Genomic DNA, 144,179 nt, shown 5'->3' with positions numbered 1-144,179 from the left:
AACAACTCCCAGCAGAATGCAATGGAACAATCACCTGTGGGTAAACAACCTCCAAACACATTGCACATGAGCACAACACAGGAGAAGCAAATGAGATCAGAATTGTTTTCATTTTCTCTGAGTCTTCTCAGCTTCCCAGGAGAAAAACCCTGGGTGAAGGAATCATGTTCAGGGTATGTGAATGCCACATACTACAATAATTAATGGTATTGACTTGTGATCTTTATAAGAAACTTTTTCATTTCCAGCTCCTGTTCTGTCTCCTAGAAACTGTAAAGGCAGGGATTTATGAGCTTGACTGGTTTTCTGTTTAGCAGAAATCGATTTTATTTTTCTTCATGGAGGTGATTCTCAAGCTGAGAAATGAGATGCTGCTCCCCTGGCTCACTTGCATAGATAGGAAGAGGGGTGAATGTATTTCAGCTGAGGTCACCAATGCTTTAGGGAGGGATTTTATTGATGGAACAGATTTGCAGGGACAGCAAGGTGGCAGAAAATCTTTGTTTTAATACTTAATGAAGGTGGGCAGTTATTTATAGTGTTGCTTCTCTAGTGGAGACCTTTAAAGAGCGTGGTTTATTCTCTTTCTGTATCTGTCCTCAGGCTGCTTTAGATTTCAAGAGCCGGCAGAACCTTGCAGTCTGACTTGTGTTACATGATGAAGTGTTTTGAATTACAAGCTGGTCACTGGTGTTGGCACTGAAGTGATTTATCTCAAAGGCTGGGATTCTTGCTGGATGTGAGGTACAGCTCCAGGGCTTGAGAGGAGTTGGGATGTTGCAGGGAGGAGCAGCTCTCCTGCAGCCCAGTTCTACCAAAGGATGGAGAACATGAATGGAAATACTAAAAAACGAATTTCCAGAATTTACACTTCACTGCTTGTTCCCACTCAACGTTTCTCATATGTAAATTACAGAACAGACTTGGGAGTAAAGATTTGTTGCTGGCCTTTCTGCCAGTTCTGTGCCTCACCTTGAACCTCTCTAGTTCTGTCTTCTGGTGAGCAATGGTGACTCTGCCCCTCAGCTCTCAAAACTGCTCGAAGACACAAGATGGTTGAAACTGAAAAGGACAGGTTTAGATTGGATGTTAGGAAGAAATTCTTTACTCAGGAGGAGGTGAGGCCCTGGCACAGGGTGCCCAGAGCAGCTGTGGCTGCCCCTGGATCCCTGGCAGTGCCCAAGGCCAGGCTGGGCAGGGCTGGGAGCACCTGGGACAGTGGGAGGTGTCCCTGCCGTGGCAGGGGTGGAACAAGATGAGCTTTGAGGTTACTTCCAACCTTTACCATTCTGTGATTTTAAGTACATATGACAAAATCCATAATACTTACATGTGTAAATGAAGGAATGAATGAATGAATGAATGAATGAATGAATGAATGAATGAATGAATGAATGAATGAATGTTTATTGACACATTTGTGATCCACCAAGTTCAATCTGGTTTTCAGACTCTCCCCTCTTCCCCACCTTGTTTTCATGTAGGAAACAACTGAACTGGTTACAGGCTGTGATGCTGCCATGGATAGGGAGCTGCATTTTGCTCTCAATACTTTCTTTGTCATAGCTGAGACAGAGACAATACAAAGCAACACACTCAATTTTCAGAAAGCCTCAAACTGTTTTTATTCTAGCCTGCATGCTTTTTATACATTCTTACAAATTCATCAGTTTACACTTTACTCATTGGTCAGGAAAAACAAGCAAAGTGCTCATTGGAACAGGCACTTGCAGTTTTCTCTTATTTCTCCTTCTTTCTTTCTTGGTTTCTGTGTCAACGAACCTTGGTAGAAAATTCTTTCAGTGTGGGAGCATCGGGGGTAGGATGGTGGGGACGGGTGGGGACGGATGGAGACGAGAGATCTCTGCAGCCAGGTCTGGAACTTGGGGTTTATTGCAAAGGGCCTGGGTGCAGGGCCCTGCTGGGAGCTGCCAAACACAGCTCAGAGCAGGAATGAGAGAAGAGAGGGGAGAGAGGGTGAGAGGGTGAGAGAGTAAAAGGGGTAAGAGAGCGAGGTTCTCATTACAATACAATAAATCATCTTCTGTGTTGAATATTCTGATTCTCACTAACCAATCTAGTCCAAGATACAAATCCTATAGCATTTCCATACAGCCTATAAGAATCATTACATCACCACACTGTGTTACATTATAAACCCTACAAACTCCTCTTTGGGCCCTTCTGCCAAGCTGCAGGGTCTGCTCTGACCCTTGGGCCTGTCTGCAAGCAGAGGGTGTTGTTCCATCAAAAGGGGATCACCTTCAGCTGGCCACACCATTGTTTTCCTGTTGTTCAGTAACTAAAGTATCTCAAAGCTTGCTTTCATTTCAAACTCGCTTATAGTTTCTATATTCTCAAAATGTTTTGCTAGACAATCATATTTATAAGGCTTTCCTGTTTCATCTTCCCCAACATTTCAGGGGTGAACATGGATCCTCTAATCAAACTTCTCTCTGGCTCTTACTGTAAAACCTCTTCCACATTTCTTCACCACTCTCCTGCCAAGCAGTGCTGTGGGTAAGGAGGGGAAGCAGAGCCAGGCCAGGACAGGCTGTGCAGGTGAAGCTGCTGTGCCCTGCAGGCTCCAGGTGTGCTCAGCCTCCTCTGGGCTCCCTCGGGTTAATCCTGGACACCCCTGCTGCTTTTCCTGCTAGGAACAGGGAATTTCATCCCTTACCCCAAACCTAAGGCAGCTTTGGGAATGAAATGGAGATGTTAGCAGGTAATCCAAAGGAAGGGGGCACAAAATGCTCCAATTTCCTCGGTATTTCCCTCGAATGAAGGAGCCCTTTATTCCAGCCTATTTTTAAAGGAAATAAGGAAGTTCCAGTATGTTTGCATTTTCCAGGGGGATGTCTCTGTGTGGTCGTGCATGAATAGGGTACCTTGCCTGTACAAACAGGTAATGACCATCCCAGCTTAGGCATAATTTTGAGTTTAGCTTTTGATAGTAATGTGACCAAAAAGTATGAGGTAGGTAGTGTATGGATGAAAGGTAATGATTTCCTGTGAGACAGTAATGTCTTTAACAGAAAAATATCTCAGGAGGGAGCAGGATCACTGCAGATACTTGATAGCTTTTGCAGGGATTTGTGTTATTAATGCAAACACCACAGAGTCTTCTTTGGAAAAATAATTTAATTGTTGAAATTGTGTGTTGTGTAGAAAATAATTATGGGTGCAACAATGCTGAGCAGCTCTAGAAACTCCTGGGTAATTTTCTCTTAAAGGGAGGGAAATGTTTAACTTCCAGGTGTGACAAAAGGTGGGAAAGCCTAAACACATTTGCAGGGAATATAATGGTAGCAAAAAGCCAGGGCATGGCAAAGCTGAAGGGGTTAGAACTGTTATAAATGATCAACCAGATAGCCAAATTAATAAATGTGAAATATTTTATTTTCACAATCAAAATACGCTCCTCAAAACCCACAGCCAAAGAGGCAGCATTGAGCCTGGGATCAGCGCTGGGTGAACCTGGATCTGACCTCTATCACATCAGATCCCTTGTGTTCACCGATGCTGTTTCCAGCAGGGCTGTTTTATACAGTTCTTTATGCCTGAGGCAGAGGTGCCCCCATTTCTTTTGTACCCCACATATGTATGAAGTTTCTTTTTACTGTACAGGTTTGGACAATTGCTGTTTCCTGAGTAGTGCCAAGCACTAATCATGTCAGGGGAAGTTTTATTCACATGTATGTTCCTTGGTGACTTTGGTTATCTTGATTGATGGTATCTACCAAGCAATGATCACCCTTGGGTGTTCCCTGATGGTTCCAGGGGAAGCTCATCTTTGCTCCAGCCACATTCTTTTATTAGTAAACAAGGCATTGTTCTCCTGCTGCCACCAGGAGTTTCATAATTCCAATGTGGTAATCTGTCTCCAGGTTGTTCATGGTCAGAGGCTCGTTGGATGTCAAGTTCATTTTATAATTTTTATTGTATACATTTTCCCCTTAAGCATTAATTACTTTACATTATATATAACAGAATTCAATCATTTAGGTTGGAAAAGCGCTCTGAGGTCATCAAGTGCAACCGTCAACCCATCCCTGCCAAATCCAAGGGAATCACAGAGGCCCAGGATAATTTGGGTCAAAAGGGACCTTAAAGTTCATCCCATCCCACCCCTGCCATGGTAGGGACACCTCCCACTGTCCCAGGTGCTCCCAGCCCTGCCCAGCCTGGCCTTGGGCACTGCCAGGGATCCAGGGGCAGCCACAGCTGCTCTGGGCACCCTGTGCCAGGGCCTGCCCACCCTCATGATGTGAGGGATGTAAATGGTACCTGAGTTTGAGGCCATTGCCCTGGAAAGCAGGGCATGGTGAAATTCTGCTCTCCTTGGCTGGATTTGTCAGATCCCCCAAGATTGTTCTGGTTGTTCAAAGCACACTGGGCGGGACCAGGAAGATTGTGAGAAAATCAATTTCTGTTAAACAGAAAACCAGTAAAGCTCATAAATCCCTGCCTTTCCAGTTTCTAGGAGACAGAACAGGAACTGGACATGAAAAAATTTCTTATAAAGATCACAAGTCTTCCTGGTCTTGCCCAGTGTGCTCTGAACAAGCAAAGGAGCTGCTGCCTGTGGCCTTTTCACCAAACACAGCTGTGCACCAACCCAAAAATCAGACAACTAAAAGGCTCCACAATCTGTCCTGAGGAGGTAAAAGACCCTATAAAGGTAATTTACAGGGTCTTTTACCTCCTCAGGACAGATTTCTGGGTTTAGCAGGAAAGCTGTGGTTTCTTGCCTGCCTGCTCCAAGGACAAGTGAGCAGTTTAGGGCTGTGTTCCTCAAAAGCTGCCCTGGCTTGCCTGGGCTGATTCCTGCTCTCTAATTTTAAATAATCAGCTAAAGAGACATGGCTGAGACCATCCAACTTCATGTCCTCTCTGCTCTGCTGGTTTATCCTCACCCAAACCCAAAGCCACAGCTGGTTCTCCTGACATCAGTCACCACCTACCCCATTATCTACTTCAGAGCCTGCCCCAGGTTCCCTCAGTCACTCTAATGGGAAAAGAGCTGAGAAATAGTGACAGAAAGACTTTGGGGTGAAGGAGTTCCCCTCTCTTCCCCAAAAATCTTCAAGAAGGAGCTGCTATGGCCTTTGGGGGAGGTTGGGGAAGCCCGTGGTGTTCCCAGGGAGGCTCTGTGTGCACAGTTGGCCAAACAGAATTGTGCTTTGGATTGTCACTTCAGACTGTCTTTGACAGAAGTGTCAGAAACGAAGCAGCGTTAGTGATGGGTGAGATGTGGGGAGAGATAATGCTCGACCATCTGCCAGGGTATTTTTCAACTTAGTATGCTGAAACAGTGAGTTTTGACAGAAGTCCTCTATTAAAGTCTGTGGGAGAGGTTTTACAGTGACTCTGAGAGCCAGAGAGAAGTTCGATAAGAGGATCCATGTTCACCACCGGATGAATTTCCTACCAAGGTCGTTGACACAGAAATCAAGAAAGAAAGAAGGAGAAATAAGAGAAACCAGCAACCTGTTCCAATGAACACTTTGTTTGTCTTTCCTGACCAATGAGTAAAGTGTAAACTGATGAGTTTTGTAAGAATGTTTAAAAAGCATGCATGCCAGAATAAAAACAGTTTGAAGGATCCCCCAGTCCAGCCTTCTGAAAATGGGGTGTGTTTCTTTGCATTGTCTCCATCTCAACTACAACAAAAGTCCACTTTAGGCTGGGCTTAGCAGTTCTTGCTGTGGTAACAACCAAATTCTAAAATGTGAACCTTCCCCAGTAATATCTCTGCCCCAGGTGTTTGCTGACAGAGGTATTAATGGCCTGAGGGGTGAGTATGGATCTGTTTATATTTTTTGTGCAGCACATGACGACGCACTGAAGCATTCATTTATTTTACTGTGGTGCAAACAACTGCAGTTGGAACTTGTTTATTTACAAACCAAAATGTTTAGAGAGAAAACATTCCTGGGGAGGCACTCTAAATCCAGGCAGTGACAAATAACCATGGATTTCAGCTTCCTCTTTTAATGGAAATGAGAAAATGAAACAGCTCTGATCAGGTGGTGTGTCAGGGCTTGTAGCTGGATTTAGACATTGGGATCAACTTTGCTCTTGGGTACAAATGGGACTCATGTTTTCTTCCCTGCTAATGAAGAAAAATGATCAGTGTAACACAGCAATTAAGAGCACTGAATTTCCAGGGGAAGACACTGTACAAATGGCTTCTGATTGCTTTTTGATTTTTTTGTTTTCTTTTTGTTTTGGTAATGAGCTGTTTCCCAGAGACTTTAATATATTTATTAAGTGACAAATGAGACTTGGTCCTTCTAAAGACAGTAAACCTGAAATCATAATAAAGCAGCTTGATAGTCTTCAGATGGGAAGCCTGCAGCAATTATGTTTTGGCCTCCTGAACCCATATTTGTTCAAGTGCAGGGATTTGCTGGGCAGTGTGACCTGCTGGCCTTGCTGCAGGCACACTCTGCAGTCCTTCAGAGGAAAGAGATCTCCATTCCAGCTGCTTTTTGAGCTTTAAAAAGGTACTTTAAAACCAAACAAACCATCCTAGCCACCTCCAAATAAACAACCAATGAAAACCCAGACCCAAAGGGAAATTGCAAGAAAAACTTCTATTAATCTTCAGATGTGGAAATAGTCACAGTTGTTCTTTGGCCTCCTGCAATAGGATTTTCCAAGTGATCTGTTTTGCCTTATGGTTTCTTCCTGTTGGCAGCAACATCTTCAAAAATTCCCCTTCAAATACATCCAGTGCTGCTGGTGTTAGCAGGAAGTGTCAGTGCTCAGATTCCCAGAGTCAAGCTGCAAACACTGCTGGGATTCTCCAATAAACATTAAAATCAGTTTGATTCAGGGCGTCATTTTACCAAGAAATGGCTGAGGGGGTGACTGGGAGCTTTTTAAAACCTTGGGAGATTTCCAAAGCTGTTCTTGGAAATAGAGGAATTTCAATTAAATATATCTGGAAGAGTTCTTTGTCCCTAACCAGAACCAGTGGTGGAAGGCAAGGCAAGGGAAGTGTCCCAGGCTGGACAGGATGAAGTCACATTCAAGCCATCCTCTTCTTGGAGAGATAAACTGTGGTAACTCAGTCCCATTTGGAAGGGTGAGCAGGTAAAGTTCAGCTCCTTATCTAAAAATGGTGCAGCTCTGATAAGAAGGATTTACTGCCTTACTGATTAAAATTCTCTCCTGACATGGAACAGATTGAGCAGTGAATTGACTCCACTTTAGCACAAGTCTTGGGAGTGCAATTGCCACTAATTTCTTAGTGATGTCTTGGGCTTATATTTCATTGTCTGAACAAGATGAAATTTTTTTTATTTCATTGTCTGAATGGAACTAAAATGGTTTGATTTCATCCTGATGGGGCATGAAATAAAAATCCCTTTGAAGCTGTACCTTTCCTTTAAGATGGATCATTAATTAATTTTTTGGGGGGGAATTCAGTCAGCTTTTGAATGTTCTGGTGAAACTGCAAGTTCCAGAACATGTTACAGAGCACAGGTGAAGGTGTGAGATATGATGAATGTGGTGATTAATTCAGGTCAACCCCCAGCCCGTATTGGTGAGTGGGGTTGTTCTTCCCCAGCTGCTGATGCCTTGTGCAGCTGCCCTAGAACAGAGGCTGGACAGAGCTAAAGAATAAAGCAGGAATTTATTGAAACCCTCCATGGATGCACATTGGGCAGCACAAGAGCCGAGCCAGGGCTGCACCCAAGATGAACCAAAATGGCCCCAAAATGCACGGCCGGGCACGGGGTCTCTCCCTGGGATCAGTTCTGCTCCATTTGCACCTTGCAGTTCATTGTCCCATTCCAGCTTTAGCCCAGGCAGTCCCACCCTGCTTGTTTTTCTCTCTCCAGCCCACGGTGTTTGTGCTCCTGGGCTGAGATTTGGATCATTTGTCCTTGGTGCCCAGCTGGAGCAGGAATTGTTTTGTCTCCCTGCTCTGTGCACAGAGCTCAGCATCCCCTGATGTGAAGCCCAGACCCACACACTAAAGCAGCACAGAATGTGAAAAATAGGAAAGCTAAACCTGAGGCATCAGTACAGGACCCTTTATTTGCCCTTGCTGAAGTTCAGACAGTTTTTCTCTGTCCCTCCTGAGTTCCCTCTGAAGGGCTGCTCAGCACTGGGGTATCAGCCACTCCTCCCACATTTGTGTCATCACTGAGCTGCTGAGGAGGCACCAACCTCTCAACCAAGCCATTGATAAATTAATTAAACAATACTGGGCCCAGTATTGAACCCTGGAGGGCAGCAGCAGTGACAGGACTCCAACCTCACCCTGTGCCACTGATTCCAACCCTCTGGGACCTGCTGTTCAGCCACTTCTCACTGTTTAGAGTAACAGCTCTGACAATCACTGCACTGATGCAGTGCCATTCTCAGACAATCACAGAATATCCTGAGCTGGGAGGGACAGAAGGGATCCCCCAGCCCAGCCCCTGTCCCTGCCCAGCCCCCCCAGCAGCCCCACCCTGGGCACCCCTGGCAGCGCTGCCCAAAGGCTCCTGGAGCTCTGGCAGCCTCGGGGCCGTGCCCATTCCCTGGGCAGCCTGGGCAGTGCCAGCACCCTCTGGGGGCAGAGCCTTGCCCTGAGCTCCAGCCTGAGCTGCCCTGGCCCAGCCCCAGCCGTGCCCTGGCTCCTGTCCCTGGCCCAGAGCTGCAGACCACGGTGAGATGTTCCCGATTCAGACCTCATGTTCCTCCTCCCTCTGTGTTAGGATTGCCCCACACTCCTGCTTTGGGCACAGATGCCAGACATGAATTTCCCTCCTCCCAAGGCCCCACTCACACTCCCAGAGGCATTTCCATGTCAGTGGGATCCATGCCCTGTGCAGATGCAGCTCTGACTTGCTTTAGCCCCGATGCTCTCATGTGTTAAATATCCTGGTGCTGGCCTGGCTTTCGCACTGAGTTGGACTCTCAGAAATTTGCAGTGACGTTCATTGCCCCTGCAAATCATTCCTGTCTGCGTCCCATGGAAACGTGGGCCAGAGCTCTGCTCGGCAGCAGAAGGGAGCAGAGCGTTTTGGAGAATTAATGCTGGACTACTTTGGTTCAGAGATTTGTAAGTTCTGAGGTATTTGGCAGAATTCCTCTGAGTGTTGCAACAGCCTAGTTGGTTTTAGCAGCATTTTTATGAAATAGGAAAAATTTTCAACGACTTACAGAAAGGAAGTCAAAAGAAACTGAGTTTTTCTGCTCAAAATTTTGCTTCTAGGCTACTCCAGTGAATAAGGAAGAAACAGGCTGTAAGGAGAAGGAAATTCAGAAGGAGCAGGATTCCTCCAGAAGGCAAAAATCATCAGGTTTGAGGCATGGTTTGGGAGAAAAGAGGATCTTTTTAAATGTATGGATCCAATTAAAATCACGATGGACTGTGTTTCCCTTGCTGGAAAGTTGCACACACCTGACTAACAGTGGGAATGAAGGTGAATGATTAAGGCAAGACTCTTTTTTTTTTGTTTCAACAACCAATAATATTCCATTTTGAAGAAGAAGATATGTTGTGTAGGCACACCAGAGCTTCCCTGCATTTTCATTCCTCTGTAAAACCCAAACTGGTAGAAGGATTAGCAGCCACATGGGACAATATGAGGAAGATGAAACTGTTGTAAAAATAGAGACAAAAACCTTATTTCAGAGAAGTTTTAGGATTGTCCCCCTCATAGCAAAACATTGCATTGACCACAGTCACTCTAAATGTCATTGCTCTGTGAGCTCTTCAATGGCATCAGCAGTGAAGGAAGATGAGTTCTGCTTTCCTGAGCTCTAATGGGGCCACTCTAATGGGCTCAACCAACAGCAGACAAACCTCAGGCTCCTGAAATGACCAAAAGTCACTGAAGGGGCATCCTTTGAGTAATCCTCACCAAAGTGACTTTGACAACCAGCCTTTTAATGGAAAACCTTACTGGAAGTCATTTTTTTCTGTTTCAATGAGAAGAGAAATCAGGCTAAATGTGCACAGTGCTGTACCCCTTGGGCTCAGGGTTTAATTTAGGAGTGCTAAAGATCACTTTGTCTCTCTCTTTCCTGAAATCCATGTTTTCCTGCATGTCTTTGCTCCATTCCCTCCAGCAGTTTGTTCTGCCTAATTGCCCTGAGTGTCAGAGCATGAGCAGGTGGTGAGTGCTGCACAGAGCTGTGCTATCCATTCCCCTAACCAGGAGCTGCTTCTGGTGTCATTAAGATTTCTACAAGGCTTGTTTTGCAATGTGCTCATTCTTTCAGAGCTAACATTTTCTCCCCAAAATGCTAATTTTTCTTTCTGTCAGCCCTTCAGTTCAAATGTAACAGCAGCTTAGAGGAAACTCAACCCAGTTTTCACAGCCCTTTCAGAGGTTTTGCTGAGGCCTTTTGCACAGTTTGCAGATTTTCATCTTTACATTGTAAATGACTTGGTTTACTGCACTCAGCTGCTGAAAGCAGGTGGATGTTTACACCTCATTATAAACCTTCATGGTATATCTTAAAATCATGGAATGCCAGGCTCGTTTGGGTTGGAAGGGACCTTAAAATTCATCTCATTCCACCCCCAGCCATGGGCAGGGACACCTTCCACTATCAGGGTGCTCCAAACCCTGTCCAGCCTGACCTTGGGCACTGCCAGGGATCCAGGGGCAGCCACAGCTGTGCCACAGCCTTCCCATCCTCTGAGTAAAGAATTTCTTCTTGACATTTGATCTAAACCTCTTATCTTTTAGATTAAAACTATTTTGCACCTTTGAGCAGCTTTGCAGTCCTGCTGCAGCTCAGTCTTGCAGCTATGCCTGTTCTCATGCAGCAGGGCAAGAACTCAAGGAGAAAAGCCTGCAGCAGGTTCTGGATAAGTCACTTGTGCTGCCTGAACCATGAGGATGTTTTCCCTGGGAAATAAGGATTGGTGGCTGACCCCAGGGAATGTGCCTGATGTTTTTTTCTCCTTTTTCCTCTGACTGTGCAAGCCAATCTAAGTCTGTGCAGACTTTGAGGATCTAAGGAGGTGGTGTGGCTTAACCCAACAGGCAATGAGTACCACACAGATATTCACTCCTTCCCCCTCGGTGGGATGAGGGAGAGAATTGGGGAAAACAGCAAAACTTACATATTGTATTTACAGGGATCCCTGTGGCAGAGAGGAATGATGAATCTGACTCCATGTTCTCACAAGGCTAATTTATTATTTTATGATACTATATTGTATTAAAGAGTACTACAATAAACTATACTAAAGAATACAGAAAGGATACTTACAGAATGCTAAAAAGATAATAATGAAAACTCCTGACTCTCTCCAGAGTCCTGACACAGTTTGGCCCTGATTGGCCAAAGAGTGAAAACAACTCCCAGCAGAATGCAATGGAACAATCACCTGTGGGTAAACAATCTCCAAACACATTGCACATGAGCACAACACAGGAGAAGCAAATGAGATAAGAATTGTTTTCCTTTTCTCTGGGGCCTCTCAGCTTCCTAGGAGAAAAAATCCTGGGCAAAGGGATTTTTCAGAGAATGTGAATGCCAACACTTACAAGGTGAGATAAGGACAGTTTAACAGGACAGGAAAGGAAGGGAAAATCAAATAAATAAAATAATAATAGCAAAACAGTGCACAAACCATAAAAGAACACACAAAGCAAGTGACATTGCAATTTCTCCCTGCTCTCCTGAGGGATGCCCATGCAGTCCCCAGTGAGCAGGCTGGCACCCCCAGAGCTGCCCCAGCTCTAGGTGCTGAGCAGGGCAGATGGCATGGAACACCCCTGGGGTCAGCTGGGGACAGTTTGGGTCAATTTTGGTCAGTTTTGATCAGCTGGCCTGGCCGTGTGCCCTCCCAGCCCTGGCTTCCGTGGGAAGCTGAGGAGTGCTGGACTTGGTGTAAGCAGTGCTGAGCAACAACTGGAACAGCAGTGAGTTATCAACATCATCCCATCCTCAACCCAAAGCAGGCTGCCATACCAGCTTCTAGAATGAAAATTGACTCTGCCCAGCAGAAACCAGGAGAGTTTTGTGGTTAGTGTGGAACTCGTGTGAGTAACACAACCACTATGGAAAGAATCACCTCTTTGCTGTACTAAATTCAAACCAAATCCTGGCTTCTCATTTTGTTGAAATACATATTGTTTGTATTTGATTTGTACGTTCTTGGCACATTTGTGATATGCTGGGACCAAAAACAAATAAAATCCCAACCTTCAGACAAAACCACTTCTAACTGAAAGAGGATCTCCTCTCCTTGGTAAGTGAGCCACTATTTAATTTTCTCCATTTGAAGTTTGATGGATGTGTAAAAGGAGGTTACACAACAAACCATGTTCTTAATTTACAAATGAATCAACATCTTGTTAAGAAATAAACCTCATAAAAGTCCAGCCAGCATATTGTTATCCACCAGCTCTTATTGTTGCTTTGCTGCTACTGAAGAAGTGCCCAGACTGGGAACTCCAGAGAAGTTCAATGCCCTTTTCTAGATTTGAGGAGCAACATAAAAGTGAGACCTTCATGAAAAATGAATTTTTATGCTCATTTTTTACCCACTTAGTCTTGGATGTTGTCAAGGTCACACTTTTTACACTTAGATTCTCATCTGAAAAAAAATTTAAAATGTGTACACAATGCTTCTTAGAATCATGGTATGGTTACATTTGGGCAGATGATTCTTCTGCTTTCACAATGGGGAAATCCTGAAAAAGCTGATTTTGCACACCCAGGAGAACTAGATTTTACAATTCCAGGCAGGAGAGGAAGATTTTGAAGGATCTTGTGTGCCCCTCTGAATATGGGAATCTACTGCAGTTATCCTTTATGCTCTCATTCAGCTGCCAGCTTGCCCTGATGCACCTCAAATCTCTGAACTTTTTTAACTCCTAAAATCAACAGTGATTAAATTTCTGCTCCTCCATGACCACATTAATGAAGCTGGCAGTTCTCTCACAGGTAGGTTCTAGCATTTTCCACACAGAGGTTTTGCCTTCTCTTTTATGTCTGATTCAGCAGCTGAACTTAGAGAGTGCTTTGAGCTGCTGGGAAAAAGGTGCAGGTGAAAGTGTTCCATTTCACCAAAGGCTCTGTGGCAAATTCTTCTGCCTGGCTTAAAGACTTGGATAGAGTCTGGTCTAGCAGCTCATCTGGGGTGAGCTGTCCTCCCATTGCAAATGCTCCTCTTGATATGAAATACGATAAAAATATGGGAACAGCTTCCTGTCGTTGCTCCAATAAATATTTAGCCGGTGACACAAAGCAGAGCAAGTTCATGAGGAGAAGCTGAGAGGCTGCCAGCTGATAATTAGTGGCTGCTGTGGGAGCTTGGGCTCCAGGGTTCCCATCCTTGCTCCAAATCCTGCAGCTCTGGGTCTTGGTCCTGAGTCTCCTTCACCCTGAATGGCTTTGGCTGTTGTCCTTGAGTGGAAGAGGACAGCACAGCTTGTCTCCTCGGATCTGTGGGAGATGGGATTCACCTGCACTGATGGCCTCTGAGAAATAAACATCTCCTTTCAGTCTAAAAATTTTTAAAAAAATATTGTTTCAGTCCATATTTAAACGCAGGATTTTCTTCATGCTCCACCGCTCTCTTGTAGTTTTTAATATCTCAGTGATCTGCTGCTTGATAGAGTTGGTGTTCTCCTGCAAAACCTTATGAGAGGCCTCCTTTGTTATGGTGATAATTAATGGAGTGTTTGCATTACTCAGTAATCCCAACTGGCTGGGCATAGGATCAAGAACCTGTCCTTATTTACTTAGTTCTTTGAGGGTTTTTATTCTAAATGTGCAGGTTCTCACCTCAGCTGCAGCTCGAGACATGAATAGATTAGGGGTAAATGAGGTGTTGACATAAGTGGAATTGAAAAACTATAATTGAGACAGAAGTGGAATTTAAAGGGAGATTTTTCAGCTTGTCCAGAGGTTTGTCTGCTTTTCTTGCTATGAAATCAGGATACACATCTCATTGGGTTTGAAATTAAAAGAGCATCTCCTAATGTTGAAGATATTTTGCTTTGGGGCACCTCTGTGAGGCAGGATGGAGGTTGGGGGTTCCCAGATGAGAAAGAGTGGCAGGAAACCACACAGGGTTTCTGGCTGGGGAGAAATTGTTGAATACACATTTTTAGCTAAGTACCCTTATTTGTAGCCCCTTCATTTCTGCAGTGAGGTCTCTATTTGGGAGCAGAGAAATAAGTGAAGGTTAAGCACAGCTGAATCTTGTGCTGTTAATTGTCCTTTTCAGCTGAAGTTTTCCACCCTTCCTAGAGTCATCTATTGATATTTCAAGTTGTTATTGGGTTTAGGGTTGAGTTTTCTTTGCTCTTTAATATATTGTTAGCAATGGGGGTATCACTGAACTGACAACAAATATGAGGTGTGCTCATCAAGAAAGATGTGACCAAGGCTGACAATAAAATCCCTTTTATTTTTATCCTTGGGCAAGAAGAGTGCAAAAGGTCTTCTTGTGTCTTCAGTGCAATGAAGTGAGAGATTCTGAGGTGACCTTGAAGGAAAACCTCCATCCTGTACATCCCAGCAGCATTCCTGGCTCGGGGCTGGGCCCAGGCAGGATGAGCCAGCAGGCCTGGGTGGTGGATGGAGACACAGCGTCTTGCTTTGGAAAGCCAGGTGTCTGCTAAGGAAGGCAGGAGCCTCCCCTGAAATGGAGAATGTAAACCCTCCCCACCCCTCCAAATTGCTATAAATTTTAAATTAAGGGGCGCCCAGGCAAAAATATGGGAACAGGAAATAACAGTTCTTTAATAGGGAAGAAAATAAAATGATAAAATAAACAATGCAGTAAACCAAAACAGCACTGACAGAGTCAGAACCCAGCCTGACACCCTGTGGGTCAGGGTGTTGGTGGCAGTGCCATTGGAAATGTGGCTTCAGCCCTCCTGCAGTGTCAGGGGTGGTTCTGTTGGGGCAGGGGTACTGTAGAAGGGTGCAGTCTTCCTCTGAAGATCCAGGGGAAGAGAGCAGCTGTTCCTCTGGGGAATCCAGTGGAGAAGCCGTGCTGGTGTTCCAGAATTTTAAGATTATATCCAGTTGGGAATGCTTGGCTCTTCCCTCTGGGCTCACATCTCCCAATGGGATGCCGTAGTTCTTATCAGCCATGCAGTGACATTTAATATCCTGTTATCAGCAGATGTCTCCCCACTTGTGGAAGAAATAAGGAAAACTGCCCACTGAACAGAAGCCAACAGGCACACAGATGGTGAATAGAACACAATTTGCTTGGCAATCCAGGACGCACAGGGGATTGCACCACAACGTTCTGACCGGATGCACAGTCATGCGAAAACATCACTCAAAGGATGTTAAAGGAAACCTCAGCACGGGCCCAAACTCCCCAGTTACAGTCTGACTGGAGTCCCATCTGTGCTGGGGAGGATTTCCCTGCCTTGCCAGCCCTGGAAGCTGAGCTCCAGCTGCATTTCTGGGCCAGAGCTGTCCCGTGCTGCCCCAGGAGTGCCAGGCGGAGGTGGCGGAGGAGGAGGAAGCCAGTGGAGCACGGGGATCATCCAGAGCAGGGCTTGGCTAAACCCTGCAGTGGGATTTGGCCTCTGGCCACGCAGCAGCTCGGGATGACCTTAAAAAGCAGTGGAAGTTGTGTTAGCATGTGCTGCTGGAATGGCAGCAGGACTGGGGTGCTGACTCACAGGCTGGGAGCTGAGGGGGAAGGAGGATGTTGGGTTACTCATCACCAGCCAGGCCGGCCTGGCACGGGCTGTCCCTGCTCTCATGCAGGATTCCACACGTCCCCAGGGTGTTCCTGTTGAGAGGAATAGTGGATTTGTCTTTCCAAACAAGCTGTGGGTCTGCTGGGAGATAAAACCAGCATTAGGAGATAAAAGAAACTAACGGGAAGGATTCCACTGATTGATGAATGGAAAATGATATTTGCTTTTACAAATAAACTTTAGGTTTGCTGATAAATGAAATTAGACATTGAAAGATGAAAGAAACAATGGAGAAGAAAAACCCCTTAATTCAGTAAGAATTAAAAATTAAAAGGGAGGGTTATACATTAGAGGGAAATCTTTGGTATCAGGCATATCGGGAAGTCTGAATCTCTCAAGTACCTCAGATAGGGGGAAAGAGAGAAGGGAAATGTGGCTGGGAAATTGGGATAAAAAGGAGGTTGTGAACTCCAAAAATTGGAGAGGGGAATGCCCCATGGCCTCTCCCTTTATTGGAATAAAGCAAAAGCACTCCTCTGTCTCTTTTTTGGACAACCTCTGGTGTTTGTGGATTAATTTTCCTGACACTGTGGAAGAGGGAATCTTGGCAGCAGGCAGATTCAGCTGGAATCCAGATCAGGCTCGGGAGGTGCTGCTCAGTGTCTGAGGGGTAGCGTGGAGGTTGTTGTACGCACAGGAAGAGAAAGAGAGGAAGGAAAATAATCCAGTTTTAATGTGGCCCAGCGAAAAATGGAGCTAGTTATGGATTCCCCAGCAATTATTCCAATAAACAACAGCACTTGGGCTTGATCCTCAATGAAACAGGCGCCAGAATTGTCTCCAGGTACTCCTCCAGCAACACTAGGCCTTGGCCCTACAGGAGTCATCAGAATAGAGGGTGAGGACTGCATCAAAACTCATTAAATCATCAGAAAATCATTAATATTTGTAGGCTTATCTCTGCTCTCAGAGCTCAAGGACACTTGAATAAAATTCTTATGGCTGGGAGTGAAAAATGAATGAAACATTTTAATGAGGGACATTCATGGGACATCCACTTGTACAGAATTTTTGTGCTTTTGGGGAAAGACCCAAAATTAAAAAAAAAAAAAAAGCTCACATTTTAAAGAAAGCTTCCAAAAGTGTGTGTTGTGTGTTTAGGGCATGGTTAAGGTTATGATTTAGGTGTGGGGAGGGTGTGGGGGTCTCTGTGGGGATAGGCCAGGGCTGCCCCATGTCCAGCCCAGCCATTTCAGCCTCCTCAGAGCAGGCACTGCTGGGCCTGGGAGTTACCTGGGGGTGTCTCAGTGAAAAACAGGAGTTAAAAAGAGCCAGAATGTCGTCCAGACAGTGAGGGTGAGGGGAAAAGGGAGAGGAAGAAGCCCTACAAGCAGCCAGGTCAGCAAAGGAGGAGGAGGAGCAGGGATTTTGAGAGGAGCACAGCAGAGCAGGGACCCTGCAGGGAGACCAGGCTGTATTTGGTCTGTATTTGGAACTGTGAGCTCTAGAGGACCCACACTGGAACAGGTGTAAAATGTAAGGAGGGAAGAGAATCAGGGGGGAGTCATGGAGTGACCATTACCCTCCATCCCCTGGCTGCCTGCACTGTGCAGGGCTCGGGGGAGCAGAGGAGCCAGGAGTGAAGCTGAGCCTGTGAACACAGGTGTGGGGTAGCCAAAGATCTTTTAATTCCTCTTTCTCAACCTATTTTAATCAGCAATACATTATTATTTTTTTTAAACTATCTGTTTTGCCAATGGCTGCAGTTGCTAAGAGATCTCCCTGCCTTTATCTCAACCTACACATTTTCCATCTTGTGTTCTTCCCCTGCCCTGTTGAGGAGGGGGGGATTTTTTTTTCAGTGTCTTACCATGTAACCAGAATTTTTTGAGGAAGAACTGATGTATCAGCATCTTCCTCAGAAGAGCCACCCCTGCCCAGGGCCCTGGCAGCTGCTGGAGCCTGGGAGGTCTGTGGGAAGCACAGCTGGAAGCCTGGTGAGCACCACTACAAACACTCACTCTGGAGGAGAATATATTGTTACCTTGGGCTAATAGTTTCAAACCACATCATCTGAATCAGAGACACCTGCCCAGGTAATCACCATGGTGACACCAAAACAAACAGTAACCTTAACATGATCAGCCTGAGGAAAGTGAGGAGCTGGGTTGCAGTTTTGGAGGGGGCTTAAGATGATGCTTGTGTGGTTAAATATGAGCTTGTTCAGCACTGAAGTGACCAAAAGGCACAGGGCTGTGCAGGGCTCTGTGCCTGAGCCAGCACAGCCAAATCTCTGCAGACCTCATTAGTTTGGACAAAAGGAGCAGGGATATCAGGATGATCAGAGAGATGGAGAACCTCTCCTGTGGGAAAAGGCTGAGATAATTGGGATTGTTCAGCCTGGAGAAGAGACCAGAAGTGATCTAATTGTGGCCTTCCCGTGCCTTAAGGGAAGCAAAGAGAGAGAGAGAGAGAGGGAGATATTGACAGCAGCCTGGAGTGACAGGAGAAGGGGAATGGCTTCAAACTGACAGAAGGCAGGGTTAGATGGGATATTGGGAATGAGGAATTGTTCCCTGGCAGGGTGGGCAGGCCCTGGCACAGGGTGCCCAGAGCAGCTGTGGCTGCCCCTGGATCCCTGGCAGTGCCCAAGGCCAGGCTGGGCAGGGCTGGGAGCACCTGGGACAGTGGGAGGTGTCCCTGCCATGGCAGGGGTGGAATCAGATGAGCTTTTATGTCCCTTCCAACCCTTCCAACCTGTGATTCCATGAAAAGTCCACAGCTGCAGAAGCTCTGTCTGAGCTGAACACAGGCAGAACAAACTCCTGTCACTGTGACAACAGATCCAACCTGAATCAGGCAAGGAAAATTGTCACAGATCTGTGACTAAGGAAAGAAAAGCAACACCAAACCCAACCAAAAACAGAGAGAAAACAGGAAAACCCTGTCTTTAGAATTGCTGGATGCCAGTTTAACGTGGTTTTAATGGCATCTCTCCTCCATCCATCTAACAAAGCAGATTATTTTGCATGGGACAAGATATGAGCTATAAAAAGTAATTAGAAGAATGTTTCTGATTCTACAGATGCTAAAAATGCTCCTCTGTGGTCCATGGGTCACCAGTCCCTGGGCCTCCCTGGTGTCCTCCCTGCTCAGGGCATGGTCAGCCCTCACTCTGGGCAGGGAGCAGCTCCCTAGCTGTGTGTGTACATACTTTTCCCCCAAACTCACCCAGGCAGCTGGCTGAAATGCTTGAAAGGATCTTTTGGCTTAAAGAGGAAAACAGTAAACAGGATTAAATTGGTATTAAAAGGAGTCTGGAGGAAGGAAAAGGGCACAGGCACACATATATCTCACTCTGGGGTATCTGCACCAACAAAGGCAGGAAAGCAGCTGCTGGGATTGTTCTGGGGAGCTCTGGAGTGATGATGTTTCTGCAGGAAAATGTGCAGTTAGATCCTGCTGGGGTAGGATCAGCAGAGCTCAGGCTGCACATGCACAGCAGCTGAGCTGTGTCTGGCCCATCGAGGGGGGAACACCAGGCCCTTGGGCTGCTCTCACTGCTGGGAGCATCTGGAAGAATGAACGAGTTCACAGTTCAGGAATGCTCCCAAGAAACCACAACAAGGGAATCTGAGCAACTGCAGACATGGAAAGTCTGTGAAGCACAGACCAGAGCTCCCTGTGGAGAGGCAAAGAAGAAAAGGGAGGTGAGGATGACCCAGAGAAGGCAAACCTCTGGGATTTCTGACCCAGCTCCCTTGAGCAGCTGCTCATCTGGAGAAGGTGGCACTGCCTGGTGGCATCAGTGCCAGGCTGGGCCAGGTCTGGCTCCTGTTGATGTCCATGAGCTGTGCTGGGTGTGGATGCAGCACTGGAATGGCTCTGGTGGCCTTCAAACACACATGGCAAGGACAATCGTCACAGACCTGTGGCTTATGAAAGAAAAACAACACCAAAACCAACCAAAAATAGAGAGAAAAGAGGAAAAGCCTGCCTTTAGAACTGCTGGATGCCAGTTTAACCTGGTTTTAAAGGCATCTCTCCTCCATCCATCTGACAAAGCAGATAGGGGTTGTTTTGCAAGGGAGAAAATATGAGCTATAAAAAGTAATTATAAGAATGTTTCTGATTCTACAGATGCTATAATTCTTGCTCTGAGCATTGATTATAATACTTCGCTTATTTTTATTCTGAAATGATTCCCCAAACTGGTACAGTTGGTGCAGGAGATCTATACAAATTAAAGCATTCTGTGGAAGTGTTTAAATCAGAGAAGAAAAAAACCAGGGATTTTTACACATAACAGGGATAGTGTATTTTTTCCAATATGTAACAGATAAAAGATGGACCAAACAACACAAAGCAGCAGCATAACAGATTTGCAGATATGATTTTAATACCAGCCTCACATAGCTTTGATTATTTTTTTTCCAGTCAGATGCTCCTAATGGAAAATTACAGTGTAGCATCAAACAGCTCAGAGTAAATTAATGTGAGGAGTAATTCTGGGTAAAACACATGTTTGCAAAGCATGGTAACGATTAACAATTGTAAAAATTGTGGAAATACTTTCCCTAATGCTTTTTGGCCTAGTGCTGTAAGTTCCTCTGAAGGACAGAATCTTTCAGATGGGTCACAGGGAAAAATTCTTTTTTGGCACCAAATATTGCTTTGGGTTATAAAATAGTAAACTCTGGGTTATAAAATGGTAAACTCTGAGTAATAAAATAGCAAACTCTCCTTCCATGGAGAGTTGTATTTCCACCACAGGTTTCTGTTGTCATAGTGGGGAAGAACTCTAATAACTCTGAAGTTATCACAAAAAAAACTAACTAGCTTATTTAGATAGATCAATAGCTCTTGTATCACCAAAGGGGTTATCAGGGACAGCCAAAGGTGATACAGAGACTCCATCATCAGAAGGCATGAAAAGACAATTTATTATTAGAAATCTACAGTTCTTATAGACACAATGGTGTACCTCAGACCTTTAGCCACATTTCTCTTCACAGAGAAAAGCAAGGCAAAACTTCCCAAGAATATTTCTGGGGTTCACATTCTCTGAACCTCAGAGAAAGGAAAAACGATTCTGATCTCGTTTACTGCTCCTGTGTTGTTCACAAGTGGAATTCATTGTGGAAGATTGTTTACCTGGAGGGAATTGATAATTGGATTCTGTGTGAGTGTTTTGATTCACTGACCAATTGAATCCAGGTGTGTGTTGGGACTGTCACTGAGGGTCACAAGATTCTGGTGAGACTTTAAGGAATTTAGAGATTTTAGAGGAGCTAAGATTTTAGTTTAAGATAAGCTTTATTGGAGTTAATGAAAATAAATGGGTAGGCCTTGATGAAGTTAAGAGTTAGTAGTTGACTAATAATTGATTGCTTGGCAACACAATGTTTGGTTAGCTGAGTTTATAATGAAGAATATAGAAACTGATAAATAGCTTATATGAACATAAGACAATTGTGGCCTCTTCTGTTCTGAAACCAATTGAAGAGGGAGAATGGGAGTTCTACAAATGGGTTCATTTGTCATATTTGCATTGAAAAGGTAGAAAGGTCAGAACAAGGAAGATTTCATTTACTTCCTCATTTTGGGACCCCTCCCCATGGAAGGACCACCAATTCATTTCAAGGAAAAAACTGTGCATCCTTAATAGCTTTTGAACTAATTACCATGCTTAATAGCTTTTGAACTAATTACCATATGGGGAATGGGATGTACCGAAGTAATGAATATGTATTTGTATTTTGGGTATTCAATACCTGTATAGATAAAAGGACTCTGTAATCACCTGTAAATTGCAGTGTGTGTTTGGGAGCTATCCCACAATAAACATTCACTTTCTAACTTTAACCTGTTAGAGAGGTTTTGTCCGTCACAGTTGGATATTGGTACTAGATCAATATCCATATTTTTTAATAAATCACTGGGCAGTTCAGTGCAGTTAAAGGCTTGTGCAGATTATTCAGTTTAGATGTAATGTAATATAGTATAATCAAGTAATTAATTAGCCTTCTGATATCCATGGAGTCCTCCTCATCACTTCTCTCTGCCATGGGGGTCATTTTGAACACTATAAAGCCCTGGTTGGCCTTTAGGAATCTCCTCTCACACTATTGGTGAACTATGGGTAGCACACTCTGGAGAACCATATCTATAAACAATAGTTACAGAAATAGAGATAACAATTGTTTGAATTCTTTCCTCTAAGTTTTCCACAGCTTCTACACAACTTCCCAGGATTTTCCTGGGAGAACCATGTCTCTCTCTGTTCAGAGGATATGAAATTACTACATTTACAGCTCTCGAACAGAAAAAAATTTGAATATTTTATTCAAATATGAATATTTTATTCAATATGAAATGTTCAAAAATGAATATTTTATCCAACAGGTTTCAACAAGGGCTGTCCCAGCTTGGACAGTCTTCTTTCCCCAGCATTTCCAACGGCTCTGTGAGCTCCCCAGAACAGTTCTGGATCTACAGATTTTCCTGGGCTCTGATAACCCTGCTGGCTTCCTGTCTGCAAACCCCGCAGGAGGCTCTGCTCCTGCTCACCAGCTCCTGCTGTGGGGCTGAACGCTTCCACAGCCCTGGCTACCTCCACAGCAGTGCCCTCAAAGCCTGATTCTTTTAGGCAAATGCATTCTGCACATTCCTGATTGTCTGACTCACAGCCCTGGTGCCAGCACTCCTCATTTCTATTTATTCACCACGGGAAACCTAAAGTGCAAATACATTGGATGAGAGCCTGGCTCCAGTGGAGTCAAGGACAGAATTCCCATTGATGTCTGTGGGCAGAGAACTTCACTTCTGTTCGTTCCCATTCCTGGCTGCAGGCTAAAGGGACATTTGAAAAGGCTCTGTTGCCTGGAGTGCTGCTGAGTCCCAGTGGCACTTCCAAACACAGCCCCAGTGCACAAGAAGCATCTGTTTGCATCCTGGAACCTTTGTAGCTTCTGAACTGAGGCAGACTTGAAGGAGGGCACAGCAAAGGCTTTTTTTTTTTCCACACACTCAGACTCTGAGTCTGTTTCAAGTTGTCCCTCAGGCCAAGCCAGAGCAGAGGATAAAGGGATTTGTGGCTGGTCCAGGTGTTGTTCAGCTTTTGGAACCACACAGTGTCACAGACATCTTTTATGGAAAATCCTTTCCTTAGGATTTTTCCTCCTGAGAAGCTGGAAGCCTCAGGAGCAAAATGTAAACATTGATTATCTGCTGCTGTGGAATGCAACAGGTGCATCTGGGATTGGCCCATGTTGGATGTTTGTAATTAATGGCCAATCACAGTCAGCTGGCTCAGACAGACAGTCGAGCCACAAACCTTTGTTATCATTCTTTCCTATTCTATTCTTAGCTAGCCTTCTGATGAAATCCTTTCTTCTATTCTTTTAGTATAGTTTTAATGTAATATATATCGCAAAATAATAAATCAGCCTTCTGAAACATGGAGTCAGATCCTCATCTCTTCCCTCATCCTCAGACCCCTGTGAACATGGTCACAACACAGAGTTCAATAACAAGGCTGGGATGGAGCTTTTGCCCACCTGTCCCACCAGGTCTAAACCATGATTTTGATGCTTCCCTCAGAGCTGAAACAGCCCCTTGGTGGTGGAACCAGCACAGAATCCCAGAATGGTTTGGGTTGGAAATGACCTGAAAAATCCTCTAATTGCAACCCCCTCACCGTGTACAGGGATCCATTTCAGCAGAATTAATGTGACTCTAATTTATGCTGCAGTACCTAATGATACTTCTTCCCTACAGAAGTGAAAAGAATAATTTTGGATTTTTAGGGAGAGATTTGGCTGTAGCCTTATTAACACATTGTAAGGGCTCACTTTGTGCTCCATCAAGTACAAATTCTGATAAACAACCTTTAAGAAAAAAAACCCACAAAAATAATCCTAAAAAACAACTAAACCCCAAGCAAACCATGCACTTAGGAGCATAAAATTTCCAGAAAAAGAAACTCAAAATACCTCCAAGTACTTTGCATCTGAGTTGAGGAAAAGTCCGTTGGTTAAAAAAAAATAAAATAAATAACACTGACAGCTCCCCAGTGCTCAATTAATCATTTGCTTTTAACAACAGCCACTCAGAGGCAGCCACAAAAAGTGGAGCAGGAAAGCAGGAGAAATGAAATGGGCCTTTGTGTTGGGGCTGAACTCGGTGCCCTTGCCAGGACACAAGCAGTTCATCTGGGGAGAGAAACCCACTGGCCCACTTGGCACCCTGCAGCTGCTGGCAGGGGCTGAACAGGGCAGTAGGTGGTCTGGCACAGCCCTCCTGGACGTGCTTTCTCACCAGGTCCCTGCTCTGCAGGCAGCAAAAACAGCTCCACACAAAGGGCTGGGCCATAGCATTTGTAAATTGGTTCGTGGTACTTGGAGTTCTGTATGAAATATGAATTCTGTTAGAATATTGCAGCTATTGGAGTGTTTCATGCTGTCCCACAGAATTCCTTTGGAAACCTGGTTGTTTTGTCTCGGTGATCTACGCAGCCATTTTAGCAGAGAAATTTGCAAGCAAAAAAAATTTGCAAAATTCAGAAATCATTAAAATTAGCAGGTGAAATAATGGGGCTGAAACTTTCAGACGAAGTGATAGAGAATCTCAGTGCTTCTCTCTGCCTTTGGGTCTGACTTTATTTAACTCCAAAGGTTGTGACATTTTTCACTTTCTTACTTCAGATCTACTGGGGAGTTGATTGTGCTGGTAGTTACAAGTTTCTTTTAATGCCTTGTTGTTTCATTATTATTATTATTACTATTATTATTACTACTACTACTAATAATAATAATAATAATGCAGGAATATATTAATCTTTATATAAAGGATGCCTGACTTGCACTAAACTCTTGGAAGAACATTCAGGTTTTAATAGGGAAATTCAGGTTTTAATTGGGGAATCAGATGGAAAAAGGAGGAAAGAAGAAGGAAATTCAGGACCTATTGGCTCAATTTGACAAGGTTTTCTGTCACTTTAGTGTTATCTCTTAGAGCTCCTCTGTTCAGGGCTTGTGGAGGGGATGCCAGGCTGTGACTTCTGAGTTTGAGACAGGGACATATTATTTATTTTTTTTAGCCTCAGCAGAGTTATTGCTTAGCACCTTACTCAGCAAAAAGGAGATCCAGGGTGGAGGATTGTGTTCCACTGGTGTTTATTCTGGTGTGCTTTTGTTCATTTTCCTCTAACAGCTAAATTGGTGCCTTTTCCATGAAATATAGAGGATTTATATGTGCTGATGGCCTCAGAAATGGGCAACTCCTTATACAGGTGCAGTCCTATTTAGTTTGATAGAAATGTCCCAGTTCTTTATTTTAAAAATTGGAATTTACTTCAGTTTACTATAAAGTGCATTAAGTTATTTCTATCCTTCCTCTGTTAACAACTGTTTGTTTCTCTTCTTACAGGGATGATTCCCATCAGTGCCAAAGTTGGGAAAAGCTCTTCCCAGCACATGAACTGCATGAACATTCCTGTGACATAAAACCCCAGAATTTTAGATATCAAATGAGTTTTGGTGGGGAAAAAACCAGCAAAGTTATTTTGGTGTCAATAAAAGCAAAGTTAAATTGGATTTTGAAGCTGTTTGAGATGCCCAAATTCAGTTAACATCCCACTTCAATACACCTAGACCTTAGTTTTCCTTTGTCTTGTACAATTAGTGGAGGCAAGTTGCTTTCTTCCATGAGGAATGTTGGGAGTCTACTCCCTTGGGAGCTGTCAGTGCAGGAAAGGGATTCCTAAAATATATATGAACAACAGCTTTCCATCCAGTCTGTTCTGTCTTCCAAATCAAGAAGCTGAACGTGCTGCACAGCAAGATGGAAAAAAATTAATTAGATTTCTCTTTTTTTTTAGTAGTGTGAGTGCAGAGAGCTTTTGTCTCACTGTCAAGCACAGTGTCTCCATGAAATCTGTCTTTAAACATTGAAGATTTCAGGAGTTCTATCAGCACATGCAAAGTCAAGTCAGCAGAGTGTTTTTGGGAGTTTTTGCCACTCCCTTTCCAGGTAAATGTTGGTTTGGAATCACCCAATGTTTGCATCTATTTCCCATCACTGCCTCCTCTTCCATGTGAATTTCTGCCTGCCTGCTTTGTGTACAAGATGATAACACACTTTTCCTCCTAAGAATCTGTTCCTCAATAAGTAAAAAAAAAAAGGGGGAAAAAAAAGAAAAAAAGGTCACTTTTCCAAACAATTGTCAAGAGCTCCTAAGCCTTCTGGAGCATCACACAACAGCAGCTTAATCCTGCTCTCTCTGCAAATGTCACTTTGCCTTGATCCCTGCAAGCAGGAATTTGTTCAGTTGTTGCCCTGTGTCACTGCCTCGTGCCACAGATCACACGCAGAGAGCTGTCAGGGGTAACACAAACACACAGGATGGAAAGGCTTAGTCCTGTCTGAGGGATGCAGGGTCATAATTCCAGGGCACTCCTTGGTTTGTCTCTGTTTGCTTCTGCTGGAGCCTTTGAGACTGAATTAGGTCATGGATCTGTGGGGGGGGGGGGGGGGGGGGGTGGAATTTGCTGTGCAGAGCAGAAAAAAATTCGAGTTGAGTGTAGCTGGGGCTTGAAGCCTTCATAAGGATTTACTGAAAGTGGTTTTGTAGTGTGACCTTGTCCAGAGAGGCAGAGGAGAAGGAGTTTGTGGCTGCCTGGCTGCTGGGGCAGAGAAGGGGACAGAGGAGTCCAGGGCTGCTCAATCAGGGTGAAACTGTCACACAGCACATCCCTCTGGGTACCCAGAGTTGCTGAGGACCCTGCCGAGGGCTCAGAGACCCTGGCATGCTGCCCGGAACACCTGGGGATTTGATTTTGACCCTTGGAGCAAGTTACCAGCTTTGTATGAGGACCTGAAAGTCACACAGATTTGAATGGTGTAATAACAAAATAATCACAGGGTGATAATGCAGATTTTAGGAATTTGGTATGGGAGTTTTGGGGACAAGATGGAGGAACTTGGGTGTGTCCAGCCTTTCTCCTTCTTCTTCTTGTTCTCCATTTTCTGCAGTGCTGTTGGCACTTTGGGATTGGTTTAGAGAAGAAGTGCACTGTCTAACACAGGTGATGGGTATTGGGAATTAAGTGTAAATATGTTATAGGTAGTTTGTAGTATAAAAGGACAACACAGAGTGCCTGTGGCTGCCCTGCTGGGCAGAAAGAAAATTTTATAGATAAGAATTAATAAACAACCTCAAGACCAAAAAGTGAAAAGTCCAGACTTGTTCTTCAGCCATGTGGGCCAAAACAGAGACATCCTGTTAATTGCTCAGGGCAGCAATTATCAACAGCAACCCGAGATGAAACTACTGCTGTTCAAGCTCATTTTCCTTTTATTTCCAGTCAGCTCTCTTGTGGACATTCTGCTGAGTGCCCCCACGAGTCCCAGCTCATGTGAGGGAAGTCTGGAGGAGGCAAACACAGACCCAGCCAGGGTGAGCTCTGAGCTGGCACTGACATCCCAGGGTGGGCAGGCCTGTCACCCTGTTATTTTAAGTTTTTCTAAGCCTTCTGATGTCTACATTCTTGAAACGAACTTTCTCACGCACTTTATGTAAATAACTTATTGTTTTTGCATTCTTTTATGAAGGAGGAGAAATTTGATGGACTGTTGGTTTGTCCAGTGTCATTGGAGAGGTGGCACTGTGACCCTCCAACCCACTGTCACTTTTGGAAACCTATAAATGTTGGAGTCAGAAATTAAATACTCCCTTTTTTACCTTAGAAAGTCCAGTGTCTGTGTGGTTTTATTTTGTGTCCTAGAGCAACACAGTCCAGGCTGTGTCAGCCTGTACCAGTGGGGATTTGCTGGGTTGCAACCTTTGGGTGGCCTTTGGAGGTAAATTGTTACAACCATGGAAAGGTTTGGGTTGGAAGGGACATTAAAATTAATTCCATCCCACCTTCTGCCATAGCAGGGACACCTCCCACTGTCCCAGGTGCTCCCAGCCCTGCCCAGCCTGGCCTTGGGCACTGCCAGGGATCCAGGGGCAGCCACAGCTGCTCTGGGCACCCTGTGCCAGGGCCTGCCCACCCTCACAGGGAACAATTCCCAATTCCCAATATCCCATCCAGCCCTGCCCTCTGGCAGTGGGAGCCATTCCCTGTGTCCTGTCCCTCCATCCCTTGTCAATTTTCCCTCCAGCACCTTTGCTTTGAGGAAAGGCTGGGAAGGTTGGGATTGTTCAGCCTGGAGAAGAGAGGCTTTGGGGTGACCTCATTGTGACCTTCAGGAGCCTGAAGACTTTTTTTCTCTCTTCTGTCATGGAGAGAGACTAAATGACAAAATAGGACTAAAAACTTACCCCAGCCCTCAAGCGAATTTGTTGCAGATCTATTCTGCTAGAGTGAGAACTCTACTCAGTGTAGGATCCCTTTGCCGCAGCTCTTTTATTTCAGAAATTGCTTTTCACAGGGCAATTCTCTTCACTTGTCAGTACCTGGGTGACACCAGGTGTGTGGCAGTGGCAGCACACAGCCTCTGGAGGGGACACTTGGCACTGGATGGGGAGGGAGGTGCTGGAGCTGGGCAGGAAAGTGGGTTTGTGTAAGAGCTGAAATGAGAGATGTGGGACTCCAGGGGCTCTCCAAAATGCAATTTATTCCATTCAAGAGGTTACAGCAGCCCAGGGTGGTGGGTGACAGAGCTGTGCCCACAGCTGTCAGCTCCAGCTGCAGGCAGGCCTGGAGACCCTTTGGGTTTGGTTACAATGCATTATAGACTTTTCTTTGCTGAGCATCTTCATACAGCAGAACCAATCTATACCTTAACTATTATCTATAGCCCATCATAACTACTGTAATTACCATATTCATGTTACTGCTCTCCAATCACTAAAAGTCAGTACATTACAGTTGAAGCTAGAAGTTGTTTTTCAGTTTTCTTGCAGTGGAAAATTCTGAGACCTTTATTCTATTTGCAACTTTGCTGACTTGTTTGCCTGTGCTCTCTGCTTGGTAAAAACATCTTCTTGTTTGGGGTGGGTTTATCCTTTGCTCTAAGCCATAAAAACCCCTTTTAACTAACACACCCTTTGCCTCCTTGGTTATCCAGTGAGACTGGCTCAGCAATTCTTTTCTTCTATATCAAAACTTGCTTCCATCTCTATTCATTCATCAGACTCTACATTTAAAAATCTTTCAGCTAAGCACACATATCTGTGAGACTTTCTTGTCAAATTTTCATCCTTCCCAAACCTACAAACCATGTAGGTTTGTACATGTAGTTATGGCTCATTGGCTGCCACTCACTGAGTTTATTTTGGTGGTTTGACTTTTCCAGTGAAAGATACACAAAAGGTGCAAGAGGAACCTTCATTTCCATGTCCTGATGAAAGTGTTCTTCATTCCTGGGAGAGTAAGTGGTAAAGGAAGCACATATTTATGTGGGAGGAGATCCAGGTCTTCTAAGACAGCTTTGACAAAATTGTCAGAGGGGATTTTTCTCTCCGTGCTGCCCATTGAGGATTTGTAGAGAGCTTGACTCTTCTGTCAGAGTGGTATGGACTCCTGCAAAGAATTAATAATGGCCAGATACACCTGATAGATGCAGCAGCCCACCAGCACTGTGGTGAAAAAAATGATTTGCTTTTAGGCAGGATTAAAGGAAAACAGTTTGATCTTTTTCTTATAAGGTAACAGCCAATTTACACTTTAAATAGACCTTTGGAGAGAAGGAATTCCCCATCTGGAGGGAAGATGTGGTGTGTGCATTCAGGTTTGCTGCTGTAAAAACCAAATGTGGAGGATTCTAGCTGATTTTTGCAGCTGAATCACTGAGCCAAGTGTTTTGGCTGGGTGAGGGAATGCTGATTAAGAATGGTCCATAACGTTCTTACAAGATTTTCTCAGGGATTGCAAGTAGAAATTATTGTGTCATCACAGCAGAAGGGCAGCCTGGAGGTCAGCTCTGGTATGGGAAACCCCAGGCAGGTCTTTTAAAATAGCAAGGACAATTCAGAATGATGAAATAATGAGGGAAGACCAGCTTGTTACTCAGCATGGCTTCCCCAAAATCTGCTGTGCTGGATCAGCACAGTGCTGTGGCCCTGAATTGTGACCGTGTTCACAGGGGTCTGAGGATGAGGGAAGAGACGAGGATCTGACTCCATGTTTCAGAAGGAATGATTTATTATTTTATGATATATATTACATTAAAACTGTACTAAAAGAATAGAAGAAAGGAATTCATCAGAAGGCTAGCTAAGAATAGAATTGGAAAGAATGATCACAAAACCTTGTGGGTCGGACTCTCTGTCTGAGCCAGCTGACTGTGATTGGCCATTAATTACAAACAACCACATGAGACCAATCACAGATGCACCTGTTGCATTCCACAGCAGCAGATAATCATTGTTTACATTTTGTTCCTGAGGCGTCTCAGCTTTTCAGGAGGAAAAATCCTAAGGAAAGGATTTTTCATAAAAGATGTCTGTGACACTGAATCCCAAAACATGAACAGCGTATTTAGACTAGACGATGCCGCATCCTTAAAAAGTTTAAATCCAAGCAGAGTTTTTTCCTACACAATGTAGGAAAATAGAGACTATATATCTATTTATAGAAATAAATAATCCATAAATACAGGACTTATCAATTTGATTATTCACACAAGTACAGATTGATATCTGCCCCACAATTCCACCTCTGATCAATTCCCAGCAGGGCTCTGAGGCGTGGGAAGGGCAACTCTGCCCTGGAGTGTTTGGAGCTGCAGTGTCAGTGCCTGAGACAGCAGCAGATGTTTCTGTGCGGGTCCCCACACAGCTTGAGAGCATGGTGTGGCCACTTCATTTGTCTGTGTCCTGTGTGACATGGGAGCAGAGATTCCTCCCTCCCCACGAGGCCAGGACGTGCCTGCAGCCAGCAGAGCAGGACGAGCAGCATCTGGCACACAGGGCGTGGGATGCTGGGAGAAGAGCAGCACAGGACACTTGAAAGCAAACAAAAGGTTGAAACAATCAGGCTCCAGGCAGCTCCAAGAAGAAGAAGAAGAAGAAGAAGAAGGGCTGAGGCTGTGGAATCCCAGCCAGCACAATGTAAAACAAGAACTCTTTCACACTTCAGTCCCCCCAGCTCTGGGCTGTTGTGCCGGGCTAAGTGTGACTTGACTTTGATGTTCTCCAGACTGGCCCCATATTTGTCCATGTTTACATATTTTGACAGGAAAGGAACAGCTCTGCTTAACGTCCCCTGGGCTTCCTCACAGCAGATTTAAACACTGCAGGGCAAATAAAAAACCCTGCAGGTCCTGCAGAAACCCAACTGCCACGGGCAGGGGTGTGTGGGGAGGGAATCATTGAGGGGATTTGCGAGCTATGGCCTCTGCTGCTTGCAGATGTTTGGAAAGCTCCCATTCCCTCCAAACAGGGAGAAGAAAGTGATGAAGAAGCTGTGCTGGGCCAGCCAGGGAGCTGCCTCCTCCTCCTCACCCCTGAGAATGCCTGGGGAATTCTTCTCATAGGATCTGGACATTGAGGAGTTATTCCAGCACCCCCATGGCAGGGACATCTGGAATTCTGTGTGCAGTCGGTGGTGTCCTGCCTTTAAACCCAGATGTGAATGTGTCACTGAATGCCAGGGCTGTGGAAAATGGGGGGTTATGGAGCTGGTTATTTCTTTTTGACACTGAACTTAATTCTGATTTCATCCCTTGTATATAAGAACTGGGATGGAGCACATTTACTGAGCAATCTTGGTCTAATTTTGGCCTCAATTCCAATGGTTTTGTGCATTGCTTGTCTTACTGCAGGCCTTGCTTTAATCTGTTGTGTTATGGGCAGAGGAATTGAAAAGTTGGAAGAAATATAGGACAGTTATCTGTGGATAAGGAAACTCAGGCACAAAGAATATGAATTATTTTTCTGTGTCTTGGGGGTTATCAGGGCATTTATTGCAAGACTGCCTTTCCACATCCTTCTGAACTTTGATCATATTTAATATATTCTGGTTTATTGATCTGTTTTGCCTTTTGATTTAACGAGGAAAAGCAACAAAGAAAGCACAAGTAAACCTGAAATGGATAAAATCTGCACACTGAAGATGTAGCATGCCCTCCTCTGAAGGACCTTTCATCTAAATCCTGAGAAGCTGGATTACCACTACAGGGAATAACACAGAAATACTTTTATCTGAAAGTCAAGGCAAGGCTAGGGATAGATACACATGAAAATGACTGACCCCTTTTAGGGCAAAGCTTTTTCTTGGAAAAGCAGCAGATTTGGTTTAGGGAATTCCAGCACTACTCTTTGTCTTTTGGAGAACTCACTCTTTCCTTGGTTTCTCTCCTTTTCTTCCCCTCTCTGAATATTGTGAAACAGAACATTGTGTCACACTTTCAACTGGAATCCAACAAGCTGAAACTTTATTTACATTCAGGATCAATGAGAATAAATGCAGCAAGCCAAAACCTTCATTAAATGGCAATTTCAGTGTCCAGTGGGCAGAAACACAAAGAACCAGCAACTGGAGGAGCTGCTGAAATTACATGACTCAATTTATATTTAATAGCTCTATTAAAAAAATAATAATCCAGTCTTATCAGTAATTAGAAATATGAGACCAAACTGAGAAGAGTAGAGCCTTTTTGTCTATAAATTGATATTTTAAGATATTTATTTTAAATCTATAAATATACATAACAGAGTAGCAGAAATTTTCTACGAATCTTTTGCTGCGGAAAATTTTGCAGCAGCATGGAAACCTTTTATATTGACTATATAGTGAGTTCTTTAGAGATCTGTAACATCAACTCTTTCCTACTCTCCTTTCTTCTTTCCAACTCTGCTGCTGCTCCTGCAGTAGAGTCAGGGATGAGACCTCAGGTCTGTTTAATTTTCTGTGAGGAAGATGAAATGAGAGCAGATTCAGAGCCTTTCTCTTCCCAGCCCAAAATTCCCTTCCATTTATAAATAATCCATTTGTAAATAACTCCTTGTAATAAAGGGGGAAAAACCTGAAGCTCTGGGCCAAAAAATAAATGCAGAGTTGTGTTTGAGCTGTGCCTTTGGAGAAGCTCCAGGTGTGGCACTCAGAAGGGGTTGACTGAGAACCCCCTGAATTCAAGAGAAGATTTTTAACCAAACCATGAGGAAACCTCAGCAACTGCAGCAGACACAGCAGGTTCTGAAGCTCTCCCAGGACACCAAGGAAAGAAGTGATGTGGTGAGGTCCTAAATGTAAAATGTACACAAACCCTGATCTGCAGCTGAGGAAAATTGGCTGAACTCTCTTTGAGCACAGTTGAAGTGTGCTGCTTTATATTTCATGGAGTTCTCTGCATTTTGGCAGGGCAATCGTTTAGGCTCTCTGACACACTTAAGTGTGGATGGGTGGATGGAACAAAGTATGATTTCATTCAGCCAGTTGTAAATATTTATGAACACAGCCATCATTGGTAGGGAATGCACTGTTACTTGGCATTAATAATAATGGAAAGGGCAAACGTGGCTGGGGCTCGTCAGGAACATGGGGGCCAGTGAAATTTATGTGCTTCCCAGATTTCTCATACCTTTCTGAAGCTCTGGACAGCTGAGCAGCTTTGCAGTGATGCAGATGCTCATTTCAGGCTGAGGATTATTCCAGTGCTGATATCAAGATACTGAAGAAATACAGGAAGTGTTTGGGTTTGTTGAGGGCAGAAGTTTGATTTCAGTGATGTGTTTGTTCCCTGCTGGCTCTAATAATCCACAAGCTTCGTTCAGTCTTGTGTTGTGGCCCCAGCGAGCAGATTACTCCTTGTAATAAAGGGGGAAAAACCTAAAGCTCTGGGCCAAAAAATAAATGCAGAGTTGTGTTTGAGCTGTGCCTTTGGAGAAGCTCCAGGTATGGCACTCAGAAGGGGTGACTGAGAATCCCCTGAATTCAGGAAAAGCTTTTTAACCAAACCATGAGAAAACCTCAGCAGCTGCAGCAGATACAGCAAGTTCTGGAGCTCTCACAGGACATCAAGGAAACAAGTGATGGGGTGAGGTCCTAAAGTAAAATGTAAAATGCTTCTAACCTGAAGAAGATGAAGCCCAAATCAAACATCTGCCCTCACACAGCTCCAGCCTGGCACCTTTGGGGCTGGGTTTGTGGGCACAGCTCCATTTCCTAAGCTCTCCTGGCTGTCACCCTTGCAGTTCCAGATGTGTTCAGCCCCTTGGCTCGGTGTCCCTTGGCTTCCAGAATTAATTCTTGCAGTGAGAGCCCAGGAAGAATGTCACCCCCTACCCTGTTGGGGAAGATAAACAGGAAAGCCTTGTAAATATGATTGTCTGGCAGAAGATTTTGAGAATATAGAAACTATAAGCAAGATTGAAATGAAAGCAAGCTTTGAGATCCCTCAGTTACTGAACAACTGGAAAACAATGGTGTGGCCATCTGAAGGTCATCCCCTTTTGATGGAACAACACCCTCTGCTTGCAGACAGGCCCAAGGGTCAGGGCAGACCCTACAGCTTGGCAGAAGGGGCCCAAAGAGGAGTTTGTAGGGTTTAAAAAGCTCTTACCCTTTTACCCTCTTACCCTCTCATCCTCTCTCCCCCTCTCTTCTCTCATTCCTGCTCTGAGCTGTGTTTGGCAGCTCCCAGCAGGGCCCTGCACCCAGGCCCTGTGCAATGAACCCCAAGTTCCAGGCCTGGCTGCAGAGATCTCTCATCTCCATCCATCCCCACCATCCTACCCCCATCCCCTCGACGCTCCTGCACCACCCACCGGCCACGTTTCCCACAGCCGTCCCTCAGCTCCCAGCCTGTCCTGCAGCACCTTCCTGAGCTGATTCCTGGAAGTCTGGGCTCACTGGATGAAGGCTTGGCCAGGGCCTGGCCTGTGGACGTTGGTGGTAAACATTCTCACGAAGGGCTCGCTGTCTGTCACAATAATTTGCTAATCTGTTTATAGCTGGGATTCCTACAAAATGAAATCAGTCCTTCACATAGCCTCTGCATCCAAATGTCTCCAAGAAGTGACTTGATGCCTTTGATGAGATCACTTTGCTGGCTGCTGCTTGGCCCCATGACATTGAGCAATATCCCACAGGATTTATCCTACTTTGGAGCTCACAAGGTGCAGGAGAAATTAAATCCTAAATCCTGTTTCCTTACTGCAAGGGAGCTCTGAACTGAAGATGGCAAAATTGTCTGCCAGATTCTGGTTTGCAGTAAATGCTGGTCAGGCTGTAAATGTGAACAAAGCCATGTTTGTCAATACACCTGAAATGTGAGTGAGAGTTATGAGAGGGGATCCCCTGGGAGAGGAAGGGATTGAGAGCAGCCCTGAGAGGGACCTGGGGATCAGAGGATGGAGCAGCTCTGCTGGGAGGAGAGGCTGGGACAGCTGGGATTGTGCACCTGGAGAGGAGAAGCTTCGGGGGGACCTCAGTGTGGCCTTGCAGGGCCTGAAGGGGCTGACAGGAAAGATGGAGAGAGACTGTCCAAGGGCCTGGAGTGCCAGGACAAGGGGGAATGATTGCAAACTGAAAGAGAGCAGGTTTAGATTGGAGATTAGGAAGAAATCTTTCCCTGTGAGGGTGGGCAGGCCCTGGCACAGGGTGCCCAGAGCAGCTGTGGCTGCCCCTGGATCCCTGGCAGTGCCCAAGGCCAGGCTGGACAGGACCTGGTTCAGTGCAAGTTGTCCCTGCCCATGGCATGGGGTGGGATGAGATGATGTTAAAGGTCCCTTCCAACTCAAGCCATTCTGTTATTTTGTGGTTCATTACCCAGTTAAACAATGGAGTGATTTCTGTCACAAAGCCTCTGTAGGCAGTGTGCCTGTGGGTGTCGTTTTGGGCCATAACTTAGGGGATGAAGAACTGCTTTAAAAGGAGCCTACACTGAACTCACTCAGAGCCCACCTGTCCTCTCTGCCCTCACATTGGCCAGCAAAACAGAGAGCTGATAGACAAAAACCATCAAAGGGCAAGGTTTCCAAGTAAACTTCAAAATGGGAACTTTGGATAGTAAAGACCATTAAAATAAGATTAGATTTTATCACTGGACAGTGATAGTCTCCAGCAGACCCTCAAAGGCAGCTCCAGTTGTAGCCAAACCCCTAGCACCACCTCCTTATCACAGCCTTTATCTGTGTCACCACTCTGACAGCAGCATAGGAAGTTTATCTACATTTTGCTGTGCAACTGAATCCAAAAAATATTTTGGGGTGTGTGAACAGGACTCTTTTCCTCAGAGATCACACTGCTGCAAGGCCAAAGATCCCTTTTATTCCAGGTCAGGGCTCACCTGGGAGCTTCTAAAAAGGAGTTGATGTTACAGATCTCTAAAGAACTCACTAACTATATAGTCAATATAAAAGGTTTCCATGTTGCTACAAATTTTTCCGCAGCAAAGATTCTTAGAAAATTTCTGCTACTCTGTTATTTATATTTTTATATTTAAAGTAAATATAAATAATAATGATTACAAAGTATAATATAAATATAATATTAATATATTTGTATATTTATATTCTTCTCTCAGCTGATAAAAAGGGATGAGTTTTACAATCTGTTCAGAGCTTTTTAAAAAGTCCATATTTATGAGCAGCACCCAATTCTGCTGTCAGGTTCCTTTCTTTTGTGCTTAAAGAAGTGCTCAGTAACTCGAGGGAGGTCACCCCAGCCAGGCAGGAATGCTCATGCGAAGTGGAAAAGCCCTGGAAGTCAGGCAGGGCTGTGCCCAGTGCTCTGGCAGGGACCCACACAGAGCTTAAGGTGCAGCCTGAGCCCCTGGAAAAAAGGGGAAGCACAGCCCAAAAGTCACTCCCAAAAATATTTCACTTGCTGGGAGTCTCTGGTATTTGGCAAGCACCTTTAGTTTTTAATTTTATCTTTTTATTTGAAAGAGCCAGACACTTCTATGGAGCCTTTGGGGATGTCTGTACTGCAGGGCAATGCTGGGAGGGAAGTTTAACCTTGGCTCAAGTGTAGACAAATAAACTCTCCAGTTTTGTGGTGCTCAAAGAGGCCTTGGAACACTCCTGGGATTCTGAAGCACACCTGTGATGTGAGACAAATGTTAGTAAATAATCTGTATAGAAACTTGATTTTCTGTCCCCTCACACCCAGACTAAAACCAGTTGGCATCAGCTGCTCTCAAAATTTTCAAGTTGCATTTTGCCTGGATATCAAGCCATGTTACATCTTTTAAAGGATTGAAAAGGCTGCAGCTGATTGCAAGGGCTCTGTGTGATCATGGTAGTTTATGAACACCTTTACAAGCTGTTTCTAACTTTTTCTCTGGATGCCAAATTCAGGTTGAATGAGGAGACAAATGGCTGGGGGCACAGAAGGTACCGAGGACCTGCTCCTATATCTCTCATTTCCACTGCAGGCAGGAGGAACCAGAGAGGTTGGTCTGTACAAGGAGTGTAAAATGAAGAAGGAAAGATATTTCTCTGAGCAGATTTTGGCAGCAGTCTGGAGACAGCTGCACATCCTGGACAGGCTTGTCCAAGGCATGAGGGTCCAGGGTCTGCTGGGAGAGCTGTTGGTCCTGAGGATGGCAGAGATATTGGGTTGATTTCTAAAACCTCCTTCCCTCCTCAACCCTGCTGGTGAGGAGAAGGAGAAGGAGAAGGAGAAGAGAAGGAGAAGGAGAAGGAGAAGGAGAAGGAGAAGGAGAAGGAGAAGGAGAAGGAGAAGGAGAAGAGAAGGAGAAGGAGAAGGAGAAGGAGAAGGAGAAGGAGAAGGAGAAGGAGAAGGAGAAGGAGAAGGAGAAGGAGAAGGAGAAGGAGAAGGAGAAGGAGAAGGAGAAGGAGAAGGAGAAGGAGAAGGAGAAGGAGAAGGAGAAGGAGAAGACGACAAAGACGAAGACAAAGACAAAGAAGATGAAGATGAAGAAAAAGAAGACAAAGAAGACGAAGAAGAAGGAGAAGAAGGAGGAGAAGGAGAAGGAGAAGGAGAAGGAGAAGGAGAAGGAGAAGGAGAAGGAGAAAGGAGAAGCAGCCAAGTCCCAGATGGGAGTGATAAGGACATGCCTTGATCTTGGGGCTGAAATCCTCTCATAAAGCTATGGAGAAAGACTCTTTTTCCCTATAATACATGAAAGTATGGTGAGATGAAAGTGTTCAAATTGATATGGAGCAAAGGGCCTCCATGCCAAAATAAGCAGATAATAAAGTAGTTCTGATATATAAGTTTGGACACAGAGAGAGAGAAGAGTGATGAGACCCTGTGCCCCCAGGGAGAGAAGAAGACATCTGAGTCTATTCCAAGAGATAAAGATGATTTTAGAGATAGATAATGAGAATGAATGCAGGCTTTTGCTCCTGGAAAATATTATTTCTGTGGATAACGATGCTAGGATCTGGTGAGAGGGACAGTTAAATCCTCTAATATGACATTCCATGATTATCCAACGTTGGAAAGTCACACTAAGAACCCAGTGGTTCTAACGTGGTGGTGTGCACTCAGACTTGCATGACCTTGGGGGTGTCAACTCCTATTCTTTGCCCACTATTCAGAATGGAAATGGTTGGTTTTTCCCCAAAAGAATTGACTTCAGGATGGGTCTGTGACCAGGAACTTTCATCCCTGGAAAAATAAGTCATCATCATGTTTATGTAATCCTCAAAACCTCTGGTGCAATTTGCATTTTTCAAGGACAAGAAATGTTCAAATTACGCTCAGCCAGTCTCTGAGGAGAACTGGGGTCCTGCTGTGCCCAGCCTGCTTTCCAAGCCAAACTGACAGGGGGCATTTGGGGAAAGCTTTGTAGAACGGGCCAGATTGCTGACATTTCTCCAAACAGACCTATTAACCTGTGCAGGAATTTGAGAACAACCCACCCTGAGTCCTGAGGGTCCCCGAGCCACATTTTCAATGATCGCATTATTCATATTCCTGAGCTGAAAAAATACCCCAGCAAGGAACTCTGTCTGGCCTTGTGTTTCCTCCTTCTGCAGAGGAGGCTGCAGCTCTGCCTTTCTGATGTCAAATTTGACCACTTTCAGAAAGTTTCTGTCTCCAGGTGGAATTCAGTCTATTGACACAGTTGGATTTTTACAGCGTGATGAAACATTAACCACTTCCTCTCCTCCTCCCTGACTCTTGACCTGTCATTTAGGGGCAAAACTCATTTACACCAATCAAAACCTCAGTAATGACATGCTTTTTCAGCGAGGCTATTTTTGATTTACACCCCCTTAAGAGCAGAATTTGCTCCTGAGTGCTCTCCTTCCTCTCAGCCTCTTCCTGCCCAGTTAAAACATTGGAGTTATTGTAGCTCCCACATTAAACCCCAGCAACCTGGAGGTCAGGCAGTCCTAGACCATTGTGGTAAATATATCAACTCACCCTGAAATAGATCTGCCTTTCATCAGATTCTTCTTTAATGAGGTAAGAGATTTAATTTCACGGTTAAAAAAGTAAAATGAAATAAAGGATATGTGATACATGAGCAACTCCATTAGAGCCTGCAAGGAAATGGGAATTGCCAGACCAGGTCTAGACAGCAGCACAGGCAGCGTCTCTGAAATGGTTAATTATGGAACAAATAGCTCACTTTGAGTGCTGCCTTGAGAGAACACCCTCAGTCCAAGGTCTGGAGAGAAAATTCCCATTGTAGTAAGTGTCCATCCTAATGATTCTCACCTTGGCAAAGTGCACTTAAAAAAAATAAGGTGAAAAGACAGAAACCAGAAAGTTTTGTTGGCTTTTTTCTGGATTTTTGTTTTGTGTATTTTTTCTATTTTTTATACATAGTACAGAAAATAATAATTCCCTGGATTACTTTCAGAAGAGGAATCCTGCAAGACTCGTGTTGTTCCTCTCAATATTGCTCTTACACCAATTGCATCCCTTGCAGCCAGCTCCTGGACAGGACATGAGTTAAGCTGGAAAACCCAGAACATTCTGTATGTTCCCTGCTCTCATTACTGGGCTGTTTGCTTTTGTCTGTCAGTCGATGCAAAGAATGTAAAAATAATCCTTTTCCTCTTTTACTGTGGGTTATTTTATTCATCTGTACCACAGCACTGGAACAGGCACAGGTGCCAAGAGTCACTTCCAAGATTATATTTTAACAACTTCCTCAAGTGTCCATTAGCCTGCAGATGCAAATTGCTTCACTGAGGCACTGCTTGTGGCTCTCTCTGTACTTATTAAATCTAATTTCTGGATCTGAGACCCGCTGAATCCAAGTTTCTGCTGTCTGAGCCAGCTGCTGAAAGGATTAAATTCTATTACACTGTCCTTCCTCAATTGTATTGTCTTTAAACAAACACAGAACTCTAGGGAATAAAAACCCCATATTTTTTCCCAATTCCTTGTCTGGCTGCTTCCTTGAGGAGGTTCTTACTTTGATGTTTCCCAGTGTTGTAGGACTGTGGCATCTCCACTAAACAGGACATGGGGTTGCTTATACCTGCTCACACCACTGACTCATAAAAAACCTTCATTAAACCTCCTGAATGGAAGTTTTGGAGTGAGTAACGTTTCACTCACACTGCTGGCTCTCTGCTGGAGGCAGAGTGGGTGCACCAAGGGTTAATCTGCCCCTGGAGGCTGGGAGCAGGGATGGGAGGGGTCACAGTCTGGGAAGATCCCCTCTGGTTCTGAGGGATCCTCTCTGTGCTGCCCCAGCTGGGGGAAGAGCAGGGACTGGACAGGTCCTGTGGTCACTCAGGGGGGCTGAGCATCCTCTGCTCCAGAGGAGAATTTATTCCATTGTGGCTGCTCCAAGGATCTGAGATGCTCCAGATTCCAGAACTGGGCACCTGGAGGATGATGCCTTCTCTTTAAAAAGGGATCTCCCAAGCCCATCTGGCAGTCCTTTGAGCAGACAATATCATTCTAACAGCTAAATGTTTTGCTCCTGGCTTGCCTTGGGTTGGGATGGCAGGGGAGCACCTGTGGATGATTTGGAACAGGGATTTGACTGCAGGATGACTGGGAACAGGGATTTGACTGAACAGGTCCTGTGGTCACTCAGTGGGGCTGAGCATCCTCTGCTCCAGAGGAAAATTTATTCCATTGTGGCTGCTCCAAGGATCTGAGATGCTCCAGCTCGTTTCTTTACAATGTCCAGATTCCAGAGATGGGCTCCTAAAGAGGAGGATGGTGCCTTTCTTTGGAAAAGGAAGCTCCCAACCCCATGTGAAGTTCTTTGAGGACACAGTATTGCAATTGCCAAATGTTTTCCTCCTGGTTTGCCTTAGTAGCACCGGTGGATGATTGGGAGCAAGGAATTGTCTGCAGGAGGATTGGGAACGGGGATTTGACTGAATGGGGATTTGACTGAACGGGTCCTGTGGTCACTCAGTGGGGCTGAGCATCCTCTGCTCCAGAAAAAATTTATTGTGGCTGCTCCCAAGGATCTGAGATGCTCCAGCTCACTTCCTTCTCATGTCCAGATTCCAGAGGCAAGTTCATAAAGAGAAGGATGGTGCCTTCCCTTTAAAAAGGAAGCCCCCAACGCCATCTGGCAGTTCTTTGAGCACACAATATCGTTGTAATTACTAAATGTTTTCCTCCTGGCTTGCCTTGGGATGACAGGGGAACACCTGTGGATGATTGGGAACAGGGATTTGTCTGCAGGTAACTGGGCCAGGCAGGAGCAGAGTCCACACCACCTCCAACATCCCAGCCAGCCCAGTTGGGATCAGGATGGATTTTTCACACCTGTTTCTCCAGATTCAATCATAATAAAAAAATTCCATGCAAGCCCAAAGAAGGCAACATTCCAGTAACGTTTTGCTTTTACTGACTGAAGTTTCCCGTAAGATGGGCCTCTGGCTATGGTGTGGAAAATGTGTCCTCACTCACTCATTTCCCCCAGCCTCTACAGAGACTCTGCTGGGCTTTGTCCCTGCCAGGGCTGGTCCTGCAGCCAGAGCCACCAGTGTCCCCAGCAGCACTGGGACTGGGACTCTGCTCCAAGGGATTTCTACACCCTGGGTCACTGCATTACACAGCAAATTGGGAGCAGCCTCTGCTCGCGTAGAGAGAACAGGGAGGAGAAATGAAAATAAAGTAAAATAAAACCAGAAGTCACAATGCTATCAGAGAAACATGTGTGAAGTCCCCAAGCGCTCCTGACCCTTGGCCAAAAGCCAATTTGAAATCCCAGACTCCTGATGTGCTGAATTCCCACCCCACCGCTCCTTCTCTTTGTAGTTTATTTTTATTTAGCAACACGCAGTGAGATACAAACTTTTCTGTTGCCACGCTGAGGTTGTGGAAAACTCCAGTAGGAGGCCACGGGCTGAATTTGGCTATAATTGACTGGAATTCATGACATGGGAGTATCTTTTGTTGGCTTTACAGAATGGAATCACTTCCTAACTGTAATAAGCAATCTTGGACAGGATCATTTTGGGATAGTAAAGCCCTGGCTGTTACACAAGAGCTTCCAAAGCTCCTTGCACAATGGGCTCTGTAAAACGCTTTTAGGAGAGAAATAAAATATTTGGAATTTGATACCTATGGAGGTTCTGACTTCTCTCTGTTCTCCAGACATCAGTCTCAGCCTTGTGGGAGGCACTGCCTTTGCCAGAATAAATGCAGTTTAAAACAACAGCAGTACTAAAACCCTCATATGCAGACATTTGTCCTAAAAATTATTTTAGATTAAAAAGCTTAACTGCAATCTCACAAATCAGGGCTGTTCTGGAGAGGAAAAATTAAATTAGAGATCTTATTCACAGCAGCAGGATTTTTTTTTAATAATTTTTCTGGGCTAAATAGATGAATGGAGATACAATTCAGCATCATAAAGTCACCCCAGGACAGATCCACATTTTAGTTGCATGTTTACCATTTGTTTAGGACAAAAAAAAACCCTTTACAACAAGATTTTTCTGCTCTGTCTTGGTCATTTTGGAAACAAAGATATTGTTAAACTGACAATATTGAGGTGTATTGCTATGTAATATCAGCAGGGAAATTTAAACAAAGGAAATGTCAGTTCTTTTGTGACAGAACTCATGCATTCAGTCAACTTCAATGCTGTAAATGAAGTTTAGGAGGAGTATTTGTACAATACTATCATACCACTGGCACTCAAACAATGTGGGGATAAAAGGATTGTATTCGGAATAAAAGCAGCTTACATGATGTCTATTGTTGCCCTGTCATAAAATCAACCTTGTTTTAATGTGCAGTGATTTGGATTATTCTCTCCTGGAGGTTTGCTTTATTTACTGGCTCTGAAACAAAGATAAACTTAAATGTGGCTGAGAAAGGTGGTTATGAGCAAGAAAAAAGTTTAAACTAAATTTGCTCCTGTGCTGTTGTTGAGGGAGCCCCAGGTTTGTGAGGAGGTGCTGCTGGGGTTTGGAGAACACAGGGAAGGCAGTTGGTATAAGGAGAAGTCATTCCAGCCTTATCCTGGTTTAGTCTGGTGTATACTTTTCTTTTTGTGTGCTATTTGATGGACTCTGCTCTCAGTCTAAGCTGGATGTGAAGAACAAAAGGATTATTCTGGGCTCAGTTACAAACTTCCAATTTTTTTGCTCAATTCATGACAAATTCATGACAAATCCTCCGTCTCACTCTTTTCTTTTTTCTTCCCCCTCAAAATTCTTGCTGGGCTGGATTTCCAAAGGCCCAGCAGTGACGTCCGCAGTGAGCTCACGCATCCCAAGAAGTCTGGGATTACAGCTGTGTTTAATAAAACCTGAGTTAGCTATAGGGAATGTAAGTAAGCTAAATCCCATCTGCTTTGAGGTTTCCCTTTGGTCCCAGAAGAAGCCAAATGCAGGATATGAGCAGAGGTGTCCGGGCTCCTTCCGGAAATGCTGGGGAAAAAGGCAGGGAAAGAGGGGCTCCCTCTGCTCTGCATTGGTGATGTGACCTCAGCTGCTGTGGAAGGGGTTTTACAGTGACTTCTGAGAGCCAGAGAGAAGTTTGATCAGAGGATCCACGTTCACCCCTGGAAGAATTTCCTACCAAGGTCGCTGACACAGAAACCAAGAAAGAAAGAAGGAGAAATAAGAGAAACCTGCAGCTGCCTGTTCCAATGAGCACTTTGTTTGTTTTCAATGAGTAAAGTGTAAAATTACAAGTTTGTTAGAATGTATAAAAAGCATGCAGGCTAGAATAAAAACAGTTTGAAGCCTTCTGAAAATGGAGTTTGCTTTGTATTGTCATTGTCCGAACTATGACAAGCTGTGAGCAGAAAGGGGAGGGCAGAAGGAGCTTCATTCAGCTCCCCTCAGTGCTGGTTTTTGGCTTCTTTTTTCTACCTCAAGAGGGATTGAAACTCTCAAGACAATATTTCGTTTTCAGGCTTAGGTGTTTATTATTTCTTATCTATGTTACAAGCGGTGAGCTCTGCAGCATTCTACAAACAATAAAGGGCTTTGGGACACTGCAGCGTGTCCAGAGGGGGCAACGAGGCTGGAGAGGGGCTGGGAACACAAACCCTGTGAGGAACCCCTGAGGGAGCTGGGGGTGCTCAGCCTGGAGAAAAGGAGACTCAGGGCTGCCCCCATCACTGCACAGCTCCTGAAAGGTGCCTGTGCTCAGCTGGGGCTGGGCTCTGTCTGCAGCAGCACTGACACAGCCAGAGCACACAGCCTCAAGCTGTGCCAAGGGAAATACAGGTTGGATATCAGGACAAAGTTTTTCATTGAAAGAGAGATAAATTTCTGGAATGGCTGCCCAGGGAGGTGGTGGAGTCCCCATCCCTGGGTGTGTTTAACAAAGCCTGGATGTGGCACTGGGTGCCAGGGTTGAGTTGAGGGGTTGGGGCTGGGTTGGACTCGATGGTCTCAAAGGTTTCTTCCAACCTGGTCATTCTGTGATTCTGTGAACAAGCTACAAATTTCTAATTAACTCTTGTTACAAGGTCTTTTAAGGCCAAACTGCGCAATTAAGAAATAACACCTAAATTATTTTCACTTTTAACTCAATAACTAATCACTCAAAGTCTACAATGCAGACTTTTCTGTCCAATAACAAAATGCCCCCCAATCCAGGAGAAGAAAGAAGAAGGTAAAGAAGAAGGAAGAAGAAGAAGGTAAAGAAGGACCAGCCTCTGCCCTAAAACCTCCATCCTTCCCCATATGTATTGCTATATTCTAAAACCTTAAACTCTAAGGTTTTAGAATATAAGGTCTTCCACCCAGTGATATTACACATTTCTAACCAAACTCCACACCCACAATCCCAGTGCTATCATTCCATTTTGGAAACCTTCTCCACAGCCCCAGGTCAAATATAGCATTTTCTTGCAGGTCTGTGCCCTTCAGCACAGAAAGTTTAAAATTCTCAGCATCCAGCGCCTCACTGCCAAGGAAATTGGCTCAGAGCTCTGGAACACACAGCAGCTCCTCTCCCCTTTGTAATTCCACAGAAAACCCAGATAAATGGAGCAACAGCAGGATCTGGGCTGTGCTTCCCCCTCTTCACACCTGGACGTGAGCAGCTCCTCAGTCCCCACAGCTATGAGGGCTCCTGTGGGGGACAGAGGATGATCATGAACTGGATCTTGCCAATATTTAGCAATTTGGATGTGATATTCCAGATGAGCAGGGGAAAATTCAGATAAGAAACAGAGGAGAGAGAGAAACTACTTCAAACTTTCCACTCAAAATCAAGATAAAGCTGAGAAATTCAGTGGAAATTCCCACAACTCTGCTTTTCCTTGACCATGTTTTTTTGATGTGTTATCAAGCAGTCAGGAAATAATCAAGAAAATTTAGCCATAAAAACCTCCTTGCTGGTAATTGAGGAAGCAAAAATTATGTTTTAATTATATTCATCTATTGTTCCAACCAGCCCCCTGCCCCTGCTCCTGGGATTTTGCTCTTGAACATGAGGCTCTACATCCAAAGTTTAGTTCTTCCTTGGAAATTTTCCTTGGAAAATTACAGATCAGTCCCAAATTTTACAGAAAACTCCTGTGCTGTGCTCACACTGTTCTGCTGCCTCCTCCTCTCTGCTCTCCCTGGGACCCCTTCACCTTCTGCTGCCTGCAGAGGTGAGAATTGCACAGCAAATTCCTGACTTCCCCTGCTGGCTTTATCTGCTGCAAGCGGAGGTTAAATATCCCTTTTTCCCTAATCTATGATCATAGTTGAATACTTTAAAACATGTTTTTTAGGTTTTGCTTTGAAGGCCACAGACTTCAGTGTCTAAGGCCAACACAAACAGGTTTTCAGTTCTTTCAGGGGTTTTTCTTGTCTTCTCAGCCACACCTAGAGATTCTCAGCATTGCACAGATGGCTTTCTTCTGGGGCAGGTATTTCTTCTGACTCAAAGGACAGACAGAAAGACAGACAGGTCCCTTCTGCTCTGATTGGAGTGAATTGAATAGAAACCATGGGATCCCAGACTGGTTTGGGCTGGAAAGGACCAGGCTGGATGGAGCTCTGGTGGGAAGCTGGAATGAAAAGAGCTTTAAGGTCCCTCCCAACCCAAACCACTCTGAGATTTTGTGGATTCCCATCAGTTTTTCTATCAAATGGATGCTCAGGTGTGCTCACATCTGTTTGTGCTGTACATTTATCCACTCTCTGCCCTTCACTAGCAGCAGGAGTCCTCTTCCCTGTGGGGCACATGCTGGTTTTCATCATATTGGAACATTTTTCCTCTGGAATGGATAAGAACTACGGATTTCTGCCTTGCTGTTTTCCTTACTTAAGCTTCAGTAGGGAAACTGTGCCTGCAAGACACTTAGGAATGTGTTTAACATGATTAGCTGCAATTTTGACACCAACAATCTTAAAAAACATGATTGCAGTAAAGTGCATGTAAGTATTTTGGGATGTGCAGAAGCATTTGAGCATTTTTATGAAGCCAAGCACTTAGAGGGTACAAATTGCTGTGGCAGAGGATAAAACCTTTTCAGCAACTGAGTTGTTTTCCCTGTGCCATCGCTGGATTAAACACTCTTGGATTGATGCTAAAGAGCTGATAAACTTTACACCAGCCCACAGAGTGAGCTTCACTTTCTCCCTCAGTCCTCAGGGGTTTGATGTTCTCTTCCTTGTCAGTTTTCATACCTTGGTGCATAGCCAAAGCCATATTCTGTCACACAAACTTCTAATAAATCTACTGCAAATATGATAAAAGCCAAAGAAGTCACTCTGTCTCACCAAGTCTGACACCAGCAGCTTGCATGGAAAATATTTATGTACCAGCATAGTCGTCATTGTCTATTTATTCTTTTTATTTTGATTTTCCTCGAGGGAGTTTTGCCCAGAGATTATCTTCGTAAATGTTTGTGATATCACTAACAACACATTTTTTTGTCCGGTGATTATCAATGGGCTGCTGTCTTTTTTGCAAAGGACTTTTATTTTATGGATCAGGGAAAGGGAGGATCAAGGTCAGGTCTCAGTCTCAGGTGTCCCACAGCTTTGGGACACTGATGTGAACAGAGAGCTGGAAAAAAAAATTATTAAACACCAATATTTGCTCAATTTCTGCTTGTTTGTCATTAGGTCTGTGGGTTTCCAGGTTGGTAAACACAGCCAGGACATTGTCAGCTCTTTGCAGAGTCTGTCCCAACCCTGTGGGTCTGTCCCCAGCAGCTGCTTCCTATTTCTTCATTCAGGGAAGAAATGCAGCCCTTGGGAAACGGCCTGATACAAACAAGAAATACAAATAATAGAGGAAATTTCCTTCTCCTTTTTGGAGATCATCTCTTAAGAATTCCTAAATTGTTGAGTATTTTTTCTTTGTGTTTTTTTAGTCTTTGTTGTGATATTTAATATATCAGCGAAAATTATGGGGCCTTGCCTTTACAGTTTTTTTTTTTTATTTCTGCAGCAATTCAATCTCTGCATTTTATTTAGCTCAGACTTCCCAGGGTTAAGAATGAGCTTTTGCATTCTCTGATCCCAAATCTGTGGGCATCTTTTAACATGGGTCACAATTGTCAGGATCAATCCCTCCCCAAATTAATTCATCATGGTAGTCTGACCACTACTCACAGTATTTGGGAAAGCTCTATCAATATATAATTATATAAATTACAATTATATAAATGGGTGTTTGCACTGGAAAAGTGGCCAAAAGTCAGCAGTGTTTAGAAGCACTTTTGAGTCATCACATCAGGGAAAGGAGAATTTAGTGTAGAAATAATGTGAATTATTGTAAATAGATATTTAAAGCAATAACTGAGATGTTTTCTGGGAAAGTAACCTGAAGTGCCTTGTTTAATTGTGTTGAGTGGTTGTAAGAAAATGCTCTCATAAAAATCAGTTTGTTTGCAAACAATTGTCAAAGAAGACAGCAGCAAATGGTTTTCTGCAAATTCCTGGGAAACCAACAGAAAAGTAACAGATAAGGTGGTAATCCAAGAGCCAGTTTTAGCAGGATTGCTGGAATATTGCTCAATAAATTCAAAAATAAGAATTAACTGCGCTGTATTTAGCTACAGTTGAAAAGGAATGAAGGCAATGCAGGCGGAACAACAAAAGCATTTTGATCTTGGTTTTGTGCCAGGAAAACCTATGGTCTGGAAAGACAGAAAATTTAGGGAAAGGATACTCAGTGAAAAAGGGTCAAAGAAATTGACCTAAAATCATCAATCTTAAGACTGGAGCATGGAAAGGGTCTTAAAGTCTACTTAAGGACCAGCCCTGTGATATCAGAGTCTCTAAACCTTGATTTTTCCTCTTTCCCTTGCAGTTAAAGGAGTTTTCAGCAGGATGGATTCCTTGGGGGGGCTGTTCTCAGGCTCCTGCTCTGTGCTCACATCCCCGAGGCTGCTGAGCTCCAGGAGCTCCCAGGGATGCCCAGGATGGGATTTTTGGGGACAGGAACTGTACTGGGTGATTTTTGTGCGTCCCTTCCCACTCAGGATATTCTGTACTCCTATTCTAACATGAATTTTCTCTGATAAATGCATTTCCTTCCAGCCACAGGCACTGAATGCTCCTGAAATTGTTCAAATCTTGTCATTTATGTTTCAGATGTTGTTTTCCAGTGCATTCCCATCTCTGTGCTCCTGGAATTGGCTGCGCTCTGTGCATGGCAAAAGATTCTCAGGCTCCACTAAGGGTGCTGTTAATTCACATTCAGGGCAGCTTTCACTCTCAAATATGCTGCTACAAAGCAGATTTTTCCTAGGTCTGGGTGAACCAGCACAGGTACTAAATTGGAACTAAATCTAATTACCTGTGTTGTAACAATTTTGTCCCAAGGTAATAATGAGAAGATTTTTTGCATTTCAAACAATTAGTTGCTCTCCTTTAGGCTTTCATAAATATCAAACTATTCCTAGATTTGTTTATAATTTATGACTTTCCATAGATCTTTGAATTTCATCCTAACACTGACTTGCAAGCCCATAAAATCACACCAACAAACTTCAGCATATTCAGCTCGGTGTGTTCATTTAATTTCTCCCTGTTCCTTTCATTGAAAAAAAAAAATCAATTTCTATCCACATTCATCTAATGAAAGAGGGCACCTCAGGGCACAGAATCCAGTGCTGGTCCTGCTCGTTAGAGATCACAACCTGGAGCTAACTTTCTGATTAAAATACATTTTCCCTGTTCTTTCATGTTATCATTTGTTTCTGACTCAGCCAATGGTTCAATGTTTGCCACAGACTGTGATTAAGGATGGGTGAGCCCAAAACAGATAAAACAAGAACAAGCCTGAACTCTTACCTGGAACTTATCTCCTGTGGCATTTTTTTTTCTTTATTTAACTCAGGTAAGTGGGTGGTGAATTATTGGAGAAAAAAAATAGTTGAACTTTTGATTCAGCAGCTGTTGGTGGAAAAATGGCATTAGCAAATGCTTCCAAAATAAATCCCACAAGTTTCTTCCCTCAGTTTGACTTCATCTTGTGTAGACTTGTGTGTATGGACAGGGAAATAAAGTGTTTTGTAAAAGAACTACTGAGATAGACAGGAAATGGTTCATTGTATGGAGAACTGTCATTTCCAGAGTCCCATTCTGATTTTATTGGAAAAATTGTGTTTCATCTCCCATGCAGGTTTTAATCTTGAGCACACACTTTGTTGAATTAGAAATCATCCTTAAATCACAGAATATTCTGGGCTGGAGGGGACACACAAGGATTGAGTCCAGCTCTGAAGTGAAGGATCCAACAAGCTCAGGGTTATTTCACACCCTGAACTGAAGCAGAGCTGGCCCAGGCTGGCTGCAGGAACAGCTGGAGAAGATTCTGAGAATTGCACACAAAAATTGGAGACCTGCTGATGACTGCATCCAACAACCCCACTGCCTTTGGGGCTGGTGGAGATGCCCAGAACAAGAAGTTCTTCTAAGAGATCAGTGTTCAAAGAGGGTCCAATGCCTTTACAGGAATTAACTAACATTTCTGACCCTCTTTTCATCACAGGCTCATTTCTTCTCTGAGGGCATGATTGTTATGAAACACAGCATTTCACGAAATTAAAGCAGAAATTGGAAATGGGTGTTGATATTTGGAAAAGACTAAAATTTATGCCGTGCATAAAGACTACAATTTATGGGGAGCTTGGGGTGAGCTCAGTGATATAATCAGAATAAGAGGAGGCACACAGGGGGTCAATGTTACACAGAAAAGCCACAACAAGGAAAATTTAAGTAGTTCAGTGGGCAGAGAAGCTCTGCATTTTATGGTTTCCTAAAATAGTCAGAATTTCAGCATCAGGGATTCCCCCATCCTTTTCTACACATGTAGGATTGGTAGTGCTGTGGAGGAGTGTTGGGGAAGATGAAACAGGAAAGCCTTATAAATATGATTGTCTAGTACAAGATTTTGAGAATATAGAAACTGTAAGCAAGATTGAAATGAAAGCAAGCTATGAGATACCTCAGTTACTGAACAATGGGAAAACAATGGTGTGGCCAGCTGAAGGTGATCCCCTTTTGATGGAACAACACCCTCTGCTTGCAGACAGGCCCAAGGCTCAGAGCAGACCCTACAGCTTGGCAGAAGGGGCCCAAAGAGGAGTTTGTAGGGTTTAAAATCTAACACAGTATAGTGATGTAGTGATTCTTATAGGCTGTATGTAAATGCTGTAGGATTTGTGTCTTGTACTAGATTGGTTAGTGAGAATCAGAATATTCAGCAGAGAAGATTTATTGTATTGTAATGGGAACCTCGCTCTCTTACCCTCTTACCCCCCCCCCCCCTCTCTCTCATCCTCATTCCCACTCTCTTTACTTCTCTCAGTCCTGCTCTGAGCTGTGTTTGGCAGCTCCCAGCAGGGCCCTGCACCCAGGCCTTTTGCAATAAACCCCAAGTTCCAGCCCTGGCTGCAGAGATCTCTTGTCTCTGTCTGTTCCCACTGTCCTACCCCTGACACTCCTACAGAAGAGGAAACAGGAAAAAATCCTGACCCACACAACCACAGAATATCCTGAGCTGGGAGGGACTGAAGGGATCCCCCAGCCCAGCCCCTGTCCCTGCCCAGCCCCCCCAGCAGCCCCACCCTGGGCACCCCTGGCAGCGCTGCCCAAAGGCTCCTGGAGCTCTGGCAGCCTCGGGGCCGTGCCCATTCCCTGGGCAGCCTGGGCAGTGCCAGCACCCTCTGGGGGCACAGCCTTGCCCTGAGCTCCAGCCTGAGTCTGTCTGACACAGATTCACACCCTTCCCTCATGTGCCCATGGAGCCAGGGAAGGGCCAGCTGGGAGGGATGTGTTCAGAGAGGAGTATCACCCAAAATTCCCAGGCAATTTGGTTTTATCCCTATGAGCATCTTTGCTCCTGAGGAGGATCCCAGCAGCAGAGGTTTGTGCTTCATGGCCCTCAGACATGTTTGGGTAAGTCTTGCTTTCTAAACCATCCAACAGAAGAGTGATTTCATCTTTTATCCTGGAACACAGACCTGAAAGTTCAAGATTAATCTTCCTCCTTCCTCCTCTGCCACCACCTCCCCAACAGCAGAACCCAAGGGAAGCAGAAGCCCAGAACACAGAGGGCTGGGGGCACAGGATTTTAGTGTTAGGGGAGGGAAATCCGTGCTATTGAGAATTCTTTAACTGTGTCTTCTCTTTTTTGCCACAAGCCTCGGGTTCCAGGGTACTGAGAGACAACAAAGAGCCCTGGAGAGGTCCCAGCTGAGCGCTCAGTGTGTCACTGATAGCTCCGGGATGGGAAGCAGGGAAGCCCTGAGCCTCACACAGTGCCTGCGTTATCTGTACACACAGACAGCCACGTAATCTCTTTTTATCTGATCTGAGAAGAAAGGGAATCCCTCCTGGGTTGTCCTATTTGGGCTTTTATCTCTCCTATTTTAGTTTGGGGTTTTTTTTGTTTGTGTTTTTTTTTTTTTTTACAAAGACTCAGGCAACGACTCTGCTCACTTTTCTCATTAATTCCCCACACTTCTGCCTGCAGCTCTTCAGAGCAGGAGGGCAAAAGGATGAAAAAGAGATGACAGCTTGGAAAAATGGGAATATGCCAGATCCTCTGTTTGTGTAAATCTGAATTTTGCAGTTGATTCCAGTAAAGTGGGGTCTATTTACACCAACATTAAACCCATTAATTTCTGTAGGAGTCCCTGGAATTTAAACCCTGCTTGTGATTCCCTCGATTTCACGTAAGCTTGCTACTATTTCACAATGTTCAAAAAATGGGGGTGAGGGGATTAAAACTCCTGATAATGCACTCCGCTGATGCTGTAGGGAAAATATTCTGCTTTCTGAGTCATTTGCCCTGAGCTGACTTTCTTTTTGAATGGTTCAGGGGGTTTCCTTCTTTAGCCATAAATCCCATGCAAATTCTTTTTGTGTGTGTGTGTGTGTGTGCCTGTGGATGACGGCGTGAGTGTGTGAGTGTGTGCGCGCCAGAGAGGGAGAGAGAGGCTGTTCCTTTAAAGCAAAACTGAAAAAAAAAATGCCTTCAGGCGTCCTATTACAGTGGAACGAGCCAAGGATCAGGATTTGCAGCTCAGCTATATAAACCCAGCAGAATCTGGCTGCTCTGACCAGTTTGCCTTGCTGTCAAAGCTCGCTGCCTTGCGCTCGCACACGGCACCGGACAACGCAACTTCGCCGAGTTTTGACAGGACGGCAACAAGAGTCAGGAGAGCCCAGCTGGCTTTGAACAGAGTATTTATTTCATGGAGGCTGCTCACAGCGGGATCTAAGCTCTGGCACAGTCTCTAAGGTAAGTCTGCTTCCTCCCTGAATTAAAAAGTCCTCTCGCACACAAGTTTGTAGTGACCCCATGCTCTGGCATTGCCCTGGTGGCTGTGGCTGCCAGGTCAATGGGCAGGGATGTTGGTAGGGAATCGTTTGGGATTGGAGCATGCCTGCCCCAAAATCTGTTTGCATTGTCCTGTGCAGTTTAAAAAAAGACTGGATGTGGCACTTGCTGCCATGATCTAGTTGAACTGTTAGAATATGGGTTGGACTTGATGATCTTACAGGTCTCTTCCAGCCTAGAATTTCTGTGATTCTGTGATTCTGTGAAATGTCCCAATGGGCAGGGATGCTGTTAGGGAATCGTTTGGGATTGGAGCATGCCTGCCTCAAAGTCTGTCTGCATTGTCCAGCACAATAATGTCAGAAATGTCTCAATGACATCCACCCGACCCAATGAATGAATGGAGCAGGAGCTGGCTGGGTGCTGGACATCCTCACAGAGCCCAGATTGACAGGCAGGGCAGGAAAGCAGATTTGGGATTTCTTCTTGGCTCCTGGAGTGCTGTAAATGTTTCCCCCAGCCTCACCTCCCAAACCAGACTAAATCCACTCGCAGGTTTTAACCCTCCCAAGCACAACTCCTCTTGTGCTCCTGTCTGTGACCTGATGAGAGCTGGGCCCTTCCTGTTGGTCATTTGCTGTCCCCACACTTTTTTTCTTTACTCTTTTTCTTTGTCACCTTCCTCCCTGCCCCCACTGGTCTCCAGTTTCTTTTAAAAGTCCTGTAATATTAGCCTGCAGTGGGGAGCAAAGCACAAAGGAAGATTCAACTGGTATTTTATTACCCCTGATTTGCTGGGTGGGTTCTGGGAGAGGGAGGGTGAAATTCTCCATCCTCATGGAAAAACAGAGGCACTTGCTCCGTGTCTCAGCTCCTTGCTCCCTGGTGCACTGAGATTTTCTGCATGACTGTGTCTGCACTTACCAGTGAGGCTCAAATTGGCTTAAAAAGGAGAAGCTGGCTGGGAGAAGGTGAACACACTTAGATTCATTTACTAGCTAAACTCACTCACTCAGGACTTTGTGTTACATCACCTTTGCAGAGTTTTCCCTGCCTGATTTTCTGTCTGGCTACCAGGACAGAGAAGTTTTTGGCAGTTAATCTAAACTCCTGAAAAGTCTGTCTCATACTATGGAAAGGAATGTTCGGATTGAAATGATGGTGATGTGTTGTGCTGCACAGTGGAAATCTAAAATTAAAAAGCAAACTAAAAACATTTATAGAAGTTTTTCTTCATGACAAAGCAGAAAACAATGAGGTGGATGTGATTCTATGGTCTGGGTAAAAGCCTTGCTGTCCAGCTCTTGGGTTTGGTTTTCTCTCCTGGTTTAATTTTTTAATACAATATTAAATATTGAGAATTCATTTTGCACACTTTCTGATTAATGTTACATATGGGGGTTGCTTTACTGTGCTGGGTTTGTGCATTTGCCTTTTAAAGCTGTGAAATCATTGAAAGGTTTGGGTTGGATGGGACCATAGAGATCATCCAGCTCCAGCCACGGGCAGGGACACCTTCCACTGGACCAGGCTGCTCAGTTTAGGGGTGCTGGAGTCCAAAAATGAGGTGGACAATGGGAATTAGGGACCATCCTTTGAATCCTAGGGAAACTTGCAGAAATGTGATGGCTTTTGGGTTGTTGGGAACACAGGGAAAGATTGAATCTGAAGAAGTTTGGCCAGATGAAAGTGTTTAGCCAAGAGAAGATAACTGGTCTGTCTGCAGCCCAGCTTCCCTGGCTGGGAATTTGGGGAGCAGCTGGAAGAGCTGTCAGGGTGCTCCCAGTGCAGGTTCTGCCCCGTGCTCAGGGAAGGATTTGCCCCTGAACTGAGCAGGGAGATGGGACAGAGTGACAAGGGCTGTGCCTCCCATCACTGACCCTGTCACACTCTCCCAAACACCAAACCTGCATTCACCTCCCATATTTTTTGCTCATTAATTTTATCCTCTGGCCCCTTTCAGCCCAGAGAAATTTCTTTGCAAGTCCCAGCCCTTAATCCTGTCACTAGAGTTACTTTATCAGTGTTTCCAGAGCCGTGGAAGAGCCAAAGGATCTGCTGCAAAGCCCCCAGCCTGCAGATGAGAATGTCAGGTCTCATCTGGAGAGAAAGCAGAAATTCTGCTACAGAAATCACTGATGGTGGTCATGGGCACATGGAAAAGACAAACAACCAGACCCAAATCTCCTGTTGAAATAGTGATGCTTAATGGTGTTAGAACTTACTGGGAAAATCCCTAAGCACCGGCTAAAATGTGCTCCACAGATTCTGAGTAACTGTTAGCTGGAGACTTTTTGAAAGCCATCCTCTTTTATTATCCCAGCTCTTTAAAAGTGAATCGTTTCTCCTCAGTAGTCACTCAAACTTAACTATCATGTTGTTCTAACATCATTTCTAAAGGTGTTTGACATTCAGCTTTTTCTCACATTAGTGCTTTTTATAAAATATCTTAAAAAAGCCAAAGACTATTCATGGGTGAAGACGTTCTGATTTGCTATAAAGAGACTGTCAAAGTTTGTTCTTGAGCATTGTCTCACTTTTTTGATAAGAAAATGAGATTAAATGGTAGGGTCTGTGCCTTTTGGGACTCTCATCCTTTTCAAGAGTCAGGCAGAATTAAAAAGCAGAAGTGTCTGTGAAACAGTGATGCTGCTTTGGAGCCAGAGCTTTAACCCTTTCATCCCTCCTGGCAAAACCATTAGGAAAACCAGCTTGGCCAGTCCTGTGCTGCCTTCCTGGTACATCACAGTGCCTCTGTCTACCCAGCCCTGTAGGATGTCCCTAAAGGTTTAAGTGGTGCTGATGGCATTTAATTGTCCTGGGTTGAACAATGGGTGTCTGGTGGAAGTGGATGTGAGGGAGAAAGAGTTTCCATCCAGCCCTGCATCACTTAGAGAGCCCTGGTATCCCTGGAGGAATATTACCTTTGGAAGGAAGATTAATGCAGAGGGCGGTGTCTGCTTGGTTATCAGCTACACATCCACCTGTCCTACCTTTGTGCCATGAGAAATCCAGAGTGCTTAAATAATTACTCTCACTTGAAGCCCATGACTTGATAAATTCCTCCTTGGCCTCGTGCCCTCACAGTCTGCTAAGCTGAAGGGCCACTGACAGCTTTAAGGTCTAGTGGCTCATAAAACTCCAGCTTAGGAGTGGATGATTTACATCCCTGGAAAGTTCGAAATCTCAGCTTTCCAATAATAAAAGGAATTTGTTTTGAACTGTGTCAGTTTGAGATGCAGGGCTTTGAAGCTGGGCTCTGATTTACCAACGTGTGCTTTCTCAGACTTAATTACTGGTGTGAGTTTAGCACACCCTGCTCAAAGAATGAGCTCTGATCTAACCCTGTGGTTATAAACTGCAGACGTCTGAAACTACTGTAAAATGTAATAGCTGCTCTTAGTGGTTTTCAGGAAGCTGCTGATGTCAGATTGCTGAAAAAATCATTGTTGCTGAAGTGGGAAACTAAGGAAGACAGAAATCTAAGTGAAATAAGTTAATGTTTTGTCACCTACCAGGCTCAGAAATCTTCAAAACTGCAAGCAATTATAGGATTAGTAACTAATGAGTTCTGGACAGGAAACACCACAACCTGAGGTCATGAGCTCAAAATTAGGAATGTGTACAGATTGCTTATGAGTTTTTAAGATGTAATTTAGTTCATTAAACTACTTGTATTAAAGAAGACTTGCCCATGGATTTGGTTGGTTGATGTTGTAATAATTGCTCCAGCATTTTAGAGCCTCACTGTATTAGGAGTGAAGAGGTTTAATAAATTATGCTCTCTGCCACAAAGAACCTGCAATTCCTATTATTAACTATTCCCCAAAAAATTCTTTGTATAGTGAAGAGAAAAAGGAAATAAGAAAGCAGTCCTTTGAGGAAGGGGACTGCTGGAAAGCGGAGAAATGAAGAACCCTGAGGGACAATCTTGAGTGGTCGCAGTTTCCACCGAGCTCAGGGTTTCCACAAGTGTGAAACCTCGGTGCTCGCTGTCCACTCGTGTGTCTGACCCTCTGGCCAGTCAGAGCTGGAGCTAAAAGCCTTCCACATGTGGGAAAAGTTAGAGGCTGGGCATGGTTCCAGCCCCTGAAATCCCTGAGTGCATGATGTAACCCCACGGTGCGGAATGGGCAGACTGGAGGAGGAGTCAGTGGGATGCTGCCTGACAAGAGGCGGCTCTGGAGCCTGCAGGAACTGTCTGGGCATTGAAAAGAGGAATAGATGGGGACCCTTCTGCTAAAAGGGAAAAGTCTGAATAATTTAGTGTGACTTTTTAGCATTGAATGAATGATAGGTGCGCCATTATATCTAGAATTGTCCTTAATGTAAGATTTTCCTGGGTTTCTAAATGCATAATTTCTTTCTCCTATATGCTGCTTGTGCTGTTGCTGACCAAATAACATCAAAAAGCCTCCACCTATAGATTCAAAGAGCATATCCAGATGTAGAATTTGAATAATACTTATTAATATAATAAGTATATATTAATAATACTTATTAATATAAACTATACTTCCCAACACACTCCTCCAATGTGAGATTTGGCTGTGGAGTCAATGGGAAATACATTTATGTCCTTGTTTGCCTTATACATGAGCCAATCACCCAAGACAAATCCATCCTGAGCTGATCTGGTCGCAAGAAATTTCTCTGAGCTCCCATCCTTAATTGTCTGCAGTTTCAATTAAACCAAGGTGGGCTGGTGCCAAGTTTCCAGCACTTCCAAGGGGAGAGCCCCGGTGCCCAATAGGCAGTGGCATTTTGTATTCTTTGGGGAGCGGAGGGCAGTGTTGCCAAGTTTGCATTCAGTCATCCATCACATATTAGCCCACTGGAGGTCCATTCTTCCCAAGCAATGGGGGAGCTCTGCTTCCTACTTTGAAAGATTACTCCCACAGAAAGGCCTTTCCCCAAACCCAGCAGAGAAAGGAAGCTTTTCTTCGATTCATGCAAGCGCTCCCTTTCCAAGCTCCCCACAAAAATGATATTGTTTCATGCTCAGAAAAAACATATTCTCTTCCACAATTGAGGAGAAAGTGCAGGGTGGTAGGAGAGAAACCTTAAATACAGATTTTTCCTAAAGTGCTTGCTTCAATCCTGGGCTCAACAAAGGTTTATTGTAGTGGCTGTCTCTTCCCATGGCAGGCTGGAGCATTGACTATGTGTGGATAGATATTGGCCAGGAGCCTCCCAGGAGGCTGAAACTGAGAGCCTGGGGAAATTCCATTATAATGATTTTGGCTTTAACTCGTGCACCAGAACTTGCTAAGCTCATAAGCCTAAAATTGCAAATGTTAATTTTGTCATGGAATTAGGATATTTACCAGAATATTAATCTAAACAGTCTTGATTCTTCTTTAAATTTATCTTCTTTCCCACCATGCTGGCAGCACAAAGCTGAAAGGGAACATAAATTTATTCTTATACATGAAAATCAAACTGTGGGATCCTTTCCCTGTGTGCCCAGCAGAACTGGCTAAAGAGTTATTTCCACCATTAAGGAAAGGCTGGAAAAGGGCTAAAAAAAGCTTTATTTCCAAGACATAAGTTCACTTTCCCTTACCAAGAAATCAAAAGACCTGGAAAGAGGCAGATTTTGTTGGTCAGTTTGGGGTTTTTGTCAGGCACAGAGTGTAGGTGAGAGAGGCTGTGGGCTGACGACTCTGGGGACGGTGGTTTTGTGCCTCTTTGCTGTGATGAAAAGCCTTTATTTGGGCAGGAAAGGGTCACTCTCAGTGTGTGCTGAGCACTTCAGCACCAGCCCTTGGTGGTTATCTCCCTCCTCAGGATTTCATCTTGTCAGGAGCGGTTTGCTGGCCTCTCAAAAGGAGCTCAGTGCCCACTCTGCACTGGCTCTTTGTCTCTCCTGGTTCCTTTGCAAGGCCAGCCTCTTTTGGGCCTGCTGAATCCTCCTAAATAGCTTCTCTGTGCTGTGGGACAAAGGTCCATGCCAAGAAAGATATAAAGGTAGCTTGTGATCTGCAGGCAGCCCATTCCTCTTGGCCAGAGCCAGTGTAATGCATATTTTCCCTTTGCTTGTGGCTTGTACTTCCCTCCTGCATTGCTTGTAGCGCCGTAATTCAGGGCTGACTCCCGATGAATGCTGCACACTGTGGGCCACAAGGCACTGCAGAACAGGATACATATGAAGGGAAAGTTCTCAGATCATTTTTCTTACTGAAGGATTTTGGCCATGTAAACAGTTTCCAGGAAAAAAAGTAAAACAAAACAAAAAACCCTCTGGCATTTCCCATGGTGAGGGCTCCTTATGAATGTCCTATCTATTTTTCCAGTTTGGTGGCCAAGTGGAGTGTTTAGAGGAGGATATACCACCTACAAGCCAGGGAATTTATATTTCCACTGCCAAGTGTTAATTATGATGTCGACTTAGCCACTTTACAGGTTAGCAAGTCAATCACAGGGAGCCAGCACTCCAAGTGCTGCAGCTCCAGGCTTGATGGAAGGCCTGCAGCACCCAGAGAGTGCCATTCTCAAACACACCAGCATTATTTGTTCCTTTATTTGTCATTCTCTGGCTGTTATCTCATATATTGTTTATTTGCCTTAGCAAGAGCAAAATAAATTGTAAGGATAACAAAACCCACAGGGAAAGACACCAGGGAATTGGAGAAAAATCTGCAACTTACCCAAATGCGGGGGTCCAGCTCATTCTCTTACATCGACTGAAGGTCCATTCATTGGGATTTGCCAGGGTTGCTGTCAGAAATAGGGAAATTCAGTTTATTGCCACCAGCCATGTGGCAGGGATGCCTTTTTGGTTGTTCTGATCCCGGATTTTGAACAATTCCAGGGATGGGGACTTCCCCAGCCTCTCTGTGTTATTTATGGGCCTAAATATTCCTGTAATCCTGTACCCTAATATTCCAGTAATAAACTGAACAAATTTAACTAAAAATTTAACTAAAATTTAACTAAAAATTGAATTTAACTGAATTTTAAACTAAATTTGAATTTAATTAAAAATTGAATTAATTAATTCAACTAAAATTAAATGAATTAACTAAAAATTGAGGTTTTGGTGTCAAGCTCCACCTGGGAGAGAGTTTTCCTGCTGACAGGAGCAATATTGAATTCCCTTTGGTGTGGGGTGTTGGATGTCCATGGAACACCCATTGCCTTAATGATATCTTTGTGCTGAGGGTGCCTTGGGCTGCTCCAGTTTGCTCTGTGCTCATATAGGTCATGGAGCAGCACAGGGCCAAACCCAGGCTGCCAGAGGGGAAATTAAAACCCACGGAGCATTTTCCATGCCCTTCTTTGCCTGCTTTGTCCCCTCCAGCCTGCCCTGCTGAGGGGATGGATGGGTTTCTCCTGGGCAGACTTCAGGGGCTGCCAGCCAAATTCTCATGTGACACAATGGCATTGATTTCACTGGGGATCTGGTGCTGGATAATTGAGCTCCATGTCCCTCCTTTCACCATGCCACAGCTCAAATTGCTGCCAGCCAAGGCTTCAGCACGGGCAGGGCTCAAGTCACTGTGGGTTAAGGGAACGAGGTCAGAGCTGGTGGAGGTCTCTCAAGCCTCCCATTAATGTGGCAGTGTCCAATTTGTTGACATTTGGGGCAGCAGTGCAGATTTTTGTCCGAGTTCAGTCACTAATCACTGCTCAGGGCTGTGTTTATGGCTGTAATTTCCATCACATTACATAAGTGCCTCTGCTTTACATCAGAGCACTGCAAAACATCCCCAGACTGGACTTTTCAGAAGCAGCCTCCTCTCTTTTTCCAAACGCCTCGCACTCAATTTGTCTCATATCTTGTGTCTCTCATTTATATTTCATTTTGCCTTGCCAAGCCATGGTTGATTTCATTCCATCCTCTCTTCACGAAGCGTTTTGCTCTGCTCTGAGTTTGCTACCCTTCCCTGGCTTGCCAAAGATGCAAATTCTTGATGCTACCACATGTGACAGAACTAGGCCAGGCAGATCTGCAGCCCGGGGGCGATTACTGGAAGTCAGATTTCAAGGAACTCCTTCTGTGGTCTTGTGAGTTAGAAAAATGTGCACATTCCTGTGTGTTTGAGGTGCTAGTACCAAGGACAGAGGAGCTCCAGCAGGGAGGAAAAGCTGCCCAGGGAAACTTGTAATTGGTTTAAAAGCAAGGAGCTGCCTGGTGAAGGGTTACCCATCTGTTCCCTCAGCTTCTTTTAAAACCATGCCTGAAGTCTGCTAATGACAGGAATGATAATTCTGGTCCCCAGGAACAGTAGCAGGCTTTTATGGCTGAGTCCTGAGTCATTTTTAGTGCTTGAATAAGTATATGGTAAAATCAAAGTAAAATTATAAAGCACATGCAAATATTCATAATGGATTCTGAAAGTACCCTGCTGCCTGCTGACCAATATCATCTGCAGCAATCCATACAATTAAATACTTTCCATTATTCCAGACCAATATAAATGTAAATTGTTCATGCTCTTACTTACAGCAAAGCTGTTAAAAGAGAAGAATTCCACCTCTCTCGCTTCTGTACGTGACATTCCTTCAGCTAAAATGATTTTAAATATGGAAAAGTGTGGGGTTGGGTGTGTGGAGCAGAATTTTGGCTCATCTCTTTTTCCTGACCTCCAGGAGAAATTTGAGAAACAGCTTCCTCAGAGGTGCTGTACAGAGCAGTGCTGTCTCAGTGCTTATTCACTGTGTATTTGTTTAATGTGTCAGTATTTTATGGTTCTTATAAATGATCCTTATTTCTATTGCACAGATTTCACCAATACTTTTGGTTAATATATTAATTTGGCATCTGGTGTTTTATATCAGACCAGCTATTCCTCCACCTATTGTTATTACATTTGTCAAGAGTATTGATGGCTTATTTGCTACCTCTCATTATCAGTAAAAAAGATGATGTTTCCTACCTAAATCATGAACTTGTGAGACAAATCACACTGTCCAAGTTCCCATCTCCAGGACTTGGCTGCTCCTTTGTTCTCAGCAACTCCTGCTTGGCACGAAGGGAGTGGGAAGAAAATTCAGAAGTCTTGAATTTCTGCTCTTCCCATCTCATCCCAAAACCACCTAGAACTTTGTGAAACAGGCTCTGGAAAATTTATAGGTGGTTTTGGAAGCGAGAGTGTGGAGAAGGGCCTGGAAACGGAGCAGAGCTGTGTGTGTGGAAGGAACACGAGTTGCCGTGATTCATGCGAGCGCGCACACCAACCCCATGCTCTCAAAATGCATCAGCAAAGCCCTCAAAGTATTTCAAAGTGAAGCCTCCAGAAAATAATGAGCTCCTGACAAAGTGTAACTTGGCAGAGAAACTTTCCAAAGACAAGTTTAGAAAACTGTAGATCTTTTCCAGCCCCGCATCTTTGCTGCGAGCAGGGAAAAGCCAAGAGCCCGAGCAAATGCTTTTGCTATTAGCAAAGGTTTTATTAAAAGGTACAGGATGTACTTGAGAGGCAGCAGTGGTTTCTGCTGGAGGCTATGCACAGGAGCTGCTTTTGCTGTGAAAGGGTTTTTTTTTTTAATATTGGAAAAGGCGCTAATTGAGGTTTCTGTGTCTGTGGCAGCTCTGCCATGGCCTGCATTCAATTCTCTGTTCAGCAGTTCTAGGATGGGTAAAAGTCACTCCCCAGACTTCCAGCCATCAGAGAGGGATGTGTAAAAGTCACTTCTGTGCTGGAAATGCAAACGGGGGGATCAGGCAGAAACCAGGTGTTTCTGCAAACCTGGTTTTGAAAATACTCAGCTCGTAACTTCATATGAAGGAAAAGGAAGTTGCAGAGCACTCTCCTTTTATAAATGTGGCCTTGATGTGCTTCTGGCTTATTTACCCAGCTATAAAATTAGTAGTATACACATTTCATAGAAGAATGTAGGATTAATTAATTCTTTATATTTGTAAATCAGTCTTAGAGTGGAAAACACTTTCAGCAGAAGTGCCAAGAATTGCTGCTCTGAACTCAAACCCACATGCCAAGGTATGAGAAAGATATTCCCTTTTCAGTATCTGCACTTAGAATATGTGTCTGCCCATGGTGATTAAAACCCAGGCAGAAGGAAGGTGTGACCCATCCACTCTGCTTTGCACGAGTCCCTTGGATGTGACCCATTTCCACAGCTCTGCTTCTGCTTTTAGAACAGCACCAGTTATTCTGAATCCATTGTTGCCTTTGCTGCTCCCATCTCTGTTTGCCCTGCTGTTTCTAACTCACAGTTTTTGTCCAGGCTGCATCTGCCATGGGCTTTTTCTTTCCCCTCTGACAGGTACAGCGAGGACAGAGGTTTCTTTGCAGATGTGAGAAAAAAGTATTTAGCAGATGGCTTTTTTTCCCCTCTCTCTTGAGTTTGTCGTAAATTGCTCCACTTGGCTGATGGCTGTGCCCCCTGCCAGGAGCCTGAATGCAGCTCCAGAGCACCCCACTGCCCTGCTGCTTTTGTGTCTCTTTTCTGAGCTCCCGTTTCCAGAATTGATGCTCAAGTGTCGGAACACTTAACAAAAAACCAAGCTGCAAGGGCAGCCTGAATTCCCTCTTAACTTGTGCCTCATCCCAGTCCCTGTGAGTTAGACCAGCTGGGTTTGGTGTGAGTTCCCGTGGTTACCTCTTGTAATGCTGCTTCTCTTTTTTTTTTTTTTTTTTTTTTTTTTTTACTTTTTATGCAACACATTTGAGTGATCTGCTCTATAAAATAACCAGGCTGTTTCTTGTGGCTGCTGTAAAAATTCCTTCTGTGGTCAGAGTTGGATGAAGGATTCTCCTGCACTTCCCATGCACAGGGGTGAATCACTTGGGTTGTGTAACAGCAGCAAACATTGGCACACCAAGGTGCAGGAGGATCGTGCACATGTGTGGGAATGATCCCTCAGATCCTATAAAATTTCCAGAGATGAAAGGACCTCCAGTTGATGTAAGAGAATGAGCTGGACACGTTCATTTTGGGTCAGTTGCAGATTTTTCTCAAATTCTCTGGTGTCTTTCCCTGTGGGTTTTGGTAACCTTACAATTTATTTCCATGGATTCATCTTCTCATTCTGGTAATTGGCCTGGCACAACCTCTTGGCTTCAGAGTAAGGCTGCAGTTTTCTATTATTACCCCAAAATTTCAGGCAGTCCTGTGGCTCTGTGCGTTTGTGCTGCACATCTGGTCAGACTTTCTTCTACAGAGAAAAAGATTTCAGAGAAAGAAAAAGAAAAAAAAAAGAGAAAAAGAAAAATTTCAAACAATGAAAGAATGGCTTGGTTTGAAATGGACTTTAAAACTCATCTCATCCCACCCCTGCCATGGCAGGGACACCTCCCACTGTCCCAGGCTGCTCCCAGCCCTGTCCAGCCTGGCCTTGGGCACTGCCAGGGATCCAGGGGCAGCCACAGCTGCTCTGGGCACCCTGTGCCAGGGCCTGCCCACCCTGCCAGGGAACAATTCCTCATTCCCAATGTCCCATCTAAACCTTCTCTGTCTCTCAGTTTGAAGCCATTCCCTCTTGTCCTGGCACTCCAAGCCCTTGAAAATTGACTCTCTCCATCTTACCTCTTGGCCCCTCCAGGCCCTGCAAGGCCACCCTGAGGTCCCCCCAAAGCTTCTCCTCTCCAGGTGCACAATCCCAGCTGTCCCAGCCTCTCCTCCCAGCAGAGCTGCTCCATCCCCTGATCCCCCTGGAGCCTCCTCTGGATCTCTGCAGCAGCTCCAGCTCCTCCCTGTGCTGGGCCAGGGCTGGGGCAGCTGTGCTGATTTCCCTTTCTCTCCCACATTGCAGGGATAACTCTCCAGCTCTTTGCTTTCTAAGGATGTATTTTCTGACAATTTTACAGCACTCCTCAGGAAGATGTTTAAATATGGAAATGAGGATTTAACAGCACCTTTCCTGTGAGGTCCTTGGAATACTCAATTCACAGGGACACACATTGCCCCTGTGAGGTTTTACCAGAGGTTAAAGAGGCACAGCAGATGATTTATGAAATCATTTCAGAGCAGGATGCCTGAATTTCAGGCCTCAGTCCTAACCATGGGAAAACACCTTTAACCCCAAGGTTCTGGGCACTTTCTGGGATCTCTGCTGAGAGCTCAAGGTGTTGTGGCAATTCCATGGGTCCATTTCTCTTGTTATGGAAAAGACTTGGGGATGGCAGACCCCCAGTCAGGAAGATTTTATCTCAACCCTTATTGCTGAGATGTAGCTTTTCCAAGCCTGGGGGATCCATTCATTGGGAGACCTGTTCATTCCCACTCTGCAAAGACACCTTAATTCTGTTCCTCACCATTCCACTAAACTCTGATTCCTTGGCTGCCCTATTGATTCACCTCCAACTTTATGACATTTTAGATTTCCCTATCATTCAGCAAACTCCTTGGTAAACCAATCTAGCAATTTGTATTCCAAGATTCCATAAAGGAGATTTTATATTCTCTGGAAAGGTCACAGCACCACAAACCAAGGCTTTGTGATAAAGCACAGGTGAGCTCTGTGCCCCCTTTCCTGTCCATCACCTTCCACAGGACAAATCCAGAAGGAATTTGCTCCTTTCCTTATCCTGCATGAGGACCAGGATGAAAATCACACCCACACGTGCCACTGTTGGGAATGTTAGCTGAAATATATTCTAAAAAATAAGATTACTCCAAATGAGTGTTTGGTTTTTCCAGCTCAGCATTCAGAGTTTCACCTCCTCACATCCTGAAGGGAACAGATCTAATTTGTAAGAAAAGCCCTTTGCTTTTTATAGATGCAGCTTTTTCATTTCCTGGGCTTTGCACCTCTAAGAATGAGCAACATAAACCCTGAGTGAGACATTACTTCAGCCAACCTACTCCAGGCTGCATTATTCCCTTGTACTCATTCAGCAGCATCTTTTTTGCATGGTTTTATCCTTTTTTATGCTTCCAACAAAACCAGGATTTTTAAAAACATAGTACACAGACATATTTTTAGCTGCAGTGCCAAGGGGTCGAATCCACCAGCTGGTCTAACATGTTGTGAAGGCAAAGGGGAAGAGGAGCTGTCTAAGACACCAGAGCAGCACCATCAAATCCCAAACCTGAGAAATCTCAGTGTCTGTCTCCTCTGCTGCCCCTCCCTCCCTCCCCAGCTCTGCTCTCTTCTCTTTCCCCACTTTCCCAAGCTGTTTGTTTTACATCCCCAGCCAAGCTGACTCCCAGCCAAACATCCTGGGGGCAGGAGAATGTTATTTATCCCTAGTTACAACCCTTGGGTGGATAACAAGCAGAATTAGTCTGGGGAAAAGGAGAATCCCTGTGCTTGGAGATGGTAACAAGCTGAAGGTAATTGGGCAGAGCAGGCAGCAATAAGGAGCCCTCTGGCTCCTGGACCAGTATATTTGAAGTATTTTGCTGCCTGAAAATTCAATTTGGTGTTTGAAGATGCACTGACATGTTTTGCTCCCCGATGGGCACAACTCTAAGCTTTTAGAGGTGGGAGTGAACATGAAATTAATTCTCTTTTTTCTGTCCTGAGGTGCAGGAAAGCACGAGCACTGTGGGTTCACTTTGATAAATTTTCACTTAGTAATTGAAGGCCGGGTTGCTCCAGCTTTTATTAGAAAAAGGAGCAGGAATCCTTTGAAGAAATGATTGAGGTTGGTACCCTTTCCAACAGGCCATTTGGTTCAAAGCAAGCCATTACTGGTTTCAAACATTTACAAAAAAAGATTTGTCAGGGAATTTTTTTCTCAAGAATGGGAACTCCTGAAATGCTGCTGACTCCCCCTTAGCTTTCTTCTTGCTGAGTCTTCAGAATCAAATGAAAAATGGCACCTTTCAATGACCAAATATGTGTTGTGAAAAACTTTCAAGCAGTGGTACCTGTTAATTTATCATCACTTGGCTCCAATTCTTTTATAGAGGCAACTTTTACACTTTTTTTTTTTTTTTCTGGACATCCAATGGAGAGGTCAATGGAGGGAAATACTGAATGAAATTATACAAAATGAGAGGAACAAAGAGAAATATTTCTCTAAAATAGGGAACCACTTCTTCTAATATAGGGAACCACTGATGCCACCAAATAACTGATTTGAAACACTGTCATTCTAATAAGTACAGTAGATATAATTTATAAATATTTAAATATCCTTGAGTGCTTACCAGTGCAAACCAGACAAGTTTTTCTTCAAGTTAAATAAAAATTGGAGTCCAGTTTCAGTTTACCTCCTCCAAAATGGATCAAAAGCCCAGTTTGGTGAAGGGTTCACTGCTGCAGAAGGTGGGTGCTGGGTCACTCCACAGGGAGAGGTGTGGGATGGTTTCTGCTCTTTGGGTGCTGCATTGTGACCCTCCCAGGTGGCATTTGCCTCATGGATGGGTGCAACTGGTGTCTGCCACAGGGCTGGCTCTGTAGAAATCTTGAGAATAGATGAAGATCTTTGTTCTGTCATCTCAGAACAAGGAATCAGTGCCTTATCCCACTTTCCCATCTTATTCCTCTCTGCTTTGCCTGTCAGGCAAAAAAAAATAATTAAAAAAACCAACCAAATTCAATTTATTTATTCACTTCTCAATTCTGCCTGAGCCTGTTTTTTAAAGACCCTTCTTTTGTGAGTTTAATCAGATGCTTGATAAGAGCAAAAGCGTTGCTAACTAACACGGGCTACAAAGCAGCCCCTTCAGGGAACACATGACCTCATCCCCAGGATTACTCCAGCACAGCAATTCAGCCTCCAGCACACCCAAAATAAACCTTTGCAAGGAAATGCTTCATCCACCTCCCCTTGGCCAGGCATATGCTTTGCCAATGTCCTCCTCAGTGGCTGGGACGAAGCCCGTATGGAAATTCAGATTCTGTGCTCCCATGCAGCCTGCCCTGCTGGCTGGAGCTGCCTTTGGGCTGCTGCCCTGCAGGAGCAGCCAGCCCTGGCACAGGGATGCACTCATGGAGCTGGATTTCCCTCCCAGCTGCCTTTGTGTGCTGGGGTTTTGTTGGATGCTCGGAGCCCTGGCAGCCGGGGGCGGCTCTGTGGGGTCACACACAGCGCTCCCCAAACTCCCCCTCTGCCAAGAGGTGGCACAAATCCCTCCCTGACAGATTGGAAGTGACACCATTGTGGTGTCTTGGAGCTCTCAAGGCCTTTAGCACCCAATATTGGATGGCACCAATATGCCAAGGGTATCAAGGATACCATCCCTGCTGGTGGATTTCCAGCAGCTTTGGGATCTCAGTCTGGGTTCAAGACTGAGCTCCTGTTGCCCCTGTGATGAAGAGGAGGATGTGGGGAGCAGCTCCCCACCCCAGCACACTTCCACTGGACAAGGTCTCCAAGGAAATGCAGGAAGGACTCCTGCAGTTCCTGAAGTAAAATAAACTAAAAGACAATATCCTCTTTATGCCTTGGGAAGGCTGAGCTAGAACAGAGACTTGACAGAGCTAAAGAATAAAGCAGGGATTTATTAAAATGCCTCAATGTGTAGCCATGATATTTTCTGAAAAATCCTTTCCTTAGGATTTTTCCTCCTGAGAAGCTGAGGCCTCAGGAGCAAAATGTAAACAATGGTTATCTGCTGCTGTGGAATGCAACAGGTGCATCTGTGATTGGTCTCATGTGGTTGTTTCTAATTAATGGCCAATCACAGCCCAGCTGTCCGGACTGTCTCGGTCAGTCACAAGCCTTTGTTATCATTCCTTTTCTATTCCTTGCTAGCCTTGTGATGAAATCCTTTCTTCTATTCTTTTAGTATAGTTTTAATATAATAGATATTATAAAATAATAAATCAAGCCTTCTGAAACATGGAGTCAACATTCCTGTCTCTTCCCTCATTCCAAGACCCCTGTGAACACCATCACATCAATGGATGCACCTTGGGCAGCACAAGAGCCCAGCCAGGGCTGCACCCAAGATGAACCAAAATGGCCCCAAAATGCACGGCCGGGCACGGGGTCTGTCCCTGGGATCAGTTCTGCTCCATTTGCACCTTGCAGTTCATTGTCCCATTCCAGCTTTAGCCCAGGCAGTCCCACCCTGCTTGTTTTTCTCTCTCCAGCCCACGGTGTTTGTGCTCTTGGGCTGAGATTTGGATCATTTGTCCTTGGTGCCCAGCTGGAGCAGGAATTGTTTTGTCTCCCTGCTCTGTGCACAGAGCTCAGCATTCCCTGATGTGAACCCAGACCCACACACTAAAGCAGCACAGAATGTGAAAAATAGAAAAGCTCAAACCTGAGGCATCACTGTCAAATCCCAAGCTGGAGACCTGCTTTAAGCCCCATTATCCCTAGTCAGGAACTCATAACCATGCTGGAAGGCAGCACATCTGTGGCTCACACTGAGATGTATCATTTATTTGTTTCTAATTATGCACATTTAGCAGCAAATTACATGAAAGATTAAACACCACATTATGAGTGCGGTCTGATTAATTCTGCACCATGCTTTTAAGTCACTCAGCAATTACCTTCACTCATTTTTAACACAGATAATTTTATTAAATCTGGTGGTACCAAAAATGAGTTAAGAGCTTTGGATTCCTGTTTTTAGTGTGGTCTCTTCCCAAGGCTGGCTGCCTATATATAATTATTACATAATGCCACGTTGGATGCTTCTCATTTAAACAACAGCTGAAATAGCTGCAAGGCTCTGACACGAGCCAAGGCAAGCTGGATATCATAGGGTTCAGCAGATGCCACTTCCTTGGCTCTGCTCCTGTAAATGTGAATTCTTCATCGTGCTTGGGATACCTGTTGGAGAGAGATGTTGCAAAGCCTCATGGATTGAGTTTATTCTACAAATAATTGGCCTGAAGTAAGTAGTGCCCTAAACACCACAGTGATGGTGTCAGAGCAGCTCTGCTCCTGCCAGGCTGTGCCATTTCCAAAGGTCTCCTTTGTCCTTTTCACCATTAATCTTGTGCCCATCTGTGACCTATTTATGTCAGAATTCAGGACATCCCTCTGGCTGTTCTGGATTGCCAGAACCCCTGCCAGGGGGCTCAGAGACCTTGGCACAAAGCCCAAGACACCTGTGACTCTGATTATGACCCATGGAAAAAATTACCAACCTTATATGAGGATCTGCAAACCACGAAAGTCTAAGTAGAATAATAATTTGTTTGTCACAGGGTGAAAAATGGATTTTTCAGGGTTTTTAGAATGGGGGTTCAGGGGACAAGATGGAGGAATCTGGGCATGTCCAGCCTTTCTCCTTCTTCTTCTTGGCCTCCATCTTCTGCTGTGATGTTGGCACTTTGAGATTGGTTTAAAGTAGAAGCTCACTGTCTAACATAGGTGATAGGTATTGGGAAGTTATGGTAAATACTGTACACATAGTTTTTAGTATAAAAAGCTAACACTTCCTCTGGGGGCAGGCAGAGTGCCTCTGTCTGACCTGCTGAGCAGACCTTAGCAGGCCAGAGAAAGAATTTTATTAGTAAGAAACAATGAACAACCTTGAGAATGAGAATTAAAGAGTTCTGAGTCCATCTTTGACAGCCGGGCCGGGAAAAGAGACTTTCTAACACATCTCGGGGTCATCCTGACCAGCAGAAGCCCCAAGATATTTAGAGGGTGGCTGTGATAAACTTTATAAACCTGTAGGCACTTTTCTCCTCTTATTTAACACCCTTGGGGCTACCTCTAATCCAGGTGATATATTAAAAGAATTAAGAATTCTAGCATGAAGAGCATGATAGAGTTTGTGCAGAAAAATTGAGAGCAGAGGAAGTCTTTTCATAGGGGTAAACTGAAGAATCTTTCCAGAGCAGTTGGAAATATAGAATTCGGAAGTTTGGTTGTTTGTATTTTGTTTAGACTTATTAGAAATCAGGGTGAGAACTGACTGGGCTGAAATGGCAGAGCTGAGGGGTGGTCTCAGCTCTCCCATGTCCCAGCTCGGTGCCATTCCCACATTCCTGGCTCTCCTCTGAGCTCTTGTGCCTTGCTCCTGATGGAATAGAAATAGCAATGTAATGTTCAGGCAGCATTTCTTTGCTCTTCTCATCATCAGCCTGGTAATTCCTAAGAAACATAAATCAGCAAAGCCTTTAGGACCCAGAAACTGGAAGGCACCTCTTGATTGCTGGGTTCCATATCCTGTTATTGCATCCCATAATCTGTTTTTTACTTCTCTTTAATTATTGCATGTTTTCAGCAGTCATTTTCTCCCAGCTGTATCTCTACTTTTCATTTAATTCATGAGATTTGCCCAAAATAGTCAATATTTCATTGATCAAAAGTGTCATTGATACTGGAATAAGACCACCTCCAATCCCTGAATTTTTACTCTGCTTTGAAAAACAGCAAAACTCATTGTTTAGTTTGGAAAATTCTGTTCTCTCTCTGAGATCCTGACCAAGGATAGACCTGGAGAGATTTTCCATGGCTAAGAGGACAAAACTTCTGAAACAAAAGTCGTTTATAATGGAATAATCATGGTAATTTACCTCAAAATGGTCACTGTACAACAGAAGGTTTAGTCTCTCATGGGTCTCCTTTTATGCTTATCATTCAGAATTTACCAGAGCTCTTTCACATTTTATGGGTGTTGGCTTCACTGGATTATTTCTCCTTCCTCTTTGTGGCACTGTCATGTTGATGGCTTTGAAATATGAGCCTTTGCTAAATTCTAAATTGTACACAAAGCAATTAATTAAGATTCCTTCCAAAACAGCCCTGGCAAAGCCCTGGCAGTGCTGCTTTCCAGCCAAGGTGGAATGGGTGGAGGATAAAATGCATCCAAGTTGTTTATTTCACGATGGTGTGCAGTAGGATCTGTGAAACAGAGACCCTACAGCTTCCCCAAAACAGGAACATCATCTAAGAGCTGTATCCAAAGGTGAAAACTGAGCTGGGGTGAAGAGTTCAGGCTTAGCTCAGTGATATCTAATGCAGGATCTCAGGGGCAGCACAGGGCAAAAAGTACCCATGTGTCACAGACATCTTTTATGAAAAATCTTTTCTGTAAGATTTTTCCTCTTGAGAAGCTGAGAAGCCTCAGGAACAAAACGTAAACTATGACTATCTGCTGCTGTGGAATGCAACAAGTAGATCTTCGATTAAGCCATGTTGGTTGTTTCTAGTTAATGGCCAATCACAGCCCAGCTGGCTCGGACAGAGAGCCCGAGCCACAAACCTTTACTATCATTCCTTTCTATTCTTAGCTGACCTTCTGATAAAACCTTTCTTCTATTCTTTTAGTATAGTTTTAATGTAATATATATCATAAAATAATAAATCAGCCTTCTGAAACATGGAGTCAGATCCTCGTCTCTTCCCTCATCCAAGAACCCCTGTGAACATGGTCACACCCATGAATTGTTTTAATTGTTTAAATGCAGTTCTTTGAAAGAGTCTGAGGTATAAATGTGATCACAGGACCTCTCATAGGGTTTAAGATAATCTAAAATTCCTGTTGTTTTCATGACCAATTCCAGTGGCATGGGCAAAGCCCTTGGAATGGATGATTGATGCATTGAAAACTGTCATATGTGACAGCTCAGGAGTGAATCCTAAATTAACTGTGCAGAGCATCTACCATCTCTGCACTCAGAATGTTCTGGGTTTTGTCTGTCCTCAGTCCCAGAGCTGCACTGCCCTGAAATGTGCAGTGCCAGCACCAGATGGGACGCAGGTGGCATCCAGAGCCCTGAGCTGTGGCTGCTCACCCACATCAAACACAAACTGCTGGTTTGTCCTGGAATGAGAAGGATTAAAGTCACAAAGGCAGGCACATCCAGAGGAAAATGTGCTTTTATAAGCCATAAATGCCTTCTGGGAGGTGTTTGAACCACTGTGGTGGGACTCAGCAAAGCTGCATCAGCTTCCTCTGGCTTGCAGTGGGTAAAATACCTCAGCAAAAAGAGCAGAGGCTCCTGGGGAGCTTGGGATTCTCAGTGCCAGCCTCTCCATGTCCCAGTTTTCTGTATTCAAAGTGGAGGAGTGTGCTTTGTTTATCCATTATAATTCAAAAAGCTTTCAAAGAGGCTCTCTGCCTTCCTGCAGCACATGTGGATGCCATGAGGCTCGTATTGTGAGGCTGTGGACAACACTGAGTCCCTTCTGTGACAGAAAAAGTGGATTTGTGTCACTTGTGTCCCTACACTTCAACTCCTCTCATTGAACAACTTTTAAATCTTCCTTCCAGTTGTTTCCTCTCTGCCCCTTTTTCCGTGGAGTTTTTCCAGAGGATGTTTTCTTGATTTTTCCCTCTTTTTCACTCTCATTGCACTCCCACAACCATTTTAGTTAATGATTATCTCCCTTTGTCATTTCCAGGAAAAGCTTTAGTCTGAAAATATGGTGAAATAGGTGCGGTGGCAAAGGCTTTTTATTCAGGGCTTTCACATTTTGCTATTTATTAAAGGGAGGTCACCAAGCCTGGATCTATAATTTCATGTGGGTTTCCCAGAAGTGGGACTTCTTATCCAGAAAACTGTAGAGCATTTGCAGGGTGCTTATTCTTTGTGACCTGACCATGGAGGTAGAAGTGAAGCTGTTTGACTATAAATTCAAGGTAAGTTCTCAACCTGGAACCTGGATGGATTCCTGCTTATCACTCTGCACTTTATCTGTTAGAGAAAAAGGCAATCAGCTTCCTCCTGTCCCCTTTGAAAGTTATGACCCTCTTTTCACCTCTTGTGCAGCTGATTTAAGACTTTGAAGAAAATTCCTGAATTATGAAAATTTCCCTTTGGAGCTTCACACCCTCAGGGCCTGCTCATATCTGTGGGGTCTAATTGGGGTTGAAACAATTGCCACCCTTCCCTGCACATATATTCTCTGGGAGCCTTGGGGAACACAGTGGATTTTCTGAATGGCTCTAAATTCAGCTGCCTTAAAATTCCTCTCCTTAGAATGTAAATGTGTAAATAAAGAAGAGGTGGGTGGGGAAAAAAGAATTTGTCTTCGATCCTTTCAGCTGAAAAGATTCAGGCCTGATGCCTTAGGACTGTTATGAATTTCTGCTCTCCACTGTGATTTAATGGAGTTTGACCTGCACTGAGTATCCCTGCTGATTCCTCCACCCTGTTGGAATTGGGAATGGAAAGAAAATTATTTTCTGCCGTTATGAGTGTGTGGAACCAGCAGTGAAAGATGATTAAGTCAGAGCCGTTCATGTTTTGGCCTGACACGTCAAAACTTCCAGGTCCCCCCAGCCCCTTGCTTTGAGAACATTTCAATTTACTTCAGATTTAATCTAGTTTTTCTGGAGAAGATCCCCAGAGCCTCAGGAGTCACAGGCTCTTGGTAAAACCAGCCCAGCATTCTGGTTTTGAGGGGTTGCACCTTTTGAGGCCTTGCCTTGTGAAAATGCCCTCTGGTCTCAATTTATGAGTCCTGTGGAACAGCACTGCTGGCATTCCTTGCACAAAATGCCCCAATTGCCCATGCAGGCAGACAGGGGATGGTATCAACATCCCCAGGAGATGATAACTCTTTTCTGTCTTGGTGGCAGTAGATGAGGAGGGGGCAGTGATAACTCCACACGTGCCCTGCTGGGCACTCCAGGCTGCAGGGAGCACACAGCTCACACCTTGGAGGAAACCCTGGAAACTTGAATTTCCTGCAGTTAACAGATCACAGAGAGCTGTTTTGGGGTTAGCAATTTACAAACCTCAAAATGCTCCTTGCTGTGTTCCCTGGAGAGGGCTTTGGCTCTTCTCCAGCTGAGCCTTCCTCCCTGTCACAACCCAGCCTGCTGCTATTTTACCCAAATTTTAACAAGATGTGCTTGAATCCAGTATGGTGCTGACAATATTTGATCCCCTCCTGCTGAAATGTAGGAAGTATCTGCTTAGACAGGAATTATTTCCTTTATTTCCCCCCCCTCTCTTTTTTCCCTGCCATTTTCATGTCTAATTTCCAAGTCATGACATGTAGAAGGTGTCTGAGCAAATCTAATCAGCCTTCTGCCTTCGTTAGGAAGGACAGCTGAGAAGGAGTTTTTAACACCTCCATTCCTTCCTTGCTGCAATCTGTTTTGATTAAAATTGCACAGGGCTCTCATCTGCATATTTATCATTCCACATACCCACAAATCATCTCACAATTCTGCCACTCCTGAACGTTCAGGAGAGACTGGAGTGCTACACCAGGACTTTAAAGTATGCAGACATTAATTTAGTTTCTCACACCTGCTGCTTTCCAGCAAATATGGCTTTGGGGAAGGGAAATATTCATGCATTACCTTTGCTTAGTATTCCCCAGGAGTCAGGATTCCTGGGGGTTTTTTTCAAGATTGATTGAAAATTTCCTATTAAGAAACAAATTTCTAATTAAATGGAAAGGTCCTGGAAAAGTTCTAATGCTGGGAGGGGGCAGGGGAAGGGGGGATGTCTAAACAAAGAAATAACCCTTTTTAATAACATTTTTTCAGCTTTTTACAGCCAGACTGTGACATGCTTTCAAATCTTCAGATGAAAGGGCTGCAGTGGAAATGAAAATTATTCCTTCTCTTTGTGCTATTGACAGTCCACCTTGCCTCCACCACATATTATTAAGTGTATCACCAGGCAGTGATGAAGTTTTTAAGGAGAGTTTTCTAGAAATAGCCCTTTTCTGCTCTTTGGTTAAAATCAAACTTCTAAAGTTAATGTTCATGTAAGAAAATTCTTACCTGAATCTCCTTTTGCCTCTCATACTGCAGAGATGCTACGATTTGCTTCTCAATTCATAATCTCTATTTTTTAACCAGATATTTAAGATGTGTCAGAGGCCACAACACATTTTTTTTTCTTATTTAAATTGAGGTTCTGCCTCGGGGAGCAGGAGATAACTCTTTTCCAAGGAGGATGGGAAGGTGTCTGTGACCAGATGGGGAGAAAGCTCTAGATTTTTTGTCCTGCATGACAAGCAGAACATTTTGCATATCATCCACATCATCAAGTCCAGTATTTTTGTAGTCAGGGTGGCAGGAAGATCTGAGGGCACAGATCATTAGGATAATAGGTGTTCCTTATTAGACAAAATATTTGTAAAACTAGACACACTCTGGGTCATACAAACCTCTCAAAGTACCTGAGAGATGTCAGACATCACCCAGCTCCTCTTACAGACCACAATGCCAAACTCATGCTGGGAAGGGTCATTTTCTGCCAACCCTTGCTGCAAGACTTTTTAGGTGCCCCTAAATAATCCAGCAGCTGATGTCCACAAAAAAATATCAAGATGATTTCTCCAAGAGGCAGGTTTAAAATACAATCTACAAGAGCTGCTCTGAAGGGAAGAGGAGGGAAAATGAAGGGACAGCAGAGCCTGGCAGTGATTGTGGCTTCATTTCTCTCCTGCTCCTGGGTGGTCGGTTGTGGTCAGAGCTGTTGTTTGGATGTGTCTGAGGAGCTGGAGAGAAGGATGTCCTCTTTGTTCTCCCAGCCAAAACCATGGCTGATGTATAAAGAGCTGGAGGAAGGTGTCTTGCTTTGTAGATGTCAGATGCAGGAGAGGAGCTCAGCTAACCACGCTGGGCCCGTGGCAGATGGGATGGGAAACACCTGATGGGGATGGATTAGCTCAGACCTCACACCAGGTGCCAAAGCAAAGGGGTCAGAGAGCAGGCAAGCAGTGCTGCTCCTAGATCACCACGATGCTTCTCCAGAAACTTCAAAAGGATGTCAGCCCAGACACGTTAATTCTTCCAGTTTCATCTGTGAGCTGAGAGGTTTGGCTGCCTCTAATGCAGCAAGTGTCCTCTCAGAGTCCTGGGATTCGTGTGGCTTTCACCAGTAGTGAAGGTGACAGTGACAGTGGCTCTTGCCAGAGCAGCTTTGTAATTTTCCAGGCAAATTAAAGAAATTACAGTTTGTGCCATGATTAAGTGATTTGTCAGCAGAAAAAAAGTGCAACTTCCTTGGTTTGGGCACGGCCCATATTCCCGTGGGTTGGGATTTCCAGAAGCCATAAGGAAATGGATGCTCAACTTTCACTAAAATTCAGCGAGAATGAGACGCAGAGCTGCCTCCAGTTTGTTCCATTTTCCATTAGTGATCCATCTGTCAAGCAGCCTGTCCCTTTAGTGACTACTTGAGGGTCAGGCATCAGCTTTAGCTGTATGATCTTGTCCTGGGGCAAAAAGTGCATTGCAGCACATAGAACTGCATGAGAAGCACTTTGCAAAGCCAAAGTGGGAGTGCTAGAGACTAAAATCCCACTTTAAATACAGTCCTGAGCACATTTCATGAACTGGCAACCCAGTTTAGGGATTGAGTCAGAAATGAGACCTGGACCATGTCTGTCTCTGTTATTCTTTATTAATAACTTTGTGATCTCTTTTGGTGGAGGCAGGGCTTGCAGAAATATTTGAGCAAATGGGGTAAGTGTTAGAAATGCCTTAAAGCTGAATGGTTTTCCATAAGGAAAAAACCTTCCCTGCTGCTTGTTTACTTCTGATTTATTCCCCAGTAAAAAGGGGTGAAGTTTGCCCATTCCCTACTAAACCCACTAAACTCCAGTGAAGTGTCTGATGTGTTATTGTCATTCCCTCACAAAAGCAGCTGGCATAGCATGGGAAAAACAATCCCATCACTTTGGGGGAATCAGAAGGGTGGAAGAGGCTGGTCTCTCATCTGACAAATAAATTAGCATCAAAACCATGATGTTTAGAGAATAAATTGCTGTTTCCTCCATTACTGGCATTTCATAGCTTGCAACCACTGAAAGCACAGTCACTGATCTAACCATTAAACCAAGCTCTTCTGGGAGAGGGAAGGAAAACAAATGCTGAGATGACATTTATTAGGTGTGCTTGTTCAGGCAGTCCATTACTGCTCTGGCTCCTCACTCTACGTGCTGAGGGGCTGATCCTGCATGGAAGTCAGTGGATGTCTTTGCACTCCCCTGGCTCACTCCACTGAAAAGGAACAGGCACAGACTGAGGATGAAGAGGAAACAGGGGAGCTAATTGAAAGGAATGAGTTTCAGGAGGAGCTGTAGTGCCCAGCCAGTGCTCGTAACTGTACACGAGTTATTGCACTATAGCTAAGGAAAGATCAGGCAGTGGGAAATGCTGCCTGATGGAAAGGGATATTGGCTGCTAAAAAGGCATTTTTACATATGTCGTTTTATTGCTGTCTTTCTTGTTGGAGTCTGCTTCTCTTGTGTCTCGCTACTTTTATACTATAATATCCTTGTGGTACAAGCACTGACACCAGAACCTTCCACCTGTAGAGAGTTCCACTTATCTTCATGTCCTTGATAAATCATCACATAGTGGAACTTACTATGGAGCTACAAGCCCTGGCGTTCAGATTCCACAGCAATCTTGGAGTTAAACCTCTAGAAAAGGGATGGAATGATCTTGGTGGTGTTGATGCATTTTTGACAATGTCTCAAGTTTCTTACATGGTCCAAACTTGAGCAGCCTTCCGGCAGTGGAGGGATAAATGAAATACAGAATTTAACATTGGTTAAATCATAACAGAACACATATTTATTTCATCTACCTCTGTTTTCAGTTGAGCTGAGACTCAGCAGACATCTTTGCCCCAGTCTTCTGCTTGAGGCAGTTAAATCTTCTACAACATGCAGTATTTGCTCTAATTTGGAAATAGCAGCTTTCTTCATGTCTGGTGGGATTTCCTCCAGAATCACACTGAGATCCTGGAAAATGACTGTTATTATACATCAGAGCAAGCTCAGGAGCTTGGGTGAAGTGTGATGGTCCTGTGATAGAAATTCAACATTCTGATGTAAAATAAAAAACCTAAAATAGTTGAAGTACTAAAACACTGGAACGTACTTGCAGGTGTTTAATACTAGACAAAAAATAACAAGTGGAAGCAAAACACAAAAGAAAGGTAAAGAACAAAATAAATAAGCATTTAAATCATTATTACTGTACTGTGCATTATCAATTTGAATTAGATCTGGAGTTTAGCTGTGTAAAACCTAAATGTGTTGTAGAGCCAAATGTGTTGTTCTCTGCAAATGCAGCACACAAGCAGTGTCACACCTTTGCTGGGTGGTGTAGCCGCTGTTAATCCCTTACACTGTTCCTTCTTATTCTAGGGAACAAAAACACCAGGAAAGAAAAGGATCTCCAGCTTGGTTTGTGCTGTTAATCCCTTACACTGTTTTCTTCTTTTAGGGAACAAACACACTAGGAAAGAAAAGGATCTCCAGCTTGGTTTGCACTGGCTCTCCAATTTCTGCTGCAGATTACAAAGGCCAAGCAGAACTAAAATTCTCTCAGCCTCAAAAGGAAACCAGGCACCACAATGGGACTCCCCAGCCGGGTCTTGGCCTGTGCCATCCTCGCTTTGCTGTCCCAGCACGTCACTGGTGGACTCATCAAGAGAATTATCCGGCAGAAGAGGGAGACTGGGCTGAATGTGACCTTGCCAGAGGATAACCAGCCTGTGGTTTTCAACCATGTCTACAACATTAAGCTGCCCGTTGGCTCCCTCTGCTCCGTGGACCTGGACTCGGCAAGCGGCGACGCCGACCTGAAGGCAGAAATTGAGCCCGTCAAGAACTACGAGGAGCACACGGTGAACGAGGGCAACCAGATTGTCTTCACACACAGGATTAACATTCCCCGGCGGGCCTGTGGCTGTGCAGCTGCCCCAGACATTAAGGATCTGCTGAGCAGACTGGAGGAGCTGGAGGGGCTGGTCTCCTCCCTGCGGGAGCAGTGTGCCAGCGGGGCTGGATGCTGTCCCAATTCCCAGGCAGCAGAAGGTAAGGCAGGCTGAGGAGATTCTCCTGGGGGAAATTCTTGTGCTGGGTGTAGATGTTGTTTAGAGTGATACTCCAATCTCTTTCAAGAATAAGCACAAGTCAACCCCTTAAATTTGAAACGTAATCAAAACTGGGAACGTGTTTGGCCAGCGTGCAAGGTACATTCATTCACAGTTCCACGGCTTTATGGATCTGTGGGTCAGGAGGTGGCCTGGGACCCTTTGTAGATGTGGCACGGAGCATGGACAGCACTTGGACATGGCAAATCCGCGTCGGAGTTAAGATTAAAACGCACAGTCCAAGCTCTTGGCTCCACTTTTTGTCCCCTTGAGGAAGCTGCCAATGTAACCATTTTCACTTCCAAGTTTTCTTTAGTAGAGACCAATAAAAATACAGCAGGACATAAGGCAATAGAAAAGCACACATAGTTATAGAAGAGGGAAAAATGTGTCTGTCTGGTTGATTTTTAAATTGAGGGAAGGAGTTGGTCATATAAGAGAAGAAATACAAGTCTTCTTCAGAATGAAGAAACTTTGAGCTCAGAGCAGCCTCCTGGTTGCTGATACAGCTGATGACACAATGTGCTGCCTGACTTTTGTGTTCTGGGGTGAATGGATGAATGATGTTCTATTTTGCATGCCCTAATGAAGCAGTCAGGAAAGCTTCTCAGTCAGTGGGAGAGGATTTTGAGAAGGGAGGAGGAATCCAGCATGCTCAATTACCAAGTCGCTGGCAGGGGATCTTCCCTGGCATTAGAGCAAATTAAAGCTTTCCTGGTTAAGTAAATCTAGGTGGAGAAAGAGAGATTCTCATTTAAAAACTTTAAAAACTGATATCCTGTAGGGAACTAGAAAATCAGAGCCTTTTGGGTCATAAGTGCCACGCTGGCCTACGGCATTCTAGTGCCATGGGGATTAATGAACTTTGGGCTCGTTGGTACAGGTCGCCTGGACACCACACCCTACTGCAGCGGGCACGGCAACTACAGCATCGACATCTGCGGCTGCGTCTGCGAGCCCGGCTGGAAGGGCCCCAACTGCAGCCAGCCCTCGTGTCCCAACGACTGCAACGACCAGGGCAAGTGCGTGGACGGGCTGTGCGTGTGCTTCGAGGGCTACACGGGCCCAGACTGCAGCCAGGAGCTCTGCCCCCAGGGCTGCGGCGCCCACGGGCGCTGCGTGGGCGGGCAGTGCCTGTGCCACGAGGGTTTTGTGGGTGATGACTGCAGCGTGCCCCTGTGCCCCCACAACTGCCACGGCCGCGGGCGCTGTGTGGACAGCGAGTGTGTGTGTGATGAGGGGTACACTGGTGAGGACTGCAGCGAGCTCATCTGCCCCAACGACTGCTTCGACCGCGGGCGCTGCGTGAACGGCACCTGCTTCTGCGAGGAGGGCTTCACCGGCGAGGACTGCGGCGAGCTCACCTGCCCCAACGACTGCCATGGCAACGGGCGCTGCGAGAACGGGCTGTGCGTGTGCCACGAGGGCTTTATGGGTGACGACTGCAGCGAGAGGAGGTGCCCCAACGACTGCCACAACCGCGGGCGCTGCGTGGGTGGGCGCTGCGTGTGCCACGAGGGGTACCTGGGCGAGGACTGCGCGGAGCTGCGGTGCCCCAACGACTGCCACAACCGCGGGCGCTGCGTGGGCGGGCGCTGCGTGTGCCACGAGGGGTTCATCGGGGAGGACTGCGGGGAGCTGCGGTGCCCCAACGACTGCCACAACCGCGGGCGCTGTGAGAACGGGCAGTGTGTGTGCCATGAGGGCTTCACCGGGGATGACTGCGGCCAGCTGCGGTGTCCCAACGACTGCCACAGCCGTGGGCTGTGCGTCAACGGGCAGTGCGTGTGCGATGAGGGGTACACGGGCGAGGATTGCGGGGAGCTGCGCTGCCCCAATGACTGCCACAACCGCGGGCGCTGCGTGGAGGGGCGCTGTGAGTGTGATAATGGCTTCACAGGGGAAGACTGTGGTGAGCTCTCCTGCCCCAACGACTGCCACGGGCGTGGGCGCTGCATCAACGGGCGCTGCGTGTGCGATGAGGGCTTCGTGGGCGAGGACTGCGGGGAGCGCTCCTGCCCCAACGACTGCAACAACGCGGGGCGCTGCGTGGACGGGCGCTGTGTCTGTGAGGATGGCTACATCGGGGATGATTGCTCTGATGGTAGGTGCAGTGTCCCTCTGAACTGCTCCCCTTGGGCCAGCCAACAGCCTTGGATGCTTATTTGAAGTTTTCCATAGAGCTGGGCCTTGTTGCTTTTCCAACATAGCCCAAACAGCAGGATCAGGGATGTGGCAGCACTAGTAGCTCTTGGCATCCTGAAATATCAGGGATAAGTAGTGTAGCGGTTTCTGGTGGCATTTGGTGGTCACCAATACAACAGGATGCTGATGGTGTTGCAATGCCTTTGTCACCTCCATTTCTGCTCTCACCACAATGTCATTGGTGCTGTAGACAGCACTAGCTGGGATTTGTCACCATGAGCCTCCAGGTTCTCACAGTACTTCTTGATGCCAAGAAAAAAAGCTGAAGGAAGCTGCTCTAGCTAAGGAGAAAATGGAAATGGTCCAGAGTCTTCTCCACATGTGTGTATGTATTCATATATATATATATATAAATGCACAATACATATGTATATGGATGTGTGTATATTAGATCTCACAGAAGCTTACAGGAAAATCGTGGGATCAGCTGGAGTGGAAACTTAGCTATAAAGTCACATGCTTGGTTTCCCAGGACCAGTGACTCTATGGAAATTGATAGAAAATTTTGGCAGTGTGATAATGACAAGCTATACACCATAAATGAGGTCGTTTTCTTTAGTAGATCCTGGGGGAGAAATTGTGAGACTAAATTTTGGTAATGAAAGAGTACTTTGGGGTTGGGAGCACTATAAAAGACAACGAATACCCTTTAAAAGAAATTCCCATCGTTCATCTCCTCCTCCTGGAAGGTGCCTAAGCCCCACTTTGTGATCTTGCACAGGCAGATCTATTGCAAGTATTTACTCAAATAATGTTTTATTTGACTTTGGAAAATCTGTGCAAATCCCAGGACTTCTAGCTCTACAATCACATGCTGCTGGCAGTTGAATTAAACATCTGAATCCCTCGGGACCCAGCTATAGCACTCTTGTGCTGCAGCCATGAGAGGAGCAGCTGGAACACAGTCAGCCAGAGGTTGTGTGCAAGTGTGAGAGCAGAAATTGGCTTCTGGAAATGTCTGTAGTCTCCATCAGCTGAGCATTCCTTTCCTCAGCAGCTAATTTGTGGGACATGCCTTCCCCATTCCCTGCGTGTGAGATGAGCCTTAGGAACCGCTCCTGGGAAAATGTGAAACTGGGCAAGTCATTATTTCCTGAGCCTTGAGAACTTCTTATAACTTTGGCTTGGCTTTTTTTTTTTTTCCCCATTCCCAGTGTCTCCTCCAACTGAGCTGACTGTGACCAACGTGACTGATAAAACTGTCAATCTGGAGTGGAAGCACGAGAACCTCGTCAACGAGTACCTCGTCACCTACGTCCCCACCAGCAGCGGGGGCTTGGACATGCAGTTCACCGTGCCAGGAAACCACACAGCTGCCACCATCCACGAGCTGGAGCCAGGGGTGGAGTACTTCATCCGTGTCTTTGCAATCCTGAAAAACAAGAAGAGTATTCCAGTCAGCGCCAGGGTAGCCACATGTGAGTTTAATGTTCCCTGTATTCATCCTTTTGTCTATTCTATTTGCATCTCTCTTTTGGGGTGTTGCTTATTTCATATTTTCTGTTTTCACTTTGTATGTGTTGGCTTGCATCCCTTTCTTGGAGGTATTTTTTCTGCATTTTTATTTTCAGTTCAGATGTATTGATTTACATTCCATTTTTGGGATACCATTTCTTTTGTATTCTCTACTTCCAATTCAAATGTTGGCCTGGAAAAAACAGCTTTCTGTACTTCCATTTTCTACTTTTTTCCAATATCAGGGATTGTGTTAGAAGCAAGCTCTTCTGCTCTCAATGTCTCCCAACATGGTGCCTTTGTGAATTAAGAACCTTGGCTTCTTTGTAAAAATGCACATTTCTTTATTATAATGTGCATTTTTTTACTGTAATGTTCATTTTAAAAACTCTGGTAATTCTTCCTGAGAAAAAAATTTAAAATGTGACAGCATATAAAAGAGCAATATGAAATCACTTAAATTCAAACTATTTTGGCTAAAATAGAGGTTACATTTGTTTTGCATCTTTGCTGTGATTTACTACATCTTACCTTTTATCTGCCTGTCTGTACATCTGTCGTTCATCTTTTTGTTTTGTGCACATCACTGTCATATCTAAACATCCCAATATCAAAAGGTGCTCTTTGATTTCTGTCACTGAGCTCATTTCTGGAGAGCTGGGACAGGATTCAGCTCTCCTGACTTCCAAAGTTAACACTAGGCTTCTTTCAAGACGGCACAAAAAAGAGATTTTGAGGGTAAAATTCTTCTTATTCTAAGGTGACATTTAACCAGTTCAGGAAAGCCTCTCCAAAGCCACAAGAACTGGATCTGAGAAGAGTTTAACCACCTCAGCTGCAGGTCCCTATCTGGCAGATATTTCTAGAAATGGAAAGATGTCCCACCCCAGTGCCCTATTTATGGGAATTTGACACTAATGTGAGAATATCCCTTTCTTCTGCCACAGATCTGCCTGCTCCAGAAGGTCTGAGGTTCAAATCTGTTCGGGAAACATCCGTCCAGGTGGAGTGGGACCCTCTGAATTTTTCTTTTGATGGCTGGGAGCTGGTCTTCCGTAATATGGTGAGGAAGCACTTTCACGTATAGAATGAAAAATCCTGTATTTTTATGCTTTTACTCAATGATTGTCCCATGTATTCCAGAAAAAGGATGATAATGGTGACATAACCAGCAGCTTGAAAAGGCCAGAGACATCCTACATGCAGCCAGGTTTGGCACCTGGGCAGCAGTACAATGTGTCCATCCATATCGTGAAGAACAACACCAGAGGACCAGGCCTGTCCAAAGTCATCACCACAAGTAAGCACAACCTGTGTTTGGTCTGGGTTTAGTTGGCCACCAACACAACATCTGCTCTTTGGGGGTTTGTAAACAAAGAGAAATTCGAGCTCTGCACTGTGAGTTAATAGCAGGGGAAGGAGATAGTGAGATGCTAAAGAATACATGAGGGAAAAATAATTCCTCTCCACATAACCTGTTTGAAGCAGAAGGGAAATTTATGTCCAGCTTAGCATGCACTTTTATTCCTTTTTCAAGATGTACATCAGCAGGAACTAGCATTCCTTGCTAGAATTTTTTTCATCCTGGTGATATTTGCATGAAAAGCATGTGAAGGTGAGGAAGCTCTCAGGGCTCTTGCTTGTCTTTCTTTTGTCATCTTCCGGTTTGAAGGAGTTTTGATGGATTTGCTTCTGATGGATTGATTCCATCTGAAGTCCAAAACTACAGGAACCAAAGGAAGAGCATAAATGAGGATACTAATTTAAACTTTGTTTTGAATCATCAATTAAAAGCATAAGAATATGGGTGCTTTTCATGGCAATATTTATTTTTAAAGCCTCTTTTCCTTTCTCTTTTGCTTGGTAACAGAGCTTGATGCCCCCAGCCAGGTGGAGGCCAGAGACGTCACTGACACCACAGCTCTCATCACATGGTCCAAACCCTTGGCTGAAGTTGAAGGTGTAGAGCTCACTTATGGCCCCAAGGACATTCCAGGGGACAGGACAACCATTGACCTCTCTGAAGATGAGAACCAATACTCCATTGGCAACCTGAGGCCGCACACAGAGTACGAGGTGACTCTGGTGTCTCGTCGAGGGGACATGGAGAGCGACCCTGTGAAGGAAATCTTTGTCACAGGTGAGGGGCTGGGAAGGTGCCACAGGGACCACCCATCCTCCTGTGCTGTTTGTGTCTTGTTGCTGGAGTTGGCAGTTACTGATCAACACAAAAACAGCCCAGCTTTAGTGGTACATGGAAGTAGAGAATAATTTTGTGTGCCTTTTATGCATTGTTGGCTCACCAAAATATTTAGACCCTCCCACAAGAATCTAAATGTATTTTTAAAATGGGAACTAGGTTATTGTGTCTTTTACCCTAAATCCCTGTTTCAAAAACCAAATTCCTCTGAATCATTTGTCTGTCCAATGAGCTAAATGTCTTCTGTAGTTCCTGTTACATCTTATTTCTCTTTGCCTAATTAGTTTAGAAGCAGAGAATGGGGTTTTTTTTCTTCTTCAGTTCTGCAAACATTTCCTGCCATTCTTTTATAAATTTACTGTGCTCCTCAGTGATTCTGGGAATGTTTTTGGCAAGTGTGGGTCCTTTAGCAGGTTATCAAGGCTTGATGCATTAAGAGAGCTGTGAATTACATCCCTTTTCATCCTTAAATACAGTTGTGATTTTGGAACAGGATTTGAGGCTACTGTAGGTAGAAATGTAGGAGAAAAATGAGAGCTCATAGAATTTCTCCATAATATTCACCTTTTTTTGAGACTTAGAGTTCCTTCCAGCCATGAATGCAAGATGTTACTGAACAGAAATTCTAGATATGACCAGTTCTTTGCTCTTCTTTCCTTTTGAAAGCTGAGGTTTTTGTAAAGGAAAACAGTGTTTTCATCCAAGTGTGTTTTTCCACAAACCCATTTTATAGTAAAAACAAATTATTACAAGTGAAAATATTATTTTTGTCTCAGGAGATAGAAGTTAAATTTCTTGAACTGAAGCTGATGAACTCACTTTTCATGCTAGAAAACCTTTGATTTTTGTAGTTAAGACATCACAGGATCATATGAGAGGAAGATTTACGGGTCATTTCACCTTCTAAAAAGCACTGTCACAAGAGACTGCTGTCAGAAGAGAAATATTCCTAATTATTTATTTATTGCTTGGTTGATTCCAGACCTGGATGCTCCAAGGAACCTGAAGAGGGTGTCCCAGACTGACAGCAGCATCACCCTGGAGTGGAAGAACAGTCATGCCAATGTCGATAATTACCGAATCAAGTTCGCCCCCATCTCTGGTGGGGACCATGTGGAGATCACAGTGCCCAAGGGCAGCCAGGCCACAACCAGAGCTACACTCACAGGTAGGGGGATGGAGAGATTGTCATTAGTGTCACATTGTTTTTGTCACCCCAGGGCACGGACATGGAGAATTAAATGTGCTTGTGGTCACCATACATTAGGGGTACAAACAAGTTTTGAGTGATCTCAAGCACATTGTTTTGGGACAAGAGGTTACAAGTTTGAAATTAGATGAGATATTAGGAAGGACTTGTTCCCTGGCAGGGTGTGAGGCCCTGGCACAGGGTGCCCAGAGCAGCTGTGGCTGCCCCTGTATCCCTGGCAGTGCCCGAGGCCAGGCTGGACAGGGCTGGGAGCACCTGGGACAGAGGGAAATGTCCCTGCCATGGCAGGGGGTGGAACAAGATGATCTTTAATGTCCTTTCCAACTCAAACTATTGCATGATTCTATAATTTGAGTAGACCAAACTGAATTGAAAGCCATGTAAAATGGATTTACCAAACGATTTCACTTCCACATGCGCCCTGAATCCAACTAATCAGTTCCCCTAATTCCAAGCAGTTCTGTGGAAGTGCCTTCACATCCTGAGCTCAAGAGGCATTTTCATGTGCTAGAAGTGGGAGTCACTGGTGCCAGTCTGCAGCTTGTCAGCTGGAGGGTCAACAGAAACCTCAATTGTCTGCATAGAGGAAAGCAGATCTCTCACTCTGCATCCATTCAGCCTTCCTTATTCCAATAAATGCCTGCAGGTATATTCCCTGGACAGGAACTCACATTTTTTCTCCTCATCTCACAGGTTTGAGGCCTGGAACTGAATATGGCATTGGAGTGACAGCAGTGAGGAACGACAGGGAAAGTGCTCCTGCCACCATCAATGCTGGCACTGGTGAGTGTCCTGGTCCCATTACAGCTCTGGAGGAGGCACCTGTGATGGAGCCACTCTTGCATTTCTAAGAGATGCTGGAAGAGATATTTTAGAAAGTTCTTGAGTTCATTGTGATACTTTTTCCCTCAAGGAAAACAAAAAAATCCAACAAAGGTCATGACCTCTGAATCTCATTTCTTTTTCCTGTTCCTCTTAATGTTCTGTGAGTTTCATCTCCAGGTGAGCTCCTTAATGATAATTATACTTGCACTGATCACTCTGGCCAAGGCCCAAGGGTCAGAGCTTGGCAGAAGGGGCCCAAAGAGGAGTTTTTAGGGTTTAAAATGTAACACAGTATGGTAATGTAGTGATTTTTATAGGCTGTATGTAAATACTATAGGATTTGTACCTTGTACTAGATTGGTTAGTGAGAATTAGAATATTCAACACAAAGAAGATTTATTGTATTGTAACGGGAACCTCGATCTCTTGCCCTCTTACCCTCTTACCCTCTCACCCACTCTCTTCTCTCGGGCCTGCTCTGAGCTGTGTTTGGCAGCTCCCAGCAGGGCCCTGCACCCAGGCCCTTTGCAATAAACCCCAAGTTCCAGACCTGGCTCCAGAGATCTGTGGTCTCCATCCATCCCAACCATTCTACCCACTGACACTCCAACAGATATTCCTCTACAACTGCCTGAAAAACTCTCTCAAGGCACTTCAGAGACACCTCAACTTTGCTTGTTTTTCACTTGCAGACCTTGATAACCCCAAGGACCTGGAAGTCAGCGAACCCACTGAGACCACCCTGTCCCTGCGCTGGAGAAGGCCCGTGGCCAAGTTTGACCACTACCGCCTGGTTTACACCAGTCCCTCGGGGAAGAAGAGCGAGGTGGAGATCCCAGTGGACAGCAGCTCCTTCCTGCTGCGGGGGCTGGAGCCAGGCACCGAGTACACCATCAGCCTGCTGGCAGAGAAGGGACGGCACAAGAGCAAACCCACCACTGTCAAGGGCTCCACGGGTGAGTAACAGCCTCTGGTGGTCACTAGCCCAGGGAGAACTTCACCTGATTTCCTAATCCATATCTAGGGAACTTCCTTCAGAGCTCTGCCAGCATGAGAGAGTGAAGAATAGATGGGTTTACCAGCCAGCAGAAGATATGAAACCATTTCACATCCCTGAATCCAACGAATCGGTTCCCCTAATTCCAAGCGGTTCTGTGGAAGTGGCTTCACATCCCAAGCTCAAGAGGGATTTTCATGTGCTGGGGGTGGGATTCACTGGTGCTAAATCCATCTCTGTGTGTCCCTCCCTGCTGCTCCCTCACCTCCATGCTCCCAGTGATTTCTTGCTCATCCTTTGAGAGGCCTCACAAGGAGCTCATCCACCGGTCCTGCGTGGGTGCAGAACTCATTCTTTGTTTTAGGCTAGGCTGGGTATTTTTGTACATCATGTCTTCTAACATGTTTTGCATTCTACAGCCAAAAACCCAAGGGGAAGAGCAAGAAGAATGTGTTTAACTTTCTTTGTTCCTGCCTAATTTATTCTCTTCACAGCAGGTCATCATCCCTCAGCAGGGCCAGTGGGACTCTGATGTTGCCCCATTTCAGTTTTCTCATCCAAAACTGGAATCGATTCTGCCCCAGTCTGGTCCAAGCCACCATTTCTGCTGGGTACTGTGACTTATATTTGTCTGTTTCTGCCATCTCCATTTGTGCAAACCACTCCCACTGACCACTATCAGATGACTTACTGAACAAGGTTTTATCCCTTGTAAAACATTTTGAGCCAAGTTTTGTTGCATAGACAATTATATCTCAGTATAGAACACAAATAAGTCCTGAATCTTTCGGTTTCTCAGCCTAAATCCTGTGAGGCAAAGCCTCAATCTGCTCTAAGCAAGCAGAGATGGTGAAATCACAATCAGCTGGGCTACAGCTATTGTCCATAGCAGACACCAAGGTGTTTATGCTTTTCTCCCCAGTGACCATCTGTGAGGTAAGCACATGTCAGACAGTGTGGATTTTACAAATTAATAATTACACAGCTTAACTTAATAATTTACACAGATCAAAGCTGGGCTCATATTCCCTGGCAATGCTCACACCAGCACAACCTCTGAATGCTTTATAGAGACAGCAATCCATCAGAGAGTTACGTGGTCTGGAAACCATCAGTTCTGAATGAGTTATTTGGTGCCTAAGTCAGGCCTGTGTCCAGTGCAGGGAAAAATTAGGAAGTCCTGAGGCACATACAGAAAAAAGGAAGCTGTAGGTTTGTGTGGCAGGAGTGAGCAGAGTTCAATTTTCCAACTTTCTCTGTTAGAAGACTGAGAGGTTTCAAGGAAGTTTGCAGAGATGGTGAAGAGGCAGAAATAATGTGCTGTGGAATCTCACAGCCTGGTCTTTGCAGCATCGTCTTCCAAATCTTCACAAGGTGGCTTCTTTTTCCTGGTTCACCTTTTATTTTATTTTTTTTTTTTCTTTAGAAATACCTTCGTCTGGCTGCTGTATTTGTTTTATGTCTTTTCTCAGAGCAGCAGTAAACAGAGAGGGCTCTGCAGTGGGCTCCAGGGAGGAGCAGTTGACATAACCTGGCTCTGTGACCTTTCTGCTGAGCAGGAATGGACAAATCCAAACACAGAGCACAGGGAGCAGAAATTCTCTGGAAGATAAGTGGTCTCTTCAGTTTGCTTTTCCATCTACCCTCAGGACACTCCTCTTTATCCATGTTCCAGCACTTGGGAGGTCCCAAGTCCTCAGGCTGAAGCCAAACAATCCTGTTTTGCCCTCTCTTGTGGAGGCAAGCTGAAACATTCAGAACTCGTGAACCTCTAGCAAAGGACACATCACAAAATAGATAATGCAGGATGGAAGGCACTGTTGCTTCTGTCCCTTCACATGGATGAAGTGCAACTCAAGTGGCAAAATCTTTTTTAACTAATATTCCTGATCCTGCACTCAAGGGATGGCAACAATTACAGAGTGAAGTTGGCTAAATTTTGCTGAAAAGGAAACACTGAATATTTCACATTTCCATTTGCTTGCTTGTCTCTTGTAACTCCATGTAATGTAACCCTAATGCAAGCATTGAGGCCTGACCCAGAGGAGCTCCCTGAAAGAGGCTTTTTGTGCTCCAGAGGCATCAGGAATGCAGGAGAATTCCATGAGGGACCTTGTGGTCCTGAGGGGAACAGACCACACAGCTTTAGAGTCTTGTGGCAGGAATCCACAGCAGTTTTGTGCTGGAGTAATGGAAGTGTCACAGCAGAGCCCTTCCTGCCCAGAGATCCCCTGGGAGCTGGGATTGAAGCCTCCAAACCAACACTTCCTATAAACCAAGGTGTGTTGGTTTATAGGCTGGAGAGGTTTATAGTTTGGTTTTTAGGCATGGGCTGGAGACCAGCACTCTGCTCCTCTGGAAGCTGAGTTACTACAGGAAACCCCTTTCTGTTATTAGTGAAGGTGTCAGGAGGGTCCCACCTGACACTGCATGAAGGTTTGACTCAGAAATTAAAGAAAAGGACACATTTTAGTCCTTGGAGGGACCTTGCCTTGAGCATGTCCCAGCAGATGAGCAGCTCATCTGCAGGGTGAGCACGTCCCCAGCACTCAGACTGCAGCTTTGAGCTTTGTTCTGTCCTGCTCTGCCTCTGGAGCCCTGCCTGCAGAGCACAATGTGGGGCCTGGAGCAGGAGGGATGCCAATACATCAGGCAATGCATGAGAGGCCTGAGGAGATAAATGAGTGAGAAGCCAAGAGCCAAGCTCAAATTCCTCTGCTGAAGGACCCAGATTGTGCAGCAACTCTTGATGGATCGTGGATGTGATACTGTCTTGCCTCTGGGAGTGAGCTTGAACAGCAGAGCATGCCTTGGAGAAGTGACTTTTCCATTCTGCTGAATGTTTTCCACAAGATTTATGCTGTTTACCAAAGGCCCTTGTCCGTGGTGTGCGTCAGCCCCTCTTCCTCTCCTGGCTTCTCCAAGGCTCAGATTGCACCACCCTTTTTTATACAAACTCAAAGAAACATCATCAAGAATGATTAGGTGAGCCAGCTCCATGGGAGCATGCAGTGCTGAGCACTGGGAAACTAAATTTGCCAGGGAAGATTGTCCATTTGTTCAGCTGACTCCTCCTCTGAGAGCACCTGGAGCCTGAGTTCAGTTTTTAGAGGTAGCTACTCCATTTCTGAGTATTTCTGGTTTGTGATGTGCTGCAGTGATTTCTTAATGAAATTCAGAGGTGCACAGGCACTGCAAGCCCAGTTTAATCAGCTGATTAAGAGAGGGGAAAGTGTTTTAGCCAAAGGGGGCTGAAAAGAAAATCTTGTTGGGTCATCAAGAGATTGGGAAAGCGACTGAGGTTATTCCCTTAGGGAATAACTTAAAATCCCAGATTCAGAAGCAAGAAATAATCCAGAATACTTCTTGCTTTATCCCAAGGAGTTGGGGAAATGTCACAAGTTTCCTTTTTAGTGAAACCACCAGAGAAACATTCCAGTGGAATTCCTCAAAAGGCCAACACCACTCCACAGACAGATTCAGGCCAGGCTCACCCTGGAGATTTTACCAAGAGATATTGAGCTATTTCCTCAGCTGACAGTAAGAAGTGTTCCAGCCTGGGAAGGAGTGTATGGTTTTTATCCATCCAGTTTCCCTTTTCAGCTTCTATCTCTGTTCATTCATCTCACCACTGTGAATCATTCTCTGGCTGTCACCCAGCCACCTAAAGCTCCCAGAGCTCTCTGTTTTTTCTGCCCATCTCTTGTTAAATCAAGTGTTTGAGCTCACTGTTCTTGTTATTCTACAGTTTGATTGTTTTCCAGATTTTCCATTATCTGTTACAGCATTCTGCCTGCTAAACAAAGAACACTGATATTTCTGTGGTATCAGAGTATTTTCCAAGTATTCATATTTGTCCATCTCCTGCTTGTTTGTACACAAAGCCACATATTCCTCTGATACACATGAATTATGTGGGATATATGAGTGTTAATATCTGTGGTAGAGGAAAACCATTCTTTCTGACCCACAAATTCATTTGTGGAATCATTAAGTCCAAGGTAATATTCAGAATTACATTCCCTGTGTTCCATGGGACAACCTGTACATAGCAACCTCCATGTAGCTGCCAAAGTTGGCACAATAAAATAAATCCACTTGTGAATCCAGCAAATTTCTGGATTCAAATCTCACACAGGAGGTTGGTCCCTCAGGTTTTATATAATGTACTTGAACTGCTGCATTTTCCATCTAGATTGGAGTAACCACATCCTTGTGTGGCTGTGCTAGAACAGGCAGGGATGTGGGAGATTTGTGGGGTAGTCAGGGAAAATGAGGGGCCAGCTTTGACTGATCTTACACAGGGTTCTCTCACACACCCTCAGTACATCAGGAGTGTAATGCCACCTTAATTTTATGTTGCCTCTTGTATTTTGAAGGTTTTATCTTCAGTTTCCAGCTCAAGGTTCAGTTTCCCAGGGGGAGCTGTCCCTGTGGGATGCACTGCTGCTCTCTCCTCCCCACTGGGCTGCCCACTCTTGTCTTCAGCAGAAACCCTCCCAGCAAAGCCCAGCCCAGCAAAGCCCAGCCCAGCAAAGCCCAGCCCAGACCAGCAAAGCCCATCTTTGGTTTGGAAAGACAGGATTCTGCTAAGTAAGGCAGGAGCCTCCCCTGAAATGGAGAATATAAACCCTCCCCACCCCTCCGAATTGCTGTAAATTTTAAATTAAGGGGCTCTCAGGCAAAAATACGGAAGGAGAAAATAACAGTTCTTTAATAGGGAAGAAAATAATAAATGGATAAAATGAACAATGCAGTGCACTAGAACAACACTGACAGAGTCAGAACCCAGCCTGACACCCTGTGGGTCAGGGTGTTGGTGGCAGTGCCATTGGAAATGTGGCTGCAGCCCTCCTGCAGTGTCAGGGGTGGTTCTGCTGGAGCAGGGATCCTGTAGAGAAGGATGTATTCTTCCTCTGAAGATCCAGTGGAAGGAGAGGCAGCTGCTGTTCCTCTGGGTAATCCAGTGCAGAAAGCCGTGCTGGTGTCTCAAAACCTCTGGATTATATCTGGGTAGCAATGCTTGGCTCCTCCCTCTGGGCAGAGCATCTCACCATGGGATGTTACAGTTCTTATCAGCCATGCAGGGACATTCAATAGCTGTTATCAGCAATGTCCCCTCCCGAGGGAGGAGTGATTGTGGTCACTCAAAGAGAGAGATAAGGCAAACTGCCCACTTGACAAAGATAATCTGCCAAACAGATGGTAATTGAAAACATCTTGCATTGCAATCTGGAACACCAGCCCCTCAAAGCCCAGCCACCTCTGTGCCTGTTAAATTATCAACTTTTAGACTAAACAAGTGCCCTTGCTCTTGATGTTGTAATTTTCTGCCTGTTCCCAGAACAGGAAAGACCTGCTTGGCACCTGCTGATGCACAAGCAGCTGGGAGTTGCAGAATGGTTCCACGAGCTGCCCTGGAGCAGGCAGATAACAGTTCTGACAGGGGTTTACTGGGAAAGAGGGGATGATGGCAATGGTGAGCATTGTAGCTGTGCTGGTGTGATGGAAATGCGCTTATCTCCAGGATGCAGCATAGGCAGAGCCTGTTCAAATCATGTCTGGGGTGATTTAAAGGCATTTCTTACCTAAATCAAGACTATTAATGCCAGATGTAAATATAAATATCCATATTATATATAAATATAAATCAGTCTTTGCCTTACAGGCTTTTCTTCTTCCCAGAGGTGAGCAGAAAACAATGTTTCCACACCTGTAGTTAACCTGAGAGAATATTTACAAGCTAACATTTCTGCATCCATTTGAAAACATTTCTAATTGATTTTACTCCTTTGGAAATGTATTTCTTTGTGACGGACGTGTGAATTTGGAGACATGTAATGAATCCTGAGCAGATATTTGCGCTGAGCTGATGGATGGTGCTCGATGACTTGCTCTCTCTTATTGAATGCAAGTGGAGCATGAAAGCAAGGAAGTCACCGAGGTGTGAAATGATGTGGCTTCCCACTAATGAGGAGATAATTCTGCATGTCAGAGAAATCCCCTGCCTGGTGCCTTGTGCCTGGCATCAGAAACTCTTTGCCTGTGACCTCCACAGCTCTCAGATTTCCAGAATCTGACTGTTCTACAGGATATATCCACAGATCATTCAGCATGTCTCCCCTTTCCATTCCTGGATTTCCTATAAGAAATATTCTTTAAGAAATATTCTTTAAGTTCTTTCTATCCTAGTTTTAGGCAAGAATGTGCATCCTCTCCACTTTATTCTGCCTGTATCACAATGGATAACTCTTCCAAGACTGTTTTTGGTGGGATATGAGGAGCTTTAGCATGTTTCTGCTGTGATTTCTCAGCCTGAGTTTGGATGTGTTTGTGATTTTTGGCATGAATTCCCTCCATGGTTTGTGTCAGGAGCATTCACTGATGGGTGTAGGAAAGACAAAGGACCTGTTTGGATACTGAGGGTTCCAATGTGATGTAAATGAGCAAAGTTCTTTGGAAGTAATCAAAGAGAACTGATTTCCATCAGCTGAGGATGTGCCAGCTCCCTGCTGGAAGCATTCCAGCTCCTCTCTGGTTGCTGCTCAGGGTGGCTCTGTGAGAACCAGGCTGTGTGTGCTGCTGCTCCCTTTGCTCCAGGCCTGGTTTCAGTCTCCAAAACCAGGAGAACTCCTCTGCTTGCTTAGTTTTCAGGGCTCCCAATGCACAGCCCATAGAGTGTGCTGGAGCAGGTGTTAGCTGTTGTTTGGGGGGTTATTATCAGGAAATTTTAGCACTTTTTAGCACTTCTGGCCACTACACGTGGAGAATCATTCAGAGAAACACCATTTGATCCTCCCAGCACTGCACCAACCCTGCTCAGTTATTTAACATCCCCCAGCCCTGAGCCTCCTGCTCTGCTTTTATTCCCCCTTCACTCACCCAGCTCAGAATCACTGGGGCTCTTCATGGCCTTAATATAACCCCCAGGGCTTCCAGGAGTTCCACCCTGTCCTGGGCAGCACAGGATGAGGTATTTGATCAGTTCCCTATCACTCTGAAAGGCCTGTCCACTTTAAACAGAACACAGGAATTGTTTCTGCTGGGAAATCTTTGAGAAACAGAAATTCCCAATCTCCCAGCTGGCACACAATGCCAGATTAACCTCATGGTAGTACCCAATGCCAGCTCTCTTGGTCCCTGGAAGCTCTACCTGCTGCAGGTATTTCCCATGGATTCACAGCCACCTGTTCCCTTTCTGCTTCAAAATCCAGAACTTCATTTCCATGTGGCTTTGGTAGGGATTTTAGGCTTTGTAACTGATGCTTTTCCTCTTGGCTGCTTTATTCTTCCTTTTGCATGGGATGAAACTTACAGCTGTGGAATGAGAGCCTGGGGTGTTGCAGCATGGACAATGGAAGGTGCTGCAGCATCAAACCTCTCTTTTCAAATTGCATGCAAAGAGAGATGTTGATGCATCTGCTGCTGATAAAGGATGTGGGAACAGAGAGATGCTGCATGTGCTTGTCTGGATTGTGCTCAAACACAGCAGGAGTTTGGCATGGAAGTGGTGATGCCAGAGAGAAAAAAAAGATTGTGAGACCCTTCCAAAAACTCCCACGTCTTACCCTGTTCCATCAATTCCATGAGGTGCCAGGGCTGAGTTCAGTAATGACCAAAGCACCAGGGTGGGAGCTCAGATCTGGGGACTAAGGACTGCACTTGTCCATCCCTCAAAACCAAATTCCCAATAGGAGGTAAACTACTTATGTAGAGATACAAAGATTATTTCACTGAGCTAGAGCAGTCTCACCTGCCCATGGTTTGTTCTCTCTGGTTTTGGTTTGGGTTTTTGGGTTTTTTTTTAAGAAACATCGTCCTTTGATCTTTACCATGGCACTGTGGTTGCTTTGTCATCTGTGCTGGATGGCTGAGGATTTTGGAGCTCTTCAGCAATCCTGTTTGGTTCATGATTCCACAGGAGAACCCCTTGGTCCCTGGAGAGCAGAAGAGGTTGTTTGCTTTTCTGTCAGACATGCATGAGCAACAAATGGCAGGGAAAGGGGCTCTGCATCATGGAGGAGAACGAAACTGAGCATTTTCAGAGAAATCAGAATTGCTTTCAACCTGTGATAGTTCCTGCATTACTTATTATAACCAAGCTTCTATTTAAAAGATTTAACTCCACTGTAATTTTAGTTTCCCTTTAATTTTAAGGAAATGTATTTTTTTATTTGTTTCTGTTGCCACCAACAGATTGTGATCTCTGATACAACCAGTTCCCTTGCTGTCTGCTTTCTCTTTTCCAGATAACAGTCTTGTTTTGACAGAATTCATATTTTACCTCAATGGATCTCCTTTCTGTTCCTGATAAGGGAAGACAGCTCTGGATTAATAAATTTCTTTTATTGTTATTGAACATTTTCATAATGTCATAAACAATCTCTTTCCTTCTAACAGGATGGAAAAAGCTCAACATAACTTGTGTTCCTGAATAGTAGCAATTTACTGATTTGTTAATGAATTTTACTGAAGATTGTTATGATATATGAGTGCTCAACCTCTGGAAATCCAGCCCCAGCTGCCTGCCTGAGGCTTTGAGCAGTCATGCAATAATCACACTGGTTTTACAAGGAGAAACTCCATATGAGTGATGCTGCTGAGCCTAAATTTCATTTATTCCAGGGTCCCCTTAACTACTGTATTACAATATGCATGAAGTTGAAGTTTGCAATTGAGAAATCAGATCCATTTCCCTGCATGCAGCATCTCCTATGAATTCTCAGTCATGCAGAATGGGATTATTCAGAGACACTCTGTTCTTACTGTAACACTTATGTGCAACAATTCAAATAAATCAGAAGGGTGCTAGAAAATCAGCACAGGCCACAGGTCAGTGACAGAGCACACAGGAGTTTCCAGGTAGAAAAACCAGGCAGTGCTCTATCATTTTCACCTCTGACTGTGTAATGTTAAGGAATCAGTTGTATTTCCTTTGTAACAAAGAACTTTCCATTCTTGCTGGGCAAATGACCTCAGCTTTCAGATTTAACAGCAGCAGAGTTACCTCTGATGGCTCTCAGCTTCCTTGGCCACCCCTGTGGGGTTTTGTGAGAATCTGAATTTCTGTGAATGAACATTTTGATTTTAGATTAATATCAGTAACTCTGAAAGTGCTGTCTCCACCCACAGAAAGGTTTTGTGGATAGAATGATATGCTAAAAGAAGATAAATCCATTAAAGACATGCAGACATGGAGGCATTTTCCTCTTCTTTGTTGTTTTGTGTTAGAAATAGTTTGGAAGCATAAGCAGCATCCTTCAAGTGGATGCAATTAAAAACATAAATATCTGAATCCCATTAAAACCATAAATATCTGAATCTGAAAAACATAAATATCTGAACATACCTGAATCCCAACTACTCTAAACCATACCCTTTCCTACCCTTACAACACAGTTACTTCAGAATGGCCCTGAAGTAAAGTTGTTTCACAACTCAGTGTATCAGACTGAGTAAAGTTGTTACAGTAATACCTACTTATCTCATAGGGAGTTTAATTAATGCTGATAAAGCGCTCACAGCTGTAAGATTCTCTATGAGCTGCTTTCTGTGGGCAGCCTCCCAATATTTGTTAATTATTACAATTCTTCTCTCACTGTTGCATTTTGCCATGCCTCCAAAGAGATTTTATTGAACTTATCTGAGGCAGCTGATAATGTAAATGCAGGGGGGGCATCTCTGTGGCCCTGATTAAATGTGAAATTCATTAACACAGAACCTCATTAAATAATCCGACATCAACCGACAGAACCTCATGAAATAATCCAACGTTAGCCCTGTGACCGTGTTCACAGGGGTCTGAGGATGAGGGAAGAGATGAGGATCTGACTCCAAGTTTCAGAAGGCTGATTTATTATTTTATGATATATATTACATTAAAACTATACTAAAAGAATAGAAGAAAGGATTTGCTCAGAAGGCTAGCTAAGAATGGAATAGGAAAGAACGATAACAAAGGCTTGTGGCTCGGACAGAGAGTCTGAGCCAGCTGACTGTGATTGGCCATTAATTAGAAACAACCACATGAGACCAATCACAGATGCACCTGTTGCATTCCACAGCAGCAGATAATCATTGTTTACATTTTGTTCCTGAGGCCTCCCAGCTTCTCAGGAGGAAAAACGCTAAGGAAAGGATTTTCCATAGAAGACGTCTGTGACACAGCCCCACTCTTCAACCCAAGTAACAGCTTGCCTCTCTGTCCTTATCCAGAGGAGGAGCCCGAGCTGGGGGAGCTGTCAGTGTCAGAGCCTGGCTGGGATGGTTTCCAGCTCACCTGGACAGCAGCAGACGGGGTCTTTGAGAGCTTTGTGCTGCAGGTGCAGGAGGCTGGCAGCCCCGAGGAGAGCCGCAATGTCACAGTGCCGGGAACACTGAGCTCTGTCAATGTCACCGGCCTCAAGGCCAGCACTCCTTACACCATCACCCTGCAGGGGCTCGCTCGGGGCCACAGGAGCAAGCCCATTTCTCTTGAGACCACCACAGGTACCTTCCCTGCAGCTGTCTGTGACAGAGATGTGAGCTCCTGCGAGTGCTGGGCAGGTCCTGCTGGCTGGGACAGCCTTGCATGAGCTCCTTAGAGCTTGGCTGAACATCTCTGGCATGGAAATGCCTCATGGTTAGGCTTCTCAGTGCCCTGGTGCAGCCCTTCCCTGCCTGCTTTCCCCTTTTTTTGTTCCCTTTCCTCACTTACCCGGCTGACACTAACAGCAAAACCCAGCTGGATGTTGTACCTGCTTGGGAAAGGCCAGGTTGCCTGGTAAAGTTAAAAAAATCATTCCTCTATCAGCCCAGATAATCAAAGCCTGAGAGCGTTCAGCTTTTACCCTTCAGAAGCTGCCTCTGAAATTCTGTGTGAATTCAGACTCAGTAAAGCTGTGTGTACCTGACTCAGGGCAAGGAAAACACCTTCCGTATGTTCTCATATAGGAAAGGACACAAATTAATTCCTAATCAGACTAATCAAGTGCATTAAGCAATCTAAGATCATGAAACAGTCTGGCCTGAAAAAGATATAATGCAAAAAAGCAAATTCATCCGAACTACCCTGACACAAAACTGGCCTGAAGGGAGGCAGGTGAGCTCTGTGCTATCAGGAGCTTGCATGAAGCTCATCAAGGGCCCCAAAATAATTTTCTGGCTCATCATATGAAACTCAACAGTTTGAAATAAGAGCTTATCGCAGGCTTTGACCATGAGAGATAAATGTATGTTTACATCTCTGCTGTGTGGCTCTCTGATCCTCCCAGGTGTTATGATAACCAAAATGAACAGTGTGAATTAATTGGCATTAAAGGGGCACCAGTGGCCTTTCCTTCTGATAATTTCTACAAGAAATTATTAAAATCAGACAATTTCTGCTGCCTCTGGGCTCCCCCTCAGCCCTTTGCTCCTCCTGTCCCTGTGAGATAGCCAGAGCTGGCTGGTGCCAGCACATGGTGCCCTGCCCAGAAAGGGATGAAAGCACCTGTGAGAACTAATCAGAATTAAAGCATGAAGTGCAGCAGAGCTTGCTTGTTTCTGTGGAGCCTAGAGCAGCCTGGCTTGGGCAGGAATGGCTGTGCTGTGTCCCAGTGAAGTGCTGAGCTTTGAGAGTCCTCCCCAGGAGCTGGGAGCAGATGCCCAAGGAGAGCAGAGCAATGTGCTGGACAAAGAGACCGAGCAGGAAACACATCATGGGTGTCCTGCCTAAATATGCAATGTGCTCCCTTCCTTTACCCTGGTGAAAACAGCAGAAAATGCCCTGCTGAGGTTTTCCCTTCCCTTTCTGGGTCAAGCTCAGCAGCCAGCTTTTCAAAATCTTCCCTTCTGGGGACTTGCAATTGTTAAAAAATATCTGAACCTTCCTGTAACGCTGTGGGGATGTCTGCAGAGAGGAAGAAGCCCCAAGGCATCTCTCCCTGTTTTGCATTTTGGCTCCAGCTCCGAAATTACAAGCCAGCTTTCACAGACTTAAGCTGAAAGGGAAAGTAGAAGAGTAAACAAAACACAAGATTTTCCTTTGGATAAAGCAGCAGCTTTGGTTTTAGCTTCTCCTAAAACTGGAAGCCGTCTTTTCCAAATGCCCCGGGGGCATTCAAGACAGTCCTTCTGCATCTGCTTTCATGCTCAGACCTCAAAGACACGGCTGGGAAAGAAAAATAACCATAGTTTTAAATGTTATTTTAATTTTTTTTTTCTTATCTAACATTTTGTGATGCTTTAATTTAATTTCCTCCCCTTAGTACCTGTCTGCTCATAACAAGCTTTTACTCACATGCCCTTGCCCAGCTGGCAGCGCTGCCAGCATGGCAGAGAGGAGCCTTTGAGAGCAGGAGGAGGCCGGGGCCCTTCTGACGGGTGTTGTTTCCCTCCCCAGGAGAGCAGCCCGGCGTTGCTGAGCTCACGGTTTCCGACATTACCCCCGAAAGCTTCAACCTCTCCTGGACAGCCTCCAACGGCGACTTCGACGCCTTTACCATTGAAATTATTGATTCTAACAGGTTGCTGGAGCCCATGGAGTTCAACCTGTCGGGCAACTCAAGGACTGCTCATATCTCAGGGCTTTCTCCCAGCACTGATTTCATTGTCTACCTCTCCGGGATCTCTCGCGGGTTCCGCACACAGGCAATCAGTGCTGCAGCTACCACAGGTACACAGAACCTACCTCACTGCTAACTCTGCTTTTTCGAACTCTTCCTTACAGGTTGTGCCCCCTTCCCTGCCCTCAGCTACCCCACAGCCCACCCATTTCCCAACCTTCTGCCTTCCGAGGAAGATCAACCAGAAATACTGTGAGCTGGGGATGTTTGAATTTGAGCCAGCAGCCCATCCAGCAAAGCCAGGCAATCCATTGTGCTGGGATTTCATTCACACCATGAGTCTAGACATCATGGGGCAGCCTCTGAGGCAGAAGAGAAGCAAAGCAAATATCCCAAGAACCAAGTGGGAGAGGATTCCTTACGTTCACCTTTCAGTCTGCATGTGCATCTGTCCCACAGCTCAGAGAGGACATAGCTTCTCTCAAATAAGCTGATTTCTAGACACAGATTTACCCAAAAGATGTCAGGCACATTTCAGTCTGTGCCAACACAATCTTGCAAGGCACATTCATGGCTTGAATTTAGATTCAATTATTCAGGTTGTGTTGGGTGAGAGATTGAAAAGTCCATTTGAGTTGATGTCAGAGAAGGGAATAGGCAGGCACTGAGTTGTTGGCAGGTTGAACATTTCAAGGTTTTACAGTTGACAGCTTTCCCAGAAATGGCAGGGAAGTCAAATGTTCAGGATGAGAGTGGGAAGTGAGGACTGGACTACAGAAACAGAACATTGATATTGTAGGCAGATAATGGCTCTTGTTGTGATTGTTAAACACCTCCACCAAATTTTGCCCCGCTAGGAAAAGTTGCTGTAGTGATTTGTCATAGGAATGGAGTAATGTGGTCAGAGAAAGCAAAATATCCAATCTCAGCTATCAGAGAATACAATATCAATTTCCAGCAGCAGCAGACTGTGAATATTCTCATTTGATGATGGGTGGCAGGGTCAGGGTAGCAGCAGGAATATGGGAAACATGGGGAAACACAAGGCTGGGTGACCCTTGTGACCCATGGTCGTGTGAATTCAAATTTCTTATTAATTTATTTTATTGCTTTGGCTTTTAATAACTGTGATACATTTCCATTTGTTTTTTCTTCCCGTAGTAGAGGAACTTCTCCTTAGCAAACTCAGTGTATCAAACCCTACCTCAGCCAGCCTGTCACTCGCCTGGGAGGCACAGGACAAGGCCTTTGACCACTTTATTCTGGAAGTCAGGAACTCTGACTTCCCCTTGGACTCCCTGGTGCTCACAGTGCCAGGGGACTCCCGGCACTCTGTAGTGACCAACCTCAAAGCTGCCACTAATTACACAGTCCAGCTCCATGGGGTAATTGATGGGCAAGGTGGGCAGACCTTGACAGCCATGGCAACCACAGGTATTTCACTGTTTCACCTTCCAGGTTTGCTTTTTACTCTCCTTTCTCTTGCTGTCCACCAAACTGCTCTACAACGTGGCTCCAACTCATCATCGTTCCCTTGGGGAATTATAGCATGGATCCTTCCAACCATGAGGGGAGGCTGAAATGCACTGAGAGGGCTTGGAAAAAGGTCTGTGGCAATGGAAAAGGCTGGAAAAGTGCCCCCAGCATTAAGGGAGGCAGTAGTAAACCATGATGGTTTCTTTATATATACACACCCCTCTGCAAGTTCAGTGTATATATAATTGCCTCGCTCCAGATGGTTGATGTCTTTCACTCAGCATCTCTGCACTTAAACTTGAATGAAGTTGTTCATCCCACCCTCACTTGCTTTGCTGGGGGTGGGAGAGAGGCCTTCATGTGGTTCTCAGCCTGGAGAGGCTCCTGCATGTCAGTTTTGTCCTCCTTAAACCCAAATGTCTCCCGAGGCATTTGCATCCCTGGTGGGCGTTCCGCACAGCATGTGAAACGATCAACCCAAAGTGCATGGAGTGGTCTGGCCACCTTCTGCTGGTTCTCATATTTTCTCTGCCCAGGATTTTTATGTTCTTAGCACAGAGCAGGGCTCAAAACACAAATTCCCCTTTTCTTGGTGGTCAGCCCACCACTCTGTCCCTTGCATTGCTCCCTTTGAGTCTCCACAGCCTGTCTTGTTTCCCCTGGGTGGTGGTGGTGATTCCAGGATGGCAGGAGATCACTGAGACTTGCCTGAGGATATGATTCCAGCTCATTTTGCATGTAACATTCCTGGGAGTCAGGCTGTCATGATGGGAATGTGCCTGACCATGGATGCAGGTGGCATGTGAAGGAATGTGGCCATGCCAGGATGAGGTTGGAAAGGCTCAGTTTGCCCTCTCTGGGCTGCATGTGGGGCTGAGGGCTCAGATTTCCTGGGTTTTCCACCCAAGCCTGTTTGCTTTGTGGATATTTTCTCATCTCCTTGCCTGTCTTCAAGAGCACCATGGTGGTACCTTCCCTGCTGGCCATGAAGGCACCCATGGTCACTGGTTGATAGCATGACATCTGTGACATCTGTGTCCTTAATTGGGGCCACTTCCTTCACCTCTTCCCAGACAGTTCCACAGAAGGAGCTGGATTATTATTAAAAAGTCTTGCAATAAGGGACATGAGCAAAAGTTGGAACATCTTGCAGCAGTACTTGTTTTAGCAAAGAAACAGATTTCACTCTTTCACCACTCTCTGTCGGTGGGATCCTCTCTCTGACTTTTCTCCCAGCATGGATCACTCTTCCATCATTATTTTTCTGTGTCTCACTGGCTGCATTTCCCAAGGTGTTCTTGGTTCTTACTCAATTGAAAACATAAAAATTAGAAAATCAGCCCAGAGAGCAAGCACAGAATTCTCTGACCCTCTGACTGTTGGGTCGTGTTTGTTCTCTCTCTGGGCTTTAATGAAACTTTAATGATTTTTGTGCTAAGTGTAAGTTTAAAAAGAGAATGGGTAAGGAGCTCTCCCTCTCCTGAAGGACAGGTTTCTCTCCTGCCAGGGCAAAGATGTGAATTTGAATTTTCTCCAGCAGAAAAGGAAAGTTTTTGTTTCTTAAGGAGGGGCCCTGACCACTGAACAGTCAGGAAGGAGAGCAAGAGCAGTGGGGTTTATTGTGGGGTTTATTGTTTATTAGACATTCTCTGATTGTGCCTAATCAGAGGATGAGGAACACCTTATCTGTGGATTCCAGGGAGGTTTTGGCCTGAGATTAGTGCTGAGATAATCCCTGAAATCCCTCATAAACCTTTGAGTCCAAAAATAGAAGTATCTACAACTCCAGGCAACAGAAACACCAAACAGGACCTGGACTGTGATTTCAAGGATTCCTGCCTGAATCCAACTTTGTCTATTTTGGAATTGCTGTGGGTCTGTATTCCCATCAATTTCCCAGTGTGGAACTCCCACAATTTGCATGTGCATGTTGTTGGTGCTTCTGTAAACCAGGCCCAGATTTCAGTGGGCAAGTTGAGTTTATTTAAGAAAATGTAATGAAAAAATATAAAAGCCAGCACTAATTTCAGTGGCTTCTTTCCAAAACCTGAGAAAATAGCTCTTGCAATGCTGCTTTTAAAAAAATATTTTATTTTTTATTTTATTTTATATTATATTATATTATATTATATTATATTTATTTTATTTTATTTTATTTTATTTTATTTTATTTTATATGTTATTTTATTTTATTTTATTTTATTTTTTATTTTATTTATTTTATTTTATTTTATTTATTTTATTTTATATGTTATTTTATTTATTTTATTCACTTTATTTTATTTTATTTTATTTTATATGTTATTTTATTTTATATGTTATTTTATTTTATTTTGTTATTTTATTTATTTTATTTTATTTTATTTTATTTTATTTTATTTTATTTTATTTTATTTTATTTTATTTTATTTTTATTCAGCCACAGCAAAACAAGACTAAACCATTATTTTTGAGCACCTCCAATCCCTCCTCTGCTGATTCCCCCTTGAGTAAAGCTGCCTGCTCACCTGTGTTCCTTTCTCCCCCAGAGGCTGAGCCACAGCTGGGCACTCTGGCCCTCACAAACGTTACCCCTGACAGCTTCAACCTGTCCTGGACCACCCGAGCCGGGCCCTTTGCCACGTTTGTTATCAAAATCCAAGATTCCCTGGCGGCACAGGAAGCCCAGGAGCTGACGGTGCCGGGGGGCGCCCGCAGCGCCCACATCTCAGGGCTCACAGACCACACTGCCTATGACATTCACATCCAGGGCACCACCAGGGCAGGTGTCCCCACAGAGCCCCTCACTGCTTTTGTCACCACAGGTACCCCTCCAAGCTTTGCAGTCCCTTTCTTGGCTCGGGGAAATGTGTGCAGCCCAAAAAGGATCTCCCCAGCATGAAGTGCCTTGCTAGCAGCGATGGGTTTGTTTGAGAACCTGCTGCAAGGAGGGGTCAGAACAGGAATGTTGACCTTAAAAAAATTCCTAGGAGCAGGATTAGTTTAAAGGGAGTTAAAAGGTCAGGTTGGATGGGGCTCTGAGCAAGCTGGGATAGTGAAAAGCACCCCTGCCCATGGAACTGGATGAGTTTAAGGTCCTTTCCAATCCAAATTGTTCTGTGATTTTATGATTCTGTCATTAAGACCCCTCTGGAGCCTTTCTCCCATTTCTAATAATCTTTTATATCTCCTGAAGTTTGAGGGAGAACTTTGCCTGCTGCTTAGACTTGACTGGCTCCTGGAACACCTCCTGTCCCAGGATGTTCCCTTCCAAAGACCTGCCCAATATGTGAATCTTGGGGATTTCTTGATTAGAAGTAAATAAGATGCAAAAAATATCTCTAAAATAAATACTCAAATGTGTAAATATTAATACATAAGGAATTCCAAATGATAATTCTTCAGGGGGGAATTTTTATGGCAAGTTTTAACAAAATCTATTTCAGTGTTTGTGAAATGTCAAAAGCAAACCCAAAGCCCTTTTCAGGAGAAGGTTCAGCCTTTAACTAAGTGGTGTTTTTTGAAGTGAGTAGAGTTTTGAGTGGTTGGAAGGTTGGCTGAATCAGCTCCTGAGCCAACAGAGCAAGGCTGGACAAATCCTTTGGAGAAATACAAGCAGTGCCTGGGCTCCAGGATCAAGGCCAGGGCTTAGCAGAGCCACCTGATCTTCCTACTTGGCTTGTCAGATTTTGAGTGAGCAAAATACACTGACAAAAAGTACACTTGTGACCTTTTATTTTTGATGAGACTTAGTGGATAAATTCTGAAGTGTTTCCCACATCTTTTCACTTTGGCAAATGTCACACTGATGTGGAAAAGGAGCCATCAGTGGAATTTCTTTAAGTTGTCAACAGAGCCCAGCAGCAGCTGATTTGCACTGGCTGTGACCCTGAGTGATGAATGTTCCTGTTCTGGCACCTCTGACCCCTCCAGCACAGAAAACTAACACTGGAAATATTCACAGGCAATAGGTAAAGAAGCAAAATGCAGGAGTTGTGAATGCCCAAACTGAGCTTGTCCCTAAAGCAGTGTCAGTGGAGGGAAGTAAAAATAATTGAAAGCATTATGTGCAGCATTTCTAAAGCAGTTTTGGTTATCACTTTCTTACAGTGCAAGGGCAGCAGCAGAAATATCCTTACACAGGGAGCTTGGGAGGGGTTCCAGTGGAGCTTGTGAGAGGAGGTGCTGAGACATCCTTGAGAAAAATTCAAAATTGAGCTCCATTGAAAATCCTCATTTTGTGGTCCTGACTATTACATCCACACTAGGGGGAAAAATGTGATTTCTGTTTGATGGAATCTGTGACACTTTCTAATTTGCGATGTTTTTCACCTCTTTTTTTTTTTTTTTCTTTTTGTGTGTGTGTTTTTGCACCTTCCCTTCTTTTAGAGGCCATGCCCCCACTGGAAAACCTTACAGTGTCAGATGTGAACCCCTATGGGTTCACAGTGTCCTGGATGGCATCGGAGAATGCCTTTGACAACTTTCTAGTAGTCGTGGTGGATTCTGGCAAGCTGCTGGACCCACAGGAGTTCCTCCTTTCGGGAGCCCAGAGGGAGCTGAAGCTCAAAGGCCTAATTACTGGCATTGGCTATGAGGTTTTGCTTTATGGGTTTGCCAAGGGGCACCAAACAAAGCCCCTGAGCGCTCTGGCTGTTACAGGTATTTCAATGTGAGCAAATTTTGTTCCCTTCCACCCTTTTTCTCTCTCAATTTCCTTCTCACATGGAAGATGTTTCGTGCAAACTTTGGCTTTTTGCATCCTTCTCTGCATCGTGGCTCCACGTAACTCCGTTGTGACCAGTGGAATTGTGTTCCCTTTAACTGGATGTTTCACTCTGAGGGATCCTGTGGAGGAGCATGTGGGGGCCTGAGGGGTGAAAGTTCCTTCTGGTCTTGCAGGTACCTCTAACAAAGTCTTGAAAGAAGAATGGCTGCATGCAGAGCTCGTCTTGTTAACAGCTGGGCACATCAGCATTCTCCAACAGCAGCATCCTCCCACGTTCCAGCCACCAGGAGCTTCAGGAACAGCCATGGACTTCTTCCCATGGCCTCCTCTTTTCCCTCTCTGTGTAATTCCACCCACAGTGGGATCATTGCCACCCCAAAGCTGGCACCTCTCTCCTCAAACCAGCTCATGCTTCCAACCCCATCAGAGCTGCTGTGTGCCAGCAGCACTTGAGCTTTCTTGGGAAAGGATTGCAGGCTGATTCTCCAGCCCCAGAACCATCAGCTCTCATCTGCACATTCCTGGCTGGGCAGCAGCGAAGCTGGGAAGGGGAATCTGGTGGGAGGTTTGAGAGGAAATAAATAGGATTCGCTGTGTGTGGAAGGAAGAACTGCATTTGGTGGGAGTTTTGATAGGAAATAAATAGGATTGGCTGTGTGTGGAAGGAAGGGTTGCATTTTGTGGGAGGTTTGATAGGAAATAAATAGGATTGGCTGTGTGTGGAAGGAAGGGTTGCATTTAGTGGGAGGTTTGAGAGGAAACAAATAGGATTGGCTGTGTGGGAAAGAAGGATTGCATTTGGTGGGAGGTTTGAGGGGAAATAAATAGGAATGGCTGTGTGTGGAAGGCAGGATTGCATTGGGTGGGAGGTTTGAGATGAATTAAATAGGAATAGATATGTGTGGAAGGAAGGATTGCACTGGAGGTTGGAGGTTGGAGAGGAAATAAATAGGAATGGCTGCGTGTGGAAGGAAAAACTGCATTAAGTGGGAAGTTTGAGAAGAAATAAATAGGAGTGGCTGCGTGTGGAAGGCAGTATTGCATTTGGTGGGAGGTTTGAGAGGAAATAAATAGGATTGGCTGTGTGTGGAAGGAAGGATTGCACTGGAGGTGCTGTAGGACACAACCACTCCAGCAGCATTTCTCTAGCTAATGGTGCCTGACCATATGAGTTAGAGGTGTTTTGCAGGTAATTAATTACTTACAGCCCTTGGGATCCTTTTGAATGGGTTCATTAACCAAAGGCAGCAGCTCTTGCATTTAGATTGAAGGGTGCTGTTGAAGAGAGGAATTTTCATGGTTCCCCTTTGCTGTTTAAGAGCACAGTAAAGGATTCATCAGATCAGAATCATCACAGATGCCAGAAGTGCATGAAATACGGGGTTTGCATGGAGAAAAAGAATTTTCAGTGGCTTCTATGTTGTCCTCCTTGCAGAGAGAGCTCTGACAATGTTCCAGACATGTAGTTCTGTAACAAGAGCTTGCTTTTATTGGCCATAAATGTGTCACACAGGTAGGGAGGGATCAATGCCCAGGAAACTCACCTTTAGCATGTGCAACTCTGCATGTGGGAGACAAACCTGTGTGTCCATGCAGTGGTTTGCTGTTCAAGAGTGAAAGTTATAATGGGCCTGCACCCACTCACATTTATCCTCTTCTGTATAACACTAATATTTTATTTTGGTTTTTTTTTTTTTTTTTTTTTTTTTTTTAATAGCTGGCAGATTGTTCCCTTGCTTGAACTGTGGTCGGATTCTTGCAGTCTGCTATAGCCAGACCTCAGGCAGGTTTCTGATCAACTGATTAAAAAATCATTTTTTCTTTTCCCCACTGCTATCTTCTCCTTTTTTAGAAGCAGAACCCGAGGTTGACAACCTCCTGGTTTCAGACGCAACCCCAGATGGATTCCGTCTCTCCTGGACTGCAGATGAAGGGGTTTTCAACAGCTTTGTTCTAAAAATCAGGGACACCAAAAGGAAATCTGACCCCCTGGAGCTGATAGTGCCAGGCCATGAGCGCACCCAGGACATAACAGGGCTGAAAGAGGGCACTGAATATGAGATTGAGCTCTATGGAATTAGCAGTGGACAACGTTCCCAGCCTGTAAACACAATAGCATCCACAGGTATTGTCTCTGCAGAGGGAAAAGTGTGACATTCCCTGCTCCTCCTCACAGCCAGCTCGTGCTGTCCCACAGGTGTCCTGAAGTGTCTCCTGCATGTCCCTTGTCCAAGTCACCGTTTCATTGTGGTGTGGTTGTTTGTAATCAGCCCCAGCTTCCCAAGCTTCGTCACTGTCTGTTTAATACGGTTTAATTAAATTACTTTAATGGTCAGGAATTAGGCAGCAGAGTGTGGCAATTAAAACAGTGTCTTTGAGGGCCAAGAAATATTGTCTGTGCATCAGCCTTTTCAGTGATTTTCTGTGACTAATTGCATCTCAGCTCTGCACAACAGTTTACCTCCCTAGGAAAGAGTTATGACAAAATGAATTTACCAGGGCCATTGAGAAGTTTATTTATGGCTTGATCAGCAAAGGCCTAAGCATCATTAATTTAGACTGATCTTACCAGGAGCAACATGTGCTGGGTAATTCAAATTGACTTGAGTTTCTTTGCAAAATCAAAGCTTTGATTCAGGTTCATAATTGAAGCGTTTCATTTTGGCACTTTTGAATGAAGTGTTTCAATCTTTTTTATCCACACCAAAATCGTGGTTTCATTCTGAAACACATTCAAACCTGAAGCATATGATGCAAAGTCTCATGAGATAAATTTGGTCTTTGAAAAATGTTGAGCTTGTGAAAATGTGGTAATTTGAAATCACATTAATTAATGGAGGAAAGTGATGAGACAGGAGATCTCACCAGGGCTGCAGCTCCTCCCGAGGGGCAGCTCCCATCTCTGCTCTGGGACAGGGACAGGGGTGGCACTGAATGATCCCTTCAGTCCCTCCCAGCTCAGGATATTCTGTGGTTCAATGATTCTAACAAGAGCTCTATTTATATGCAGAGTGGGACAAGGATCTTAAGTTTCATAGGATTTCTGAAACTGGGGTAATGATAAGAGATTTAAATCTCCAGACCCTTGCTGTATCTATATGACCTGATTTCTGAGGGAGTTTTGATAACAAAGATGGACAAATCAGGGAGAAGCTGGTCCCACACCCAAGTTCCCCTGGCTGGAGGGGGTCTGGATTTGATGATCTTTGGGTCCCTCCCAGCTCAGGATGTAATTCTAAGTTCCATGAGTGAGCAAAGCAGCAGGAATGCCCAGAGGAGGCATTTGCCAGCAGCAATACCTCAATGTTGAGCAGCTTCTCCTTCTCTTCTTCCTCATCCTCCACCCTGCTGCCTGTGGGCTCAGCTGCCCTCCTGCCATCCCATCCCTGCCACAAACAGCCAGGCCGCCCTCACCATGCCCCAGACACTTCCATGAAGCAGAACCTGCACCAGCAGCCCCCCTTGGCCAGCACTACTCCCTGAACCTGACCATGAACTGAAGCTTCTTCCACCAATATTCAAGCCCATCCTTCCTAGGAATCCCACCAATCCTCATCTCAATAACATTCCCAGCTCTCTCACTACCCTCCCTAGAGACAATCGATGAATTACTGACCAACTCTCAACCCTCCAGCCATGGTTTATCAACCTAGTCACAAAACAACTATTAATACCCCTAGACAAAAAAGGACACAAATGAGCCTTAAGCAGTTAACTTCTAATAGAGAGGGATGTTTAAAGCCCACTGCACTTCTCAGCAGCAGATCCCCATCCTCAGTGACTCCAGAATATTTATGGAAGTCACTGAGAGTTATCATTTTCCTCATAACCATATCCCTGTGCAGCCTTGCAGGGAGATTTAGCACATGTCACCTGCTGGAGCCCAATAGCCCAAGAGATGTTTGTCAGCTGTAAATAGCCCATGAATAATGGACAATAAAGCCACAAAAACCCAGCTAAATAATTTGGGCTGCAGGTTACACCACATTGGGTGGGTGGCTGCCAAGGCAGACAACTAATTTCTATTTTAGGAGTGGATTATTGCACAAACATATGGATATTTATAGCATTTCCAGAGTGGTTGCAAGGAAATATTTCTATTCCTGAAGAGGGAATTTATCCACTGCTGCTCTCAGAGTTGGTGCCTTTTAGAATTTTATCTGTAAAATCTCAGTTAAGTTGCAATTTAACCCCCACTGGGAGATCACAACACATCTATGGTCCAATTAATATCCTTGTGGGAGGTGTGAGTCTCATGCTGCTCCTTTCCTCTTCTTCCAGTGGTGTTTTGCCACACTGTGACAGCATTTTTTTTTTCCCTGAGATGATCACAAAACACTTCACATGCTCTTGATTTGTGATTAATGCAACCTGCTGCTTGCTGTTGAGTGGGAGAAAAAAGCCAGGGAACATCTTCCTCTAGTCTGCCTGGGAGTGAAAGAACAATTAGCAAAAAAATCCCTAAAAAACAGCTTCTCTCAGGTACCTTGGGTGCTTTAACAGTTCCCTGTCCCTCACACACTTCTTTGGGGACAATGCTCAAGGATAAAGATAATTTACCTGTGCCTGCCCCACAGATGCCCTGAGGTTCTCTGTGAGTGCCAGCTCAGGAGCTCACTGGCTGCTTTCCATGCCTGCTTCATTCTGGCTTTCAGGTAGCCCAAGAAGATGATTTAATTCATTTAGTTTTCATTTCCCCATGCTCCAAGGTGCAAATCTCTCCCACCTCTGGGACTCATTCCAGGACAGATGCTCTCTCTGATGGTCCATTGTGTTTCCTGCCAGGTTCCCTCCCAGGAAAGCTGCAGCTGGGGAATTTGGGGATGTGGAAAACTCACATCAAAGCTCTTCTTACTGCTCTTTGTCATGCAGCTCACCCGGTGCAGAAAACAAGCCTGAGGCCCATGGAAATGTGCACAGCAGAGTCCAAGTGGGACGGATTGGGGATTTTATTTTCTGGGAAAGGCTGAAATTCTCCATGTGTATGCAAACCAAGCACTGGTCCATCTGTTTGGTCTCCAAAATCACCATTTCTCCTTTTCTTCAGCCTCTCAGGCCACCTATAATGTAAAGCAAAACCAATCTAGTTTTAATTTCTCTGTCTTTCCTAATTTCTCTATATTTCTCTATCTTTCCTTTTCCTTTTCTTTATTTTCTCTCATTTCCTTCAGCCTATACCCAAACCAGCAGCACTATTTTGTGCCACGTGGCTTTTCCAACCCCACCTTTCTTCCTTTCTTATCTGTAATTCTTTTCTTCCCTTGGCTTGTGAGCAAACCTCACCAATACAACACTTCTAGTGAGCTCCAGAAACATAATTTACATTTCTCTTGAGAGCTCAGTTGTTTTTCTTTCCTTGCCTTTCAGTTGATTTAGTGCCCTGCTGCTTTGGGGACACATAGAACAAACAGCCTCTGACTCCTTTCCTGCAGAAATGTTCTTTCCAAGCTATTTCAAGCCCAATCCCTATTTTATTTTTCCTCCTCTTGCCCCCCTTCCCCTGCTCTCAGCCTGTCTCCACTCCTCTTCATGTGGTTGGGATCTCTCCTCTTTGTACTCATGGCCTGCTCTGTGTGTGATGTTTATTTTTTAATACCTCAGGGTTGTTTTGGTTACAGCCAAAAAAATCTGGAAAGATTGGAAATGGGATGCTCAATGTAAACCTGGAAGAGGCAGCTCTTTTTACCACGTCCTTCCAAAGCCCTTTCCATGCTTGTTCTGCAGGATCTTAATTAAGCCTCCAACTGGAATGTTTCAGATATATGCTGAGTTTACTCTTGGGTTATTTTTGGTAAAATTTGGGCTTTGTTTGCCTCAGCTTACTGATTTAAGTCAGGTGGGCAAGTGCAGTGCTCAGGTTTTGACAGGGAAAGGCTGAGTTTTATGACAAAGAGCTGCAGGTGCCTTCCCCATTATGGCTGTACTTGGATGTTCTCTGGATGGATGTGCTTGAAAGAAAATCATGAGTTCAGAGAGAGGTTCCAGGAGGAAAAACTTGTTGCTTCTGGTTTGAAGCCAACAGAAGTTCCACGAGTGAGTCCTTGAGAGGAGCCTTGAGGGGCTCCCACACCTGATCCAGGTCTCCTTGGAGCATCCTGCATTAGGAACTTCATGCTCAGGAAGGGAGATCTGTCCATGGCTGTCACTGCTGTGTGTCACAGAGGGCTCTGGGGCTCAGTGGAAAGCCTAAAAATCCTCCAAGTGAAACTGGGATAGAAAAAATCTTAAATACAGCATACCATGGATAGCAGAATGTTATTTCTGTGCATGTTTCTCATGCTTTTCTACAGCACTGAAGTCTCTGTTATTTCTATATGTAGATACACATTGGGTATTTTTAACCTATGCAATACTGGACTGGTCCTGAAAAAAAGGAAAATTTGTTGCAAATATGTTGTTGCTGTAATGGAATCCTTCAGTTTTGTACCATCTGCAGGAATATTGTTTAGAGCAGAACACTGACAGCACCAGCTCATGGTTTAGGGTGATAAAACAAATCAAGGACTGATAAACAGGACTAAGGACTGACAAACTAACAATTCACCTTTTCCTCCTGTGTGGTGTGTTCTGTGTTCTCCTTTGACAGTGGTTGGCTCTCCCAAGGGGATTTCCTTCTCTGACATCACAGAAAATGCTGCCACAGTCAGCTGGACCCCCCCTCGATCCCGCGTGGAAAACTTCCGGATCTCCTACGTCCCTGTCACAGGAGGTGAGCTGGGGTGCCAGGGACAGCAGGAGGGGTTTGCTGGGCTACCATCCCTCCTTTCAGGGCATCCCCCAGGTGATCTTGCACAGATCACCTCTTTTTCTTCTTCAGGAATGGGGGAGTGCAGCCAACCTCTGTCTAGAAACCACATCCCATGGGCAGGGCTCAGAGGGGGATGCTGGAGTGGTTGTGTGTCGCGGACATCTTTTCATGAAAATCCTTTCCTTAGGATTTTTTTCCTGCTGAGAAGCTGGGAGGCCTCAGGAACAAAATGTAAACAATGGTTATCTGCTGCTGTGGAATGCAACAGGTGCATCTGGGATTGGTCTCATGTTGGATGTTTGTAATTAATGGCCAATCACAGCCCAGCTAGCTTAGACTCTTTGTCTGAGACACAAACCTTTGTTATTCATTCTATTCTATTCTTAGCTTAGCTAGCCTTCTGAGATGAAACTTTTTCTTCTATTCTTTTTAGTGTAGTTTTAATGTAATATATATCATAAAATAATTAATCAAGCCTTCTGAAACATGGAGTCAGATCCTCGTCTCTTCCCTCAACCTGAGACCCCTGTGAACACGGTCACAGCTGTGCTCCTAAGTCTTTGTCTGAACCTCCTCAGCAAGGATTAGTTTCCAAACTGTCATTATTTTGTAGGCACTTCATGAGCTGAGCACACTGTAAAAGATGGCCCTTGGAAACAATAATCAGAACCCATGGTTACAATAAAATTTCAAGGCAGTGATTTACTCAGTGCTCCCCAACGTTATGTCATTCTGGTTTAGTGTCCAACTTCAAAAGCTTCCTGTGCTTCAACAGATTTTAAACCTAATTTAGGGACATCTCTAAAGGGAAACAGCTAAAGAACAAACACTAAAGACATCAGCACCAAAAGACATCAGCACAAAAAAGCTGTTGCTGTTGACTGAGACAAGGAAAGATTTAGATCTTTAGACAATATAGCCTGGAAGCACATGTGCAGCTTTAAATACACTGGTCCCACAGAAGAACAGGAATCCAATCATAAAGTTAGGCACTTCTCTAAGTGCTTTCCTGGAATAAACCCAGAATTTGGAGCAAAGATGGGTGCTAAGTCCTCAGCCACACATAGAGCACCTTTCAAAATAACAAATACTGTATCTTTAATCTAAATGAGGGGGGTAAAGGAGAATCTTCCAGCCCTCATCACAAACAAGGCAGATCTAAACTGCAAGTCCTGTCCTCCAGGTGTTTGTACTCCCTTGTAGAGACTGCTGGGCTTTCTGCTTACACCTTGTCTGGGAAATTGTATTTTTCTGAACAGAAATCACTGAATGGTTTGCATAGGAAGGCAGCATAAAGCTGATCTCATTACAAATCCCTGTCACAGACAGGGACACCTTCCACTAAAAATGTTAATTTTTCTTACTGAATACAAAGCAGTGGTTTAGATTTAGGTGTTACGGCAACAATATTTGACACCGGTGGTTGTAACTAACTGGGAAAATTCCTCTCCTGCTGTAAAATCACATCCATAGTGGCCAAAATATCTTTAACTTGAAAAACACCCTTCAAGCATTCCCTGGAGTATTGTGTCACTCATCCTTGGCATTGGCCTCATCCTAGGTACTCCAAATGTTGTCACAGTCGAAGGGAGCAAGACAAGGACCAAGCTGGTGAAGCTGGTCCCAGGTGTGGACTACAACGTCAGCGTCATCTCTGTGAAAGGCTTTGAAGAAAGCGAGCCTGTCTCTGGCATCCTGAAAACAGGTAATAATAATAAAAGCAGCAAATAGCAGCTCTTTAAATGGCTCATCTGACTCAGACACTGGAGCTGCAGACTCACCAAGATCCCATTCTTGCTGCCCACACAAACTGTAGGAAGCTCTTTGTCCCACTCCTTCTTTGTCTTTGCATTTTACATAAAGATGGAACTTGTAATCTGGTCAGGCTCCCATTTGCTAAATGCTAAATAAACCTGTGAGATTGAGACAATTAATGTATTTAAAGTTCTAATTCACTAGAAAGAATCAGAAGTTCCTTTGGTTCTTTTTTTAAATTATTGCTGTTTTTGTGATGAGGGAGCCAAGGCCCAGCTCAGCTGAGCAGTTCAGGCCAGTTTCTGTTGTGGACTTCACGTGTCCCAGGCTCCAGACTGTCCTAAGCATAAAAACATTCTCTTCAATATTCTCTCAATGTTTTTCTCAGTATTCTGTCTCCTGTTTTTTTTTTTTTTTAAATATCCCTGCAGGAAATGAGGGCTCACTCTGCTCCTGCTGACCCCTCCTTCTATTCTTTTTGGGGGCTGACAAACATTCAGAGAGCTGAGGCAAAGAACAAGATGATGAGCACTGATAATGACAGGAGATTTATAACCCATTCCAGCTGCTCTGGAGGCAAAGATCCCATCTTAATTCAGGGAGAGCATAAACCTGTGTGAAAAGTGGAGTCCTGAGAGGAGGCAAAGCAGGACATGGGGGCATTTTGGATGCCTGGCTGGCTGTGGGATTGGTTTGTTCCAAAAAAGCTGCTGGAAGGTCACAGTGGCCATCAGCTGCTGTCACTTTGGTTATTTTTCCCAGCTCTGTCTCCTGAATTTGTTCAAAAAAACAACCCAGATTTGAGAGTGTTGGGAGAAATATGTCAGCTTTGACAGAGCTGTTGAGATTGATGGTATCAAGAGTGATCTGAGAAAGTGGTTAGTTCTGTTTGTTCCCAGAATTTCATCTCTTCCAGCACTGACCTCCCTTTCCAGAGAAGGTTTTGGTGTCTGTTCATAGGCACTGACGTCTTTCCTGCAGAACTCCACTATTCCAGAGGGAGCCATAAAAGCTGCACTGAGTTTTGGGCATTTTCTCTCATGAATTTACAGCAGAGCATTGCACAGAGCTGAGAATGTTTGTCAAATTCCCTCAATCTGTTTTTGTCCAATTCCTTCAATCTGTTTTTTCTTCCAGCTCTGGACAGCCCATCAGGCCTGGTAGTGGTGAACATCACAGACTCTGAGGCTCTGGCAACCTGGCAGCCAGCAATTGCTGCTGTGGATAACTACGTGGTGTCCTACTCTTCTGAGAAAGGTGAGAGGAGCTGTGTTTTGTGGAGATAAACAAAACTCCACAACTTTTGTGAAAGTTGTAAAGCCGGTATGTTTATTACAGCACTGGACACGTGTGGGAATCGCTCCTCTAAAATGACATGTGTATCTCTGGGAACTTCAGGTCCCTTTTTATCTCCCTCTCAAATACATATGCATACAATTTCACAACAGGTTCATACATATTCATTTTTACGAATTTCATGTGACATTTGCCGCTAGTTCTTCTTTATCAGAAAGAATTTTTAGGTCAGGTTCACCTGCTCTCACAGCAGTCTCTGTCTCTCTTTATGACCCTCTGTCTCCTTCCCTTAATCTCTGTCTTTCACTGAAGCAGTTTCTCTGAGCTTAGGCTTTTGCAGTCACGTTACATAGCTATGTTTTCTAACTACAGACTTAACTCAAAGATGTACATTTCACCTAAAAAAAAATAGATTTCTACTCTGGAAAATTTCTACTCTGTCTCAGCTGGAAATGGCTTGAGGGGCTGAAAGGTCAAAGCTCTCAAGAGGTGCTGATTGTAAATCCAGGAAAATCGCAGAATATCCAGAGCCGAAGGTACCCATTAGGATCATCTAATCCAACTTCTGTCCCTACCCAGATCCTCCACCAACCCCACCCTGGGCATCCCTGGCAGAGCTGTCCAAATGCCCCTGGAGCTCTGGGGCTGTTATTTGGAGAAGGGGCTTTGCTGGAAGCATTTAAACATTGATGGTTTTAATTCAGCACTCTCGATTCAGCCGTGAGCGGACACAAGGGAGATTCCTGGGAAGCAGAGGCGGTGTTATAATCCCTGTGAACACTAGAGAGAGCTCACACTTTTAGAGAAAGGGCTCTGGTGGAACCCAGACTCAGAAGAGGTGCTAGCACAGCCATGGGCTTTTATCATTCTGCATTTGCATCAACTAGGAATAACAGAAATCAGTGAGTGGAGCACAGAGTTGAGCACAACATTGTTACCATCATATTTTCTGGAAAAATCTTTTTGCCAGGATTTCTCTCCTGGGAAGCTGAGAAGCCTCAGAAAAAAAAAAAAAACCAAAAATATTCTCGCATTTGCTTGTCTTGTGTTTTGTTGCTTTGGAATGTGGTTCGAGATTGTTTATCCAACATGTGAATTGTTTTGACTTAATGACCAACCACAGTCAGGCTGTGTAGGGACTCTGGAGAGTCACGGATTTTTAATAAGTATCTTGTTAAGCTTTCTGTAAGTATCCTTTCTCCATTCTTTAGTATAGTTTAGTATGGCATTCTGTAATATGATATGATATAGTATAATATAATGCAATATAATATGATATGACATATATAATATGATATGACATATATAATATGATATGACATATATAATATGATATGACATATATAATATAATATAATATAATATAATATAATATAATATAATATAATATAATATTTCTAAGAATATGGAGTCAGATTCACCATTTCCTTCCTGCCACAGGGAACCCTGACAATACCACAGACCACGATGTGTCTGAATGCAATCAACCTCTCTATTTGTGTGTTCTGTTCTCAGAGCCGGAGGTGACCCAGCTGGTGTCAGGGAACACGGTGGAGTACGACCTGCAGGGGCTGCAGCCTGCCACCGAGTACAGGCTGAGCGTCCATGCGCAGAAGGACACGCAGAGGAGCGAGAGCCTCTCCACGCACTTCACCACAGGTGCCATCCCACCCACAGCCAGCCCTTCCAGTCCCACCTGCTCTGTGCTCCTCTGCTGCCTTTTTCACTGGAAACCTGAGTTTTGATAGCGTTTGCATCACCTTTCTCCACTGGGGCTGACCAGAGGTGGTTTTCTGTCAGTGATGCCTCGGGTTTCAGCTTTTCTATTTTTTCACATTCTGTGCTGCTTTAGTGTGTGGGTCTGGGTTCACATCAGGGGATGCTGAGCTCTGTGCACAGAGCAGGGAGACAAAACAATTCCTGCTCCAGCTGGGCACCAAGGACAAATGATCCAAATCTCAGCCCCAAGAGCACAAATACCGTGGGCTGGAGAGAGAAAAACAAGCAGGGTGGGACTGCCTGGGCTAAAGCTGGAATGGGACAATGAACTGCAAGGTGCAAATGGAGCAGAACTGATCAAAGGGAGAGACCCCGTGCCCGGTTGTGCATTTTGGGTCCATTTTGGTTCATCTTGGGTGCAGCCCTGGCTGGGCTCTGGTGCTGGCCAAGGTGGATATTCTCAGTTCAGTTGAAGAAAGAACAGAGATAATTTCTCCCAGGCTGAGCCTGAGAATCTTACAGGAAAGAACTAAAACAATTATTATCACTTTTTCTATAACTCTTTCTATATTTATAAATATAGCCCTCCAGCGTGTGCTATTCATAGTTCACCAATAGTGTGAGATGTTCCTACTTTGAAACCAATCAAGTCTCTCCTTAGCAAGTCCCATTATAAAAAGACCCACTACTTTTATTAAACACTTTTGCCTTCTGATTCACCTAAAGACTGGAGGCTTTCATGCAGTCCCTGACTCAACAGCATCAGGGACCAAGGACAAATGGTCCAAATCTCAGCCCCAAAAGCACAAACAATATGGGCTGAAGAGAGAAAAACAAGGAGGATGAGACTTCATAACCTAAAGCTGTAATTAGACAATTAGCTCCAATATGCAAATGGACCAAAACTTATAGCAATATGAGATCACCAATTCTGCAGAGTCTCAGGGTAGGAGCTCTTCCTTGGCTGCTGAACGTGCCCAGCTGGTTTCACACTCGTGGCTTTCCATGAGCATCAGCGGGATCAGGGATGGTTCTCATTTTCCTGCCTCGGCTTGTCCCAGGGTATTAATTAGGGAGCCACACCAATCCAGTCCTGTAATCACAGAGGGGAAGGGATGCTGGAGATTGGAGTCAGATCAAGCAGGAAAAGTTTTCCTATTCTATAAAGGTTTCCTATTCTAAAAAGTTTTCCTATTCCAAAAAAAGCATAATTGGAGCCAGAGTTTTATTTCCTGGGAATATGTAAATACCAATCTGTCTTCATGTGAGAAATAATGAAGCACACAATTTTCTCTCAAAAGACATTTCAGTGCAACTGTTCATAAAATAAGGTGCCTGGAACAAGGCAATATTTTAACTTAGATAAAGTTAACACCTTTATTTTAAACTACCAATGGGAAAATTAATTCTTAACCACAAAAGTTAAGTTTGAAGTGTTTTTTCATTTCAAATTTCTCTGGAGAGAAGGTTTGTTTTCCTGGCTTGTTTTAATATACAGCCCACTAGATAACCTGTGGAACTGACTTTGTATGGATGTGATTGTAATTGCTGTGGTGTCTCCTGCAGGGCTGGATGCTCCAAGGGATTTGAGTGCCACTGAGGTGCAGTCAGAAGCAGCTGTGATGAGCTGGAGGCCTCCCCGTGCTCCAGTCACTGGATATCTCCTGATCTATGAATCCATCGATGGCACAGTCAAGGTAAATAAACCCCAGGGGCTGTGCCTCACATCTGGGCAGTGGAGATGTTCTGAAGTGTCCAGCAATGCCACATAATCCTGTGCCTTAATTTAAACACCACGTTTAAAAATACTCACTGCCTCTTTCAGTGCTAGACTGAACACAAATGCTTTTAAAACCAGTTAAAGGACTTTCGTACATTATACCCTGAAACTGAAGCTCCATTGCAGCTTGAATTTTGCCTTTCATCCCTTCACAATACAGAAAAAATCACAAACATTTTCCTTCATTCCAAACAGATACCATGGAGTAAACTCAAACCCCCAAAGGATGTGACTCACTTTTCTAAAGTCAGGGGAACCCCTGTGCAAAGGGCTGTCTAAGGAAGGATGAACTTGCCTCTTATTCTCCTATAATTTAATTTCTTCCTACATAATTAATTACACTAAATGCTTAAATATGAATCAGGTGAATCCCAGAAAAAATAAAATTTTGGATGCCCAGCCTGGATCAATGGAGAGAATTCTAATTTTCAGGAAGGCAAATTCCCCAAGCACACTGAAAATCAGTCCTTTAAAACAGCCTTTTAAAGCCTGGAGTGCAACATTTCCTTGTCCTAAAGGATGAGTTCCCCAGCTTTTTATGAATTTCACAATCTGTACATTCAGGACATGTAAGCATTTATGCTGCCTTGCTTTCAAACCTCCCAGCTTGTACATTAGGATGGTAAACATTCATTTCCAGGCAGGCTTTATTGAACTTTTAAATATTAGCTTGGTAAAAATCTTAGAGGAGTAGCTTTATATTAATTAATCTGGATGCTTAAAAGTACCATCAATAATTATGACAAAAAACAATGTGACAGACTAAAATATGCAACCATTCTGGTCATTATGATTTATTTCTCTGAGATTTCCCTGTATTATTTCTTTTCTCCATAGGAAGTCATCCTAAACCCTGAGACAACCTCCTACAGCCTGACAGAGCTGAGCCCCTCCACGCAGTACACGGTGAAACTGCAGGCCCTGAGTGGGGCCCTGAGGAGCAAAACCATCCAGACCATACTCACCACCAGTAAGGACGTTAGAATAACCTGAAATATCTAAAATAATTCTGAATATTAATCTAAAATAATCTAAATACTGCTGAGCTCTGCTGTGAGGACATACAGACCCCACACAAGATATTAATCTGTTTGTAGTGTTGGTGCAAAGTCCCTGTTCCCCCAGACCTGTTTTCCCTTGGCAGGATGAAATTCCAATATCCATCCGCATCACCCTCACAGTCTGGTGAAGCATCCTGCCTTGCCCATGTGAAAAATCAGCAGGAACTCTTTAAAATCCAGCTGACACTTTGATTTCTCCCTGTATCGATCCCAGCGAGCAGGGGAAACAAATCAGAGTTTGGAGCTGAAATGAAGCAAACCACAGAGGCACACACAGATCAGTGCTGGGGGCTGAGCAGATGGATTTCTGGGCAGGCTTTTCTCCTCTCTCTGAGATGGGCTGTCTCAAAGCCCCTCTGCACATCAGCTCCAGCCCAACAGGACAGCTCTGCAAGGATTAATTGGCTTCTCTGAAGGTCACTTCACAGCTGACATTAAAAAAAGGAGTTGCTCTGTATTAGGTGTGACACTTTGCCTGTCATTTGTCTCACTTTTCTCAGTTTCCAGCCTTTCAGGCCCAGCAGGACCTGCAGTCATCCCCATTCCCCCTCCTGCTGCTGGCACCAGCTCCAGCCCAAGGATTGCCAGAAATCACCCAGCCCTGAGCCTTCCCTGCCACTGTTTGTGCAGAGCAGGATGAACTCACCAACACATCCAGAAATTCACCCAAATCTGGGTGAATTTAGGTGATGTTTGGCAAATTGACTATGAGCAGGGACTGACCAGGTGCCTTTAGCCATGTGAACAGTGTCAGACTCATTCAGGCAGAGGCTTAAGCCTGGCCTTAACTCTAAAAATACATTTGTGTCTATTTATTGACAGGGATTATTTAGTGACAGTCACTCTTAGTGACTGAAAGAGCCCCCTGTAGAGTCACTTTTCTCCAAATCCCAAAGCTGATGGAAACTTGCTTGGCCTTAAATCACACCAGGGAGGTTTAGATTCAATATAAGGAAAAATTTCACCATGGAAAGAGTTGTAAAGAATTGGAATAAGCAGTGTTGGAGTCCCCATCCCTGGAAGTATTTAAAATACCTGTGGAGGTGGCACATGGGGACATGGTGGTGAACATGATGGTGGGACTGTGTTAATGGTTGGATTTGATCTTAGAGGTCTTTTCCAACCTTAACAATGCCATGATTCTGTGAAATCCTCTGGAGCTGAAGCACAGGCAGGGATGTGTAACACTGGCAAGGATCGGCAGCCACTCTGTGAGACGCTGCAGGTAAAAACTCTCCTTTGGATACACCTTAATTGGCTGAAAAGTGAATGACCTGAGTGAATAAAACAAAAAAAAAAAAAAAAAGGTGTTTTAGGGGACTTAGAAATTGTTCTGACTGCAATAATTTTATTGCCTTATTGTCAGAAAGAAAAGCTTAACAACATTTTCCTGTAGTTTCGACTGTTGCTGTTTGCTTTGTTTTTTAGGAGTGTAGCTTTATAACACATTTAATATTGTGCTTGCTAGAAAAAGACTCAAAATTAATTTATTTTTGATTGAAGTTCTGTCTTTGTATTCCCCCTCCATTTTCTGTCACGTGAGCAGAGATCGGTACATTTGTTTTTCCCCAAAAATTGCTATAACACAGCTCCTGAATTTCAGCCTTTAGCTGGAGGATGCACTCCCATCATAGCAGGGAGTAGTTATCTAACATTCCCATCACTTCCAGTGTAGACAGATGTGAAAAACCACATTCAAAAGAAGAATTCACCTCACCAGCTGTATCCTGTGGATGTTCTGCATGCAGGATGCAATTACAAACCTGTTCCTGGGATCTGCAGCTGTCCCACAAGGGATTTTCCTGAGCCGTCTGCATTGTGCACATTCCTTGTAACTGCTGATTTCCTAAGGAATGCTTTCTCCTCCCTCTGTGTGCAGCTGGGCTCCTCTATCCCTACCCCAAGGACTGCTCCCAGGCCCTGCTGAATGGAGAAGCCACCTCTGGGCTCTACACAATTTACCTGAACGGGGACAAGGCTCAGCCTCTGCAGGTGTTCTGTGACATGGGCGAGGACGGCGGCGGCTGGATCGTGAGTATGGGCCAGGGGCAGCACATCCCATCCTGCTCATCCAGGCACCCTCAGAGTGTCATTGTCACACTAGGGCTCTTCTATCTATAAATCTGGGGAGTTTTATCCTGGGTAGGTGTAGTGGTTTTGGTTCACTGATTTGAGATTTCACCAATTTTGAGGTTTCCCGGCCAATGAGTGTAGCGGGTTATTATCACAGTAGGGCTGTCCTGTCTATTAATTTGGAAGTTGTATCCTGGGCAGGTGTAGTTGTTTTGGTTTGCCAATTTTTCACCAAGTTTGAGGTTTCACAGCCAATGCACCAATGAACGTGGTGGGTTATTATCACAATAGGATAATAGTGTTATTATCACAGTAGGATAATAGTGTTATTTACACAGTAGGGCTGTCCTGTCTGTAAATTTGGGGGGTTTTATCCTGGGTAGGTGTAGTGGTTTGGTTCACCAATTTTTCACCAATTTTGAGGTTTCCCAGCCAATGCACCAATGAGTGTGGTGGGTTATTTTCACAGCAAGATAATAGTGTAAGGATAATAGTATCACACTAGGGCTGTCCTGTCTATAAATTTGGAAGCTTTATCTTAGGTAGGTGTAGTGGTTTTGGTTCCCCAATTTGATATTTCACCAATTTTGAGGTTTCCTGGCCAACTCACCAATGCAAGTGGCAGGTTCAGGGCTGGCCTATCACCAGTACACTAACTTCCTGCTGCGAGATAGGATTAGGAGAAAGGTAAAGCAGGTTCAAAACCTTAAAAGGGTATAAAGAGAATTTTATTAACAGTAACTAAAAGAAAAAAAAAAGAATTAAAACAAACCTTTCAGAACACTTCTCCTCCCCCCACAACATTTCCTTGTCCACTGACAATGTCAAGAAACAAAACTAAATTTCCTCTTAGTTTACCACCTCTAAAATAGTGTTTTTTCAGTTCACTTAGGGAGAGAAGTCCCTCTTGAAAAACTATGACAGCAGGACACTCCAGTGCCCAGCTCTTTCTGTAGCTGGAGGACAGAGAGGTGTCTCCAAAGGATGTTCACACCCCTGGTTTCAGCCTGATCCCTCTCCACTGGTGGAAGGGCTGCTGAAAGGACTATATTGGATAACACATCTTCTAAATAATCACCAAGGAGGGTGAACTGACTCTGAATGACAGAGGGAGTGAGGGAGATTACAGCACAGCCCAGGGGAAGCATTTGTTCAGCAGCCACGGGGTGCAGTGGCTTCCAAAGCCACTGTGCAAGGGACACATCCCACCCAGGCAACAAGAAATGGCAGTAAATGCCACCTCTCCACACTGACACCCCAAATCTGAACATGCCAAAGGGAGCCAGGGCACAGAAAGGCAGGAGGAGCTGGAGGAATGCTTGGCTGGGAGATGCAGGGTGGAAAAACCCTTGGCTGAGAAATCCAGAGATGCAGGATGGGTTTAAAAGAGCAGAGAGCAGGAACTGAGAGGCCATGTCATGCAGAAGAGCCTGGGAACCCAACAAAGAAATTGAAGACTTAAAAAATACATGGAGCATGCAAAAACCTGTGTGCAACTCAGTCCTTGCAGTGAGGCTTTGCTGGGAAGAGTAAAGGAAGGGCAGGAGCAATGCTGGGCTCTGTGTTTGTAAATGTTCTTGCCCTCTGGCCAGAGCAGTCTGTCCATAACATTTCCTGCTTTTAGGTGTTCCTGAGGCGTCAGAATGGAAAGCAAGATTTCTACAAGAACTGGAATACTTATGTGGCAGGGTTTGGAGATCCTAAGGAGGAATTCTGGATAGGTAAGTGCTGAAAATTTGTATTTTTGGAAAAAAAAAATAACCAAACAAACAAAACAGAAGCACAGAAGTCCAGAAGATACTGAGAGGCCTCCATTTAGCTGGCAGGAGTATTTGTAAAGGGGAACAGGAGAAAAGGAGCCAGGGACACCCTACATGAGGGAGCCTGAAAGGGCCAGGCTCAGCCTGCAGTTCAAGGGTGCCATGCTGGGGTCACCAAATGAACCCACCCAATGCTCACTGGGGCTCTGGGAGCAGTCAGAGGTGACCTGGGAAGCAGGTTCAGCTTCCTGTCCTCCTGGAACAACCCCAGCAGCAAAGGCTGATGATCCAGAGAGGAAAAGCAGGGCAAATCGAAGTCATAAACTCACATTTTGGTAAAACAGAAGTAAACCCTCCACATTTTCAAAGGTTGTGCTGCATTTTTCTGGTGATGATGATGATGATGTTGATGATGATGATCACACAGCACAGCTTTGGTTGTTTTGCCCAACCTGTTTCTATTATTTGAAGGGAAGACCTCTCCCAGTCAGCCTGGGACTATTCATTTGTTTTTGTGCTGACATCACACTAGAGCTGATCCAACTCAGTGTCCTCGCCAGTGCTGGTGTCCTGCTCTGTTTGTACACTCCAGTATGGCCCCATTTAGGGAATAATGGCATGGCAGAGGAAAAAACATGGAGACTGATGCCTTAAGGAACCTGGAAATCAAACAATACCTTTTTGAGATAACATTAGTATAGGAGTAATGTAAAGGTTGATCTTTATTGGAAGCCTCTAGAGGTGAATATGGAAAATGTCCACAAAAGCCCCTCCCCCATGAGGTGAACACAGTTTTTATAAATTTAGCAAATTAGCATAATTGACAAAATCACCAATTAGGAGCACAAGTAGTGATGCAATCTACTCACAGTTCAAGCTCTTTCTAAATCCTCCTCCCTCAGATGGAACTGAACTTTGTTGATGTAAATGGGTCTCAAAGAGCTTTCTTTCGGCCTTGGTTCCCAGGGAGAGCCAAGATGGGATAGGGGCTTTGGAATGTGTTTTATCTTTCTGCCTAGGCAAAAGGTAGGGAAAAGCACTGGGAAAACTAAATAGGAAAGCAGCAATAGTCTACAGAGCTCCAAATATGTGTGTGAAGAATACAGAGAATACAGAAGAGAAAAAAGGCAAAAAAAAAAAACATTTGGCATCAAGACAAACATTCCTTTCTGCCCACAGGTCTGGAGAATCTGCACAAAATCACTTCTCAGGGCCAGTACGAGCTGCGGGTGGACCTGAGGGACAAGGGGGACACGGCCTACGCCGTGTACGAGCGCTTCAGCGTGGGCGACGCCAAGAGCCGCTACCGCCTGCGCGTGGATGGCTACAGCGGCACTGCAGGTGAGGGCAAAACTGACCGTCCCTCCTCCAGGGACACGCTGCCTCCCGCTGACTCAGGGAAAATGTGTGAATATTGCAGAGCAGCAGGTGCCTCTCCTGTGTGAGTGGCTTGGTTTGGAAAGCCAGGTGTCTGCTAAAGAAGGCAGGAGCCTCCCCTGAAATGGAAAATGTAACCGCCCTCTCTGCAAATGATGATGATCTTTACGTTGATGATGATGATCACACTCTCTATGAGTTATTATAATTTTATTAATTATTATAATTTTGAAATTAAGGAGGTCTCAGGCAAAGATATGGGAATAGGAATAATTCAGTTCTTTTATAACAATTCTCCAGTTCTTTACTAGGAATAGGAATAGGAATAATTCAGTTCTTTTATAATAATTCCCCAGTTCTTTACTAGGGAAGAAAAAAATAAATAAAATAAACAATGCAGTAAATCAAAACAACACAGCCAGAATCAGACCATGCCCTGTCCCCTGTGTGTCAGGGTGGGTCCCAGCCCCATCCCAGGGGGGCTCAGCCCTCCTGCAGTGCCAGCTGTGGCTCTGCTGCAGCAGGGATCCTGCACAAGGGGGGAGTTTTCCTCTGCAGCTCCAGGGCTGCTGCAGATGGGCCTGGGCTCCCTCTGGCCATGCAGGGCAGCAGAAAGCTGCTCCTCTGGCAATGCAGGGGGCAGAGGCTGCTGTGCTGTGCCAGGCTCAGATTGGATCCAGGCAGGAATGCTTGGCTCCTGCCCTGGGCGCAGCATCTCCCCATGGGATGCTGGCATTGGATCAGCCCTGCAGGGACACTCAGTGGCCATGGACAGCAGAGATCTCCTGCAGGGAGGGTTGGCTGTGGGAGAGATAAAGAAACAACTGCCCCATGGACAGCAGAGAGCTGCCCCAGCTCTGACAGATGGGAAATACTCAGCCCAAACCATATCTTACAAGCCAGGACAGTGAGGTGTTCAAAAATCAAACATATCAATATATTTGTTTCTGTTTTATATCCTCCAGGCATTTTGGTGCCATATTTTATGGCCTGATTATGGTAGCATTGAAACAAGTGTATTAAACCACAATATATCTTATTTGGTCAATCTTGGCTGTCATTTATACAGCCAATAATAGCGTGGCACAGCTTCTTCTCTTGTCAGTAGAATTTGCAGCAAAGCCCTGCTGTAATGTGATTTATGATTTTGCTGAACAAATCATCTGCCTTTTGTAATCACACTGGGGCAAACCCTGCAGCTCTTGGTGAGACTTTTCAGGGTTTCACAGGATTAAGAGATAAATTCAGTTTAACAATATGTCTTAAAAGGAGATATTTTCACACTTCTGGGTGCATAAACCAGAGCAGAGGTGTGGGTGTGGGCTCTGCCCTGTGACCAGCACAGGAGCTTTTACCCAGACTACAGAGATACAAAGGAAATGCAGCAGCAGAATTAATGTCTATTTAATTTAGATGGGATACTGGAAATAATTCCTTCCCTGGCAGGGTGGGCAGGCCCTGGCACAGGGTGCCCAGAGCAGCCAAGGCCAGGCTGGACAGGGTTGGGAGCAGCCTGGGACAGTGGGAGGTGTCCTGCCCATGGAATGAGATGAGTTTTAAGGTCCCTCCCAGCCCAAACCATTTGATGATTCTGTGATTTAAGCAAACTGTCTAGTACAGAGTAGTGGTAGCTGCTACCACGAGTAGGATTCAGTCAGTATGGAGACTTCTTTGGTCTTGATTTCTTCCTTGTGAACATCTCTTTGGTCCTGGCTTGGCCATACTGTAAAATCCAGATTTTAGCAAGAAATTCAGAAATTGTCCTGCATGGAAAAACCCACTTCATATACTGGGGATTAGAGACCACCTGAAGAAACATTTTGACCTGCCTGCAAAACCAAAAATTGTGCATTTCTTTCTGTATTAAAACAAGTAATTTTTAAAAAAAATTTAGATGCAGACAGGGCATGGCACAGTCCAAATATGTTCATGAAATCTAAACCAGGCAACCCACTGACCTTGCTCTTTCTTTTGTCCCCCCACCCAGGCGACTCCATGACCTACCACAATGGAAGGTCCTTCTCCACCTTCGACAAGGACCACGACTCTGCCATCACCAACTGTGCTCTGTCATACAAAGGAGCTTTCTGGTACAAAAACTGCCACCGAGTCAACCTGATGGGCAGATATGGCGACAACAACCACAGTCAGGTGAGTTTGGCTCTGAAGGATTCTGCAATGCATGAGAGGAAGGGGAATTACAATTATGGGTTTTTCTGATGGTTCAGCCAGCCAAAAATCACAGCATCCCCTCCTCTCACTCTCCAGGAAGACAGGGAAAGGTAAGGGCTCACAAAACAAGAATTTAACATCAGCTGGTGAAATCTTGCTGGTTTTCTCTGATTTTCCAAGGGAATATCCCAAGTGTGCGGGGAATAATTGTCGTTTCCAACATGTGAAACACAAATATTTTCCTGCCATGAAAGCCAGGCAAGGAGGGACAGTTTTGAGGGACAGAGATTTAACAAGACCAAGCTCAGGGTGCTGACCTGGGTCAGGAGAACCTCTGGGACCAACCCAGGCTGAGCTGAGCAGCTGGAGCAGCCCTGAGAGGGAGCTGGGGGTGCTGGGGGTGAGAGCTGGAGCTGCCCCAGCCCTGAGCCCCCCTGAGCCCTGGGCTGAGCCCAGCGTGGGCAGCAGGGCAGGGGGATTGTGCCCCTGTGCCTGTGCCCAGGTGAGACCCCACCTGCAGAGCTGCCCCAGCCCTGGCCCAGCACAGGGAGGAGCTGGAGCTGCTGCAGAGATCCAGAGGAGGCTCCAGGGGGATCAGGGGATGGAGCAGCTCTGCTGGGAGGAGAGGCTGGGACAGCTGGGATTGTGCACCTGGAGAGGAGAAGCTTTGGGGGGACCTCAGGGTGGCCTTGCAGGGCCTGGAGGGGCCAACAGGAAAGATGGAGAGAGAAGATTTACAAGGACTTGGAATGCCAGGACAAGGGGGAATGGCTTCACACTGTCAGAGAATAGGTTTAGATGAGATACTGGGAGGAAATTCTCCCCTGGGAGGGTGGGCAGGCCCTGGCACAGGGTGCCCAGAGCAGCTGTGGCTGCCCCTGGATCCCTGGCAGTGCCCAAGGCCAGGCTGGAGCACTGGGACAGTGGAAGTTTCCCTGCCTACAGCAGGGGTGCAACAAGATGATCTTTAAGGTCCCCTCCAGCCCATCCATTTTGTGTTTCCATGATTCTGTGACCTCATGTGGGTGGGTTTGTACAGGTTGGACATTCCCCAGCCCCTTTGCTTCCCAAAGCTGCTCCCCTTTGTGGTTCCTCTGTGCCCAAACCAGAAACACGCCCATGTGATGGTGTTTGCAGGGGTCCCAGGACAAGGGAAGAGATGAGAATCTTGACTCCATGTATCAGAAGGCTGATTTATTATTTCATTATATAAATTATATTAAAAGAAAATGATATATTAAAACTATACTAAAAGAATAGAAGAAAGGATTTCACCAGAGGGCTGGCTAAGAATAGAAGAGGAATCAATAACAAAGGCTTGTGTCTGGGACAGAGAGTCTGAGCCAGCTGACTGTGATTGGCCATTAATTAGAAACAACCAACATGGACCAATCTAAGATGTTGCATTCCACAGCAGCAGATAATTATTGTTTTTCTTTTCCTCTGAGGCCTCTCAGCTTCTCAGGAGAAAAATCCTGGCAAAGGGATTTTTCAGAAAATATCACGGCAACACCCTCAGTCTGAACCAGGGGCAGCAAATGCAAGTGTGACCCCCCAACCTCTCCCCTTTGCCTTCACAGGGCGTCAACTGGTTCCACTGGAAGGGCCACGAGTATTCCATCCAGTTTGCAGAGATGAAGCTGAGACCCTCCAGCTTCAGGAACCTGGAGGGGCGGCGGAAGCGAGCGTAGGGCCCCGGGGCTGCGGGCAGGGGTGGGAGGGGATGGAGAGGGGGTGTGGGGAGACCCTCGGGCATCGCTGGCCTGGGGGTGCGAGGAGCTGGGACTGGCACCACGGCATCATCGGTGAGCCCCGGCAGAGGCTTTGCAGCATTGCAAACACTAAAAAAGCCTTAAAACCATCCCAGAGTTTTCAGCAGAGCAGCTCCAGCTGCCCACCAGGAACGTCCTCCACACCAAAGACAACGATCTCAAGGGTTCTGTGTTGTTTTATTAATTTTTTTTTTTTTTAATTTTTTGCCAGAAAGCATCTGGGATAAAGTTCTTCCGACATCTGACGATCTCTTGGGTGGCCCAGGGGAGGGGAGGGAGAACAGCTTTGTACATTGGTAGTTTGTTTTAGAACCAGCCATATTTTACAGACAGAAATGTGTAAGATTAATTATCATTATTATCATTATTATTATTATTAGTGATAAGTGGAAATAATTGGTGGTTTGAATGCCTTTCTATATATATATCAAGCACCACAGAGAAGGAGGGAATGGGAAGGGAAAGCAGTATGTTTTTAAACTTAAGCATAGGATTAATATTATTAATATAAAGACAAAGTAATAATAATAATAATGATAATAATAATAAGCTACATTTTGTCATTTTTAAGAGAACCATGCTTTTGGAAACACAGCAGGACAGTGTCTGATTGTAAATTTTTTTTTATAAATAAAAGCACAATTACTTTTAAATAAATTTCTACTTTTTTTTTTAATCTATGTGGAGTTTGTGCATGTCCAGGATATATTTACTTAGATAGGGAAATAAAGACAGACTGAGATTAATTAGGCTGCTGAACCCCTACTGAAAACTGTTCCTTTTGTCAGTGACTGGCTGTAATTATTCTGGTGGGTTTGTTTCAGTGAAATGCCCATGAGGATTTGGGTTCTTTCAGAACAGAATTTTTTTTTTTCCTGCCCAAAAGCTTCTTCCATGGTTTTTCTAAGTGCTACTGACCAATGCTTGCTCCATCTAGGTGGGAATAACTAACAAACAAAACAAAGAGAACCCAGAGTTGTTGTTTGGTACCATGGGCGATTTGAACACTTGTGTAAATAAAGGGCTCTCTCTTTTTATTTTTTTTTTTATATGAATGAAATTCCATGTAGTTCCTCTGTATCACACCCTGCAGTTGAAGACAATAAAAAAATCTCTTGTTTTAATCCAGTCTCTCTGCCCTACTTCAAGGTTGCATTTTGCAAACGTTTTGTAAATGTTTCTTGCCTCCCTCCTGGCTGAAGTTACACTCCTGAGCATTGTTTGTGTTGCACGGGGAACATAAATCTCCTTTGACCCTCCAGGGCACTGGCAGCACTATATTAAATTAATTCTCTGTAATTAGTCTCCCTTCTTAGGTGTTTATCGCAGTAAGTGATAGGCAGCATAAAAGAGAACAAATCCAGTAATGAAGAAATATGCTCTGCTCTCCAGATGCTTTCCAAGCTATGAGGAAATGGCACTGGATCCCTGTTTGTGGGTGCTGGAAAGCTCTGGCAGTCTGTTTGCAGACAGTCAGGGGAAGAAGTGACACTTCTGGAATGATTTCCTCATTTCTGGTAACATCCCAGAGCTGCCTGGCTCTGCCTCTGGTGTCATTTACCTTGGCAGCTCCAAAGAGCTCCTGGAGACCGGCTCAGCTTTGTGCCTCACCCCAGACAAGACTCAAACACGCTGCACAAAAGGAAGCTGATATTTCCTGTAATTACTCACTGACAGATGCCCTGCTTGGTATTCTCTGTGATCCCCACTGAGAGAGGGAACCTGGCAAATCCTTGGAGTCAGAGCTGCCAAAACACCCTTCAGAGCTGACACAAGGGAGCTCTGGAAGGGAGAGTCACTGGCTTTTCCTCCTTTCCTGTTTGTAACTCGTGAGAAGAGTTTAAAAACACGCTCAGATTTGAAATCTGCTCATGAACCTGCCAAGCCTCAGTGCTGGGGTTCATCCTCAACGTGATGAAGCAGTTTGGGAGCCTCAAGGGGGCAGGAGAGGAAGGGCTTCACAATTGTTTCCTCGGTCAGATTTAAGGTCCTAAAGGCACTGAAGGGGATATCTGGGGGCAAGAGAGGGGTTTATGGGGTTGGGACTGCATCCATGAGGTATTTTTGAGACAAATGGATGCAAAACTCCTTTTCCAGTGTCACTGTTCTAACCAGAACTGTAGTCTAAGCAAGAATTCATGCTTGGCTTTCTTACTTAAGTGAGAGGAAAGCTTCAAGGCAGGTGGGCAAAAGTCAGCTGGAAGCATAATTTGGGGGAGTGAGGCTGATGGCAGCTTTCAAATTATTCAATCCTCTGTTTTTTTTGTAAGACTTGGACTGCTAAGTGATGTGATTGTTTCTGACTCTAGGCATGAGTGTGCAGTGATTAGAGCACTCCAGGGTGATGTGGGAGATGACAAATACCTTAAATTCTTCCCTCTGTCTCAGTAATACCCTGATGTCAGCTGAGCTGGAGCACCCACACGTGCTGCATCACCTCTGGGTGCAGCTCCCTCACCTCCTCTCCTGATGCAATTCCAGCCAAGGGAACTGATCTCACCCATTCTGGGCTGAATGTCAGCAGAAACCCAGGGAATCTCACCTGAGCCTGCGGCAGTGAATAAATAGCCCAGTGATTTGTAATAGAAAACACAAATTTTCCATCTTTCCTACCCAAAGATGTCCCTTCAATCAAATTACAAGTTTGGCTTGGTTTGCTTTAAAAGCAGTTGAGCATAACTGAGGGTCAGAGAGCATGAAAAACAAGAAATTGAGTACACAGTGATCCAGTGGCTGCCCCTGCTACTCATTTGGTCTCAGGCTTCACTATCTGAATTCAAACTGCAGCCTTGAAAAACCTTCTTGCAGCTGCCACGTTAATCCTGGGGGCTGTTAAAGGGGCATTACCTCTTTTCCTTTGTTTTTTTTCTCTTCCTTTTCTCCTTCTCCTTTTCCTTCTCCTTCTTTTAATCTTCTTCTTCACCTTCTTCTTCTCAGCACCCTTTGAGCTTGACCCACTGAACATTTTCTAGAACTTGATTGGAAAGGAAAGCAGAATAGAAATGTTCAGGTGTCATCAACAAGCAGAAGCTTGATCCCAGAAAATGGCAAGGAGGTGGCATCAGCCTCACAGATACCTTGCCACTTTTTATTTCTGACTTGCAGGGATGAGGACAAGATGAGCCAGGAATAGAGCTGGGATTGCTGAGGTGGTGCTTGGTTGCTGCTGGTTCTCTGCACTCCATCAGGAGCTCAAGGCAGGGTGAAATTCTTCACAGAGTGTTACAAACACAGGGGATTGATAAAATATACCATTTATTTAATGGGATATGGGAAAAAATAATGTAAAATGAAAATACAGAGGACACATGAACGCCCCAGCAGCTCTGGAGCCCCTGTTCAGCACAGCCACAACATTTTCTTTGAAAAAAGTCTGCTCCAGCCTTTGTTCCTCCACCTTTCCCCCGGTGATTTCCCCAGCAGGTACAGAAATCTGAACACACACAGCTCCAGCAGCTCTTTGTGTGTTCAACAAATGTTAATCCTGATAAACAAGGTGTGGTTTGTCAGCAGGAGACTGCGAGCAAAGCTCAGCCAGAACTGCACGGATGATCTTTATTCTTGGAGGGCCCTGAAAAAACACACCTCTTAATCAGGCCTTCAATCTAAAGGGGAAGGAGTTGGTGTAGGTGAGAGGGAAAGACAATTCTCAGCAAAAATAAATATAAAAAAAGGCAAAAACCAAAAGACAAAACCAGAATAAAAGATGTAAGAACCGCTCTGGCTTTCTGGGTCACCCTCGCCTGCTCACAAGCTGTTCCTGGCTCCATCCCAAAAGGTTTAGGAGTAGAAACACAACCTGATGATTGTACAGTGAGGTTTTCACTTGACTTGCAGCCTTGCTGAGGAATTTCCAGAGGGCTGAGAATGAGTCTCCATCCGGGCTTGCATCAATCATGTTCCTGCTGCAAAATGAATCAGGCCTGTTGCACTTTGCAGTGGCAATGAGATCCTGAGTGGAGGCCAGAGCAGGAAAATATAACCCCACACAAGCATTTCAACAGCTCTGTGAGCTAAAGGAAAGTTTCCTGGAGGGGGCAGGAGTTCTTGGACAGGAGAAATTATTGCAAAATAATTTCTGGTGCTGGTGCTGCACCCATCTCTGTATCCCTTCCACTCCTACATTTAGGCCCACTCAGCTGAAAAATGTGCTTCAGCTTTAGTCACTCGTGAAGTGTGGGGAGCTCACGGTCTCTCTGAGATGCTATCTGCAGGGTTACTCACTTGTGCCCTTTCAGATGACTCTGAGGATAAGTGTTTGGGTACTTTTAGGGCAAAAGTCCCCTTTCAAGAGCTCTGAAATTTCAGAAGTCTGGGCTGAGCTTTTCCAAGAGATGAAAAGGAGCCCAGGTCTCCTTCCTTAGCGCTGCTGTTTGGCTTTCCCAACTCGGCTCCTTGGGGAGGGACAGGTTTGGAATGGCAGCTAAAAATGTACCTGTCCCTCCATACGTGCCCTCTTTGTCCTTCCTCAGGGCCATCCTCACGTTCCCTGGAGGCACAGAGCGGCCTCCACACCACTGTGGGCAGAGTAACTGTGGTTAAGTGGTTTTTTGGTGCACAAAGTGAAGCATGACTAATAAATAAATAAATAAATATCTACTACTCACAAATTCAGGACTCCCTTTTTTGGGATTGGCACAGGAAAAAAGCCAATTTTCCTGTGCCTGCCTGCCTGACCTGGCAAAAAACCACCTGCAAGGTGTCTAGTTCCAAGGCAGCAGCTCCTGAAACCATCAGTGACTGCATGGGATGGCTCAAAGGACCTGCTGATGACTCTGCTCCTTCACCTCTCCGACAGGTACTTTCCTCAGAGGAAATCATTCAGCTTCCTGTGTTTTTACTGTAAATTCTGTGCTGCAAAGAGGAAAGAGAGAAAGAGACCAGCACAGATAGAGAGACTGGGGTGGGGGGAAAACCAACACACAGTGGTTTCGGTGCAGATAATCCCTTTCACTCCCACTTTTGAGGCATCCCCCTGTTTTAGAGCAGCAGAGAGGGTTAAAAGCAACATCTAACCTTGGTCCCCTGCTTAAACTGAAACTACTTTCAGGACTCAAAGCGCTCATTTCCTCCCCGCCCTTCCTCTGCCTCTTTACTTTTACTTTACTTCATGCCTTGTCCTTGTAGTTCTGTGATTCTGTGAAAGTGAGAGGAGAAATAATGTGAAAAAGGCTGGGTTTTGTCCAAGTGAAAGAAAAAATGCCTGGCTGTGTCACTAGAGAGCACAAGCATGCAGATTTAGTCTGAGAAATAATTTCCACTTTGTCATCACACCGATTGCAAAAGTCACGGCTTCAGGAAGAGCTGGGACTTTTTTATTAACAAGATATTCTAGGCTTTCATGCAAATAGAATGCTGCTTGCAAGGAAGGTACTCAGCAAAAATAAACTTATCAGGTCTTCCCTAGAAAAAGGTTTTAAAAGATAATTTTGAATGTCTCAACTCCATTATGACCAACCAAAGAAGTGTAAATGGCTGAGAGAAATTGGAACAAAAGTAAAAAAATCATATTCTGAGTTGCATTATATGCTGAACTATTTGACTTTTCCCTAGGAAATAAATAGTAAAAATTAGATCGGACCCTTGAGATTATAACTTTTATTTGTTTTCTGTGTAATCTATGTGTATGTATCCTCTCATTTATGGTAACCAAACTACATGGAAATTACCCCCACACACAGCGCAGCACTGGCACAGCAGTCAAATTAATTGTATTTTTTTCATGATAAAAAGTACAAACAGGTGACAGCTCTGTGTTTTGGCGGTCTCCCATCAGCCCTGAGGAGTCTCCTCTGAAGCCCTTTGTGTAAAGTTATCCCAGCTGTGGAAACCCCCAGGGGAGCACTGACTTTGACCCTCATTCATGGAGAAAGTTTCCCAGACTTCAGGATAGACTGGAATCCACAAAAGTGTGCAATAGATTGTAGAGAGTAGTGTAGGTGTATCACTTGGTGAGAAATTGGTTTTGGAATTTTTAGTGTGTTGTGGATGGAAGCAAGATGGAGGGCACAGGGTGTCATCCTGGGTTTCTTCTTCATGCTTCTTCTTTCTCCTTCTCCATGGGTTTGGGTGGCATTTTGTAATTGGGTAGAAAAATCTGCATTGCAGCTCTGTGGGATCAGTTATCGGGTTAAAAGGGAGAATAATCCCTTAAACTGACCCTTTAAGGTGTCAGTTCTTAATTGGATAGTTTAGTCTTAAAAGACCTTGGAACAAGATACTGTTGGCCATTTTGTGCCTTCTAGTGAAAAGCTGCAGAACTCACAGCAGTGAGACTGTTTAACTGATAAGAAATAATAAAAACACCTGAATCTGAACATGAACTACCTCAAGTGCCTTCAATCCAGACCCAGAGAAACCCATAACTGGCACCACCACACCCAAGCCTGGCTATACCTGGATTCATGGGTTCTGCTCTTGCCTTTCCACAAGGCTTTCCAAGCACTTACAGCTCCAGCCACTCCTCTGAACTCTTCTCACTGGAATGGGGAAAAGCCTCTCAACCACCAAAATTTCAGTGTCCCTGAGCAATTCTGAGCCCAAACCATTTCCCCCATGCCAAACCCTTCCCATCTCACTTGGCCTTGGAGGGAAAAGCAGCTCCTGGATGTGATGATGCCTTTTAGGATGCCTTTTAGGCTACCTAAAACCAGAGGCCAGACAAAATGAAGGGAATAAAAAGCAGTTCTGTTTATTGAAGGACCAGTAATTCTGCAATTCTTTAGTATGTAACTCCAAACTCCACACACAGTGTGAGCTGCTGCTTTCCCATTCTGGGCAGACACAACAATTCCTCTCCAGGCCTGGCAATCAAGGACACCTCACTGCCTCAGGCCTCAGAGACGGAAACAAAAGTGAGTTTTGGGGGGAGCAAACTTGGGGTGAATGACTTCATTAGCTGAAGCTGTAATTGGCAGATTAACCCCCAATATGCAAATGGACCCAACTTATAAAAGTGTGAAAACCTGTGATCTATTTTTGGGTGTAGCCCCTGGAGGGTTTTGTCTGCTTGAAATGTACCTGAAGGGCCTTCAATAAATATTCCTGCTTTTTATTGCCTTAATTTTGCCTGGCTTCTGGTTTTAGGTAACCCAAAAAGGCATCACTGGGGCTGTGGCTGTGCCAGGGCAAAGGCATCTCCTTATATAATATATAATATATATTATATATATTATATTATCTATATATAATATAATATAATATAATATAATATAATATAATATAATATAATATAATATAATATAATATAATATAATATAATATAATATAATATAATATAATATAATATAATATAATATAATATAATATAATATATAATATATATAATATATTATATTTTAAAATATATATTTAAACTATACTAAAAATAGAAGAAAAGAGACATCAAAAAAGCTTAAAAAGAAAAGAATAAAATAATAATAAAATTTTGTGACTGCCTAAAAAGTCTAAGATGGCTAAACTGTGATTAGCCATTAATTAAAAACAACCACATGAGAGTAATCAAAGATGCACTTGTTGCATTCTACAGCAGCAGATAATTATAACAATTCTTTTTCTTTTTCTCTGAAGCTTCTCAGCTTCTCAAGAGAAAAAATCTTGTCAAAAAGATTTTTCATAAAATAGGTTCCGTTACACAGAAGGGCACTGATATGAGCTGCCAAACAGGTTTAGCCTCCAGAGGGATATGAACAATTCCTTAAGGTTTTAAGTTTCATATTTTTCATGCATTTGTAATCCAGCAATTATTTAGTGTATAATTCTAAAGGATCTATGGGTGTAAAGGTGTGTATAGACATGTAAAAACCATCCATGTCTGTGTTTGCCCACAAACACCCACATATAACTATAAAACAAAATATGAATATATACAAGAACTATAAAAACACAACAATTTCCAGGCTGGGAGCATCACTGGGACTCAGACCCCGGGGTGCTGCCAGCTCAGCAGAAATGTCAGTGTTTCCTGCAGCTTAGAAAGCAAGAGGAAACCACCGAGGTTTCAGGTGGCAGCAGGTGCTGATCTCAGAGCTGACAGCAGTGCCTGGGGCTGCTCTGCCCTCAGCCCCACACTGAGGCACTCAGGGATCACCAGCACGCCCAAATATTGTGATTTATTCCCCCCCCCTTCCACCCCATCCTAGTGAGTGAATAATGTTTTTTCTTGTAAAGGTGTGATAATGAGTAGGAGTTCTGTGATTCCTGTAAAATCACTGATGTCTGGGCTTCAAAGGACATGAGAGGAAAAGAAAGGGAGAGCCAAAGGGTGTCTGTGTCCTGGGAGGGATTCAGCCCAGATCAGAGCTTGTATCCTGTGCCTCTAGCTCAAGCAGGTGGTAAAGAAAATTAAAATAAAGTAATGGTCTACTCCCAGCTTTAGTGCTCCTATCTGGAAAGTTCTGCATCTCCCACAGAAACATTTCATCAATCTGTGCCCTCAGAGCTTCTTTCCTTGCTATACATTTTGGCACTTCTCAACAGATTTCCCACCTCAACAGAGTGTTGGTTTTAGAGGCTTTGTGACACCCAGGCTGCTGGAAAAATCTGTTTTCTTCCTCTGAAATAATCACCACCTGATCTGGGTGCCTCTGTGGGTACCCAGGTCTCGCAAGCTTAGTTGTTAATTGCAGCCCTGAGATGTGCAGGATGTCTCTGTTTCGGCCCACATGTCCAAAGAACGAGTCAGAGCTCTTCAGTTTTTGGTCTTGAGGTTGTTTATTAAATTTTATCTATAAAATTTTCTTTCTGCCCAGCCGAGATCTGCTCAGCAGGGCAGCCACAGACACTCTGACCACCCCCGAGGCAGTGTTGTCCTTTTATACTACAAACTACATATAACATATTTACACTTAATTCCCAATACCTATCACCTATGTTAGACAGTGCACTTTTATTCTAAACCAATCCCAAAGTGCCAACATCACTGCAAAAATGGAGAACAAGAAGAAGAAGAAGAAAGGCTGGACACGCCCAAGTTCCTCCATCTTGTCCCCCATTTTAAAAATCCCAAAATCTACATTTTCACCCTGTGATAATTTTATTATTACACTATTCAAACTTCTGTGACTTTCACATTCTCATACAAAGCTGGTAACTTGCTCCAGGGGTCACAATCAAATCCCCAGGTGTTCTGGGCAGCGTGCCAGAGTCTCTGAGCCCCCCGGCAGGGTCCTCAGCAGGGACACCCAGGGACCCCCAGGGACACTCAGGGACACAGAGGGACACCCAGGGACACTCAGGAACACTCAGGGACACCCAGGCCTGAGGGCCCTTCAGACAGGTCCTGAGATAGATGTGGATGTGCACACAGACGCGGACTCAGGTTAAGAGTGTCTGTGAAGTGAATAGATGATAATAGCGGTTTGCTTTGTCTCATAAACCATTTCCGCTTCAAACAAATGAGTTTCTGAAGATGGGGTTTAGATCTTTTATTGGTGACATGACTACATGGAAACTCGTGGGGATGTATTTTTGTGTGTGTGTGTATATATATATGAGAGACTACAAAACCAAATGTGACAGGACATAGGGGAATGGTTTCAACCTAACAGAGGGGAAATTCAAGTCAAATATTAGGAAGAAATTCTTCCTGTGAGGGCGGTGAGGCACAGGGTGCCCAGAGAGGCTGTGGCTGCCCCTGGATCCCTGCAAGCGTCCAAGGACAGGGCTGGGAGCAGCCTGGGACAGTGGGAGGTGTCCCTGCCCATGGCAGGGGTGGGATGGGATGATCCTAACACCCTGCTCCCCCAGGCCGGTGTGGGACTGCAAGGATGTCACAGAGAGCTGTTCTTTATCTCCTGTGAACAGCCCAAGAAATGCCCCATCAGCACAAACACCAGCAGCACCAGCAGCAGCCAGGAACCGAGGCCATGGTGTGGAGAGCAAACATTTCACAGAAGGCTTTGGTGGTGATTGTTGCTATTTGCCCTGCAGAACTTCCTAGAAGCACTTGCCATCCAGAAGATGAAGCTGCTTGCAGGGCTGCTGAGGAGCTTTTCACACCCCACCTGGCACTGGGCCCAGCTGCTCTTTTCTCAGAACAGAACTCCCAAAAAGGATCTGAGTCCTCCATCCTTCAGTGGCCAAGGCCATCTGTGCCCAGGTGTTTTTCCACTGACAAACCACCCCAATGTCAGGGCTGGTGTGGCACTGCCACATTTCTTTGGAAAACATCATTTCCTCCTTCAAAGCTCAGCGATGTCAGGGGTCAAACACACCAGAAAATCCAATGGACCAAGGTTGTTTGTGGGATCTGAGTGGAGAAACCTTTTGTGGTCATTCCTGCTGACCCCAGGAGCAAAACCAATAGGCCAAGGTTGTTTGTGGGATCTGAGTGGAGAAACCTTTTGTGGTCATCCCTGCTAATCTCAGGAGTAAACAGCAGAGAAGCTGGCAGGTGTTGGCATCTGCAGTAGGCAGAGTGAGAAAATAATAAAGGAAGGCAGGCTGTCAAAAAGGATTTTTAGCACCCAGCACTCACGTTAATCCCCTGACCTACTTTCTGAAAGACCTATATAAGGAAGAATATTCTCCACTGAGCAAGCAGCTAATAAGCAGCGCCAGCGTCAAAGAGTTGGGAGTGCATCAGTTCTGAGATTCAGTTATCTCTTCCTGGAAAAAAATTAAAGCACAGAAAACAAACACTCTTCAAGTAGAAAAAAAAAATCCACTGGCCCATTTATTTCTAACAAAAACTTTGCACCTCCTCTGGGGAAGTGATGGGCATTTCCAGAAGGCTCCAACAACTGTGGACTGTAAATTCTGAGCTTTTCTCTCAAACCCCCAAAACAAATAACTGACACTCATTTATTAGACCTCCACCACACAGATAAGATGTTCTAGTTCCCAGGGAAATCAGGCAATTTTGGACCACCAACCCTTCCAGCAGAGGAGTTTTACTGGACCATCCCCAGCAGCAGCTCCCAGATTCAGTTTCCAGCACTGAGATCCTTCCTTAGCATTTTTGTGACTTTTAAAAATCTGTTATTAGCAAGGAAGCACCAAGGCTGCAGTCAAGGAGAGGGACACCCCAGCAGGATGTTCTTAACACAGTCACATCCCTGTGTTGGTTATCAGGAATTTGAGCAGGGCTGGGCCTGGTGTAAAGCTCTCAGCCCCTTCTGGCACTGGGAAGAGCCAGATCCCCTGGATATTTTATGTTAATACCTCGATATTTCTGTGTATTTGATCAGAAATCCCACCGATTCAGGGCTGTGAGTTGGCACCATGGTCCCAAAGGCTGTGTTGGAGGGCGAGCTGCCCAATGGGCATCACCAGAAAGAAAAATCCCTGCCCTCAAATTGCCACAGCTTGTTTTACTGGAGGTGCTGCAAATGCACCTGGCATTTTGGGAGCCTTCATTTTCACCTGGCCAAGGAGGGATGTTTCAAGGGCTCTTTCTTACATACAGGACCTCTACTTTGACTTCCAGTGAGGCTGAAAATACTCAGCACATTATTCTGAAGTTTATTGGTCTTCAACCAGTAGGATACTTAGAGCTGTTGTCAAAATCAGATCATTTTTGGGCACTTCTCACATCTGGCAGCTCTCATTTCACTGTTCACGCTGCTCCTAGGGAGTGGACAGCAATAAATTGCACCAGTGTGATTTATATTTTCATAATTTGAAAGCTACACCCTTAGTTCTTGCAAGAGTCACAAGATTATTTTTCACATCTTCATCCTTTCAGGAGTTGTTTCACATATTGCAGTGTAAGAGACACTGCAGTGTTTTAAAGCTGTTTTAGAATAATTTAAGCTGCCTTCCAAATCATTCTGTGATTCCATTGATCAGGAGGCTCTGGACAATCTGCCCCTGCTGGGTTTCATTTATTTAGATATATATTATTTATGTATGTATTTATTTATGCATTTATTTATTAATTTATGTATTTATGTATTTATGTATTTATGTATTTATGTATTTATTTATTTATTTATTTATTATTTTAAGTATGTAAGGAGCACACCTTTCTGTGTTTATTGCTGCTCCTGGCATAAACACCATTCAGGACAGAGAAATACCAGAAATCCTACACAAGTGCCTTCCCCAGTGAGAGCCCAGCCCCTTTCTGAGTGCAGAAACCTCAGCTCGAAGCAGCCTGGCCCTCAGGGTGAGGATGTTTGGGAGGCCTCCGGGAGAAAGTGAAACTCCATTGTGTGGTGCTGTGGTTGGGGCAAGACAGATGGGTTGGTTCATTAATCACCCAGTGTCATTGGCTCTGCACCTTTCTGGAATTTTGCATTCTTCTTGCTGTCTCCCACCTAGGGAAGAGGGTATTCTTCATGGAAAAAGCCTTTCCTTAAAGCTTTGCTTGTATTACTATAAAAATATAATTACTTATTAATAATTATAATTATTTTAAATTGTAATATTTATAATATTAATACTATTGGTATTTAAATTAAATCAATTTATGATTTACAATGTATCTATTATTTATTTAATTATTTATTTGTTTTATTTGTTATTTATAAATTTCATTCATTATTTATTTAATTTATTTAATATATTATAATATTATAGTATATTATAAGTATATATCTAAAAATTCCATATTAAAATTATCTTGCACAGCCAGATAGAGGTGTCCATGGGGGCATGGTGAGGAAGGTAAAATAAATGTTCCTTATCTTTCCTCTTCTTCCATTAAATTTTTCTTCTCACTGAGAGATCTGCTGGAGAACACCTCCTACAGGAACCCCTCAAACACAACAGATCCTGGGGATTTTCACTTCACTTGTGTCAAAAGCTGAGCACAGAGACACAAAGCAGCAGAGAAAATCACTGCCAGAGCCCAGAGCATCATCCTCCTCCTCCCTCCTCCTTCACATCCAGGCACAGGGCTGGGCAGAGCTCAGCTCAGCTCAATGTAATAATTTCCACCCAATGTCCTCGGTGAAAGAAAAAAAAGAAAGCAATTAAAAAAACAACAGAAAGTACCTAAAAATATATATTTTTTTTCTTCTCCTTTCAAAACTAAACTCTCCAGCAGCAGGGGAACATCTGACACAGCTCCCTCCTCCTGCTCTTCCTGCATCACTGTGTGCCCTGTGGGAGGCTCTGAGATGAATTTGCCACAGGTGCTGGTAAATACAAACCACATTCTCCCTGCAGCTCCAGGAGAGCCTCACTGGCACATCCCAACCCCTGAGGGACCACCAGGAGCCCCAGGGTGGGTTCGTGCCAGGGCTAGCAGCTCAGCAGAGCCACAATTTGTGCCCCTGGGTAACCTTTCCCTGCACTGACCTGTTTGTTAGAGCACTCAGGCACTTGTGGGTTTTTGTAAAGCTGCAAAACAAGAAATGTCCCCTGATTCTCAGGAAACCTCACAAAACCACACCAGAAATCTGTCAGGCAGCCTGAGGTGTGTTCTTACTGTGCCTGCATCTGTAGGGATGGGAGAATGAACACACATCAACATTAAAAATGACCTGGCATCCGCTGAAATGAAAACAAACCTAAAAAGCTGCCTCAGCTCTTTTAACGAGCAAATAGTGTTTCATTTCAGTTTTTCTTCATGATTTTGGAGTTTTCTGCTCTCAGATAACCTCTCAAGGCCAAGCAGAGCTGCTCAGTGCCTCCCAGCCAGGCTGGCCTTGGGAAGGGCTGCATCCCTGCTGGCTCCTCATGCAGGGGATGGGTGCAGCTCTGTTCCCCATGGGGCAGGGTTCTGCAGCTGCTTCATCCTAGAAACCAGCAGAGACATCTTCCCCCTTCATCCAGC

The 144,179-nt window shown here is 44.6% G+C and overlaps 1 protein-coding gene across 2 annotated transcripts; it reads left to right on the top strand.

The window, feature by feature from the left end:
• The first annotated feature begins 52,520 nt into the window (after positions 1 to 52,520).
• Positions 52,521 to 130,392, top strand: TNC (tenascin C). Of its 2 annotated transcripts, XM_059486274.1 has the most exons (24): positions 52,521 to 52,666; positions 78,692 to 79,284; positions 80,227 to 81,447; positions 82,703 to 82,966; positions 83,951 to 84,066; positions 84,147 to 84,303; positions 84,874 to 85,143; positions 86,186 to 86,371; positions 87,107 to 87,196; positions 87,931 to 88,194; positions 98,451 to 98,723; positions 100,597 to 100,869; positions 108,796 to 109,068; positions 113,530 to 113,652; positions 115,253 to 115,396; positions 116,584 to 116,703; positions 118,258 to 118,401; positions 120,028 to 120,158; positions 121,079 to 121,211; positions 123,182 to 123,333; positions 125,000 to 125,096; positions 126,315 to 126,476; positions 128,500 to 128,663; positions 130,265 to 130,392. In XM_059486274.1, exons 2-24 carry the CDS (start codon positions 78,822 to 78,824, stop codon positions 130,373 to 130,375), a joined length of 5,331 nt encoding a protein of 1,776 aa, XP_059342257.1. In that variant the 5' UTR covers positions 52,521 to 52,666; positions 78,692 to 78,821; the 3' UTR covers positions 130,376 to 130,392. The 2 variants fall into 2 exon arrangements, with proteins under 2 accessions (XP_059342257.1, XP_059342256.1); XM_059486273.1 differs by lacking the exons at positions 98,451 to 98,723; positions 100,597 to 100,869; positions 108,796 to 109,068.
• The last annotated feature ends 13,787 nt before the right edge of the window (positions 130,393 to 144,179 follow it).

This window comes from Ammospiza nelsoni, chromosome 20, assembly GCF_027579445.1.
Source record: "Ammospiza nelsoni isolate bAmmNel1 chromosome 20, bAmmNel1.pri, whole genome shotgun sequence".
Lineage (NCBI taxonomy): Eukaryota > Metazoa > Chordata > Aves > Passeriformes > Passerellidae > Ammospiza > Ammospiza nelsoni.
This window is presented reverse-complemented; position numbering and strand designations above follow the sequence as displayed.

What these genes read in the sequence shown, in the direction of transcription:
- TNC (XM_059486274.1), top strand. Translation starts at nt 78,822, where the DNA reads ATGGGACTCCCCAGCCGGGTCTTGGCCTGTGCCATCCTCGCTTTGCTG. An exon ending in CTACGTCCCTGTCACAGGAG is followed by an intron (nt 113,653 to 115,252) that starts GTGAGCTGGGGT and finishes GCCTCATCCTAG; the next exon opens with GTACTCCAAATGTTGTCACA. An exon ending in GCGACAACAACCACAGTCAG is followed by an intron (nt 128,664 to 130,264) that starts GTGAGTTTGGCT and finishes TTGCCTTCACAG; the next exon opens with GGCGTCAACTGGTTCCACTG.